Below are 144,179 nucleotides of genomic sequence, written 5' to 3' on the forward strand. Positions count from 1 at the left end.
ATTACGCCATAACTTATTAAGTTTATTACATAGAAAATCACCCGAAAAATCCCGGACCATTGAGAAGTGTGCAAACTGACAACATGAAGAATCGTCCCCGCATAAATCAAAGTCATCCAGACGATCTGGATGTGCTTAATTAGATCTGGACCACCCTGTATTGTTAGCATTAGCCATTCATCATCCAGGGAAGGGTGACAGGGCAGCTGGAGCCAGCAATTATCGGGCGCAAGGCAGGAATGACACCTGCACTGGGTGCCAGTCCATCACAGGGTGAGCACACACACACAAACAATAGCAATTTATTTCTTGTATGGCCCAAAATCACACACAGAATGCCTCAGTGGGCTTTAACAGGCCCTTGTTTTTTGACAGCCCTGCCAGCCTTGACTCCCAAAAATACTGGAGAGAGAGAGAGAGAGAGAGAGACCCCCTTGCAGGTGGGGTGGGTGTCAAAATACAGAGTAAATACATTACAAAATACCCAGCAAGGGCCAGTTTAGCATCACCAGTTCACCTAACATGCGTATCGTTGAACTGTAGGAGAAAACTCCAGAAGACACGGGGAGAACACGCAGGACACAAACCCTGGCCTCCTGACTGTAAGGCAGCAGTGCTACCAATTACTTTACATAAAGATGTAGTTCAGTTTTATTTACTTGAAGCGGAGAACCTCATTGGTTACTCAGTTAAAAAAAAAAAAGGATGTGGAATGAAAACCTGCCGTCCTTTCAGGCCTCCCAGTCCAGAGTATGCTGGTTTCTCCTACTTCAGGGCTAACGTGGCCCTCTACAGACTCCACTTGTCTAAATCTTGTGGTGTCTGTCTGCCCCAATGATAGGCCAACACCTCTGAAGCTGTTAGGAGGACGCACTGATACAGTGCACTGCTGCACCCACCACACGACAAACCAACTCAGGACCCAGATTAGGACCCGAGTGCAGTCATGCAATGTGTGACTCCTCAGCACCACACCAGTTCAGAAGGAGTGGAACACTGGGAGGTTTTTTTATGGTGGCTGGAGTGCCAATTCTGCCACCAACCACCAAGTTTTTCCCTGCAGGCTGGAGGCAGATTAACGGAGCCATTGCAGGTTAAGGGTCTTGTTCAGAGACCCTTTTGGCGCTGAATGTCCAGAATGTCTAGAGGTTGTAGGTGGCAGGTTATACTTTGGCCCCAGAGATGTAGGTTCCTCTGAATGATCAGGTGGTCTTATCACCAAGGTCTGGGCATCACAGGGTGACTCTGGCTATTGCTTATAGGTCCTAAAAATGTGTCGCTTAACTTCGGAGCTTGGGATCTGTGTTATCCATGTAAGTTCTCTCATCACCATAGTTACGTTTCAAACCTTTTAGGAATTTTTTCAGTTCTAATAATTTCTTTGAGCCTCCCGGCATTTTCATTTTTTTTCCCTCACACACAAGTACTATATTTCCTATTTTGCCATTTAAATTTCAGATGATTTTATGGTCTGCCTCCTGTTCTCCAAAGTGCTGGGTTCAGTTCTCCATCCAGTCACCATCTGCCTGCAGTGTAAACGTTCTTTGGGTGTTTGTGAGGGCAGTTACTGGGTATTCTGGTTTTTACCCACACCACCAGCTGACTGGCAGCAGCAAACGGACCCCAGTATTAGTGAGAGTGAGTGTGGCCTGCAATGGACTGTCGGTTTTCTCCAGGGATTGTCTGTGCTTTGTGTCCAATGCTCCTCACTTTGATTGTTGCATTAGAAAATGTTGGCTGAAAAAAAAAAAACAACAATGAATGAAAGGAGTTTTTATATTTTACACGGCACTGCAGTCATGTTTTGCGCTATGGTGGAGCCACGGTTAGCACTTGTGGTAGGTTTTACCCCTGTGCCGAGTGCAGTTTGCATGTTCTCCCTACGCCTATGTAGGTTTTCGTTTTGACTCTTTGGTTTCCTCCCACATCCCAAAAGATGTCAGTCAGTCATTTTCCAACCCGCTTAGTCCTGAACAGGGTCGTGGGAGGTGCTGGAGCCTGTCCCGGCTAGCATAGGGCATAAGACAGAAACAAAGCCTGGGCAGGGTACAAATCCATCGCACGGATCTACCAAACTGGGTGAGTGTAAGTGTGCGCTACAGTAGACTGGCATCATCTCCATGAATGATTGCTGCTTTGTTCCCAGGGCTGCCAAGAAAGGCTGTAGCACCACGTGGCCATGACTTGAACTATGTGAGTTTGAGAATGAGATGAGATATAACTCTGTAAAATGTTTGGTGATCGTGCATACAGTCATATGAAAAAGTTTGGGAACCCCTCTTAATTCTTTGGATTTCTGTTTCTCATTGGCTGAGCTTTCAAAGTAGCAACGTCCTTTTAATATACGACATGCCTTATGGAGACAGTAGGATTTCAGCAGTGACATCAAGTTTATTGGATTAACAGAAAATATGCAGCATAACAAAATTAGACAGGTGCATAAATCTGGGTACCCAACAGAGATATGACATCAATACTTAGTTGAGCCTCCTTTTGTTAATCTAACAGCCTCTCGACGCCTCCTCTAGCCTGTGATGAGTGTCTGGATTCTAGATGGAGGTATTGTTGACCATTCTTCATACAAAATCTCTCCAGTTCAGTTAAATTTGATGGCTGCCGAGTATGGACAGCCTGCTTCAAATCATTCCATTGATTTTTTGATGATATTCAAGTCAGGGGACTGTGACGGCCATTCCAGAACATTGTACTTCTCCCTCTGTGTGAATGCCTTTGTAGATTTCGAACTGTGTTTTGGGTCATTGTCTTGTTGGAATATCCAACCCCTGCGTAACTTCAACTTTGTGACTGATGCTTGAACATTATCCTGAAGAATTGGTTGATATTGGGTTGAATTCATCCGACCTTCGACTTTAACAAGGGCCCCAGTCCCTAAACTAGCCACACAGCCCCACAGTATGATGGGACCTCCACCAAATCTGACAGTAGGTAGCAGGTGTTTTAATTGTTATGTGGTGTTCTTCTTCCGCCATGCAAAGTGCTTTTTGTTCTGACCAAATAACTCATTTTTGTCTCATTAGTCCAAAGCACTTTGTTCAAAAATGAATCTGGCTTGTCTAAATGAGCATTGGCATACAACAAGTGACTCTGTTTGTGGCGTGAGTGCAGAAAGGGCTTCTTTCTCATCACCCTGCCATACTGATGTTCTTTGTGCAAATTGTGCTGCATTGTAGAACGATGTACAGATACACCATCTGCAGCGAGATGTTCTTGCAGGTCTTTGGAGGTGATCTGAGGGTTGTCTGTAACCATTCTCACAATCCTGCTCATATGCCGCTCCTGTATTTTTCTTGGCCTGCCAGACCTGCTGGTTTAACAGCAACTGTGCCTGTGGCCTTCCATTTCCTGATTCCATTGCTTACAGTTGAAACTGACAGTTTAAACCTCTGAGATCACTTTGTGTAGCCTTCACCTAAACCAGGAGACTCAACAATCTTTGTTTTCAGATCTCTTGAGAGTTGCTTTGAGGATCCCATGCTGTCTGTCGCTCTTCAGAGGAGAGTCAAAGGGAAGCACAACTTGCAACTGACCACCATAAATACCTTTTACCACTCATGATTGGACACTCCTGTCTATGAAGTTCAAGGCTTAACGAGCTCATCCACCAATTTGGTGTTGCAAGTAATCCGCATTGATCATCGACAGGCGTTCAAATAAGCACAATGACAAGGGGACCAACATTTTTGCACAGCCAGTTTTTAACATTTGATTTAATTTCATAAAACTAAATACTGCGTCACTAAAAATCTTTGTTCGGAAAACACCCGAGTACTCCGATGATTGTAAGAAATGAAAGACACACCACTGTTAGCTTTTTTGTTGAAAGGAGAGTCAATTATTATGCAGACTGAGGGGGGCTCCCAGACTTTGTCATATGACTGTACATTTATTTAGTCAAAGACTAAATGGTTTGGGCCTCTAAGGATGCCACTCTGTGTTGTCACAAGTCTGTGGTTCAGATCTCACCACTGTGGAGGTCACCGAATCTACTTTTGGGTACTCTTGTGCCAGTTAGCGATATCTGGTCACTCTGTTTGTATTTGAGTGTTGCTCAGTCAGGTGAAGACGACACAACAGGAGGGTGAAGTTGACGCTGCACATTGCCAGTCTCACCCATGACCACCACACACTTCTCAGTGCAGTAGTCCTAATTCTTCTACTAATGGAGCACCATTTTTTTTTTTAATATGTCCCCACTCTTCTCAGGTGAGCAGAAGCAAAATTATGAACTAATATTAATAGAGCCAGTGTGACCCCTTGCCCATATTTTTGTTATTGGTATTATTCTGACAAAAAGAGTTAAGTCCAGCATGTCTGCATGAGGACACACGGCTAGTCTGAAAGTCTTTTCACAGAAGTCCCAGCAGCTAATATGGCTTTCCAGTTGCGGAAGCACAAAGCTGAGGGTCCAATCCCAGCCAGCGACTCGCCAGGTTATGGCGAGAGTCTCTTCACCTGCCTGAACTCCATTTCTACAATTATGAACGCAATGGCTCCATGCATTTGTAAATTGTAAATAATTGTTGGGTGAGACTGTTCTGTAAATGGATGAATGTAAGATGGATGTGATGCTCAGGCGCCTGTCGAATAAGAATAACACACTTGAAATGCTAATCGAGGGGCCACATGCGGCTGCGGAGGCCGGCTTTTGGCAGCAGTACGTCTGTCTTTCTCTTTTTTACTCTGCATTTTGATAGCCTGCTGGGTTCTAATCGTCTTGTCTTTCTTTTGCTAATTTTCACCAGGAAATTGACGTGGGCAGATGCTTGGGAGGCTGTTCCTCAGGAAATCGCTGCCTGCTCAGGTAAGCACAGCTGCCACCCCACAACCCCCCACCCACTCCATGAAAGTCTTAAATTAAAAAAAAAAAAAAAAGTTTACTTTAACACCTAAGAGGCCTCACAGTGAGAATGTAAAATGTGTTTCTCACTAACTTGAGCCTGAAAACATCTGGGCAGATGAAAAGGTGGGACGCAAGGGTGGAGCAGAGGGCAGATTTGACAAACACGGCAACTTCTGAGAAAGTAACACTAGCAAAAGGACACGTTTTGTAAAACTGTGCCAGAATTAGAGCTTCAAAGAGGATCCAGTTAGAACTTCGCGTAAAGTGGGGCAATTTAGCAAGAAACAAACAGAATTTTGCAGCTTGTTGTTATTGAGATTAGTCACTCCTCCATCCAGCTAGGCCAGGAAAGTCAGGGGGCAAAAGAGTGACGCCCTGCAGAGGCAATAAAATACAATGCGTGTCTCAGATATGGGAAAAAAAAAACATTATCATAAGAAAAGAATGATATTTTATTCTGTTAATGCAGTATATCATATATTGTGTCATACCGTTCAGGGGCAACTGGGCGAAAAGACAACTCGGCAACATCCTTTACCAGTTAGGTAACAGTTAGGGCAGCGTTTCTCAACCTTCACGTATTTGCGACCCGAGTTTTCATAACAGTTTTAATCGCGCCCCCCTAACGAGCCCACTAATACCAATTTGTTCTTTTTTAATTAATGATATATCATAGATGCATATTTTATTATACCTACTTAACTTTTATCGACATTTATCTAACTCTATATTTATTTTTCTAGTATCAGAATGTAGTTTAAGTTCATTTGTTTTGGTTTCAATAGATGGATTTTTCATATTTTTGATTCTTGTTTTCTTTTTTTCACATCTTCACGCCCCCCTTTTTGTTACTTCGCACCCCCCTAAGGGGGCCCGCTCCACAGTTTGAGAACCACTGAGTTAGGTTCAAGGAGATTTTTTAATGATATTTAAATGATAACTTAGGCCCCCGGAAAGTCCACAGAATCGCCTGCTTTATGAGAGTCTAAATACGTTGAGAGTAAAGATATTCCTTAAGGCGTACGCGCAGGTCACCTTTTGTATTCTGAATAACGTTATCATACGATTGCAATCAATACAATTTATATAAAGGATTAGCAATTTTGGCTGCAGAAAATAATGTAAGATAGAGTTTGTTCCATCTGCAGAATAAAGTTCATTCATCAATTATATACATTTATTTTCAACATTTTAAATCACGTTGCCATTTAAATATAATTAAAAAATCTCTATTGCCTAACTGGTAAAGGATGTCGCCGACTTGTCTTTTTGACAACTTGTCTGTCGCTGAATTGTCTTTTCGCCGACTTGTCTGTCGCTGAATTGTCTTTTTGCCGACTTGTCTGTCGACGACTTGTCTTTTTGCCAACTTGTCTGTCACCGACTTGTCTGTCGCTGACTTGTGTCTTCGCCGACTTGTCTTTTTGCCGACTTGTCTGTCGCTGACTTGTCTTTTCGCCGACTTGTCTTTTCGCCGACTTGTCTTTTTGCCGACTTGTCTGTCACCGACTTGTCTGTCGCTGACTTGTGTCTTCGCCGACTTGTCTTTTTGCCGACTTGTCTTGTCGACGACTAGTCTGTCGACGACTTGTCTTGTTGCTGACTTGTCTTTTTGCCGACTTGTCTGTCGCTGACTTGTCTGTCACCGACTTGTCTTTTCACCAAGATGACTGTCACCCAGTTGCCACTGAACCATCTAATACAGTATGCGTCTCTTTGTAGGCACAAAAAGAGGCAAAAAAATTGGGAATTTTCAGGTATCCAGCCATTAATTTTTCCAACCCAATTATTCATATAATGCAGGACTGGCACATCCCAAAATTTGGAATTAGTAGGAAATAATAAAAAAAACAAAAAACTCTAGAGTCAGGAGATGAAAAAAAGCTGCAAAAGAAAAAACAGATGAATGAGGAATATGGCCCGAATATCACTAATGCTAACTTGTAGGGCATATGAGAGAATGAGGGAAGCCATTAAGAAGACTACTAGAAAAACTAAAAGGTAATTGGAGAGAAATATTGCATATATGGAGAAATTGGACCCAAAGAGATACTTTCAGTATCTTAGTAGTAAAAAGACAGTCAAGGAGGAGGTGAAGTGCGTCAGGAAATAGTCAGCGAAGATTCAAATAGTAAAATAGCAGATGCTATATCCTTGTGTTTTTCTGAAGGTTGCACACATGAGCAAGTGGATAACCTCCAGCAACAACGGGGATTACTCAAACAATCCTTAGTGATTTGGAAATTTTAGAGGGAGAAGGGCTTTTTAGATTAAATAGGCTGAAATTTAAAAAATAATTCCTAGAGCCTGATAACATTTATACTCAAATACTTAAGGATGTTAGTGAGTGCAGATATAAACCCTTGACCCCTCATTTTTGAAAGTCACTGCACACTTGATAAATTTCAAAGGACTGGAAAATAGCAAATGTTATCCTGTTATATAAGGAGGGTCATTGGGAAGATCCAAGCCTATGGGCCAGTAAGCTTAATGTGCATCACGGGTACGTTAATGGAAGGAATTTTTAACGGAAAGATTGAGCAACACATGGCATATGGGTTATTGATAGTAATGTCAGTAAATGTAAACCATTACACGTAGGAAGTAAAAATGTTAGTTTGAATGCACAATGGGAAGTGTGAAACTTGAAAGCACCTCTTATGTTAATATTGAACTCCACACGATCAGCCTCCAGACAGTGTTCAGAAGCCATGAAGAAGGCTAACAGAATGTCAGGTTATATAGCGCCTTGATGTGTGCAGTACAAGTCACAGGAGGTTCTGCTCAACCTTTATAATGCACTGGTGAGGCCTCATCTGGAGTACTGGGTGCAGTTTTGGCCTCCATTGAGAAGGACCTGGGAGTCATGGTGGACTGGTCACTGTCTATATCTAAGCAGAGGACAGAAGTGATCAAAAATGGTTATAGGATGTTAGGTTATATAGCGCCTTGATGTGTGCAGTACAAGTCAAGGGAGTTTATCTTTAAGTAAATATAAAGTGTTACATGTAGGAGCTAAAAATGTCAAGTTTGAATACAGAATGGGAGGTCTGAAAATGTGAAAGTCCACCTTATGAATGAGGATTTAGGAGTCGTGGAGGACTCGACACTATCAACTGTCAGGTAGTGTTCAGAAGCCATTAAGAAGGCTAACAGCATGCCAGGTTATATAGCGCCTTGATGTGTGGAGTACAAGTCAAAGGAGGTTCTGCTCAAACTTTAAAACACACTGGTGAGGCCTCATCTGGAGTCCTGTGTGCAGTTTTGGTCTCCAGGCTATAAAAAGGACATTGCAGGACTAGAGAAGGTCCAGAGAAGAGCAACTAGGCTGAGTCTAGGGCTACAGGGGATGAGAAAAAATGAAAGAAATTGAGGTGACCTGATTACAGTCCAAAGACATGCCGGTCAGGTGCATTGGCATTTCTAAATTGCCCCTAGTGTGTGCTTGGTGTGTATGTGTGCCCTGCAGTGGGTTGGCACCCTGCCTGGGGTTTGTTTCCTGCCTTGTGCCCTGTGTTGGCTCCGGCAGACCCTCCGTGAACCTGTAGTTAGGATATAGAGGGTTGGATAATGGATGGATGGATGATTGAAGTATTCAGAATTCTGAAATGAATTAGCGCAGCTCAAAGAGAACACAGGGATACGGTTGGAAACCCGTCAGGGGTAAATTTCACACAAACGTTAGGAAGTTTTTCTTTACATAGAGAGCCAAAGACCCATAGAATAAGTGACCAAGTAGTGCGGTAGACAGGAGCTTCAAAACTAAGACCTGATGCTGCTATGGAGGAGTAAATTGGACAGAATTTGCAAGCTTTATTGGGCTAAGTGGCCTGTTCTCATCAAAAGTTTTTCTAATGTTTTAATATTCAGTTTAGGTTCAAGGGAAGCCAATGTCTATCCTGGTAGTGTAGGGTACATGGTGAGACCTTGAAAAGTGTGCCAGTCCATCACAGGGCACAGTCATACCCATACCCACACTCAGTTAGTCATAGTGTACCTCACAAATAGAATATACTGTCCGATTTGTTTTCCATTTTGGAAACTTCCTCAGGACACAAAGAGAAAGGCACAATATTAATTCGGACTGATTCGTTTGTTTTGCTGCCAAAGATTAGTCGGGATGAATTAAACTAAGATGAGGATTATTATGACCGTGTATGTGTGGCTATGAAACCACTGATTCAAGCAGACATGCTAGTTTTTATATGTATGCATGTACTTATGTACTTATTTATTTATGGTTTTGTACAGGGATTCCCGTCTCAAAGAAGAGTGCCTTGTTTGGGCCGAGGGCTCGTCGACTTCATGTGTGCCCCAAGAATACGACAGCCACACCTTCCGTAGCCGTAATGGCCACATCCGCACCGTGCTTGCAATCAGCTCCTGCAAGTGCCAGTCCTGAAGTTGCAAAGGCCACAATGGCCTGGGGACCCAAGGGTTAGGGTGTAAGGGATTCAGATGAACCAGCAGCCGTGAGTGACACACTGACAAAAAAAAAGAAAGTAAATGTCAGGACAGCATCCCGTTCAGGATTTTCAGAAAACTGTCGGCTGGCTCCTGATTTAAGGTGACTTTGCTTACAATAAAGTGCAAGCAAGCAATACGACCAGGACATCAAACTGAAATAACCTGAGATGAACATTTGTGAAGGAATTGGGCTTCATCTTCACGGCAACTGAGAGCACTAAGGAACTCCCAGACGAATTCGCTGAATTTGTGAGAAGGAGAAATGTGCCAGACTTGTGGTTTCACATTAGTGTGCAATAGAAAAGGTTGAAGTGTTGTGTACCAGACGGACAAAATACAAAGTGCAACAAATACTGACGTGATCACTGAAAAAAAAATAAGAAAAAGATGACAATGGTCAGGCGACAATCAAATACGGCAAAGCAAACTGAAAGGGATGCCTTTAGAACGTCAGAAGAATAAGCCCAATCAGCTACACCATACCTGCATCAAACACTCGGTTTGTGAATTATTTGTAAATTACAATCACATATTTGGTGGATTTCTTAATATGGTGCAATAATTTTGCTTCTTCAAAGAAAAAATCGAATACATTCCCTCAATAAACCTAATGGTGTTATTCTACAGTTTGGCCACAAGAGGGAGTGCATTTGCAGTGGTGAGTGTCGGTGGATGAGCGGCAAGTGAGCACGAAGGAGACGTCACAGGACTGGTCAGATGCTATTGGTTGTCAAGGGTAACGGACCTCCACCGTTCTGATTTCACTATTGATCTTAAACCTAAACACATCAAACACCAATACTCCTCTTCTTCTGCTGCAGAACAGATGTAAAATATGTAAAATAACTGTAAATATTTTAAATAAAATATACACTGTTGAAAACAAGTTGGATTTTCTTCATGCTTTACTATGGGGAATAAATTATTTTTTTTTTTACTCTAAATACAACAATTTTTATAACTCGTATCTACTCATCCCGTCCATTTTTCCTCCAGCCGCCCATCAGTTAACCAGTTTAATCCAATTTCAAGATAACAGGAAGCCATCAAGCAGAAGACGGGAACCAACCGTGGATGAAGCTCCAGTCCTCTGCAGGGCAGACGCACAGACATATATTTTAGGACAATCTACAAATAAATAAGAAACCACAATAGAATCAATACCAACATGCAGAAAACTTAATAGGTTCACGCTAAGTAGTGAACAGGCCTGAAACTGTAAGGGAATGAAAATCAATCTGTTTGACAAACCCTGGTATCCTGGTTTTGGTTGCAGAGAGTTAATGGTGGGGTGGCATGGTGGCACAGTGGGTAGTGCTGCTGCCTCGCAGTAAGAAGACCCGGGTTCGTTTCCCAGGTCCTCCCTGTGTGGAGTTTGCATGTTCGCCCAGTGTCTATGTGGGTTAGGTGCATTGGCGATCTTAAATTGTCCCTAATGTGTGTGTGCGCCCTGCAGTGGGCTGGCACCCTGCCCGGGGTTTGTTTCCTTTCTTGCGCCCTGTGCTGGCTGGAATTGGCTCCAGCAGACCCCCGTGACCCTGTAGTTAGGATATAGCGGGTTGGATAATGGATGGAGTCAATGGAGGCTCTGATCGGGGTCTCGAGAAACTGAGTGAGGAGTCTGAGTGTCTGGGCTTGTGAGGGTCCTGATAAAAACCAAAGAGCCAGGCCTTTAATGACCTCGTGGGCACGGCCATCAGCAGTGTGTCTGTCTGAGTGTTGACCTCATCGAGAGGTTTACTTACCTCGGTGGTGACATTCATGTCTCTGGTGACTCTTCCTATGAAGTCAGTAAGGATTGGGAGAGCATGGAGGGTCATGAGGTCACTTTAAAGGGGTGTTTGGCGCTCCTGATATCTCTACAATAGGACGAAGGTCCAAGTCTTTAGAGTCCTGCTGCTTCCTGTCTTGCTATATGGTTTGTGAGACATGGACGCTATCCAGTGACCTGAGACGAAGACTGGACTCTTTGGTACCGTGTCTCTCCAGAAAATCCTTGGGTGCCGCTGGTTTGACTTTGTGTTGCTCATGGAGTCCCAAATGAGGCACATGACCTGCATTGTGAGGGAGCGTCACTTACGGCACTACAGCCATGTGGCGCGATTCCCCGAGGGTGATCCGGCTCATTGTTGGGGACCCGAGTGGCTGGACCAGGCCAAGGGCTCACCCACATAACACCTGGCTACGGCAGATAGAGGGTCATTTCACGAGGGTGGGACTGGACCGCGTGACTGCTTGGAGGGTTGCCAACCAGGATCCGAGTTGTTTCGTTGTGTGGTGGGTGCGGCAACACGCTGTGCCAGTGCAGGCGCCCCAACTTGACTTGACTTGGTATTCTGTTTTTGGTTGCAGAGAGTCCCAGCCTATGACACCTGCATTAGCACAAGGCCAGAAGCAACTCCAAATGGGATGTCAGGCCGTGACAAGACACAAAACTTGCACATAACTATGCTCATTATTAAATGAACAATTTAACTTAATGCCCCGGGGATCATTTACAAAAACAGCACTGAAAATGTGTGCATCTTAATCGAGGAACACAACACTCTCAGCCCCAGCTGACCCAGTTCAGTGTCACTGAGGCGTATTCCTAAACCTGCATGTAACGTAATATAATTTAACAAACCCTATTAATGGCGCACTGACGCCTGCCTTCAGCAGACCTGGTGCAAGACACGAAACAGTCCTTGACAAGCAGCCAGCTCACTGCAGAGCCTTAACTTAAAAACTTTTAATAAATAAAATACAAAAGCTGTGCAAACACCCAGTATTATCTTGGGTTCAAATTCCAGCCTGGGCACTGGAATAGGGTCTCACCAAATTATTACTGCACAGGGCCGGGCAATGACACAAAAAAACTGAGGACGTTAAAGATATCAACGAAAGAAAGCTGTGATACCCTGGCAATCTGTCCAAGACTTGCTCCTACTTTGTTGATCTTGTGCTCATAACAGGAGGAAACGTCTACATTAATATACTGTATATGTACACTTATATATATATATTCATATACTGTATATATAAACTGCTCACAAAAATGAAAGGGACACTTTGAAAAAACATCAGATGTCAATGGGAAAAAAAAAATCCTGCTGGCTCTCTCTACTGATATGGACTGATATGGTGATGTGTTAGGAACGAAAGGATGGCACATCATTTGATGGAAATGAAAACGATCAACATACAGAGGGCTGAATTCAAAGACACCCCGAAAGTCAAAGGGAAAAAATGACGTGGTAGGCAGGAAGGGGAGTCCATTTTGACAAAATGTCATTGCAGCAACTCCAAATCATACTCAGTAGTTTGTATTCCCCCTAAAGGTCTTGTATGCCTGCCTGACAACGTCCTAATGAGACGACAGATGGTGTCCTGGGGGATCTCCTCCCAGATCTGGACTAGGGCATCACTGAGCTCCTGGACCGTCTCAGGTGCAACCTGGTGGCGTCGGATGGACTGAAACATAATGTCCCACCCAGAGGTGTTCTATTGGATTTTGGTCAGGCGAGTGAGTGTGGGGGCCAGTCAATGGTTTTAATTCCTTCATCCTCCAGGAACTGCCTGCATACTCTCGCCACATCAGGCCGGGCATTGTCATGCACCAGGAGAAACCAGCATTGGGTCTGACAATGGGTCCAAGGATTTCATCCCGATACCTAATGGCAGTCAAGGTGCTGTTGCCCCTCCATGGATATGCCTCCCCAGATATACCATCACTGACCCACCACCAAACCGGTCATGCAGAACGATGTTCCAGGCAGCATAACGTTCTCCATGGCTTCTCCAGATCCTTTCACGTCTGTCACATGTGCTCAGGGTGAACCTGCTCTCATCTGTGAAAAGCACAGGGCGCCAGTGATGGACCTGCCAATTCTGGTATTCAATGGCAAATATCAATCAAGCTCCACGGTGCCAGGCGGGCAGTGAGCACAGGGCCCACTAGAAGATGTCGGGCCCTCAGGCCACCCTCATGAAGTCTGTTTCTGATTTACATTTACACCAGTGGCCTGCCTGCTGGAGGTCATTTTGTAGGCTCTGGCATTGCCCAAAGGAGCAGACAGCGGTCAGTCCTGCTGATGGGTTAAGGACCTTCTACGAGGGGCCCTGTCCAGCTCTCCTAGACTAACTGCCTGTCTCCTGGAATCTCCACCATGGCCTTGAGACCTGTAGGGTCCAGGTATGGCCTCATGCTACCAGTATACACACACACACCAACAGCATAAAAAAAGCTTTGTTTCTTTTTTGGCAAATCCCTAGCACTCCATTTAGTTCAGTTGCTACCTTGCAATTGTTGCTGCCAGGATAAGCTCCAGCTCCACAAACATTGTATTCTAAGATTACGTTTTAGATGAATACATTATCCATCCATCCAATTACTCAACCTACTTAATCCAATTGTAGGGTCATGGGGGGCTGGGACGCATTCTGACAGCATTGCATGTAAGAAAGGAACAAATGGACAGAAAGGCAGTTCATGGCAGAGCTCACACATAAACACATCCACATTCACCCACTCTGGGACACTTCAGCAACAGCAGTTGACTTAATGCTTAATTCTTAATGACGAGAAAGTAAAACTAAAAAAGTAAATACTTTGAACAAAATCCACACATAAACCAAAAAAAATATGAAAACCCCACTTGGACAGACAACAGACCAGGATATGAATGAATATGGGGGGGAACGGTGGCGCAGTGGGTAGAGCTGCTGCCTCACAGTAAGGAGACCTGAGTTCGCTTCCCAGGTCCTCCCTGCGTGGAGTTTGCATGTTCTCTCCGTGTCTACATGGGTTTCCTCCCACAGTCCAAAGACATGCAGGTGAGGTACATTGGTGATTCTAAATTGTGTGTGTGTGCCCTGCAGTGGGCTGGCACCCTGCCCAGGGATTTGTTCCTGCCTTGCACCCTGTGCTGGCTGGGATTGTCTCCAGCAGTCCCCCATGACCCTGTGTTAGGATATAGAGGGTTGGGAAAATGACTGACTGAATGAATGCATGTCCAGAAAGGAAAAACAAAATCAAATGCAATTAATGTTTTTCCTTAAATAAAAAAAGAAATCAATCATTACAGTATTATTTCTCAAAGCAGTCTATTTCTTGTCAAACCCATCTAGTATTGTTCCACATGCTTCAGTCCTCGTACAGTGTAGTGTAGTATAGTGTAGTATAGTAGAGTGTAGTATAGTGCAGTATAGTAGTGTAGTAGAGTGTAATGGTATAGTATAGTGTACTGTAGTATTGTAGTGTAGTATAGCGTAGTGTAGTAGTGTAGTGCAGTATAGTGTAGGATAGTAGTGTAGTATAGTGTAGTGTAGTAGAGTGTAATATAGTGCAGTATAGTAGTGTAGTATAGTGTAATAGTATAGTATAGTGTACTGTAGTAGTGTAGTGTAGTATAGTGTAATATAGTAGTGTGGTGTAGTATAGTGTACTGTAGTAGTGTAGTATACGTGTAGTAGAATGTAGTATAGCAGTGTAGTAGTGTACTGTAGTGCATTATAGTGTAATATAGTAGTGTAGTATAGTGTAGTGTGGTGTAGTTGAGTGTAGTATAGTGTAGTGTTGTGTAGTGTAGTTTTTTCCCATATTGTGTTAACATTCTTCTGTGAGAAGAATAGCAGAATAACATCTTGGTTGATGAATATTGTTGTTTTGAATTATGTAGTAAGGTGAATTTTTACAAAGGGCAAGTAAGAGTTTTAGGACTAGGGGATGAAAAACTAAAGCAAAGGTGTAGTCGAATATCAACAGAATCTCTAGAAATACGATCATCAAAGTGATGAGGTTATGATGAGGTCAAACATTGGATGGCCGTACATTTTTTGAATCTTAGTCAGAGTAAGACTGAGGTTATTGTATTTGGACCAATGGCTTCTGATGGGGCTGTCAGGGATCAGCTCGGCTCATTAGCTGGGTTTTGCAAACCCCACGTCAAAAATCTTGGGGTTATCGTTGATTCTGATCTTTATTTTAATAAACAGATTTTGTCCAATGTTAAGAGCTGCTTTTTTCAGCTTAGACTACTTACTAGAGTCAAACCGCTACTGGGGCACTCAGATTTGAAGAAGGTATGCCATGATTTTTTTTATAAATCGCTCCTCGATTATTGTAATTCACTTTATTCTGGAGTCAGTCAATCTTATCTTTCTCGGCTGCAGATGGTTCCGAATGCTGCTTCTCGTTTTCTTACTGGGTCTCAGAAAGTTGTGTCCATTACTCCAATTCTGGCCTCGTTTCATTGGATCCCAGTTGAATTTAGGATTCATTTTAAAATGTTACTTTTGGTTTACAAGTCGTTGCCCCATCCTATCTGGCCGAGTTGCTGCTTCTGTATACACCCGTCTGCTCTTTACATTCCTCTCAACAGCAATTGTTGGTTGTGCCAAAGTCTAAGATGAAGACCAGGGCTGATCGTCCCTTTGCAGTTCCAACACCTGAGTGATGGAAGGCTCTGCCAATTGAAATGAGGTCAGCTTTTCAGTTCAGATGTTTCAATCACTGCGGTGGGTTGGCACCCTGCCCAGGATTGGTTCCTGCCTTGTGCCCTGTGTTGGCTGGGATTGGCTCCAGCAGACTCCCATGACCCTGTAGTTAGGATATAGCGGGTTGGATGATGGATGGATGGATGGATAGGAGTAACTGGGGTATCAATTTTATTAATAATGTATTAATCTTTTTTTTCAAATCCATTGTTTTTCTGTAAATTGTTCATCTTCTAATTGGTTCTTTCAACTTATTTGTTTTAGTATTTGTGTCGTTTTTGTACTTTGTCTTATTGATTTATTATTGTTATTTTTATTTATTTTATTTTTTTGGTTTTATTGTACAGAACATTGGTTTTACACTTATGGTGTTTTAAAATTGTACTTTATAAATACATTTTGATTTGATTTGATTTTGATCAAAACCGAAACAAAAAGTCCCCAAACCCGTTTAAGTTTTCTTTATCTAAATGAAAATGTGATTATTATTTCTTTATTTCATTAAGATTTGGATACAAAACTTGGATGTTTGAAATAGTGCAAAACCATCTTAAATAATGATGTTGTGTTTAAATCACAGACAGTAACACAAGCAGCCAAGCGTCCACATGAACAACAAGACCGCCACTTTTATAAACTACTCACAAACTGAAGACAACCAGTTGAAAAACAAATCAACAGCTGCCTTCCAAAATTGAAACATTATTTTCAATATTAATTCTACAATTTTTAGTACTTGTTATTTCTGTACTTACATCATCACATCTTTGTATCGCCATTTTGTGCAGTTTTTTTGCTTTCCCCGTACAAAGGTACAGTATCTGGTTATTAGTGACCGAGGTGACAGGGTCAAAGCAGCTGGACATGTTAATGAATTCTGGCCAAAGATGGAACTTGGCAGACCAAAAGGCAAAGGAAAAGGACTAGGAGATTAAAAAGTAAAACAGAAAACTAGCAGGAATTGAAACTGGAATGGCAAAATGAACAAAATGGCAAAAAAAAGGAAGAATCTCTGGCCCCATCCACGCTGGCTCGTTTTCATTTAAAAATGCAGATTTCTTTCTCAGTTTCAGCCTTTCATCCACACTACCCCAGTGTTTTCAACTGAAAAAAACGAATACTTCTAAAAACGCCTCCAAAACCCCAATTGTGAGAGACATGAGGAGTGGGCAGGAGGAGAAGTATAGGAAGTTAATCAAGGACTTTGTTAAATGGTGCGACTCAAACCACCTACACCTGAACACCAGCAAAACCAAGGAGCTGGTGGTGGATTTTAGGAGGCCCAGGCCCCTCATGGACCTTGTGATCATCAGAGGTGACCGTGTAGAGGGTGCAGACCTATAAATACCTGGGAGTGCAGCTGGATGATAAATTGGACTTGACTGCCAATATTGATGCTCTGTGCAAGAGAGGACAGAGCTGACTATACTTCATTAGAAGGCTGGCGTCCTTCAACATCTTCAAGAAGATGCAGCAGATGTTCTATCAGACGGTTGTGGCGAGCGCCCTCTTCTACGCGGTGGTATGCTGGGGAGAGATAATGAAGAAGAAGGACGCCTGGACAAACTGGTGAGGAAGGCAGGCTTTGTTGTAGGCACGGAGCTGGACAGTTTGACATCTGTGGCAGAGCGACGGGCGCTGAGCAGACTCCTGTCAATCATGGAGAATCAACTGCATCCACTGAACAGGATCATCTCCAGACAGAGGAGCAGCTTCAGCGACAGACTGCTGTCACCGTCCTGCTCCACTGACAGACTGAGGAGACCCCACACTATGCGACTAAATGTTAACATTATTCAAAGTTATTGTCTGCTATACTGTACCTTCATTTTTATCACTCTTTAATTTAATATTGTTTTTTATCAGTATGCTGCTGCTGGAGTATGTGAATAGGATTAATAAAGTATCTATCTATTATATAGTGCCTTTCATATCGATCTATCTATCTATCTATTATATAGTGCCTTTCATATCGATCTATGTATCTATCTATTATATAGTGCCTTTCATATCGATCTATCTATCTATTATATAGTGCCTTTCATATCGATCTATCTATCTATCTATTATATAGTGCCTTTCATATCGATCTATCTATCTTAACCGCTCTCATACTGCAAGTGAAATGAGGGCCATAAAGCAGAAATTCAGGCCGACTTGGTGACTGTAAATCACACAGTGTGTGCGCATGCTCAGTGTAGGCAGACAATTATGCCATATTCATGTAAATGATATGAAAATGCCAAGTGTAAAAAGGTTTTTAAATGAAAACATAGTGTCGAGGATGTAGCAGTAAGTCATTAACCAGAAAAATAAGGATATTCACATGCAAGACTTTCTTTCTTTTTGGGAGTATTTCCATAAACTCAGACATTGTTCCCCAGCTGACATTGGCTTATAAAGCCTTGCATTAATGATGTCACAAGCAGCAACAATCAAAGCCACCACACTGACTATAATTCAACATGTTATGGCAAATTAAAAACAAATAACATAATTGTGTTCTCTGACCTTAAAACCCATAGAGGACCCACAAAATACTTGCAGGGAAAATGTAATGAATTATAATAAGGAAAAGTTGAAAACTGTTGTTCACCAATAATTGCATTCTTCAGTTTGTGTTAGCCATGTATTAGTTTAAAGTTGCTTACTGACCATACCTCTCGACACATAGGTGTTCTAGTAATCTAAAAGAACCCCATGCACTCCATGCCATGCCGGCAATTTTTGGTTGCATGTTTTGTCTTTCCCCTCAACTCAGTAGACTGGACATCTACAGGGTGGTCCAGATCTAATTATGCAGATCCAGATCGTCTGGATGACTTTGATTTATGTCGGGACGATTCCAGTTCGGCGCGAAGACGATTCTTCATGTCTTCAGTTCGCACACTTCTTGATGGTCTGGGATTTTTTGGGTGATTTTCTATGTAATAAACTTAATAAGTTATAGCGTAATGAAAATTACATCTGGACCACCCTATACAATAAGACATTACAGGGGAACTCTGCAATTTCTACAAAATGTGTTTCTCTTATGGCCTTTTGAGAGATATTACTAATGAAACTCCTATCCTATCAGGCTCTTCTATAGAATTCTTTCTTACTTTGCTGGCCGGCAGACAAAATCCTGCTTACTGGAAGGAAACCCTACTCAGTATTTCAATAAAGGCAAAGGGATGAAATAAACCATTATGAAGAAGCAAGAAAAAATGAAATGTAATCCTTGTAGATCTGACCAGGGATTCAAAAAAATGTGCCACCCTTTTATCAACTTACAGCAAAATTAGAAAATGACAGAATTTTTATTAGGGCTGCGAACCTCAGACAGCAACGTTATTCGAAGTGTGGTTAAATGTAGTACTCGGAAGATTTTCAAATATCTACAGTAGAATGGAAATATATAAATTAAAAACTTGTTTTTTGCTAAATTGATATTGTTTCTCCTGTTTTGTGTTTACTATATATGAGACAGAAATTACAAGACATAACAAAGTATATTGTAAGGGGGATGGCCATTTTAGTATAACTGGTATTGAATACATCGCTATCCATCCACCAAAACTTAAAATCATCTCAATTAACTTGGTAAAATATATTAACTTGGTAGATAGATAGATAGATAGATAGATGTGAAAGGCACTATAAGATAGATAGATAGATAGATAGATAGATAGATAGATAGATAGATAGATAGATAGATAGATAGATAGATAGACAGATAGATAGATAGATAGATAGATAGTGTATATATGTAGATCAATCTTCATTTGTCCCCAGGGGAAATGTGGGTCTTTACAGAAGCTCTTTAAATACACAATGACCATAAACCAACAAAATTAAAAAAGAAAGAGGACTTCTGACATCCCAGTCCCAGTGAGCCGCTATACAGACATACTGTTGTTAGTATAAAGGAGCCCCAGTCGTGTTTCCTGACACACTACTGCTGGATAATTCATTGGCTAAAAATTCTCACTGTTGGTGTGTCAGAGAGAAGATGTGCAGCATCGTTCATAATGGCACTCAGTTTTGTTTTAATTCTCTCCATTGCTGCTACCTCCAGGGGGTCCAGACTCACCCCCATAACTGACTTTGCCCTTTTAATTAACGTGTTGATTTGGTGGGTCACTCTTGAAGTATTGTTACCAGCCCAGCACATGGCAGTGTAGGACACTGCACTGGCCCTCACAGATGTGACAGATTCAGCAGCAGCGCCATTAACTTTCTAACTTAAAGCAGGTTTACATTTGAGATGATTATTGCAGGACTGAAATCAAACAGAATCCTTCGTGTGCAAGTTTGTTTTATGGGTGACTTTACGCTGATCTTATGAGTGAACATGAATGGGCCTTGAAATGAAATGATAGCAGTAAGCTTTGGCTTCTTGTCATGCTCATTTGAACTAAGTGGGTTAAAAAAAATACAAAGGTCCCTAAAGTCTGGACACATGGGCAAAATGCATATTTTCAATAAAAAAAAATGAACATTTTATTTCATGGAAAGACTAATTAATAACATCTTCAATGTGATTTCTACCATTTGTGATGCAGAGTTTGATGCGCTTTTGCAAGACTCACATGAGCCTGACGTATTACCTGCACATTTCTGTCAATTTGAGCACATTCACTTATGATGCGCTCCCTCAGATGTCTCGTATTTTTACATTTTCATCGAGTATACATTCAGCTTTAGCATACCCCAGAAAAAGAAGTCAAGAGGGCTAAGGTCTGGTGAACGAGGAGACCATTCCACATGAGCACATCTTCCATTCCAGTTAGATGACATCTCGCCTGAAGAAAGGGCCCGAGTTGCCTCGAAAGCTGGCATATTGTAATCTTTTTAGTTAGCCAATAAAAGGGGTCATTTTGCTTGACTTCTCAATCCAGTTAGAGGAATTGTCATTCAAATAGTGCTATTTCCTATGTGTCCAGACTATAGGGACACCCTGTAGATGGATACCTAAAGAAAATACTTTACTAATGACACTATAATAATAATACAAAAACACAAAAGAAAGTATACTAATTAGTTCCTTGTTATCTAAACTGCATTTCACAGTGAACACCAGCCTAAGGCATTCTGTAAAGCAAATATAAGTAGAATACTAAGCAATACAAGTGGGATTCAAAATTAATTCAGTGTATGGACAATTTTTGAAATCCTATGAATTATGGACACATTTTACCAAGAATCAAAATTGTGTAATTCCTTGGCAACCATTTAAGATTTAATTTGCACAACTTAATAGTGAACTGTGGAATCCAACCTGACAGGACGCATCACATCCTGGTACAGCAACTGCTCAGTTCAGGACTGCAGAGCCCTGCAGCGGGTGGTGAACACAGCACAGCAGATCACGGGCACACAGCTCCCTGCGATCCATGACATCCACACTACACGCCGTATCAGGCGGGACCCCAGCCACCCTGCACTGTCACTTTTCACCCTCCTCCCATCTGGGAAGCAACTGAAGTCCATTCGGACGCACACCTCCAGGTGCAGGAACAGTTTCTACCCAACTGCAATCAGACTCATGAACAATCAATAAACTTGTGTCACCTCCACTGCTACCTGCACATACACTTCTGCCACTGTCTCTATTTATTCCTAGGATTCTGGTTTTATTTATTTACTTATTTATATTCATTTATTTATTGTGTGTTGTTTTTTTTTTTCTATGGTCACTGGCTGCAGGGGCACATGCAAGCAAGCATTTCATTGTACATGGTACTTGTACACATAACAAAGAACTGAAATTGATACAAAGGGGCGGCACAGTGGCACAGTGGGTAGCGCTGTTGCCTCGCAGTAAGGAGACCTAGGTTTGCTTCCCGGGTCCTCCCTGCATGGAGTTAGCCTGTTCTCCCCATGTCTGCGTGGGTTTCCTCTCACCAGTTCAAAGACATGCAGGTTAGGTGCATTGGAGATTCTAAATTGCCCCTAGTGTGTGTGCTTGGTGTGTGTGCCCTGCGGTGGGCTGGCGCCCTACCCGGGGTTTGTTTCCTGTCTTGCGCCCTGTGTTGGCTGGAATTGGCTCCAGCAGAGCCCCATGACCCTGTAGTTAGGATATAGCAGGTTGGATAATGAATGGATGGATGGATTAATACAAAGCTTTATGTTCCAAACTTCACTTAAAGGCTCACAATGACACCATATTTGCAGAGACGTACTCACAAATGAAGCAAGCCAATCAGAGTATCAAGGTGTGTCAAGTGGTGGCGACTGAACAGACAGCCTTGTGGTTTCCAGGCCTCTCAGCTACTTCACCTACCTGTTATTAAACATCTATAAAAGATGCCACTCTTTTGAGTCCTTAGCCATATGTCACCAAGATATTGGTGAGGCCACACATAGGCAGTCACCAGGCCATGAATCAAAGCCAGAGCCCAGGAGCATTAACCATTAGTCAGACATGCAAGGAAGAATTTCACTGTATTCTACATTACTACTATTATTATTATTATTATTACTACAAGTACCACATAAAGAGCAACATTGAGCACAGGCTGTCATGTCCCTGTTTTAATAATGGATTCTTAAAGCAAAACTTTTCATGGCCCACTATGACCATTTTTTCCATATTGAGAGATTTAGTCCTCTGTTGCCAGCTTCCCAAGACCCCCCTTGTCGGTATCCTACTAAGAGCATTTGCTAATTTGCTTTCATCTACATTTAATGAAGCTGATAATGCAAAATGCAAAAGACATCTTCTGACTGTTTATTCAAATACGCTGACATGGGGACAGAGAAGGGAGGGTGTGGTGAAGATGAGGTTTGATCTCCTTGGCAAACAATGGCTCTGTTATTTCAATACATTCTGGCCATGTTTGTTTTTTAGCTAATTGCATTATAAGTTAACGAACTTGTGTCTCATCTCCCTCTTGAATAAATATAACTACCCATTGATTGCCGTAATTTGGGCCTAAGAATCCTTTCAGCAGCTTTTCCTTTTGTTAGTGGGATTTATCCAGGGTGTTTAATGAAAGAGAAGATCTCAAAGGTATTAGTGATAGTATCCATTTAGAACTCCTGATATGAGAAGAACAGGTAAAATACAGTTAAAAATGGGAGAGCAGTTTTCATTTTATAAAGAGATTAAAATACTGTAATTTTGTTAAATAGTGAAAAGAAAACCTATTAGCACCGTGTTAATGAGAGGGGAAGAATCCTGACAAAAAAACGAAATTCCTCATTTTCAGCCCAGTTGTGTTGGATGTAACTAATTAAACACAGAACATCAAGAAAATACAACTAGAATGGACTGCAGGATAAGGACTGGAAGTCTAAGAGTTTGAGCTCTACGCTTGGTTAAAGTTGCTGAATTATTTCATCTTGTGGACAGAACAGGCAGACATTCAAATGATCTTTCTTTCTATCAGCTGTTTCCTTACTTTGTGGTGCTGCCTTATGAGTAAAAGAGAGGTGTCTGTGCTGCCAAAAGATATTCATACATAGAAGAAGAAAAAAAAAAAAGAAAATGAAACAAAAAGACATTTTTATAATAAGAATTAAAAAAAGAGTGAAACAGAATTTAGGGAATGTAAAATTTAAAAAACAAATAAAAAAGTGGCATGGTGTTCCAAAATATATTTAATTATGGGACATTTTTACATTATTTTAATTTTATCAGAAATCAATAATGAATATCAGGAAATGTATGACAAAAATCTAAAGAATGGGAGCTCCCAGTACACAGAAAACACAGTCCTAAATAAAAATGCATTAAAACAAAAAATGGTATAAGATTTATAATGATCAATATCTAAAAATCACCTAATTCTCAATTTTACTGTCATATACTATGGAGGTTGGGTTAAGGAAAGCAGATTTTAGAATGTATGTATATACGTTATGAAGTTAGACAGTAGAAGCCTTGTACTTAGCATTACACTGTTTGCCGGAGAGCAGATAGATAGATAGATAGATAGATAGATAGATAGATAGATAGATAGATAGATAGATAGATAGGAAAGGCACTATATAATAGATAGATAGATAGATAGATAGATAGATAGATAGATAGATAGATAGATAGATAGATAGATATGAAAGGCACTATATAATAGATAGATAGATAGATAGATAGATAGATAGATAGATAGATAGATAGATAGATAGATAGATAGATAGATAGATATGAAAGGCACTATATAATAGATAGATAGATAGATAGATAGGAAAAGGAACTATATGATAGACAGGCAGACAGACAGCTACATAATGCATCAGGCAGGTCCAGTGACTAGAGGAATAAATGAATAGTTATTTTTTCTGTGTTACTCATGCAATTATTTTTTAGTGTTTAATCGACTTCCCAGGTATGGACTAAATATTCAAAAACGTAAATTGAAAAGCTAATGCAAGGATGGCTGATCAAGAGTATACTGCTCTTTCCAAAGTTTCCCTGTTTTCCTTTAATCTTGTCTTAGCTGGTTTGATCACGCACACTCTTTCCCTTTTAGGATGTTCAGTACTTTGCAATTGCAGCAGTAATTTTACAATACCCTTAGCCTCCTCCCCCAGTAGCAGGTATTAGCAGTAAATGGTGCTCATAAATTATAAAAGGCATTTGTGCTTTCCTGTGATTCCTTTACAACTGAGCAATAACCATTAGGACAAAAGCAAAGACAAACAACAATCTAAGAACTGAAAACATACAGTTTTCTCAGTTCTTAGATTTGTGTTTGCATTTGCTTTTGTACTAATGTCTCTATTTAAAATTAAACATACAACAGAACAAATGTATGCAGTATTATTATAATCATCATTTTCATGGACTCATTCTCTGTGTCCCTAGGGTGGCGCTTATTGCTCTTATCATTTTGATTAAGTCATGGCTGTTGAAATGGTTGTTGTGTCACTAATGATAGCCTCATTGTGAGACACTTAAAGAGTATTTCTATTTGCCTGAGCTAACCTGCAGTGTACAGCATCTGAGTTGGGTCATGGTGGCGAATTGGGGGACACACAAATCATTCACTCACTGATTGTCAGAAGCGGTCTTAATCAATATAGGGTCTTGGGAAGATATTACTTCCTACAGTTGAGGTCTCAAAACAAGAACCAAACCTGGATGGGCACAACACCATATTCATTCACACAGACTCCATATTGGGTCAACTTACAGTGCCCAGTGGCTATATGCGTTAGGACCGTTCATAAAAGCCCACAGAAACACATGATGATCATTAAGACTTCACACGCAAGACAATCAAGCCAGTTAACCATTAAATAAATCAGGACTGAATTGCTCTAATGGAGCAACATTAAAACTCCCACCTGCTGACATATCTGCTGATATATGTGCAGTATGCAGTTCATTTCAAAAGTATTGGAACAGCAAGGCCAATTCATTTGAATTTATTTGAAATAAATTGGCTGTGCTGTTCCAATACTTTTGAAGGGGACTGGATATTTAATCTATAGGGCTGTAAAAAATAAAAAACCTAGCCCAGAAACGAAAATTCACACTACAAGTTTAAAAACAAAGCTGCTAAAGTGGTTCTTCAGCACGATGCCTAAGTGGCCAAAGTCAGTCCTGGAGGGCCGCAATGGCTGCAGGTTTTTGTTCCATCCCAGTTGCTTAATAAGAAGCTCTTATTGTTCAAGTAACACTTCTGCTTCACTTTAGTTGACTCACCTGTTCAGAGTTTGAACCCTTATTGCTTATTTTAGTCTTAAACAGCTGTATTTTCGTATTTTAATTGCTTCTAATTAGCAAGAAGATGCAAATGACAAAAGAAACCAGCAGTTCTCCATTTAGCTTGTTTCCATTTACACTGGTGTGTATTTATCGTGCACTATTGGGTTAAATTAAATACTTGGAAGGAAAGTGAAGAGAAAAAAGTGAAGCACTGAGAAATACTCGTCTGTTTTAGAATTGAAATCATTAGGATGATATCCTTAGAAAGGAAAAGAAAATCTAGGATATGAGAATGACCTGACATGGCAGAGTTAAAGTACTAACAAGCCATGGAATTAACTTACTGACGAGAATTGGTTCTTAATTAAGCAACTGGGTTGGAACAAAAACCTGCAGCCGCTGCGGCCCTCCAGGACTGACTTTGCCCACACGTGTCTTAGGGGAAGCATTTTTGGTTTCCTAGGGAACCATCCATAAGAAGATTCCAGAAAGAACTTCATTTATTTTCATCCAAAACAGGTTCCTGATTTTAAAAGGACTCTTATTGCATACATTAACACAGGCTTATTTCAGGAGTTCTTGATCTGTTCGTACCCTGGTACGTTATCTACTAGACATTATTTATCTCTGTTTTGTCCACATATTAGCCACCAGCCCAAGAAACCAATTTCACATGCAAAGGACCCTTCCCAGAATGAAATGGTTCTTTGTCAAGCAAAGGTTATGAGGAACCACACAACCCAATAAGGAGCCATTGTAGAACAATTACTTGGAAGAGTTTAGTCATTTGATCAATGTTTTCAAGAGCAAAAAAAATATTGACTACCCAATAAACTAATGGTAGAGTTTGTGTGTTCCCTGCATGTCTCCCACCACCTCAAAAACATGCAGCTTTAGGTTAACGGTCAATTCCAAAATGGCCCTGTCAGAGTCAGAATTGGCTCAAACACAGAGGGTGATGGTGCGAGGACCCCTATCAGAATTAGGGGATGTTAACAGTGATGTCCTTCAAGGGTCAGCGCTATTTTTAATATACAGTATATAAAGAATCGGGATAAGAATCTAAACCACAAATTTACTTTGCTAATGATACCAAACAAGGTAGACTGGCAGATAATCAAGAATCCATTCAATCACTATAGAGGGACTTGGACATAAAAGCTTTAGGGGGATTTGTGGCAGATGAAATTTAACGTCAGTAAATGTAAAATATTACATGCAGAAAGTAAAAATGTTAGATTTGAATACACAATGGGAGGTCTGAAACCTGAACGTACGTACGCCTTATGAAAAGCACCTGGGAGTCATGGTGGACTTGTCACTATCAACTTCCAGAGAGTGTTCAGAAGCCATTAAGAAGGCCGGCAGAATATTAGGTTATATAGCGCCTTGATGTGTGGAGTACAAATCAAAGGAGGTTATGTTTAAGGTTTACAACACACTAGTGAGCCTTCACCTGAATTGCGTGTGGTTTTGGTCTCCAGGCTACAAAAACAAAAAATGAAACACACATAGCACAGCAAAAATAAAGTCCAGAGACCGCCAACTAGGCCGATTCCAGGACTACAGGGTAGAAGTTATGTGGAAAGAATGAAGGATTTGAATCTTTCCAGTTTAAGCAAATGAAGATTAAGTGGTGCAATTACTTAGGTGTTTTATTATGAATTGATTTATTTCTGAGGATTGAAACTATAACTTTAAAATGAGCTCAACAAGAACATGTGGGCCCAGTTGGAAACGTGTTAAGGATAAATGTCCTTTGTTAGTAAGGTTTTTCTACACAAAGAAGACTACAGACACATGGAATAAGGAACCAAGCAATGTGGCAGACAGTAGACAATGGTGGTTGACTTGATGTTGTTCTTGAGGAATAATGTGGAGAGGACTGGCAAGCTTTGTTGGGCTGAATGGCCTGCTCTCATCAAACGTTCTGCTACCATTTTCCACATTATCTCAGAATTTCCAGCTTTATGGTACACTATTCCTGTGTGGAGTTTGCATGTTCTCCCTGTGTCTGCTTGGGTTTCCCCCCACGGTCCAAAGACATGCAGGTTAGGTGCATTGGCGATTCTAAATTGCCCCTAGTGTGTGCTTGGTGTGTGCCCAGCGGTGGGTTGGCGCCCTGCCAGGGGGATTTGTTCCTGCCTTGTGCCCTGTATTAGCTGGGATTGGCTTCAGCAGACCCCGTGACCCTGTAGTAAGGATCTAATGGGTTGGATAATGGATGGATGGATGGATGGATGATGCATTATTTTTTCACACCATAAATACATTGTGTGTATGAAAATATGAGCCCACAGACAAACACTGGCAGCACTGACCAGTATGATACACTCATCTTCAGTTAAACATGGCCAGTGTGGACTTATGAACAGAACCTGTCTGCTTTTTGCAAAATCGTTGTCAATACATTCCTCCGCTTAAATTACATGAACAGTGTGAGAGACAGAGAGAATTAATGTTGAGGCCAAAAGCTCGACATTATGCTCAATGCAAGTCTATATCAAATAAACAAAAATGGAAAACACAAATCCACACCTAAGGAACAGCTTTTCTATTTACTTTATGTTCGTTTTCCTTCACCTCGCTGGAGATTCCTTCTTTTTGCTGCACGTCTTGGGCTCACCTTATATCCGTTTTAAAATCTTTACTCCTCTTTTTTTTTTTTTTTTTTTATTAAAATTGCTAAAAGAAAAACGAAAAAAAGAAGACAACTCCAGCTTACGTTCTGATTAAGTATGTGCTAGCTTTGTGGTCTACTAACATTTCTTAAGATGAAAAGAAATAATATCGAGATGATTACTGAATAGACACAATATTTTGCCAGTCTTAATTCTTCGTGTTATTTATTTCTGAACCGACTAGCTGAAAAGGCGGCCTCGTGATCAAAACGTGAATGCTGTAAATTAGCGGAGACGGCCACAGACTCACGAAAAAACGTTTTGTATTCGAGATTGGATTTCCTTTGCATATTCGCTGAAACAAGACAGACAGTAGAGCATCTTGGTATACAGAAAAAGGGAAAACATGCTAGCTGTCCAGGATGTTATTTTTACATTTTGGTTTTCCGGTAGACCTGTAAACGTCAAGTCTAACAGCTTTACCAGGTTTTAGAGACTGGAAAGAGAAGATTAAGGTGTCTGTTGCGCATGGGACTAATCAAATGATAAAGATTTTAAAGTATTTGTTATATTGATCTCTTTCGCATATAAAGCAACCTCACGATGCCATTTTATTGAAACCACAAGACTTTCCATTACCATAATCTTAATAAAAAATAAATAAATAAAAACACTGAAAGGATTTAATATTGAATGAATGTGCATTTTTTCAACTTCAGGTTAAATGTCTTTAAAGTTATTTCTTTCCAAAGGTTCGTATTCATGCATACTCTAATTAATAATGGAGACGTATTTTTTATTCAATTCGATCAATTCATTGTATTTTTTAAATTGAAGTAAAAGTAACATGTAATGTGCTGCAGAATTTAACTAAAGATGTAAATGTCCTTCGCTTAATCACAACCAATGGAATGCACGAAAATAAAAATGAATGCAATTATAGTTACAACCACTCTTTCCAGAACTTCTGTAACGCACGTTTAAAAACGCATTCTCATTTTTTTCTTACAATATAATTAAAAATGTAAATAAAACTGAAAAGGTCAATAATACCACACGGCAACGCACAAAGCATTTGATGGCTTGATGGCCGACAGCAACTTGATAAAATGCATTACGATAAATATATACACGTGCGCAGTGTTTTATTAAGCAGTCTGATATCAGTTTATCCAAGTGAGCGATTAAAACAGAGTTAAGAAGGAAAGAATTTCATATGTAAATAAATTCAAATAATTGAATTACACTGCGGTGGGCTGGCGCCCTGCCCGGGGTTTGTTTCCTGCCTTGCGCCCTGTGTTGGCTGGGATTGGCTCCAGCAGACCCCCGTGACCCTGTGTTAGGATATAGCAGGTTGAATAATGGATGGATGGGTGGATAATGGATAAACGGATGGATGATTTAAGTAAAAGTAACATGTAATGTGCTGCAAAATTTAACTAAAGATGTAAATGTCATTAGTTTAATCACAACCAATGGAATGCACGAAAATAAAAATGTATGCAGTTTAAAATTATAATTTACAAACACTTTTTCCAGAACTTCTACAATGCACGTTTAAAAGCGCATTCTCATTTTTTTTTTTTTCTTACAATATAATTAAAAATGTAAATAAGGCTAAAAAGGTCAATAATGCCACATGGCAACACACAAAGCATTTGATGGCCGATAGTCACTTGATAAAATGCATTACGGTAAATATATACACGTGCGCAGTGTTTTATTAAGCAGTCTGTTAAGAAGTAAAGAATTTCATAAGTAAATAAATTCAAATACTGTAATTGAATTATACTACGGTGGGCTGACGACCTTCCCGGGATTTGTTCCTGCCTTGCGCCCTGTGCTGGTTGGGATAGGCTCGAACAGACCCCCGTGACCCTATGTTAGAATATAGCGGGTTGGATAATGAATGACTAACTGACTGATTGAATTATAATTCTTAATTATCCATCCAACCTTCTTTCTAACAGGCTTACCCCTTGAATATCTAAATATATTTAGGCTCAAATTAGCAGCACAAAACATGTATATCAATTAACTCAATAAATACGTTGTTTTATTAATCGTTTGACATCTCCCCTCAGAGCAGCACCGAGATATACAGATACCGTACTACTATAACACAAAGGAACTGGAAAACATTTTTAGCTTGTTTTGGGAATTTCACGGACGATCGCATTGTTGTTTAGAGATATATTATTCCTCGGTCGTGTCCAGCGTCAAGCCCAGATGTTACGTAAACTGCCTGGTTTATCTGTTAAAATACCGGTTACATGCGCTGCCAATTACAAAAAGTAGAAGCGAGGGCTAAACTTTATGGTGAAAATATCCCTTGCTCTTCCGTAACGGTATCTATTCAGTTATTTTACTGTTCTGTTTTCTTTTAAACACTCTAAGTGTGAGTGAACTCGCGGGTCTGCTACGATTGTCTATGTGTCCGAAGTCATTGGTTTCTAATCCATGGTGTTTATTCCTGCCTTTTTCTGTTGACACTGTTCTTGGTTGCTCGCAACACTCAACAAACTGCGTGTGAATCTGTTCATTATTAATGTAATTAGAAATATAAAACATTGCAGTACTAAAAACAATGTATTCCTTACTTCAATGTCAAAATCAAATGATCGTTTTTTCACTGAACAACAATTTTTGCTAGTCAGGCAATCCGAAATAAAACAGAAGTATTAACCGCAAGTAGGTATTTTATACCAAAGTATCCATCTACTTATCTAAACTAAACTTGCTTAATCAGTCCACTCCAGCAGCAGTCGGCACAAGACAGGAACCAACGCCTGCCCATCACACCCTACCCTGTTGACTCATGCCCCCCATTCTCACTCACAAACGAATTAGTTTACCTGTATAACCTGCACGTTTAGTACGAATATTTAGTAAAGCCAGAGAGAGCTCAGAGTGAGCTGGGATTTGAACTAGGCCACCTGTAGGTGTGAGCAGCTCTAATCACTGAGCCACCATGTCACATAAACCACCCGGGGTTATATTAGAATCATCCAAAGTGATCAAATACCTAGTTGTTAAATGCTCAGCTATAGTCCCCCTGTATTTTTTTGAATGTTAGAAAAACATTTACATAAGCCATTATAGCTAAGTTACAAATATAATAAAACTATAGCATAATAACAAAACAACAGTAAAAGTATTACTGAATAATCAAAAACAAAAAACACACCCGTTGTTCAAAAAGAAACAAAAACACATCTCTAAAATAAAGCTAATTTTCCCCTTTTTTATTGCATTACATTTTGTCACAAAGGTAAATGATCAGTCTGCACATAGGGATTTTAAGATTATGTAGATTAAAGAAAAAGCCTTATATTGGCGACTTTGGTTGAATAATTTAATATTTAATAGAAGTCAAAAGGACAGCAAAGAGAATTTCTCTCTCAATATGGAGCAGATAATGTGCTTTTAAAAAAAAAATGTACCGCTATATTCTAACTGCTAACAGTGTATCATAGGAATCATTAACAACCATAAACTAGAACATATGATTTGAAAAATTAGAGTGGATGAATATGAATCTATTAAAAATGAAATGCTCCCTGTACCATATATGCCATATGCAAATACAGCAGAGTGGATACTTTGGTTAATACAAACAATGAACATGCTCTCCTGTATTTATCTTTATTTTTTTATGCAGACATTTGTATATAATATTATATATGCCTTGTTGTTCATTACAAATTTCTGTGAAGCAATTTGAGCCTTGGAAAGGTGTTATATACACTTCAAACACACACCCCCACACACACACTCCAGCTTTCTAAAATGAGCAGAGCAGTCCTTGTCTGGATATGCAGAACCTACTTTGACAAATTATTTTGCACTATACTTTCCATTAACACTTTCAGTAAACATGTCACTCTTAAAAATAAAAGCATCTCATTGGTTCTTTAGAGCAATGCCATATGATTACCATTTTTGTTCCCAAAAGAATCATCCATATGAAGATCCCAGAAAGAACTTTAATTTATTTAGATATTTATAGAAATATGTAAAATACCAATGTCCATCCATCCATCATCCAACCCGCTTATCCCAACTACAGGGCCACAGGGGTCTGCTGGAGCCAATCCCAGCCAACACAGGGTGCAAGGAAGGAAACAAACCCTGGGCAGGGTGCCAGCCCACCGTAGATCCATCCATTATCCAACCCACTATATCCTAACACAGGGTCACGGGGGTCTGCTGGAGCCAATCCCAGCCAATACAGGGCACAGGGCAGGGTTCCAGCCCAACGCAGGGCACACACACACACACACCCGGGATAATTTAGGATTGCCAATGCACCTAACCTGCATGTCTTTGGACTGCGGGAGAAAACCCACGCAGACACGGGAAGAACATGCAAACTCCACACAGGGAGGACCTGGGAAGCGAACCCAAGTCTGTTCCTGGTTTTTCAGTGATCTTTGTTGCATACAATAACACAGGGTAAGTTCAGATTTTCTGGATATATTAATATTCTGTTTGGAAGCCTACTAAACAATAAAAAGTTTTGTTTGTCCACATATTAGGAACATTTTCAATGCCCAAATAACTCATGAAACATGCAAAGAATCCTTCACAGAATGAAATGGATCTTCAGCAAGCAATGGTTCTAACAAAGAACAACATAACCCTGCAAAGTGCCATTACAGAATTGTTATTTATTTTAAGAGTACTAAGGAGAATATATTTAAATCACATGAATAACAGAGCAATAATGCATTATTACTTATGGATATCATGATAAATCACTGCAAAGAGGAAGCAATTAGTGTGTTAGCACAATGCTGGTGTACAAGGTATCAAAATAAAAAAGCTAAGAAATAAAGCAAAATGGTCTTAACTTGAATTATATTTCCTTACATAGCTATCTGTTAATATTATCACCACCAGAAGCCTCAAGAATTGCAAAGATTGCATGACCTAAAAGCAATCGCTACGATTTAAATGTGTATCTGTATATTCTGTGAGGATGTGTGATTTATTCTTAAAGTAATATGTTCATAAAGGTGTACAATGCTCTCAGTCAGACCAAGGTGCCCAGGATTTACTCCAGCTCATTGCAATCATCTAATGAAAAAAATGGGTTTAGAAAGATTAATCAAAAACTGAAGAATGATTAAGAAAATGTATTTCATACATGTATGGCCTATACTTACACTCTTATTACAAATAAAGGTGCCAGAGTGGTTCTTCTGAGAGATGCCATAGGGAGAACATTTTTAGTTCCCAAAAAGCCCATTCAAATTAAGATTCCAGAAAGAACCTTTATTCACAGGCTCCATATAGTAACCAACCATGAATAGATGGTAACAGATTTGTGAAATACCAGTGGGTCCTGATTTTAAAAGGTCTCTCGCTGCATCTATTTATACAGTAACTCAAGCAAAGCCCAGGCTTTCTTAATCTATTAGTGTCCTGCTATAGCCTACATACATTTCAAATGTCAAGAGTTTTTTTATACATACCAGGATATGAATTTTTATACATATTATGAAGTTTTTCAAAGCACAAAGAGCTAACTTTATATGCAAAGAACCTTTCACAGGATAAAAAGGTGCTTTGTCAAGCAACAGTTCTTTGAGGAATCACAAGACCCAGTAAAGAACCAGTATTTTTATGAGGGTAGTGACAGCAGCACTACTTGTTTAGACATCTCTTAGGATTCCCTCTTCTCTGCTGTGCTTTAATTCGGACTGCTTCGCTCACTTATTTTTGGCTCCTTTCTATCTGCCCTATCTGTATTATTCATGATGCTCCGGAGGTGTATGGGTTGGAATTCTAAAAACTGGTTACATACAAATTTCGCAGGTCGGTCGGTTCCTTCATTTATAGGTGTCCGTGTCTGGCCAACAAAAGGCAACATTGCTTGTCTCGTAAATATAGCACGCCTCACTTGGAGGTTTTATCTCCAGGTGATTGTAATTCCTGTTACACCACGTCTCTGTGTTTGTACAACTAATAGATCGATTAATAGGAAGTTAGTCCCCCAGGGTGAGTAAACTTCCCCGAGGGTGAGTGCAACAATAGATTTGTTTTTTCTTCACATTTGCTTCGGAGAATTGTATCTCATGACGTTGGGAGATGTTTGCTAGCAATTGTTTTATTGGCCCCAAAAATAAATGTGCCGAGCGTTTGCGTATTACAGGGTAGCTTCTTATTGAAATGACCGTCGGAATAAACGCTCACACCTTGTTAGCACCGCAATTATCTTTCTTTATCTTTTCTGATTGCTAATTTGCATAGCCGACTTAATACCATCTTCTTTCTTGCACCTCTATAAAGCCCGGACATCTGAAGAAGTCATTCAATTCCACCTTGGATTTGTGTGACCACGATGATGCTCTTCGCTTCTAACAGCATGCTGCTGAGCACCATAGTCATGCTAACATATGCAAGCCTCGGGGTCTCCAGACCCACGTCCAACTTCGTGGACCCAGACTTTCCGATCACAGAGGATCCAGAGGAAATGCGTGCCGAGGCACTAAAGAGGTTGCTTGAGGTCTTCGGCATGGAAGACCCACCGCACACTAAGGGACTCCACAAGCAACCACCCCAGTATATGCTTGACCTGTACAACACTGTTGCGGATGTGGACGGAGTGACCAAAGACCCAGACCTCCTGGAGGGCAACACGGTTCGGAGCTTCTTCAATAAGAGTAAGCAAAGGATCCGTTTGAAAGGGGAAATGTCGCTAAGTCAAATGTTCTTATAAAATTGAAAGGATTCTATTGCGTAATGTGATCCAGTAAGTAAGAAATCGAGTAAAATATAGCTAGAACAGAACTTTTAACAGAAGACAGCAGATGTCACCACACGGTGGCAGCCTTGTTTACAGTAGCCCGGGCCCCTTTGCAAAACGATTCGTGAGATTTTTGTATTGTTCGGTTGCATCATACAGTGTTGTTTTTTTTTTTATTTAGCGAAGGCAACAATACAAACAATACTACAATGTGCTGCACAATTCCACGAAGACACTAACAAAAATGTCTCCGTCTGTTAATTATAATGGCTTTGTTACCGATTATCGTAACTATAAATGTCTTTTGATGTTAGAATCGAATTCATTTTCTAATTTCGACAGGACTGGAATTTAGTTTTTATCTATATTTTTAGCTCTTTGTGTTATTTATTTTTTTATTGAGTATATTATTTTACATGTAACGTAAATCAGTATTCCCAGTAAGTCTTTATACTGTGTCATTCACAGAACAAAACACTACATACGTATTTATTACGTGGGAAATGGATATTTGTATTATCTGGCAAATATTTACATAATAAAAGTCACTACCTGACAGATTATTTTACATAATTATTTGTTTAATACTTAGTGGGTGTGTACGTGGATGTGTTGTGCATAAGACTGGTGGTCCGTCCAGGGTGGGCACTTGCTTTATATCTAGTTATGCCATAAGAAGGCTTCTTGTTCCCGTGCCATCGAAAATAGCCAAAGTGAGTGTAGTGATGGATAATACATTGTGTTACTGTCGGTCTTTACTCCTTAAATAATCTTGTTAAAATACTCCATATAGTTCTTCAACCGCGTCAATACCAGGACTTTGGCGTTCTCAACAACTAATGATCGATTTTGTGACAAAACACTTTTGTCAACAAAACACTTTTACACTTTCTAATTTTACTGGCAACACTGCACCTACAGATAATGCAGAAACAACAAATAGCGATATTTAAATTAAGCCCTTCTGTTTTGTCCCAGTAATACAGAGAGGTACAAACCAGGCGGCATCAGACAGTGGTGGGAGGCAAACTCAGACAACCTTCTAAGCTCCGAGAACTCAACCACACAAACACACATAGAATACTATCATTACCAAAAATTGCAAAAAAGCTGCTTGAGCTGAACTTCAAAGGAATCATAATAATAATTTAAAGTCAAATTTTTAGATACTGGGCAGCAGAGCAACCTGGATGTCAAAGCCTTCCGTTTCTACAATATTCTTAATATTAGAGGAGGACTAATATATATTTTCGTAGCACATAAGCTTTGAAACACTATTGAAATAAAATTGTTTTGTTGAAAGTTAAAATATAAAAGATGACTTACGTGAAACACTCAAACCGTTTTGGAAAAGAAATTCATAATTAAGCGTTATTAACTGGAAGTGTTTTGCGCAAATGTAACCTGACGGCTTGTATTTCATTTTTTGAATTTGTTTCTTTTAAACAGTTCACAGTGAGCAAATTCAGTTTCTCTTCAATCTATCGACTGTGGCCAAGACAGAAAAGGTTCTAACAGCGGAGCTCCACCTTTTCAAACTGAGACAGAGGGCTACGCCTGCGCTTAACAGACATCATTTCTGTCAGGTAATAGCAAAGTTAACCATATATAACCAGCGCATTGTATACGTTTAATGCAGATCGATAGCTATGATCAAGGGAGGGCAGAGAAGTAATATGCATTTGATCTCGATATAATAATGTAAAAACAATAAATATAATGATGTACAATTTAACAACCATCTTGGGTACTAAGGCCACTTTCTATTTATTTTAAGTAGGGCCTCCACTTAAAACCATCCTCGATGCTTAATATGCCAAGAATTTATGGTTACTAGCATCAATATTCATGGAGTCAGTAGGCAACTGTAATACTGAGTACTTATTTCCATTAACCCATTTTGGGTTAAATCTTAGTTAAAACTGAATTGGATTAAGTGGGTTAAACAATATTATGTTACTGACTCAAGTATAATAGTTAACCTTTATTGTTCTTATGTTGTAAAGAGATTGTAAAAGATTGATTTTTCACCTCCCCCTCTAGGCCAGTGGGAGACTGGAATGTGTACTGGTGTTAACTGCCTCATTTGTCTTAATAGGTTAATGTCTATCAAGTCATGGATAACAGAAAGGCAAGCCACAAGCTCTTGTCTTCTAGATTGGTTCCCATTCACACTACAGGCTGGGAGGTCTTCTCCATTACACATGCGGTGAGTTAGAAATGCAGACTGATAATTGGAATTTGTGCAATTTTTTGTTTTTAATGCTCCATGAAGTGGCCATTGCTAAGATTTTGAAGTCATCAGTATTTTATTCATTTGGAACACCATTATGAGTTAGATATACTACTTACTGGATGCAGCAGAAACATATTTTTTCTCAAATAAATGTTAACCAAACCTGGGAATTTAATCATTTCTTAAACTAAGAACCACACTTAAAACACATGAAAACAATTGGAGAATATCTTTATTTTAAAGTCTTAAATTGTATTTGTTTTTTGAGTGTCCAAAGACATCTATTTTTACAATGAGATCTTATTGTGATGTTTATGCAATCTTTGTTATGAAATTTTGTTGCTACTGTCTTGGCAAGATTTCAAGAGGTGCTTTTTTTTGTTTGTTTTGTTTCATATGATATTAAACCTGTTAAAGGGAAAAAAACAAATAGCTCGCCACACCTTTTTCCCAGCCTTATTCCAAACAACAAAATGTATACAATGAACATGTAGTGTTTCATCTTTTCACCTCACTTGATTTTCTTGTACTTTAGCTCAGTATACAACTAGGCAAATGCATTTTGTAAAGCAACTCTATTCTTATGAGTCTGTTTTACTATTTGCAGACATGCACACATTTCTGTATATGTTGGTTAGAGAAAATGACTTAACCCGGTTATGAACAAGTTATGAACTAAAATGGTGTCAGATGTACCTCAAAACTAAATGTGAAAGTGTAAAAGTCTCTCTCCTTTGTGAAAAATATACAGGACTTCTACCAAGCAGTGTTTTAACCAGGCTTATCTTCTGACTTATGCTGTTTCTAGGTAAGAGCGTGGACCGCTGATGAGAACAGTAACCATGGCCTCTTAGTGACAGTCCGAAGTCTAGGAGGCACAAACTTGGATCCAAATCTTATTCGTTTTGCCTCAGGAAGAGATCACCATGAAAGCAAGCAGCCCATGCTTGTACTGTTTACAGATGATGGCCGTAGAGCTGCCTCACTAGAGAACTCTCTGAAAGGTAACAAGAAAAGTTTGTAATTTGGTGGCTATTTCTGCCTTAACAAATTATATTTACTAATGAATATAGTACATGGCAGCACAATGAAAATTTAAAATAGTGTTGATACCTGTTGACTCACTGAACACTGCTTTAATTTGTTGCACATTCTTCTGTGCATATCCTGCCAAAGGCATGCTTTTGAGTTAACTGGCACCTCTCCATTGCTAAGTGCATGTGTTCCTTGAAATTGAATCTTCCTTCTATTAGGGTGGCATCCTGTCTTGTTACAGGGAAGGATTTCAGAGACATTCTGATTAGGTTAATTTTTGACAATTTAAACTGACCCACAGTCCTATAAACCATTTTTAAACACAAAGGTAAATGACAAAGCGTTTACTGTCCATATACAATAACCAAAGAAGCAGAAGGTGATTTGAAATTAGAGCACAGCCGTTTTAAATCAGATCTTTATTATAATGTCAATATGGACAACATTCCTAGACATAAAGGCGGTCCAAATAATAAGCTGTATTCCATAAACAGTTCAACTTAAATTAGTTATTGTGAAACTGCAGACTGTTATTGCTGATAAAGACTATCCATAAGCATTATAGTATATATTAACTATAAATATTTAATCTTAATCCCATTTCTGACATTCACTTCTGAAGACATAAAAGACCAGCTTCTTGGTGTTTGTGTTGTTTTGGTTTTTTTTTTTGGTTTTTTTCCCTTCTTGTGGTCTAATCAGTATACTTTGCTTTGTTTTACAGACCAAAATAAAGAGGGAGATGCTCTTAATATACCACCATCGCTGAAGGTGAACAATTCTCGCACTGCACGGTCTTTGGAGAATACAGAGGATGAGCATCTGCCGTGCCAACGTTATCCACTCTATGTAGACTTTGAGGAGATTGGTTGGTCTGGCTGGATCATCTCTCCCCGCGGTTACAATGCCCACCATTGCAAAGGTTCCTGTCCCTTTCCACTAGGCCAAAACATGCGACCTACTAATCATGCCACAGTGCAGTCCATCATTCATGCACTTAAGCTCACTAAGGGTATAGAAACACCATGTTGTGTTCCTGATAAGCTTTTCTCTGTTAATTTGCTCTATTTTGATGATGATGAGAATGTGGTCCTAAAGCAGTACGATGATATGGTGGCAGGTAGCTGTGGTTGCCACTGAATTTGGGTTGAGTGCAGATAAAGTAGCTCTTTTCCCCAAAATCTTTCTTGTCAGCAAGCTGCCAAACTAAACAGCTGGAGACAAGAAGACTCAAAGTGCAGACTTTTATGTGTTCTGCAGAAGACAGGAATTATAGGTCCTGTAATGAATTAAGATGAAACATTTAATGCAGTCTCTTTTGGGGGAGTGTAAATATTGTGTAATCTAACTAAGGTTGTTATATTTTACCTGAGAGACTAAAAAGCAACAGAAAAAAGTGGGTTGCTTAACATAAAGCAATGGCCTTTAAGCTATAAAGGAATGCTTTTGCCCAAATCAGCCAAGAATGAGATACCTGGGTTTAAGCTAGCATCTATCTGAAATACTTTCTTGCAACTGACGGGCCATAACTTCAAGAAGACAAATGGTGACACGATGCAGTGATATTGGCTCCATTAACAGAGGGAACAGATCCTTATTCCCTCATGCTGTTCAACTCTCTAGGCAGGACAAAGAAAAAGTTTGCCAAGCTATTGTATCAGTATTTCCTGTACAGGGGGTAAAAAGTCTAAGTAAGGTTAAACCAACCAAAATATCTGGCAGCTGTGGAGTCTCTAAAATTGTTTGGACTAGTGTACAGCAAAAAAGGGAAAAGTGTGCTAGTTATGAATGCTTCATCAGGTGTATTAATATAATTTCTGTATTCTCTGTTTCCATTGCCACTGTGTTGTACACTCTGAACTTATATACTCATTTTTTATAGCCACCATGTGGCCAAACAAGTATGCAAGAGCTGGACATCAACAGCTAGCTTAAGTGTATTACAGCATGATTTGACTGCATGCTGGTGTATTTTTGTGTGTGTCAGCTAGATGGCATTTAGTCAATTTCCAAACTGGATGGGGGCAGACACCAAGAAACCACAACCAGTATTTTTTTGGGAGAAGATTATGTCTGCTGTGTAAGATAAATGTAAATATAGAGAGAGTTTAATATATGAAGGGATGGACATTTTTTTTTTTACATTTTGTATATGTGTAAATTTGTAAAAGTAAACCCCTACATAACTAAGAGTAATAATTCTTATAAAGGTTAAATAAATAATAAAATGAATGCAGTGACATCTGAATGCTATTTTTTATTTCAGTTAGATTATCTGATTTTCAGATTATAATATTAGATTCAAAGAAAAGACTCTTCACAAAATACATTCTACATTCTCTAATAAGTATATCCAAAGTGCAAACGAGTTGATATAAAAACAGCAAAAAGCTTATTATAAATCAGGACACATTTACTGCTGTTACTGTTAATTCAGACAACATCTTAATCTTTTTTATTTTATATAGAGTACTACGAAGAAACAAAACACCCAAAATCATCCATGAAGATAGATATGTTATGGAAGAAATTTAATTCACTTACCCATTAATGAAGACTTAGGCATCAGCAGAAGTGGTGACCTGCAGGATTAACTTTATAACCAATTTAAATAATATTATTTTTTGTATTTACAAAGGCCATACATTTCAGGGCTGCAATTAAAACCTAGTAAATAAAATATTTAGGGCAAGAATACAATTAAACAAAGGACTAAAATGCTTATAGTTTCTCATTAAGCCACTACAGACTACATACTAGAATATACTATAAGAATTTCTGTGACAATACATTTATATATTAATACTTTGTATGTATGCAGGGTCTACTTAGTTGACAAGATACATAACTTTGACTATAACATTTATACAATGTTGCATTATTGCTAATATTTTTAATCTTATTAAAAGAAAAGTAAAAGGCATAGAACTTTCAATATGCTTTATTCAGCAAAACATTTTATTCACATTTACATCAAAATTATCACCAAGCATCTCTGCACAACCGCACAGCTTAACAATTATGGACTGATAACACAAGTAAAAATAGCTTTAGCAAGTACTCAATGTCAATTTTACCAGTCACTTTAGCTTCTGCTGTGACAGGATCAATTACATTTTAATAATATTTACCATATATACAGATGTACAGGCAATAATATATATATTATATATACACACACACAGGGAAAAAGAACATCAACTTACAGTGGTGTGAAAAACTATTTGCCCCCTTCCTGATTTCTTATTCTTTTGCATGTTTGTCACACAAAATGTTTCTGATCATCAAACACATTTAACCATTAGTCAAATATAACACAAGTAAATACAAAATGCAGTTTTTAAATGATGGTTTTTATTATTTAGGGAGAAAAAAAATCCAAACCTACATGGCCCTGTGTGAAAAAGTAATTGGCCCCCTTGTTAAAAAATAACCTAACTGTGGTGTATCACACCTGAGTTCAATTTCGTAGCCACCCCCAGGCCTGATTACTGCCACACCTGTTTCAATCAAGAAATCACTTAAATAGGAGCTGCCTGACACAGAGAAGTAGACCAAAAGCACCTCAAAAGCTAGACATCATGCCAAGATCCAAAGAAATTCAGGAACAAATGAGAACAGAAGTAATTGAGATCTATCAGTCTGGTAAAGGTTATAAAGCCATTTCTAAAGCTTTGGGACTCCAGCGAACCACAGTGAGAGCCATCATCCACAAATGGCAAAAACATGGAACAGTGGTGAACCTTGCCAGGAGTGGCCGGCCGACCAAAATTACCCCAAGAGTGCAGAGACGACTCATCCGAGAGGTCACAAAAGACCCCAGGACAACGTCTAAAGAACTGCAGGCCTCACTTGCCTCAATTAAGATCAGTGTTCACAACTCCACCATAAGAAAGAGACTGGGCAAAAACGGCCTGCATGGCAGATTTCCAAGACGCAAACCACTGTTAAGCAAAATGAACATTAGGGCTCGTCTCAATTTTGCTAAGAAACATCTCAATGATTGCCAAGACTTTTGGGAAAATACCTTGTGGACTGATGAGACAAAAGTTGAACTTTTTGGAAGGCAAACTGTCCCGTTACATCTGGCGTAAAAGGAACACAGCATTTCAGAAAAAGAACATCATACCAACAGTAAAATATGGTGGTGGTAGTGTGATGGTCTGGGGTTGTTTTGCTGCTTCAGGACCTGGAAAGCTTGCTGTGATAGATGGAACCATGAATTCTACTGTCTACCAAAAAATCCTGAAGGAGAATGTCCGGCCATCTGTTCGTCAACTCAAGCTGAAGCGATCTTTGGTGCTGCAACAGGACAATGACCCAAAACACACCAGGAAATCCACCTCTGAATGGCTGAAGAAAAACAAAATGAAGACTTTGGAGTGGCCTAGTCAAAGTCCTGACCTGAATCCAATTGAGATGCTATGGCATGGCCTTAAAAAGGCGGTTCATGCTAGAAAACCTTCAAATAAAGCTGAATTACAACAATTCTGCAAAGATGAGTGGGCCAAAATTCCTCCAGAGCGCTGTAAAAGACTCATTGCAAGTTATCGCAAACGCTTGATTGCAGTTATTTGCTGCTAAGGGTGGCCCAACCAGTTATTAGGTTCAGGGGGCAATTACTTTTTCACACAGAGCCATGTAGGTTTGGATTTTTTTTCTCCCTAAATAATAAAAACCATCATTTAAAAACTGCATTTTGTGTTTACTTGTGTGATATTTGACTAATGGTTAAATGTGTTTGATGATCAGAAACATTTTGTGTGACAAACATGCAAAAGAATAAGAAATCAGGAAGGGGTCAAATAGTTTTTCACACCACTGTAGATGTACCACTACCTGAAATGTACTTTTGGCTCTGTACTGGCATTCAGTGTATACTGTGATTCACTCCATAGCAAAACCATTCAATAATAACCATCTTCAGCTGTAAAAAGGTGGTAAAAGAAAAACGGTCTATAATCTTATTAGAGTGTTGGGATAAGGCAATGCATTTTGACATTTTACAGAAAATGCTTCTTGCATCCAAGTTTCACTTAACAATAGTAGTCACAGTACACACAACATTTTAAACAAATCAGCATAATTTTTTCAATAACACACATTTTCCAAGACCCATCAGGCAGATCAGACCAGCGCAAAACAAATTAGGCTACATTCATTAGCTTAATGTTAATAAAGTAGACAAGAGGACACTCTGAAACTTTATAGCCCTAGTCTGTGGATTCAATTTACAAATGTATAGGCTGGGAAATTCCTCTAGTCCTGGGAAGTGCACTTGGGTCTTATAGATTCTGGATCACTTCCAGATCTCATCATGTTTATTACTGCCATTTTTCTGGGCCAGGTAAACCATTTGCAGTTGGTCAGCCGCCAGTCTAAACTTCAGTGGGGCTAAAATATTCAAATCCTTAAATATTAACCTGCTCCCACAAAAGTGTACAATTATATAGCCCTTTGGGAGGATGCTGAGGGAAAGCAGATTATGTCACTGTTTTCAACTTGTTATGACCATGATGTGCCTACACCATACTTTCCCCAAAAGAAGTGGAGAATTGCCACCTAGACTGGATAAAAGGTCAAAATCAGGTGATTTGATTCCTGCGTATGAAACATGAGTAGTTCCACTGAAAAGAAATATAAACACAGCAGCACAATCCATATCCCTTAATTTAATGGCTGAAGTGAAATTTGAACAATGAAAAATAATACAAAGTTAAAGAATCAGAAATGCAAGCAATAACAATCTTGGTACACATATTGTATATTATAAAAACTCCCATTTAGAGTCATATCTACAAAATAAAAGTATCTGTTTTATATACAGTAGAAAATAATTTCAAGTATAAACATGAGAAAACATTAAAGACATCCATCGTTTTCATACAATTAAAATTTTGTCAATGCAGTCTTATTAAACTACAAAAATTGTCACCTAAAAGAACAGGAAAAGTCAAAGTTAATACCACCACTCTTAAGTACTTGATAATGAAAATAAAGTTTTGCAAAATTGAAGGTAAACTATTCATCTTATTTTACCCATGAACACCAACATAAAATACCTTATTACGTAGGCAGGAAAGGGTCACTTCACTCATTAACACACTACTCTACAGCCACCACTCAGGGATATACTATTCCACAGCTGGCAGCAACATCATTAATGCCTTATGAAGCTTTCAAAACAGCACAATTGGTTTTTAGTCAGCCAGTAAATGAAGCCTCTATATCACCGATTGAAAAGTTGGGCCCTGCATGTGAGATAAACCATCAAAATAGTTAGATATATATATTTATCTTATTTAAAAGGGAACAAAGCCAGAAAAAGTCGGCACAAAAAGTGAGAGGTGAAAAAATGGCAGCTTCAAATGAAAGGAATACCAATACCTATATATTTCACTGCATGGAAATATAAAAATTGTATAGGTTGGGTAGTGGTTCACTATAGCCTATAATAGACAGGACTATATAAGGAAGAGTTAATAAGTTTATGGATACTTGTCTTACAGACTTGTAATGTAGTGTTGTGAAAATTGTCAGAAAATTATTACTGAAGAATCTCCTTTAGATAGTAAATCATATATTAATGCCGATGCAGCTTCATATGTTTGCAATATTTTGATCATTACTCGTAGATAAAACATTAGTTAAAAAATACACAAAAATATAAATTTGAGAAGAGAGCTGCGGTAGTAATATGGTACATTCAAGTCACAAACACAGATATCTAGTCTCTTATCACTACCAAATATAGTGGTGCTGACAATTAACTTTAGCAGAATATTATTTTCTCACTGTATTTTATAATAGAGATGGTTTTGTCATAGTTTGAAAGGTGCCTTCTGTTCTCCTATAATCCATTTTAAAATCTGAGCTGTGCATGGAGTGTATTATTGATCAAAAGAGACTAAAGTGGGAACTATGTTGATCATGTTTCATTTTTGACATAAAGTTTATGATTAACTATTCAACAGCTTTAATTTATGACTCTTTAAACAAAGCACTGAAATGGCATGAAAACCCATTCAAAAAAGAGAGGTGACATAATGTGCCAGCAGTTAGCCCTGCTGCTTCATATATTTATTATTACAGTTTTGAATCCTGAATCCAGACGCTGTGTGTGTATACTTTGTACATTCTTGACATGTCTGTGTGGGTTTTCAAGCCACATTTGTAAAGCGTGCAGGTTAGGTTAACTGGGGATTCAAAATTGACCCATGTGAGTGAAGGCAGCAATTAAGTAACAGTCTAGGGCTGTATCCTGCCTTGCACCTCATGTTACTGTTGGCTCTGCCCCCCTGCAATCCCAATATGATTTAAGTGGGTTTGAGATTCACTTAAATAAGAGAAAACCAAATATTAAAGGGGAACAGTCACATTTTTATATATTTTAATAGCAAAAAAAGTTCTTTTAACTGAAAGCTTAAAAACTCATGGCATGAAATAATTCAGCCAGAAAAAAATATAAATTGCCAGAAAAGCACAAACCATTTACGTCACTAGTTTAGTACTGCGCTTGAGAACGTAAAATCCCAAGAGTCAATGAGGTGGCAGCAAGGTATAGGCTAAGCCATGCAGATCCAACCTGCTCCCAACTGACATATTGATTCCTGAGTTTTTGACTTCTTCTATGTAATACTAGACCAGGGATGTCACTGGATTGCTCTTTTTTGGTTATTTATATGAAAATAGCTACATTGTTTCGGCAGAGATTTTTACAAACTTCCAAATGATAAAGTATGTTTTTCTATTAAAAAGACTGTTCCCCTTTTAGTGTGCCATTTTGTGATTCATTCTGAAACTAATTTGAAAACAATAAGGATTAATGATAAACCTCCTCTTATAAAGAAAATGATTACTTAGTATGAAAAAACAGCATTTTTAAGGGAACTGACAGAACCTGCAAAATAGGTTCTCCACAGCCAAAGTTATAGAAGAAGTGTAAAAATAAATGATAAAAGTTAAAAAGGATGTATGCTGGCAAGTTTATGGTAGCCATTCATTTAGACTAAGCAGCACAAAAAGAGACTGGCACATTGGTATAATGGTTAAAGCTGCTGCCCCACCAATCTGTAACTTCAGGTTTCATTTTATATGCTGTCCTCAAGAACACATGCATTTTCCTCCTACAATCCCTAAAGAAATGCCCGTTAAGTTAATTGAAGATTCTAAATCAACAATCTGAGTGTGGGTGGACACTGTTATAGACTATAGCCCTATCCGGGGTTGTGTTCTGTCTTGCATGCACTGCTATTGTATAAGTACTGCAACCCTGCACTGGATTATGACTATTTAAGAATATTATTAGTTATTATATCCAAATGCTTATACAGAAATTCATTCTTATATTTTGTTGTTCTAGCAAAGCTAGATGGTAATGTAAATATCCATATTAACTTAAAATAAAAATGCAAACAAGCTGCACTACTTTTGTTTTATTACAAGTTTAAAAGCTATAGGCAAAAACAAAAATAGCCATATCATGAAATATTTGGAAATATCTTGATTGCCTGCCAGTGCTGTGAGTTTCCAACCAATCACTTCTTTGTTATTTTTCAGCCAGCCACATGTGAGAACAATATGTACCTGCTTCGTCAAGAAAAAAAATAAATGTTGGAAAACAATATAAACTTGAGCCAATATACTGTACTTGTGAATTAAAAAAACTCAAACATTTAAATTCATAAACAGATCTAAGTAAAGAATGTCTTTTCAGTTACTGTATTTCCAAGATTTTTCCTCTGTAGGGTGTATTCTATTGATCCTGGGGTAGCAGGTTCACAACATCTAAAAAACAATTTACTATTCTAAATGTATTAGGTACACAAAAACTGTCATTTCAGTAAGTAAAACAAATACTTAGAGTAACAATGCTGTGCTTTAACACTGGTCCCAAAACTCCTGTAATACTTGAAAGGATGAAGAAATATCACATCTCAAAAAACTTATTGTATGCAAATAAACTGCACTCAATGTAGCTTGTTACCACTTTGACAGCATACAATTAATACTTCACTTTTCTTCAGTTTTTTCATATTCATAAAAAAATCTCATTCATATTATTGACTTAATGATTGACAACTGAAAGTATGCTAGTTTTTTACTGAGTCTTCTATACCTAATTAAGTGCAACATAATAAACTGTATGCAAGATTATGTAATCTAGTGTTTTAATGAACTTGTTTTTCAATTGCCCAGGCTCAGAGGTATAGTTAGTGGTTGCCATTTCCAATCTCAAACACCTGTGCCAAAGATCTGACTCAATGAAATGTTGTCTTTAGATCCGCCTGAGTAACTTCCTGACCTAGTCTCAACCCACAGTCACTAAAGTCCCACAGCATACCCAACTAACAAGTTTACCTAATGATAAACGTATTACTTCACTTTCAGTGGTTGACTTTAACAATTTTAGAAGACTGGCGTAATGGAATTGGGTGCTTACATGAGAAAGTAGAGTCAAACATTTCAAATATTAAGCTATTTCGGCTTTTTACTCTAAATAGTAATGAGAGAAACAAATTGATAAGGTATATTACTAAAAATGATTGCAGATTCTGAAGGTTAGTTTACAGTGAATTACTTCATGAGCTACACTCTGATCCCTCAATATTTCTATTAAAAAAAAAAAAGTCAGTGACAATGTGTGTAAAATAAATGTGCTAAATAAATTGTCCACTAACATCTGGGAAGCTTCTTCGGTAGTCACTTTATAAAATCCTTGACAGAAATTTAAAAATACTGACACTGAATTTCTGAATATCAGCTGGACCTAAAACTTACAATGCCGTACCACAAATTATAATCATCTGCCACTTTTACAACTACTTTACCTTAATCACAACAACCAGTCAAATTCTACTCTGTCATCAACAAACTACAATAGAATGTCAGTAAACTGATATGAAATGACATAAAAGAGGAAATAAAATAAAACAGATTTTAACAATTTCATATTAAGAAACCATTCGTTATACTCTGTTATGACATAATGCTGAATTCAAAGTGCACATAACATGTCACTTATTTTACTGCATCATTCTGATTGGCTCATCAGAACTTCCTCATCAAATAAGCAAATGTCTGGGGAACAAATATTTTATCGTAAATAAAATGTAAGGAGTATATACACTGATAATAAATTAGTAGCTCACTGAGCACAAATAAACACTTATTATATGCAAAGTAAATTTTTTAACCTTACAAGACTTGCACATTGTCAGAAGAATGGCACACATACGCTTAGGCACAAAAAAAAACCTCAAATAAAAAAAGTCTTACTTTATAAAGTCTTGTGTATTAAAACGTATAAAAGCAGACATGTTGCTTTAAGGCTGGTTTGTTAATGCAGGTAAAAGTTTTTTTATATAGTTATCCTCTAAAAAGTTCACATCAACAATGCTTTGCCCAGGTTATTAAATGTACACAGCACATAATGCTAAATAATACAAGGCATCTCTTGGTTTTTCATGGATATGAAATGTTGAGGTCTCACTTTCCACTGCATCATGCTGTGCTCGAATACTCATCTGCATTTCAAGTCTTACAAATGAACTTTTTAAGACTGTGAAGTGCAGACTAATCAGGAGTTTTATGTCGATGTCTTTTATACAAGTACATGCACATTACAACCTAGTTGACAACAGGGTGCTGATCTCTCACATTTGTGTTTGTTTTGATTATATCCGCTTTAATTTCTTTCTGGATTTGTATACCTTCTCTTCTAGATATCCAGTACAAATGAAAGTTGGACAAAAAATAAATTTAGGAAGAAAAACATATAAATGATGAGTGATGATGTGAGGTAGTAATCAAGCAGCACTCACATCTCCGTCTCACTATTCCGACGTTTCTGTAAGTCGTTCTCTTGGCAAATGAGCTGATATGGCTTCTCATTTTCCTCGATAACTGAATTGCCAATTTCCGTGTCCTGAATTTTCAGCTCCTGCTGTGAAAGATGTTCCACAATGCCAGCACCAAGGGAATCACCAAGGACATTGATGGTGGTCCTCAGCCGATCCCTGCCATTTAAGCAAACATTTTATAAATATGCCAGTAAGAAAATGTTTGCTAAACTTCACACATTAATATATTGATTATTATTCCATAACTTAATAGACAGAGAAAACTTGAAAATGCTTTACCTTCAAATTCACTACCAATACAATATTACTGGGTTCAAAGAGACCAAGTGCAGTATTGCAAGTAATTAAAAAGTATTGAAATGACAGAATGGTGGAATAAGAAACTAAAGGAATGAATTAATTTTCCCTTCTAAAAGAAGTGAAGTTCTGTACACAAACAATCCATGAACAAACATCCCATCAGAAGCCTTTGCTTAAAACAAAGTAAATTATCTTTGGATAACGTTGTGATCAGTTAAGAACACTATGTAGAAGTCTGAAAAGAAAAGAAAACACGTGACAGAGTTATCAGCGACAGCCACAACTCGTCAGCAGCAGTTTAATATCCAGCAGATTATACGGACATTTGACAATTTTAAGGGCAGAGTTTAAATAGTTGAAAATATTATGTGAATCTTAAAATTTTACAGATTTCAAGAAACACAGAAAAAAGATTAGATCTTTTCAGATTAATTTACTTCTGAAACTGAGGGCGTATATTGTTAAAGGGATGAGGGAAAAGAGAAGTTAATTGGGATGGTTTAACTGTGGTAAAGTTAAAGTACATTATCTGAAAATAGAACATTTATATGGTTGTGTGCATTACAATAATGCCAGAGAACATAAATGACAAAAACAAATGCAATAAAGTATAGAAGATAAAAACTAAATGCCATATGCATGGACTGATCTATTGATTAGTTTTTGTTGAACTACTCTTTACCAATAAAAAGCTTAAATGCAAAAGGAATTAGTGATTTTTGTATAACACTTTTTATTCTGTATTGAAGGATTCTAATGGTTGTCAAAGTGATAAAACACAAGTTTATAATGGAGTTGAAGAATTTCATCAAATTGTATCTCTGCCCTAATGTTTGCCTGACATTACACATTTAAATTATAATCTAAAAGCAAGTGGTTATTTCAATCTCAGCATCTGATGGAATATTTATTACTTTATTGATAGTCTGACAATGCTAACATATAGTTAAACCACCCACATAAAACCCCTAATTGAAAAAACTTAATTTTGAAGACAAAGTTCAGTGTCTCATTAAATTGTAAACAGTAACTAAAAACAATTTCTAATCTTCTGTTGTGGAGGATGGCCCCCCCAAGCCGCCAGGTGGAGCCCTCCTTGCAGCATGGAGGTCCCCAGAAGACCAGCAGGGCATCATGGACAATGGAGTTTTTATGCACAGCCCTGCTGGATGCCATGGGGGCCACAAGAGGGAGCTGCAGGGAGGACCGAAGATTTCTTCATGCCCTATGACCCGGAAGTTCGTCATAGGAAGAGCGACGGGCTTCCGGGTTGAAGAAAATAACTTTTACCTGACCCGGAAGTGATTAAGAATCACATGGACTGGGGATTGGGAACACTTCCGGGTCAGGAGATATAAAAGGACTGCGGGAGCTCCTAGACGGCGAGCTGAGCTGGGTGGAAGGGTGGCAACGCGTCTGGGAGCTGGAGGATTGATTTATTGTAGTATTAGTGATTTATATGAGTATTGTGGTGGAGAGTGCGTTTTGTACACTGTGGAAGTTTAATAAAGTCAAGGATTGGACTTTTACCTGGTGTCTGGAGTCGTGGACAAGGGTTCAAGGAAGTGAGAGCACCCCCTATCTACCACACTGTTTAGGTTTAATAATCTTGCTATTAATGTTTTGTAATTTAACAAGACCCTTTATTGTATTATGGCTAGTCAAACTCTTAGTTCATACAATTTGGGAGTCAAGCAATGCACTGATTAAAATGAATGGTATGGAACTTTTGTTTTTGATAAAATTAAGACGACAGTTTAAAGGCAACAATTGTCAACATGCTTTTCTGGAACATTTATAAAATTTTAAAAACTGTATACCAGTATTTCACAAGAAATATGTTGCAATCGACTTCTGCAATTACTTGCGTTGCTTGACCTTAAGAACAAGCCCCAAAGCAACACATTAACAAAAAAATGTAAATGCCTCTGTATATTCTCTACTGCATGTACAATTTCTTAGAAAGCAAGGTCACTCATTATAAATATCTCTCATGTTGCTAAGTTACACATTGTTATATACAGAATGCATAAAGTAACAGTAAAGTAAAAGATCTTATGTCAATCTCTGTGATTTAAGTTGAAAATCAATGCTTATGTAATTATTCCACTATTGTAAAACAGACATTAAATGTTGGTTTAAAAGCCATAGTCAATGATGTATACATTGACTTCCTGTAGAGGCACATATTAAGCACAAAACTTGCCTACAGAGTAGTCAATGGATCAGCACCTGCATATATGAAAATACTTGTGAGTATTATCTGTCCCTTCTCAACCACTCAGGTGTGCTGATGAATAGAACCTGGTGATGTAACCTCTGCCTTGCATTAAATCTTAGTTCAGACTCTTTTCATGTGTAACTCCAGGCTGGTGGAATAAGCTGTCCACCTCCATTTGAAATTCTGACTCCCTCAATGTGTGTAAAAGTTATGAAGACTCTCTTATTTGGTGAATTTCTGTCTAAGTGATAATTAGTTATTAGATTTTGTAACTTAGGAATTGTAATTTTGTTCTGAGATCTTCACTTGTGATGATCAATTTTGTAAACTGTCCAGTAACAAAGCTACAAGCAGTTATTTTGCTTTACTACAAAATTCAACAAGCTGGTCATTAAGGAGACAGGGGCAGTTGTGGAAAATGAAGGATCTCCACTGAGTAATAGAATTCTATATTTTAAACACTATACCATATTTGAGCAATACTTATTCTCAGTCCATAGTAAAGTGTTTGTGCAGGAAAGTACTGAAATGGAAGTAATTCAGACAATTTTGTTTAATTTGTTTCAGCCAAACATTCAGCTGCACTGTAATAATTACTTATAAGGGCACATTTTTAAAATGTCTATATTTGCTCTATTTTGAAGATGGAATCAAAGTACTAGCTGATTACAGGGAACTCTACATTTTAAAAGTTTTCAACAGATTATCCAAGAAGAACTGCATCACTCTTTTGGATGGGTGCCCCATAGACTCCATTTTAAACCATAATAACAGGCAAGGTACTTTTTGCTTTCTATATCCATTGTGATTATGACAACAAATAGCCTGCAGTTTGATTGCCTTCAACACCACATGATTAATGTTTTTCTGCTTCTGTACATGATGTAAGGAAGACTTTTAAAGCAGTTAACATCCATAAGGAATCTGATCTGGATTCTGAATATCATGGCATGTTTTAAAAACCTGCACAATGAATTAGTTGACACCTTCAGTGACATCTTTAATATTGCAAATCCAGACATAGATAATCCTCAGATAATACTGCAAAGATAATTACACAGTTTTTAATGGATCATAACTTATCAGACCCATGGAGGTTTTTAAATCCTAACCTCAGAGCGTACAACTTCTTCTCACCTGTACATCATTGTTACTCAAGAATTGATTATTTCCTTATAAAAAAAATTTGTCCGGTAACAAATCTTTTAAGTATGACACTATTATTATCTCTGACCATGCACCTCTGATCATGGAGCTTAAATTACTGCGTTCTACACATTCATCTTGTAGCTGGCATCTTGACTTGCATCATTAGCTGATGAGAACTGCAAAGAATTCATATTCAAGCAAATTGATTATTTTCTTCAGACAAATGCATCATTAGAGGTCTCACCAGGTATACTCTGGGAAACTCTGAAGGCATTTTTAAGAGGAGAGATTATTTCATATCTTTCTCAGAAAAACAATTTGGAAACCAAGAAGGCATCTGAGTTAATCAGCGAAATTACCAGAATAGATCTAGAATACGCCAGGTCTCCAAATTAGGCACTTTATAGGAAAAGACAGGTTTTGCAATCAGAATTTAACCTCATTATTATGAACACAGAGAGAAGGCCAATAAGATCTTAGCCCAACAAACCCACGAGCAGGACTTCTGCAATGCAATAACATCAATTACAAACACAGACAGAGATAAAATTATTGACCACAAAAATATAACTTACACATTTAGAGAGTACTATAAGTCCTTATATTCTACTCAGTTTAAAGAAGATAAGAAGACACCATCTAATGATTGTCTTAATTCTTTAGAGATACTTAGTGCTGTGGAACTGGATAAACCTCTGAGTTTCAGAATTACTAGATGCTATAAACTCACTTCAAATTGGGAAAGTAGCCGACCCTGATGGCTATCCAGTGGAATTTTACAAAAAATGTTCAACCAAGTTAGGTCCACTATTATTAGCAACATTTATAGAAGATAAAGACAACAAAATTCTACCTCAAACTTTTCACCAAGTATTAATTACCATCTTTCCTAAGAAAAATAAGGAACTACTACAATGTGTATCATACAGACCAACCTCACTTCTGAACAATGACTTATACCATAACCAGAAGAACTGAGAAAGTGCTTACTTCCATAATATCAACCAACCAAACCAGATTTATTAAAGGAACACACTTACCTTCTAACCTTTGACATATTCACCCCGTAAATTTAACATTCCAGAGATTTTATTATCTTTAGATACAGAAAAAGTATTTGATATGGTTGAATGGGGCTAACTATCACAAACTTGAGTTCGGCCCAAGCATATGTAATCAATCAAACTACTTTGTACTAGTCCAGAAGCCTCAGTTTGTATTAACAACATTATTTCAGACTACAGTACAATCCCTCTTAACTGGCCGACGGATTAACCGGCCTGTTAAAATAAAAAAAAAATAAAAAATGTAATCCTGAGTTCTTCTTTATATGTATGCACTTCCTTCTTTCCTGGAAGATGAGAGGTATTTTAAAACCAGCAAACAACAAAACAGTGTTTAAATTAAATAAAATGCAGTGTATCAAAAGTCTTCTTTAAATAATCCATTAAAACGAGTGAATTAGTGGAGGTTAAAATCCATTAGTAAAAAAACAAGTCCTTTAAAAACAATACAAACAAGGTTAAAACAATGGCTGGAAGCAAACAGTGCCTTCTTCTTTCTACCTGGCGGCTCCCCTGCTTTGGGCTTTGCAACAGGGGAGTCGCCCTACCTGCAGAAGCAGCTGTCTTCCACACTGGTCAGGTGGCCCTCCAATCCCTGGCTACGTCAGGCTCCATCCGGACCGATACTTGGGTTCTTTCCCCAGCGGCCAGGGCACTCATGCTGGGGCTAAACCAGCCCAAAGCCTCCACGATTGCCGCTGCCATTCGACGGCCAGTCGTCTTCAATACTGGTCACTCCAGCTCCGTGATCGCTGAACCAATCGGCCACATATACCACGCCCCCTCACTAAGCCGCGAGTGTGGTGATTATTTATTTAAAAAGTGGCCTTTTTGACTTGAGCTGTGGACCCGCTACACCACACTGTCCAGTAGTCGTACGAGAAAAAAAACCCATGTGCGAAATCGTGAATGAAGCCTTGTGAATATGGTTTCTTCAGGAACATCGAAGAGGTACAGTACATATCTTAGAAATATTTTTCTACATGAAAATAGGTATGCGTTAGATTAACTGGCCAAAACGGCAACCGGCCATGGGTCCAGTCCCGAGGTGGCTGGTTAAGAGGGATTGTACTGTACTTCAAACTAGAATGTGGTACTTGACAAGGATGCCACTTACCACCTTTGCTCTTTGCAATCACCATTGAACCACTGGCTATATACTTTCAAAATGCATCAGAAATAACATTTTCAGAGAAAGGATTCAAAAAAGAAAATATCACTATACAGTACACCCCCAAAATTCACGGGGATTACGTTCCTACAGACCCATGAATTGTGAAAAACCACAAATTTTGGATGTGGTTAAAGTTTAGTTTAAACCCTACATATGCCCCCAAAACACTTTAATTTAATTTCAAACTCAGCTTAATACATTACCTAAAAATAAAGAATGTAAAGGTAAACCCGTATATTGTACTGCTATGTATCCCGCAGTGCTAGATTGTAAAATACAGATGTTACTGCTATATGTACTGTAATTCATGCAAGCGCAACTTCATTGCCAGAAGCCTTAGACAGTGCAGCTCGTTTCTGCGGCATCATGGGGCTTTAACCCTTAAACTGCCACATACTTGGGGGTTAATGCATCCCTGGGTGCCAAATACGTTTTAGCTGCACTTTAAGTAAACATCACAATTCACAAAGAAAAAATGAAATTTTAATGGAACACATTTTTTTCATGCAAAGAGAATCACAATTACTGCAACACTGATCATTTTACACACTGCTAACAAACTGTAAAAACTATTTAAAAAACTACTGGAACAATATGTACAAAGTGCAACTAACGCCATGGATGAAACTCAGTAAATCACTGAGCCAACTGCCCTTGAACTGGCTGCACGCAAGCACACAGAGGTAAGCGCTGATGCTTGAAGGCTCGTCTAGTGCAGCTGCTCAAACCCAGGGACAGTGAAGCTGTAGTACTGCAGAGTGGGTCACAGAATTGCACAGAAACACAGGAGTCTGTAGAGACAGGAACTTTATGCAAACACTTCAAATAAACATGTCTCTTTCAGAAGTAAAAGGAGCTCAGTATGCAGTTAGTTATCGATTAAACAATAGACATACATCATAGGGGAGCACAACCCACAACAGGAGCAGAGAATGTCTAGGGGAGGAGAGAGAAACAAAGCAATCAGCCAGAAAGGACAGCTGCTGTTCAGGCTTTTAAGTAAGTGTAGTGTCGCGCGAGAAATATATCACGTACCAGAGCAGCAGCAAGTAAGCCCAGCAAGTAAGGGAGCAATGTGAAGGTAATCTATCAGCGTTTTTTAAGAGGGGGTTTTTGAGGAGCATCTGTGTCTTCTCACAAGGGGCTGCCGCTAAGATTCACACCATTGAGAAGACAGTGATTTATTTATTTTTATGGTGGACAATCCCAGGGACGCACCCAGCCTTGACCCGACTAGCGCATGCTCACAAAAACAAAGCAAACCGGTAATTAAACAGCAAATAAAGAATGTAATGAAAACAATGATACCACCCCTGTTCCCCTTACAGCGATTACACATTAAATACAACATAGCACAAACAAAAAACACACAGTAAATCATGAAAAAGTTAATGAAAAACGGCATCGGATGAAATGTAATGATGAAAATTGATAGTGCAGAGATCCGCACGTTGAATGGAAATGTACAGATGGTCCTATCGGTAGTTTCTGAAATGGTGAAGACGGGTGGATGGGTTCAGGAGTGCTCCTTTCTTTGCAGGATGGCCATAAATCCACTTACAGTCCTCATGTACACAGGCAGACGGCAGGCAATCCAGAGGCACGAAACAATCCAGGACAAATTGAATAAGTACAGGAAAACCCAACAGAAGGCAGACAGACCAGGAACTTGAAACACAAATTACAAAAACTTTTTTTTTTGCTTTTGATCACCGGCGCCCTTTTTAAAATCCGTGCTGACATCCTTTGACCTCAACAGCCCCCATCACCCTAAGCTGAAGACCAATCAGAGCCACTGCAGGGACTGCTGGGAGTTGCAGTTTCAAATTCTATTGGCTAATTTCACCATCAAAAGGCGCGGTTTCCTCTACAGTTGCATCCTCTTCTCTCTACAGTACAGTATTGCCACGATAAAAAGCCATAAAAATTGCGCAGGATATTTGCGGTTTCCGCTAACAATTATTAGTTAGGTTCTAAGGAAAAATCCGCGAATGACTGAGGCCACGAACTCTGAACCGCAATTTCGCAGGGGTCTACTGTATACAGATGATATGGTACTGCATATATCTGACACACAAAATTCCATGCCAGTAGTCCTGAAAGCGTAAGCAGACTTTCAAAAGATACCTGGACTCAAAATCAAGTTGAATAAAAAAGTGCTTTCCAATTAATTCTCTAGCACACAATACTGGGCTGGACAGCTTCCCATTTACTTTAGCAGACCAGTTTAAGTATCTAGTGGTAGATATCACAAGTAAATATAAACCTCTTTATCAACAAAATTTTGATGTATGCATGAAAAAATACATGAATAGTTGATCTTCCCTCTAACTTACATTAGCAGGGAGAATCAGCATTGTTAATGTCAATGTCAATTTATTTAAATAGCACATTTAAAACAACATAGTAATGCTGCGGCCAAAGTGCTTTACAATAATAGAAAAAAAAAAAACAATAAACAATAAAACATAAATAGTAATAAAATATATGAACATAAAATAAGATACATAATAAATAGAAATACTGTTATATAATCACAAAGAGGAATCCATCAGTATTACTGAAGGTCACAGAATGCAAGTGAATAGAAATGAGTCTTTAATCTTGTTTTGAACAGTTCAATTGTAGACGACTCCTTTATATGATGAGGTAAAGAGTTCCACAGGCGAGGGGCAGCAGCTGCAAAGGCCCTGTCCCCCTTGGTTTTACATTTGGTATGAGGGACAACCAGAGACAACTGACCGGAAGATCTAAGCACTCTGGATGGCTGGTGTAAAGCACACAATTCAGATAAATAGGCAGGAGCAAGCCCATGTAAAGATTTAAAAACTAGCAGCAAGATTTTAAAATCAATTCGAAAACTGACAGGCAGCCAGTGTAAAGAAGCTAAAATAGGAGAAACAGAGTCATACTTTCTTGCCCCAACCAGAAAGCGCGCGGTAGCATTTTGGACCAGCTGTAACCTGTGTATCAGAGATTTGTTAATTCCAGAATACAGCGAGTTGCAGTAATCGAGGCGAGAAAAAATAAAAGCATGAGCAGCTTTCTCAAGATCTTTAGAAGATAAAAAAGGCATTATCTTACCTAATAGACAAAGTTGGAAAAAGCAACTCTTGACTACAGAATTTAGTTGTTTCTCAAAAGAGAGGTTACTATCAAAGGTAACACCAAGATTGCGGACTTGAGGTTTGGAAAAGACAGAGGAAGAGCTGAGAAGTCCAAGACCAATTTGGGCTTTAGCCGATGGACCCACTATAAGCACCTCCGTTTTATTTTAATTTAGATCAAGAAAATTATTAGCCATCCAGGATCTTAGTTCAGACAGACAGTTGTGGAGTTGATTTGTTGCAGAGTTGCAGACGGGAATATAAACCTTAGTATCAACAGCATAGCAGTGAAAAGAAATGTTAAATTTCCTAAAAATTACTCCAATAGCATGAAGATATATAGAAAATAAGATAGGACCCAAAACAGATCCCTGCAGAACACCATATTTAAGAGGAGCATTAGATGAAAAAGATGAATTTAAAGTCACTGAAAAGTGTCTACCAGTTAAATATGACCTGAACCAGTTAAGAGCAGCCCCTTTAAGCCCAACAAGATGTTCAAGCCGCATCAGCAATAGTTCATGGTCAATGGCGCCAAAGGCAGCGGACAGGTCAAGGAGGACAAGGACTGCCGCATCACCTGAGTCAGTAATAAGAGAGATGTCGTTGAACACTTTAACTTTCACTTGAAGAATCAGATAGCACCTCTACAACTTATAAAAAATATTTTAAAGTCCCTTCGTTTCAAAGATCCCACGGTTCACTGGGGAAAGGATCTGTCACTTAATATTTCAGAAAAGAAGTGGAAGGCAGCCATGCACAGAATACACTCTAGCTCCATATGCACAAACCATTCAATCATTCAACTTGAAATGTTTTATCAAGCGCATTTATCTCGTTTATAATTGTCCAAAATGTTCCAGTTCAAGAGACAACCTGTGAATGTTGTAACCTACCTCCAGTCTTACTAGGCCACATAGTTTAATTTACATTAACAACATTTTGGAACACAATCTTAAAATGCCTATCAGACAACCTTGGTGCCACAATCACTACTAACCCATTAACAGCTGTGTTTGGTGTACTCCCAGATGGGTTTAAAGTGGAGAAGGACAAACAAACTGTAATTGCCTTTACTTCACTACTAGCAAGTAGACTTATCTTGTTCAACTGGAAGAATCCCACACCCCCCTCCCCCTTTCAAGTCAGTGGGTAACTAATGTCCTATCAAATTCTCACTTAGAGGATCTGTTCAAAACATTTTTAAAATATGGCAGTATCTAATCAATAACATTTTAGAATAAGCCTCATTTCAGGGAAAAGGATACTCTTCCTTTCTTGCTGCTTTTAGAAAGCAGCTTTGGTTGTTGACTCTCCTCTCTTTCTCTTGGGTGGGGTTGAATTTTGCTTTGTTAAGTTTGACTTGATTGGATGGAATGTTACCTGCTTCTAATTAAAATCAATAAAAAATATTGCACTACATGAGTCTGTAGTCCCTGCCTGCTGAATAAGGACATCAATAATCCTTATGCCTAAGAAAACAAAAGTGGATTGTTTGAATGACTATAAACCGGTGGCACTCACTCCAATTGTTATAAAGTACTTTGCCTGACTAGTGCTGGGATGCATTAAACTAAATATTCCAGATGATCTGCACCACCTTAAGTTTGCATTATTATCACAACCACTCCACAAAGGATGCCATATCCCCTGCATTTTACATCAACCTAGTTTATAGTTTACAGCTCACCATTTAACGCTATTGTAAAAAAAAAATTGACTATCAAACTCAAATTCGGATTTAGTGCCACTTACTGCAACTGGATGTTGCATATAACCAAGAGACTTCAGCATGTCCAGATTGGTAGCATCACATCCAACACGCTGACCCTCAACACTGGCACTCCACATGGAAGTGTGCTCCTCCCCTTATGTATTTCTTGCTCACCTAAGGCTGGGTGGCCAACTCCAATCATGAAATTTATTGATGATGTCACCATCATAGGCCTGATAACCAACAATGACAAGACAGCTTACAAAGAAAAAGCTTACCTGCTGACTCAGTGGTAGCAAGATAACACCTTTAATGACAGCAGAGGAGCTGTTCATTGACTTGAAGAAACTGAAGACAGACCATACTGCCATTTACATCAGAAAGGAAGATAGTCTCTGTAACCAATGAAATACAGTGGGCAAACCGTATTTTGGGTCTTGTCAAAAAGGCTCACCAGCAGCTCCATTTCCTCAGACATCTAAGGAAAGCTCACATTTATCAATCTGATCTTACTAACTTCTCTAAATGATGACTCCATCCTTACTGTCTGGTATATCACTTGTTGGGCTCAAGATTATAAAGTCAAGAAAGCAGTGACAGATATTATCAGCACCCAAATGTATTCTGTTCAGGGCATATACAACATTCACTGCTCTAGAAAGGCAAACAATATTACTAAAGACCTCAGCCATCCTACAGGACTCTTTTTTCACTCTTCCTTCTGAAAAACAGTAGAGCATCTTTGGTAGTTGCACTAGTAGTCTTGCCACAAGTGGTAAGGTTACTGAAAGGTCAGTCAAAACATAAAGAGTCAAGTGTCTGTGTGTGTGTGTGTGTGTGTGTGTGTGTGTGTGTGTATATATATATAAAAAAACCACATACATACACAAATACACTAGTATACCGCAAAGCTCGTTTATTAAAACAGGCTTAATGGTAAGTCCGTCTGTTTAAATTGGGACCTGCATTCATTAAACTCTGTTCACTGGATACTGTATGTCTCTCCTTATATCCTTATTTCTTTATGCTCCTCATTGCCTTTATTGGGCATTCTAGCACTGTTGTGGACGGCATGATGCTCGGACACACAATGCCGCACGGTTTATTGTCTTACACTGGCTACCTGCCCTTGTTCATCAGAAATACATGCCCTCTTGTGGATGCCAGATTGTTTATTTCATTTTACTAGTGGGCTTCGCCCCCTGCTTGCTTCGCTCGCCAACCCCTGTTATTGTTTTTCCGGATACACACTTTTAAGATTTTTTTTTCTATGAATTGTTGCTACTTCATTAGTTTCAATTTTTTATTCAGGACTTCTGTAAAAACAATATTTGGAATCTTTCGAGTCCCAACATGCTGAATCTTTTTAATGAGGTCAGTGAGACATGTGTTTAATGACTTTGTACCATAATTCAGGACAGCTTTCCCTGTTTGGAATTTCAGCACAGACAAAATGATCTACATCATCAGCAGTTAATATTTTTTTTGCAAAGTAACCAATAAATGCATGTGACGTAAACTCTGTTTTTGAAGTTCTTTTGACTTAAACTTCAAAGCCTTACAGTATTTACATATTTCTGACATATCACCTCTGTCCATATATTTGATCTCTATTTGCCTTTTCGTTATGTCTCAGAGTAATTATTTCTCTTTCTTTGCACTAATGTGATGTTTACTTTCTTTTTTTTTGACACTGACGTTTTTTTCTGCTTTCATATTCTGTATCTTGCTCTGCATGTGTTTCGTGCCTACGTTTTTTTTGAGTCTTTTGAATTCCAGTTTTCATTATCTCTAACCTGCTCTGCATGTGTTTTGCCCCCTTGTTTTTTAACCTTTTTAACCTTTTCTGACCTCGCTTTATCTTGCTTTTTTTTTTTTAATGACACCTGGTCCGTGGTGATTATTTTCCCTTTTTCGAGTAATAATTTCCGTTTGTTTGTGCTCCTGTGATCTGTACTTTCTTTTTTTTATACTTTCTAATTCTTCTACTTTCATATTCTTTAACTTTCTCCACATGTGTATCATGGCAACTATTTTTTTTTTGAGCCTTTCGAATTCCACTGATTTCATAATCTGTGACCTGCTCTGCATGTGTATAGCGCTAACGACCAGATTGGACATGCTTTTTTTTCAATTCCACTTGTTTCAGGCTGATAATTACTTTCCTTATTTTCTGAATTTGCACCTAGATTATTTGTCTCTCCAACGCTTTTGCATCTCTTTTCTCCGCACTACTTTCTTCTTCGCTTAGTTGTCTATGTTTCATTTATAACATATTGTTCTTATATGCTTTATATGCACTGAGAGCCCTGGATCTGTGTGTGCTCAAAGCCAAAAAACGACTGAGTTTGTTCAAATTGCTGGCTGCCCTTGCTCTTATTTATTTGTAAGTAGGGCATGTCTTGCAAGAATGTCATGTTCTACGTCATCGCGAGACGGTCCTGGGTCAATCTCTTGGCACAAAGTCTCATGTTTAAGGTCCCCACGAGACACTCCATGGCCAATCTCACTAGTCTTATGGTTCTTTTAAGTGTCTTCCGTGATCTTAACGTGAAGATCACGTATCGTTGCCCTACTTTTTCACTCCAGGATTTTTTTTTTTTTAGTAATAGAGAGATGTGTTTATTCATTTATACTACTATACTTTGTCAGCTGCTCTTAGGTGACATGAAAACAAGGACTTAATTATACTATGTACACTTGTGATGATAAACTTAAATTGACTTGAATTTAACTTTGCATATCAGAACAGAACAATATTTGACATTTCATTATCACAGATATGCTTTAGCTGTGTTAGTTTGGAAAGGGATTTGTGAAAAACAGTAATTATGTAGTATGGCCATTGCTGTTCTATATGATTAATATAAATGCACATACGTACTCTGCCCCTTCTCTTTTGCAATGTTGATATTTGCTGTGTTATTTGTAAACATATTCCGTGCTCTGGTCTTTTAAATGGATGTGTGCAATAACATAATAAAAAATTATTTCAGTTAGGTTTCATGGTTTGTATGATTTTCACACTAAAATATTAAAAATGAATTAAACTGGAGTAATAGGGTTCACATCCTGACTATTCAATGTGATGTAAAATAGTGAAAGAAAAACTTACAAAAACCAATCGACAGCGATGATCAAAGTAATATCTTCAGTTGGGAGCCCCACAGAGGTCAATACGATTACCATGGTAACAAGGCCAGCCTGTGGGATTCCTGCAGCTCCAATGCTAGCTGCTGTTGCAGTGATACTGATTGGAAAAACAGATTTGAAAATATCATTTGCAGTATGAACAAACATAACTTCTCAAACACCCTGAAAAAACTTTTCCTATCCCTTCTTAGAAGTACCTATTAAGGACTCCATGCTATTCCATCAGCAGTTAAAAGCTGGAGTCAGCACTTCATTAACACACACACTTTTCTGAGAAATCCACACTTCTTATAAAAATAAAAGTATACTTTATGTCACTTGAATAATCTTTGTATATCATTTTTGAAGCTTAAAGAAAGAAGCCTACTAGTTACCAGTGATTGTGTGAATAGATTTTTTTTAAATCACTATGAAACAAAACTGAACAAAAATGGGCGGAAAATATTTTGGCAATGTAGCCTTAATCAGGTGTCAACTTCAGTCATTATTCCAGTGAATTTCTATGATCAATTTTACATATTGCTAAATATAATTAATGAATGTTTGGTCATCCATCCATCATTGTCACAATTGTTTAATCAAGTTTATGGCCATGGAGCTTGGAGTCCATGCTAGAAGCACAGGACACAAGGCAGGAAGGAAACCTGAACAGAGGACACACAGACTTCACATTTACTCATACTGTGCCAGTTTGCTTAACCTGGGTATCACTGAGATGTCAGAGCAAATCTGCAGCACCTACAGAAAATTCCACACATACAAAGAGTGACTCCATACATACAACTGGGAGGTGAAGCATCAGCACTAACCCTTTCAAACAGACATTTTCTTACCCTAATTAATATGTGGGCTTAGTTAAAACATTTACAAATGAATTTTCAAAGGTGTATATAGTATATCAGTTAATGATTTGTTGTTGTAAGACCACTTAAATAAAGGTGGCTACTAAAAACAGAAACAATAATACATTTAATAGACATGCCCCTAGCAGCCACAAGACTAAAAAAAAATCCTGAAAAAGTACATCACTGTGTCACTGAAAAAACACAAGCTTTATTTATATATACAGTATATATATATATATATATATATATATATATATATACACAGTATATATATATATATATATATATATATATATATATATATATATATATATATATATATATATATATATATATATATATATATATATATATATATATATATATATATATATATATATATATATATATATATATATATATATATATATATATATATATATATACACACACACATACACAGTATATATATATATATATATATATATATATATAAACTGCTCAAAAAATTAAAGGAACACTTTGAAAACACATCAGATCTCAATGGGAAAAAGAAATCCTCCTGGATATCTATACTGATATAGACTGGCTAATGTGTTAGGAACGAAAGGATGCCACATCGTTTGATGGAAATAAAAATGATCAACCTACAGAGCCCTGAATTCAAAGACGCCCCAAAAATCAGAGTGAAAAAATTATGTGGCAGGCTAGTCCAATTTGCCAAAATTTAATTGTAGCAACTCAAAATTGTACACAGCACTTTGTATGGCCCCTGTGTTCTTGTATACATGCCTGACAACATCGGTGCATGCTTCTAATGAGATGACAGATGGTGTTGTGGGGGATCTCCTCCCAGATCTGCACCAGGGCATCACTGAGCTCCTGGACAGTCTGAGGTGCAACCTGGTGGCATTGGATGGACCAAAACATAATGTCCCAGAGGTGTTCTATTGGATTTAGGTCAGGAAAGTGTGGTGGCCAGTCAATGGTATCAATTCCTTCATCCTCCAGGAACTGCCTGCATACTCTCACTACATGAGGCCAGGAATTGTCGTGCACCAGGAGCCACTGTACCAGCATAGGGTCTGACAATGGGTCCAAGGATTTCATCCTGATACCTAATGGCAGCCAAGGTGCCTTTGTCAAGCCTGTAGTGGTCTGTGTGACCCTGGATATGCCTCCCCAGACAATCATTAACCCACCACCAAACTGCTCAGGCTGAATGATGTTACAGGCAGCATAATGTTCTCCATGGCTTCTCCAGACCCTTTCACTTCTGTCACGTGCTCAGGGTGAACCTGCTGTCATCTTTAAAAAGCACAGGGCACCAGTGGTGCATCTGCCAATTCTGGTATTCTATGGCGAATGCCAATCGAGCTGCATGCTGCTGGGCAGTGAGCTCAGGGCCCATTAGAGAACATGGGGCCCTTGGGTCACCCTTATGAAGTCTTTCTGGTTGTTTGGTCAGAGACATTCACACCAGTGGCCTGCTGGAGGTCATTTTGTAGGGCTCTAGCAGTGCTCATCCTGTTCCTCCTTGCCCAAAGGAGCAGATACTGGTCCTGCTGATGGGTTATGGACCTTCTATGGCCCTCTCCAGCTCTCCTAGAGTAACTGCTTGTCTCCTAGAATCTCCTCCATGCCCTTGAGACTGTGCTGGGAGACACAGCAAACCTTCTGGCAATGACACGTATTGATGTGCCATCCTGGAGAAGTTGGACTACCTGTGCAACCTCTGTAGGGTCCAGGTATCGCCTCATGCTACCAGTAGTGACACTGACTGTAGCCAAATGCAAAACTAGTGAAGAAACAGTCAGAAAAGATGAGGAGGGAAAAATGTCAGTGGCCTCCACCTGTTAAACCATTCCTGTTTTGGGGGTCATCTCATTGTTGCCCCTCTAGTGCATCTGTTGTTAAGCAGCTGAAACTGATTAACAACTCCCTCTGCTACTTAACTGACCAGATTAATATCCCATAAGTTTCATTGACTTTATGCTATACTCTGATTAAAAAGTGTTCCGTTAATTCTTTTGAGCAGTATATTATATATATATATTTATATATATATATATATACATATACATATACATATACATATACATATACATATACATATACACACACAGTGGAACCTCGAGATACGATCACCTCTGTATACAAGAAATTCAATAAAAGAGGAAAGTATGAGTGAAAAATTCGGATCTAAATACAAGCATTGGCTCGCGTAAAGAGCCACGAGCCAGGCAGTGGGTATGCGTGACGCGTTTCCCGATGCGCCTCGACTCGGGGATTGACCCAAGCTGACGCTGCCAGCCTGTCAGCTCACTCAGTGTTCCTTGTTCTCCCGTAGCGTGAGGATCTACACGTTTGTGCGCTTGTGATTTCATTGTTTCGCTGTAGCAGTTCGCCGTATAAGCGTAGCCAAAAAAATCGCGGACATGCAGACGGAGAATAGGAGACGATTGCCCTCAAGAGGCGAGAGAGAGAGAGGTGCGCGCATGAGCAAGATAAGGAGAGAGGCACGCGCAAGCGAGCGAGCGAGAGAGATAAGGAGAGAGAGAGAGACGCGTGTGCGAGCGAGAGATAAGGAGAGAGAGACGCGCACGGGAGAGAAGTACATCAGCTCAGTTATGATCACATGACGCTCAGCAGACCAAGTGTATCAATATTCATGTACTGCAAGACATCGCTCGTTTTATCAAGTCAAAATTAATTGAAAAATTTAGGTCGTCTTGCAAAACACTCGTAAACCAAGTTACTTGCAAACTGAGGTTCCACTTGTATATATTATTTATCAGTGTTATTTGTTAGGAAAATTGATTTTTTTGTTGATATTTTTGGGGGTGCGGAACGGATTAACTGGATTTCCATTATTTTCAATGGGGAAGTTTGTTCTAGATATGAGAAATTCGCTATACGAGCTCAGTGCTGGAACGAATTAAACTCGTATCTCAAGGTTCCACTGTACATATATAGTGCATCCAGAAAGTATTCACAGCGCATCACTTTTTCCACATTTTGTTATGATACAGCCCTATTCCAAAATGGATTAAATTCATTTTTTTCCTCAGAATTCTACACACAACACCCCATAATGATAACGTGAAAAATTTTACTTGAGGTTTTTGCAAATTTATTAAAAATAAACAAACTGAGAAATCACATGTACATAAGTATTCACAGCCTTTGCTCAATACTTTATCGATACTCCTTTGGCAGCAATTACAGCCTCAAGTCTTTTTGAATATGATGCCACAAGCTTGGCACACCTATCCTTGGCCAGTTTCGCCCATTCCTCTTTGCAGCACCTCTCAAGCTCCATCAGGTTGGATGGGAAGCGTCGGTGCACAGCCATTTTAAGATCTCTCCAGAGATGTTCAATCGGATTCAAATCTGGGCTCTGGCTGGGCCACTCAAGGACATTCACAGAGTTGTCCTGAAGCCACTCCTTTGATATCTTGGCTGTGTGCTTAGAGTTGTTGTCCTGCTGAAAGATGAACCGTCGTCCCAGTCTGAGGTCAAGAGCGCTCTGGAGCAGGTTTTCATCCAGGATGTCTCTGTACATTGCTGCAGTCATCTTTCCCTTTATCCTGACTAGTCTCCCAGTTCCTGCTACAGAAAAACATCCCTACTGCATGATGCTGTCAACACCATGCTTCACTGTAGGGATGGTATTGGCCTGGTGATGAGCGGCGACTGGTTTCCTCCAAACATGAAGCCTGGCATTCACACCAAAGAGTTCAATCTTTGTCTCATCAGACCAGAGAATTTTGTTTCTCATGGTCTGAGAGTCCTTCAGGTGCCTTTTGGCAAACTCCAGGCGGGCTGCCATGTGCCTTTTACTAAGGAGTGGCTTCTGTCTGGCCACTCTACCATACAGGCCTGATTGGTGGATTGCTGAAGAGATGGTTGTCCTTCTGGAAGGTTCTCCTCTCTACACAGAGGACCGACCTCTGGAGCACTGACAGAGTGACCATCAGGTTCTTGGTCACCTCCCTGACTAAGGCCCTTCTCCCCCAATCACTCAGTTTAGATGGCCAGCCAGCTCTAGGAAGAGTCCTGGTGGTTTCAAACTTCTTCCACTTATGGATGATGGAGATCACTGTGCTCATTGGAACCTTAAAGCAGCAGAAATGTTTCTGTAACCTTCCCCAGATCTGTGCCTCGAGACAATCCTGTCTCGGAGGTCTACAGACAATTCCTTTGACTTCATGCTTGGTTTGTGCTCTGACATGAACTGTCAACTGTGGGACCTTCTATAAACAGGTGTGTGCCTTTCCAAATCATGTCCAATCAACTGAATTTACCACAGGTGGACTCCAATTAGGCTGCAGAAACATCAATGATGATCAGGGGAAACAAGATGCACCTGAGCTCAATTTTGAGCTTCGTGGCAAAGGCTGTGAATACTTATGTACATGTGATTTCTCGATTTTTTTTATTTTTAATAAATGTGCAAAAATCTCAAGTAACCTTTTTTCACGTTGTCATTATGTGGTGCTGGGTGTAGAATTCTGAGGAAAAAAATGAATTTAATCCATTAAGGAATAAGGCTGTAACATAACAAAATGTGGAAAAAGTGATGTGCCGTGAATACTTTCCGGATGCACTGTATATATAAAAAATACAAATAAAAAAAGCTGCCCGCATCTTCACAGGCCATTTATTTAACAAATGCATTGCTAGTATATTACTCAATTATCAACATGCTTTATGGGGTTACTCTCTTTTTACAGTAGTATGCAGGATACTGTGGCGTTACTTCTTGGGTTTCTCAATTAATCACACTTTATTTTGTATTGTGTGATTTACATAATACACCATTACAAGACACATTAGAGAACAAATAAGGCACATTTAAACATAAAACAGATTTCAATAACACATTCCAGATAAAGCTAAATGTTAACAAATTTATAATAACTTAATTGCAATGTCAATAAATAAATAAAACTGAGAATAAAATGTACAGAAAGTTATTATATACCTGATAGTTATAATTTGACCAAAGTTCAGGTCCAAATTATTGACTTGAGCAATGAAGATAGCAGCCAAGGCTTCATAGAGGGCCGTTCCATCCATGTTAATTGTTGCTCCCACAGGAAGTACAAAGCGTGTCACTCGTTTATCCACTCCAATATTTTCTTCAAGGCAGCGGAATGTGATAGGCAGAGTTGCAGAACTAAAAAAACGTGAAAGAGTGAATTGCTTTTATTACTGTTAAGCAGAGCAGGAAAATAATTATATAATCTGTCTTTTGTTTAGCTAGACTCATCGTGTGAACTGCAAAAATGTACATGTGACACTGCACCATCCTTCCAAGTGGGTATTGTCCTTTTTGGCTATGGGTTCAGGGTTATGGAAGGCCTTGTTGTCAAAAAGCAACAGGCACTTGCAGAGACTGTTTTAGCAAAAAGTTTATTTTAAGGTATATTTTAAAGTGAACAAAAATAACTAATCTGTGATTCCATCATTCTCTTTAAAACAGCTGTGCATCTCGCTGTCTCTCTCTCTCTTTCATTCATTTCTGCCTTTGTGCCAGTACTGTACTGCAAAAGAGTACTAAGTAGCACTTGCTTCAAGAAGGCGACATCAGAATCTAAATTGGGAAACAAATACAACCCCATTTCCAAAAAAGTTGTGATGCTGTGTAAAATGTAAATAAAATCAGAATGCAATGATTTGCAAATTTCATAAATTTGCATTTTATTCACAATAGAACATATAAAACACATCAAATGTTGAGAGTGAGACATTTTACTATTTCATGAAAATAGCAAAAACAAATTGAATTTAATGGTAGCAACAAGTCTCAAACGTTGGAATGGGGCAACAAAAGGCTATAAAAGTGAGTGATACTAAAAGGAACAGCTTGAGGAACATTTTGCAACTAATTAGGTTAATTGTCAACATGACTGGGTATAAACAGAGCAACTTAAGGAGATGGAGTCTCTCAGATGTAAAGATAGGCAGAGGTTCATCAGTCCAAAAAACTGCATCTATAAATTGTGGGAAAATTTCAGAATAATATTCCTTAGTGTAAAATTGTGACGACTTTGAATATCTCATTATCTACAGTGCATAATATTATCAAAAGATTAGAGAATCTGGAGAAATGTGGTCAGATTACTTAAAATTTGACATTCTTTTTAGAAAACATGGACACCGCGTCCTCCGGACTAAACAGGAGATGGACCATCCTGCCTTTTATCTGTGCTCATTTAAAATGCCTGTATCTCTGACGGTATGGGGGTACATTAATGCCTATGGAATGAGAAGCTTGCACACCTGGAAAGGCACCATCAATGCTGAAAGGTATATACAGGTTTTAGAGCAACATATGCTCCCATCCAGACAATATCTTTTTCAGGGAAGGCATACTTCAGCAAGACAATGCTAAACCACTCTGTCTAGTTTGCTCCCATATGGAAATTTAAACCAGTTCATTGCTTTTCTGAGCTTGTATCTGTTGTAATGGACAGTCGGGGATCCTGCCCGGATGGGACGCTCTTTTCAAGAGAAGACCAGGGGAATGGGCATACTACCAGGAGTACCTCCCCTGGGACACAAGAGGGCAGCCCCCTTGGTTTACATCGGGGCCATGGAATTGGAGCTCAGAAGCTAAACCTGGTGGGGGTTCGTGGCCACTGCCAAAGGGCACCTGGACAGCTCCAGAGTCTGGACATACAGCACTTCCGCCACACCCGGAAGTGCTGCCAGAAGAGGAGCAGGGTTCTGGTGCAGCACTTCTGCCACACCCGGAAGTGCTGCCGGATGTTCATCAAGAGACACCTGGAGCACTTCCAGGTGTACTATAAAGGAGGCCGTCTCACTCCATTCAGAAGCCAGAGTCGGGAGAAGGAGGACGAAGCTTGGGAAGAAAGGAGTAGAGGCGGCAAAAGTAAAGAGAAGGACTGAATACTGTGTGTGTTGGAGCACTGTGTTGTGTGTGGGGACATTGAGTTGGAGGACAATGTCTTAATAGATGTGTGTGTTCTGGACATACGGAGCCTGGGTTTCTACACTGTATTTTGTACAACATAAGCTTCTATATACTATTTTCGAAGATGCATTGTTGCATGCCTTCCATTAATTCCTCAGGCCACAGGTATTATTGTTCACCCAGGGTCTTATCCCTAATTCAAGTATATTTTCTTTTTATTGTATCTTTTTGTTGTTATTTAAACATTATTATTGTCTTTCTTTATTGTGTTTAATACGTTAATAATTATTTTGTTCAATTAATGTAAAAAGAGAATAAACAAGAGAATGGGAGAATTTACAAAACATCATAAACCACTTCAGGATATGGTGAAGGAGGCACAGAATATTTCCCTTCAGGACACATACAACCCTCACTGCCTTAGAAAAGCAAACAAGTATCATTTAAGATTTCAGCCATTCTACAAAGTCCTTTTTCTTACTGTTTACGTCTTGCATTTACACCAGTAGATTCAAAGACAGTTTCTTTCCACAAGTCATAAAGTTATTGAACCAATCATAACAACAAATACAGTAGTGCAACACAGTGTATACTGTAAGAAAAAAAAAAAACACTGATCTAATCCCAAAAATGTACAAACATATGTTTTAGATATGTATGTTGAATTGTATCTGTATTTTGTGTGGGGGAGAGTGTGTGTGTCTTTTGTTCTTATATTATCATAACTGTTCTTAGAGGACTTGCAAACAAGAATTAACTAACTACGCATTAAGTGCATATGACAATGAAATAACTAGTTAAAACAAATGTAGAAAAAGGTCCAAAACAACTTGTTTCTTATTTTAGTATTCATTAAAATAAAGTCTTATACATTGGGAAAGGTATAAGTACACATTCTAAACCAGTGGTCTCAAACTCCAGTTTTCTTTCTAACTCTTTTCTTTTTAGGGAACATTAGAACATTAGAACAATCTAGACGAGAACAGGCCATTCAGCCCAACAAAGATCGCCAGTCCTATCCACTTGTTTCCTCCAAGAAAACATCAAGTCGAGTTTTGAAAGTCCCTAACGTCTTACTGTCTACCACACTACTTGGTAGCTTATTCCAAGTGTCTATCGTTCTTTGTGTAAAGAAAAACTTCCTAATGTTTGTGTGAAATTTACCCTTAACAATTTTCCAACTGTGTCCCCGTGTTCTTGATGAGCTCATTTTAAAATACAAGTCTCGATCCACTGTACTAATTCCCTTCATAATTTTAAACACTTCAATCATGTCACCTCTTAATCTTCTTTTGCTTAAACTGTAAAGGCTCAGCTCTTTTAATCTTTTCTCATAATTCAACCCCTGTAGACCTGGAATCAGCCTAGTCGCTCTTCTCTGGACCTTTTCTAGTGCTGCTATGTCCTTTTTGTAGCCTGGAGACCAAAACTGCACACAGTACTCAAGATGAGGCCTCACCAGTGCATTATAAAGGTTGAGCATAACCTCCTTGGACTTGTACTCCACAGATCGTGCTATATAACCTAACATTCTGTTAGCCTTCTTAATGGCTTTTGAACACTGTTGGGAAGTTGATAGCTTGGAGTCCACTATGACTCCTAAATCCTTCTCATAAGGTGTACTCTCGATTTTCCAACCGCCCATTGTGTATTCAAACCTAATATTTTTACTTCCTATGTGTAATACTTTACATTTACTGACATTAAATTTCATCTGCCACAAATCTGCCCAAGCCTGTATGCTATCCAAGTCCTTCTGTAATGATATAACGGATTCCAAATTATCTGCTAATCCACCTATCTTGGTATCATCTGCAAACTTAACCAGCTTGTTACTTATATTCCTATCTAAATCATTTATATATATTAAAAATAGCAGCGGCCCTAGCACTGACCCCTGTGGAACACCACTCTTAACATCGCCAGTTCTGATGAGGTTCCTCGCACCATCACCCTCTGCTTCCTGTGTCTGAGCCAATTCTGCACCCATCTAAAAACATCACCCTGAACTCCCACTTCTTTTAACTTGATGCCCAACCTCTCATGTGGCACCTTATCAAATGCTTTCTGAAAGTCCAGATAAATAATATCATAAGCTCCACTTTGATCGTATCCTTTTGTTGCCTCCTCATAGAATTCCAACATGTTAGTAAAACACGACCTCCCTCTTCTGAACCCATGCTGACTGTTCAGAATAACTCCTGTCCTTGTCATGTGTTGCTCAATCTTATCCTTAATAATTCCTTCCATTAATTTTCCTGTGATGCTTGTTAAGCTTACTGGCCTATAGTTGCTTGGATCTGCCCTGTCACCCTTTTTATATAATGGGATGATATTTGCCATTTTCCAGTCCTTTGGAATCTCTCCAGTGCACAGTGACTTCCTAAAAATATGTGTCAAGGGTTTATATATGTACTCACTAGCCTCCTTAAGAACACGAGGATAAATATTATCTGGGCCTGGTGATTTGTTTGATTTCATCTTATTTAATCTGAGCAGCACTTCTCCCTCTACAATTTCCAAATCCCTCAGTACCTCCTTAGTAGTTGTTTACCTCTGGCAGGTTATCCACTTGCTCACTTGTAAACACCTCAGAAAAATGTAAGTTTAGGGCATCTGCTATTTCATTGTCTGTATCTTTTAATTCCCTTTACTATTCCTGATGAACTTGACCTCCTCCTTAACTGTTCTTTTACTACTAAAATACTGAAAGAATCTCTTGGGGTCTTCTTTCGCCTTATCTGCTATATTCCTCTCCAACTGTCTTTTAGCCTCTCTGATATCCTTCTTAATGGTTGCCCTCATTTTCTCATACGCGGCTACGGTTTTCTTTGCAGACATTAGTCTTATATGCCTTATACAGCAGTCTTTTCCTTTGCAACTTCTTTTTAAATCTTTATTAATCCATCGTGGAGTTTTTTAGTTTCCTATTACTTCCAAATTTAGGTATGTATCTGTCCTGCATTACATGTAAAACATTTTAAACCTGTTCCACTGCTCCTCGACTGTCTCCACATTTAAAAGCTTATCCCAGTCTATCCTACTTAGACTTTGTCGCATCTGCTCAAAATTAGCCCTACTAAAGTTCAACTTAACAATTTTAGTCTTTGCATCTGTACTCTTACAAAATACTGAGAATTGTATTACATTATGGTCACTTGACCCTAGTGGTTCAATCACCTCTACACCCTCAATTCTATCCTGATTATTACAGAATACTAAATCCAGACAGGCTTCACCCCTTGTTGGTGCTTTAACATGCTGTGTTAAAAACAGTCGCTGATTACTTCTAAAACTCCTGCTCTTGTGCTCCTCCATCTGTAAGGTTATCCCAGTTAATATTTGGATAATTAAAGTCCCCATGACTATAATATCCCCTGTAAACTTGCCTTTTGATATTACTAAAAGATGTGTGTTGAAATTACTGTCTGAATTGGGTGGTCTATAACACACTCCTAAAATGAGACCTTTTCCCTAATATTTTCCAGGCGAAGCCACATGTCCTCACTAAGATGGGGCTCATCATCCAACTGAAGATGACTTACATTTAATTCCTGTTTGGCATAAACAGCAACCCCACCTCCTTTTCTGTTCTGTCTATCCTTCCTAAAAATGTGTATCCCTCTATGTTACACTCATCCCCATCTTTGTTATTTAGCCAGGTTTCCGTTATTGCTATAATATCATAATTATGCTCTGCTACATACAACTCCAACTCACTTACCTTATTTTTGATACTTCTAGCATTAAGGCAAGCTATTTTTAATGTGTTAATCCTTCTACCTTTACGTGTTTGCTTAAAATTTACATTACTATGCATTTTTATTTTTACACCATTGTTTGTTCTTCCATGTATAGATCTAAATCTGGCCTGTCCTAAACTCCCTGCCCCCATTCCCTAGTTTAAACAATCCTCGACTAGCCTACACATACGCCTCCCCAATACATTGGTGCCCCTCCGGTTCAGATGTAACCCATCACAGCAGAACAGGTCCCATCTGTCCCAAAAGGAGTCCCAATGCCCCATAAACCTATACCCTTTTACCCTGCACCAAGATTTGAGCCACGCGTTAAGCCTTCTAATCTCCTCAATCGTACCTGGACTGGCGCGTGGCACAGGCAGAACTTCGGAGAAGACTACCTTGTCAGTTCTGCTCCTCAGCTTGGTACCTAACTCTTTGAATTTGGATCGCAGAACTGACAGACTACCCTTATGTATGTCATTTGTTCCAACGTGGACAATGACAACTGGATCCACCCCCGCTCTGGCCAAGAGCCTATCCACCCTTCCAGAGAGGTCTCCCACCTGAGCTCCCAGATGGCAACACACCGTGCGAGACTCTCTCTCTCTGGAGCACACCTGTGCTTCAATCCCCCTAATGATTGAATTAATTAGTGACCTGTTTGTGCTGCTAATTAACTTCTTTTGAATTAATTTTAAATGATTTGATCTTGAAGAATCAGACCCCTTGTTTCTTTTTCCTTAAGTAATTTAAGTTATATTGTATTGTAAGAGGTCAATCATACAATATCTGAAAATAAAGAAAGATGAAGGTCTCAGGAATGTCCCCAAAACATTTTAACAGTGCTCTTAGAAAAGAGAAAATCAATACTTTTGGAAATGTCTGCTACTGCACAATGAGAGCAGCAACAAGCCATGGAATTAAAGAATAGGTTTATTAACGACAAGACTCAACACCTATTAAGCAACTGGTTGGAGTTAAAGGTCCTGATTTAGTTGGTCTTCTGTTGGCTTACTCATGTCACATTTCATTTCTGTTTGGGTGCCATTTAAGGAAAATGAAGCAAATCAGAGGAACAATCAAGGGATCAAATTTTAAAAAACAAGTCAATTAAAATAAAAGGGAAAGGAGTTAATTAGCAGCAAAAACTGGTCACCAATTAAGAATAGAGTTAGAATGAAAACCTGCTGCCACTGCGGCCCTCCAGTACTGGAGTTTGAGACCAATGTTCTAAACCTTGAGCCATTCAAAAATCAACTTGGTATAAAAGAATATGAAACCCTTATAAAGTCTTTCAATAACTAATCAGAAAATGTTTATGGCATTTTGAATAAAACAAAGCAGAATACCTTGCTCAAGTAATTATGACATCTTCAGTATTACCATCAGTACATCATTCCCAGGTATAAACCTGTTAGACATTTACTGGTTGTTGTTCAGATATGGTATCCAAAACTATTTATTTCATTCTGTTAATTATTTAAAGTTATTTGGTGACATTTTTGTTAGCATCCATTACACAGAGATACAATTCTAACATTTCATTAAAAATAAAAGGATTTAATAAAATACATCAAGAAATTTAAATGAAAGAATGTAACTTAGCCTATGGTACATCCCATTGGCCTTGACTGGCCATTAGCAGTTTCTCTCATACTGAATGGTTCCAAATCTTACACCTGCTTGTGTGCCATCTCTCCTTTAAAAGATGCATAACTTCAATTTTCTTCATGCAGGTACTTACCTTGATGATGTCCCAAGGGCAGTTATCAGGGCTTGTAGAAGTCCACCAATAAACATAAATGGGTTCTTCCGGGTAACGATGAGGAAGAGTAAAGGTAAGACTAACAAGCCATGAATTAGCAATCCCACAATCACTGAGACTGTATACATGCCCAACTGGCTGCCCACTTGGGCTAAATCCTTCATTTCCAGGATCTTTCCAGCAATCAAAAACAAGATCCCCACAGGAGCATACCTACAAAAGAGATATAGACACAAATTGGCCAAGTCAAAGCTATGATAGAATTCAAATCACCATAATTATGCAAATTTTTGTCATAAATAAAATGATAAGTACCAAATAATGACTGCAACCAGGCGCATGATGGCTTCATTAAGGCAGTCAAAGAACTCCCGTAGCGCTTGCCCTTGTTGCTTCATTTTCCCAATTACCAGTCCAAAACAAATTGAGAACACAACCAGCCCAAGTGCATTTACACCATTGGCTGATCCAGCAACTGGCACCAACTCTTCTGTGGTAATAGTCTCATGCAGCATTTGAATGGCCTGGGAGACATTAACCAGGACAGACCATTCTGAAGCATTGCTGGCATAGGTATTGTTGGGTAAGGAAGTGACATTCTTTGTAAAAATCCTCTTTGTATACTGCGTTTTGTACTGAAACAGACAGAAGAAGTTATTTTGATTAATATATAGTATATCCAAATCAACCAAATAGAAATAACAAAATGACAGATGGTAAAAAGTTATCTGGCCATGTGGACAAAGTTTTTAAAAGAAACTACTGTTTCACCCAATCAAAATGGATTACTGCCACCCAGCTGTAACTATCTAGTAAGTCATTTCATAAACAAACATACCACTGGCTTTGTTTTTCAAAGCAGCAGCAGTTGTAATTGCTAAGTCATCTTTCCTGAAGAAGAGGCCTGAGTTGCCTTTAAATCTTGCATAACTTTTTAGTTATTTAGTTATTTTGCTTGACTTCTCACTAAGTCATTAAAGAAAACCAAAATGCAAGTAGGAATTGATCATTTAGACAAGTTTTGTTAGGAATAACCAAAAAAAAAAAAAAGAATTTCAGTTGAGAGACCTGAACGTTACGGATCAGAAATTCATTAAAAAAAAATAATTTTAACTCTTTTGTAATTTTGAGTATGCTTTATTTTTATTTAAAGCTCATTTGGGGTGTGTTATGTTTCAGCAATGGTCACTTTACTGGCAGAAGCGTTTTTCAAATATTATTATTCACAATATGGTATATTAGTTTTGGTTTGTCTTAGGTAAATTTATGTAATATGACTTTTACATATATTGTTTTGTTTATTATTTATTGTATAATTTTGTATTTTATTAACATTATAGATATTAGTTTTCTTTGTTATCGTTATCTGCCTGTCTCCTATATGTGATGCTTAAGAGATGAGGGTATATATTTATACTGCTAGAAGCAGTACCTAGTGTGACTTGCCTTTTTTCATTTTTTTCTATAAATAAATTCATAATTATAAAGGAATATTATTTTTGTTGTCTTTTGGACCAGAGGTTTCCTTCTAATCCTTATTGTCTACATTTTGAACTTTTGTTATTTTTAGGTCAGTACAGGCATGAAACCTAATTTCTGAGTCTAGGGTGAGGCCAATTCAGTGGGATCAGGCCTGAAATAAGAGCTGGTCTGGCTTTTTTGTGTGTTTCTTTGAGGACTGCACTCCATTTCTGAGGTTTGTTGTGGCCAGAATCTTAACAGGGAGCAGCAACAACTTCTTGCTCACAGAAAACATGGTGACAACTATATCAGCAATTGGCCCATATGCAGTAGCATGACTGCAGAACAAAAAGCATTCTGGAAACTTGTGTAATGCTAGTACAAATAATGTCATAAAATACAACAAACGTAATGTAAACAATAAAAATCAATTGCACAGAAAAACAAACATTCTAAACATGCTTAAATGGTTTTAAGCACCAATAGATAATAACAAAAATATGTAGGAATATAAATGGCAGACAAAATAAGAGAAGGGGGGGGGGACCAAGATTGCATTGTTGTAAGTGAGGGAATCTATAAAACAACTTTAATAAACAGCACCAGGCAAATAGGATGCAAACCATAACCAAAAAGGAGAAAAAAAAATTCTATTGGATTTCAAATGAGGTAAGCATAAATCAGTGATTTCTCATACAATGAAAACTTGATCAGAAAAAGTTTGAGTAGGGGAAACTTTTAAAGACTCTTTATAGTTTAAACAAATAAATCAAAGTTAAAGAAATAGTTCTTAAGAAAATAGGGGTAAGCTCCTTACCTGTTTGAAGCAAGCTTCAACAAGATTTGGTGGAAACATGTTTCTACGGGGTAAAAATAAATAATTTAGCATGGTCACTCGTCCTACACCAAGAAAACAAGTACAATAAGCATATATGCAAATGGTGACCAAAAATAAAAGCTGCCAGGCAAGTCAAATGGAAAGAATAAACATAATGAAGCTTGGGACACAAAATCTTTTTTGATTATGTTTTGAAAGACACAAAACTATTAATCATTTTCACCTCTGATGGATTATAGCAGTTTATATGTACTGAAGACACTGTGATGCATGACCAGGGCTCTTTTCTGGATGCCTTTGTAAAGGAAGGACTGAGGGAGTAGATATGCACAGGGCACTGCCTCCCCCACAGCACTAGATAGCAGTCCCCATGGGTTGCAGTGGTGCCTCAGATTCCCACAGGACTCCATGGGAGTTGGAGTTATATACCTTCACCCTATTGGAGCTATTTTTAGGAAATTTAACATTTCTTTTCACTGTTATGCTAATGATACTCAGGTTTATATTCCTGTCTGCAACTCTGCAATAAATCAGCTGCACAACTATCTTTTTGAACTAATATCCTGGATGGCTAAACATTTTCTTGATCTGAATCAAAATAAAATGGAGGTGCTTATAGTGGGTTCATCAGCTAAAGCTCAAATTGGTCTTGGATTTCTCGGCTCTTTATCTGTCTTTTGCAAACCTCAAGTCCGCAATCTTGGTGTTATCTTTGACAGTAACCTCTCTTTTGAGAAACAGGTTAATTCTGTAGTCAAGCTTTTTCCAGCCTTGTCTATTAGGTAAATTCAAGCCTTTTATCTTTTTAGGATTGTGAAAAAGCTACTCATGCTTTTGTCTTTTCTCGCCTTGATTACTGCAACTTGCTGTATTCTGGGATTAACAAATCCCTGATACGTAGGTTACAGTTGGTCCAGAATGGTGCCACTCACTTTCTGGTTGGGGCAAGAAAGTCTGATTCTGTTTCTCCAATATTAGCTTCTTTACACTAGCTGCCCATCAGTTTTCGAATTGATTTTAAAATCTTGTTGCTAATTTTTAAATCTTTACATGGGCTTGCTCCTGCCTATTTATCTTGAGTTGTTTGCTTTACACCAGCCATCTAGAGTGCTTAGATCTTCTGGTCAGTTGTCTCTTGTTGTCCCTCGTACCAAGTGTCAAACTAAGCGGGACAGAGTGTTTGCAGCTGCTGCTCCTTGCCTATGGAACTCTTTACCTCGTTACATACAATTACATGTTCAACTGTTCAAAACGAGATTAAAGACTCATTTCTATTCACTTGCATTCCATGACCTTCAGTAATACTGATGATTTCCTCATTGTGATTATGTAACATTACTTCTATTTATTATTTATTTTATTTTATGTTCATTTATTTTATTTCTATTTATGTTATTTGTATGTTTTCTTTTATTCTATTATTGTAAAGCACTTTGGCCACAGCATTCCTATGTTATTTTAAATGTACTATATAAATAAATTGACATTCGTTATGTAAATGGAGGAGGTACATGAATATACTGTAATTCTTTTCACCCCAACATAAAGCCGAAGCTGAATTACTGAAAAACAGATGTCAGTTTCCTGGATACCACCATTCAACTGAAAGATTACACCCTTGTAACTTCTGGCCATTGGACCTTACTTTTATTATATGTTAATTAGTGTTCTCTAATTTTAATTATTTATTTTGTCTTGTTTCTCTTTCTTCATCATGTAAAGCCCTTTGAGCTACATTGTTTTTATTAAAATATGTGCTATATAAATAAATGTTTTTGTTGTTGTTTTTCACAAACCGACAGACAGACAGACCTACCTGAGAAGTGATATATTCCCCTGCAAGCATATAAAGCGCTCCATTATTATCAGACAAGCAATACAATACAACCATATTTGCTCAGACCTGACAGACCAGGATAAACAACTGCAGGAGCTTAGATAAGATTTCATCAGAGAAGGTTATACCCTCAAAACAGCAGACACTCAAATAAGAAGTGCTACTGCCATACTGCCTTCTGGACAATAAAACAAAGACCACATTTCCGTTGTTGTCACCTATAACCTACATCTTGAAGCACTTCGAAACATTCTAAATTCTTCTCCCAGTGGGGCATGCCTGGAACACCCCCCCAGGGAGGCGTCCGGGGGCATCCTAACCAGATGCCTGAACCACCTCTACTAACTCCTCTCAATGCGGAGGAGCAGTGACTGTACTCCAAGTCTCTCCTGGATAACTGAACTCCTCACCCTATATCTAAGGGAATGTATGGCCACCCTGCAGAGAGAGAGAGAGAGAGAAACGCTGAAAAATGTATTTTTGGAACCTCCCCTCCTGAAATACAGACAACCGCTAAACCTGCAGCAACTAATTGTCCGACGCTCCCTAAGTGAGTCAACAGAAAATGGCACATCTCCCTGTCAACAGAAAAGTTGTAAAACGTGTGCTCATGTTTATAATACAGACAATGTAGTTGTACTACACTGCCGACTAGAACATCGCATAAAGGGATCATTTTCCTGCAGATCTTCTAATGTGGTCTACCTAATTCTCTGTATGAAATGTCCTGACACTGCACTCTATGTGGGAGAAACTGGACAAACACTACACCAAAGAATGAATTTACACAGGTTCCACATCAAACATGGCAACACAGATGTTCCTGTAGCAGCCCACTTCAACAGGAATGGACACTGTCAGAGGGACTTTAAAGTCACAGTGCTTATGGGCAACTTCAGAACACAGCAAGAGAGAAGAGAATGGGAAGTTAAACTCATGCTTAAATTTTAACACATTACAACAAATAGAGACAAGAGTTTTATGGCCAACTTTGAGGATTGTTTACATCTCTCGGACTGACAGACAACCGGTCTACAGACCCACATTGTATTGCAAAAACTCACCAGAAACTTTAAAAGACTTTGTTGGGCAGTTATCTTATCCAAAGATCTTGACTATACATTGTTCTCCTCTCTTGCTAACTGAATCTTGGACTGGAGAGGTCTATTCATTTTTGTACATTTAAGATATCTTACTTAAAGGTTTTCCAATGTTGTATTAGTCCTGGTGTCTATACAAACACAGGGAACTCCAGTTTCTGTATTACATCTTGCCTGAAGAAGGGGTTTGAGATGTCTTGAAAGCTTACATATTGTAATCTTTTTAGTTAACCAATAAAAGGTGTCATTTTGCTTGACTTTTCACAACATTATAAACAGTAACAATATACTACGCATTTTTACTGCCATCTCTTTAGTATACCCAGATGTTCATCTCGTGCAGATCTGTAATGTTGCCAAAACAAGTCAAGTCAAGTTGGGGAGCATGCATTGGTACAATATGTTGCCGCACCCACTACATGATGAAACAACTCGGGATCCCGGTTTGCAACCCCCCAGGCAGACACGCGGTCTATTCCCACCCTCTGGAAATGACCCTCTATCTGCCGAGGCTAGGTGTTACGTGGGCGACCCCTTGGCCTGGTCCAGCCACTCAGGTCCCCAACAATGAGTATCTTACGAGCAGGATCACCCTCAGGGAAATGTACCACTTCCTCACAATCAGACTTTTGTCACTGTCCTGTTCCACTGACAGACTGAGGAGATCGTTCTTCCCCCACACTATGCGACTCTTCAATTCCACCCGGGGGAGTAAATGCGAACATTAATTTTATTTTAATTCTTTTCATTTTTATTACTATTTAATTTAATATTTTTTCTTTGTATCAGTATACTGCTGCTGGATTATGTGAATTTCCCCTTGGGATTAATAAAGTATCTATCTATCTATCTGTAGGCAATATGCCTCATTCGGGACTCCACGAACAACCAGTCAAACCAACGGTACCCAAAGATTTTCTGGAGAGACACAGTTATAAAAGGTTAGATTTACCCCTCAAAATTAAATACTTTATTCCAAGTAGAACAACCTGATTTACACTATTTTAAGAATTAATGTTTTAGGAACAGTTCAGGCAAATTCTTTTTATTAAACATACTAAGGAATCACAATAAACATCTGTGAATAAAATATTTTCAGCTTGGCTCTTACTCAGAAATATTTAGGGAAACAAAACACATACTACATGGTTGATTTAACTCTACTTGCAAAGTGCAAAACCTAGTCATTTAGAATAAACATATAAACCAAGACTTATTTTTCAAACATCATTTAAGTAAAAATAGATGAAACTGCTGAGAAAATAGAATGTGTAGCTAAAATTCAGAGCTTGAAATGGTAGTAAATTCAGGTTGAAAGATAATATATTATTTAGATGTGCATTTCATGAAAATGAAAATATCTGGAAAGAGAAAATAACACACAAAAGTATAAATTTGAGCTGACCTGATAAGATCCAAAAAGGCATCAGCTGCCTGAACTTGCTCAATTTTGTTTTCTGTCATGACCATGCTGTCTCTGTTTCCCTTTCCAGGACGGATTATAATCACTATGACTATACCAATGAACACCGCAATGAAAGTAGTGACCATGTAATAGACTACAGCTCGGATTCCCATCTTTCCAGAAGCTTTACTGTCAAGTGATGACATACCTGCAACATATTTCAGAGACAGGTGTGCTTAAATACAGTACAAAGTAGGTTGTCAGTGTTATTTATTGAAAAGTAGAACTTACAAAACACGAGTGGAAGAAAGAAAAGAAATACAAAAGTCAGGCTCAATGATAGAAGCAAAAGAATTAAATACTTGCAGGTTCAAAACTACCATGTAACATAACACAGACTTTTAAACTGAAGCTTGAAGTATTCATTTTAGATACATAAACTAAAAGTAATTATATCCATCCATCCACCCATTTTCCAACCCGCTGAATCCAAACACAGGGTCACGGGGGTCTGCTGGAGCCAATCCCAGCCAACACAGGGCACAAGGCAGGAACCAATCCCGGGCAGGGTGCCAACCCACCGCAGGACACACAGAAACACACCCACACACCAAGCACACAATAGGGCCAATTTAGAATTGCCAATCCACCAAGCCTGCATGTCTTTGGACTGTGGGAGGAAACTGGAGCGCCCGGAGGAAACCCATGCAGACACAGGGTGAACATGCAAACTCCATGCAGGGAGGACCTGGGAAGCGAACCCGGGTCACCTAACTGCGGGGCAGCAGCGCTACCACTGCACCACCATGCCGCCCTAAAGTAATTATATATAGTATTTAATTCAAGTCAACTATTCAAGGGCCCCCTTTACTGGAATGATGTAGAATTATGTAGCACTAGAAACTGACAGACAACTCACAAGAAGTATATAATCCACCTGTCCATGGTTTTTAACTCATTTTCACCATTACTGTACATTATCTTTCATTGTCTATGACGGCAATACTTTGCACAAGGTACAAAAACAATTTTGGATTGGCTACCACTATATAACAGGATATTCTGACACATACACAAATTAAAGTTATGCTAAGGTACTTTTGAGTTCACAAAGTAAAAAAAAACGATGTGAACATGGTGTAACAAGGTGTCAGTTAACAGCATTAGCCATCATTCACTGAAATGCCGATAACAAAAGACATTTAAACAACAAAGAAGTGTTCAAATAAAACATTTTGAAATATGAATACATATTCAAATAATGACAATAGTAATTACCCGTGTACAGTATAAAAAGTCTTGTCTCTTTAATATTTTTGGATATGTATAATGTATGATTACAAATTTAACTATTTTGTCTTCAAGCAGTAGTTTTAAATGATTCAAGAACTTGAATAAAATACTAACTTTAACAACAAAATATTACACTTTTTACAGCTAGTCTATAAATAAATTACTTAACCTTGCAATGAATAATTATTAACATTAGCAAATGTTCCCTCAATCTCTATTCATATCATTCCTATGATATCAATCATCCAAAAAATGAATCAGAACTAACTCATGACTGTTGAGTTAGGGTGGGATGGCACTAAAACTTGTAATTAAAATATTTTAATAACGTACATCTATAATTTTATTTAGCAAGAACATTTTAACTAGTGTGTTTCACAGTTTTAGCAAAACAAGAAAAATATCAAGAGAATTCTTTAACTTACCACTTACAAGACTGGAAACAATAAGAGGGAGTACAAGCATCTGCAACATTCTCATTAGTAGTTCACCAGGAAAGGAAAAATATTTTATGTCCCGAAGGGACAAGTTGTAGGACCGCAATCCGAATCCCAACACAATTCCTTAAAAACAAAAACAAAAAAAATTGTCCCAAATGTTAATAAGTTTGCAATCTTCTGACACATACGCTGAGCTAAACAAATCTGAAAATACAAATGGAACATTTTCCCCTTATGGAAGAATGTTTTGGATAAATTTAAATAAATATGCAATGTCATTGTCAATTTATTTATATAGTACATTTAAAACAACATAGGAATGCTGTGGCCAAAGTGCTTTACGATAAAATTAGAAAAAACATACAATTAACATAAATAACATAAATAGAAATAAAATAAATGAACATAAATAATAAATAGAAGTAAGATTACATAATCACAATGAGGAAACCATCAGTATTACTGATGGTCACAGAAAGCAAGTGAATAGAAATGAGTCTTTAATCTTGTCTTGAACAGTTCAATTGTAGACGACTCCTTTATGTAACAAGGTAAAGAGTTCCACAGACAAGGAGCAGCAGCTGCAAAAGCCCCCTTAGTTTTACACTTGGTACGAGGGACAACAAGAGACAACTGACCAGAAGAGCTAAGCATTCCAGATGGTTTCCATATAAAGCACACAATTCAGATAAATAGGCAGGAGCAAGCCCATGTAAAGATTTAAAAACCAGTAATAAGATTTTAAAATCAATCCGAAAACTGACAGGCAGCCAGTGTAAAGAAGCTAATATTGGAGAAACAGAATCAGACTTTCTTGCCCCAACCAGAAAGTAAGCAGCACCATTCTGGACCAACTGTAACCTGCGTATGAGGGATTTGCTAATCAAGGTGGCAAAAGATAAAAGCATGAGTAGCTTGTCAAGATCCCTAGAAGAAAAAAAAGGTTTGATCTTACCTAAAAGACGTAGCTGGAAAAAGCAATTCTTAACTACAGAATTAAACTGTTTCTCAAAAGAGAGGTTACTGTCAAAAATAAAACCAAGATTGCAGACTTGAGGTTTGCAAAAGACAGAGAAAGAGCTGAGAAGTCCAAGACCAATTTGGGCTTTAGCTGATGGACCCACTATAAGCAACTCCACTTTATTTTGATTCAGATCAAGAAAATTATTAGCCATCCAGGATCTTAGTTCAAAAAGGCAGTTGTGCAGTTGATTCTTTGCAGAGTTGCAGACGAGAATATAAACCTGTGTATCATCAGCATAACAGTGAAAAGAAATGTTACATTTCCTAAAAATAGCTCCAATAGGGTGAAGGTATATAGAGAATAAAATAGGACACAAAATGGATTCCTGAGGAATACCAAATTTAAGAGGAGCAGTAGACGAAAAAGAGGAATTTAAAGTCACTGAAAAGTGTCTACCAATTAGATATGACCTGAACCAGTTAAGAGCGGCCCCTTTAAGCCCAACAAGATGTTCAAGCCACAACAGAAATATCTCATGGTCGATAGCAGGGGTTCTCACGTGTTTTGCTTCCTAAGGTTGTAATGCCTAGTCTCGCTTGTCATCAAAGTGCTTCTCCGAGATAATTTGGTCTTGATCACTTCTTCTCAATAAACACCCTTGCCCCAAACAAGTCCCCCTCCCACCCCTTTGCCCGACATCCACATATCATATTTGTTTACAAAGTGTGTTTTAACAAGTTTACATGTGCTTAAAGTATGTGGGGGTATTTAAGGCTTAAACTATAAAAAAAAATTTTCATTTGATTTTCACCTATCGCTGATGGGTTTGGAACGTAACTTTTGCGATAGGCGGGGGATCACTGTACAGCTAAAAGCTGAACATTCATCCATGCTGGTTTCCTAGGCCTAATATTTCCAAGTCTTTTAATCTTACCAGCACACAGTCAAGGTATTTTTCAATTTCAGCATTGTGGTATGAGTACTGAGCAATAAGCCATTATATTGCTAATTGGAAGCAAGTTGATTTGTACTGAGTGATACCTAGTAAAAATGAAGTCCAGCTCTTGTTTTTCTAAATATGATCAAAATGATGTTTTCTAAATCTTTAGTAATTTTCAAAAATGGTGTCTTGCTGTTAAAGGGTAGTCAACAGTAAATACAGGGATATAGAATACCGTATTTATGCGTGTACCACACGCACATTTTTTCCCAAAAATTAGCATTAGACAATCAGGTGTGCTTCATACACAAAGTTGTGTGAAAAGCTAATATTTGGGTACTGAACCAACACCACATGTGGGTCCAACCCGAAAATGTCTTATCAGATAACGGTACCTGACCGTATCATTAAACGGTGCTCTTCCAAAAATAAAATCTGGGTTTAGAGTAGGGTTTTCTTTGTTTATGAATCAGTTTGGCGTCGTCATTCAGCATGGATAGTAGCAAGCGTTTACGCTACTTCACGGAGGGAGAGAAACTAAAAGTGATTTTGGAAGCAGAGAAGATAGGAAATCGGGCAGCAGGTCGCAAGTACGGTGTTCCAGAGTCATGTGTTCGAGTTTGGCAATGGAAGAAAGAAAAAGTTTCGTCATGCAACAAAAACAGAAGGGCATTTCACGGAAAACGTGCCCAGTTCCCACAAATTGAAGCTGCACTCGCTGATTACATTCAAGACAGCCGTCAGCTTGGATATGCAGTGTCCATGGAAATGGTTCAGATGAAAGCTCGTGATATGGCGGAAGAACGTGAAATACCCATCAATCAGTTCAAAGCAAGCCACGAATGGGTTACGCACTTTATGAGAAGGAATGGCTTATCAATAAGATGCCATGCGACCATTTCTCAGTGTCTACCAGACGCATATGAAGAAAAGTTACTAGCTTTCCAGTTGAGGCAGCAGAAAACGTATTTAATGGGGCAAATTGGTAATGCTGATCAAACGCCAGTTTATTTTGAATCCGAATCCAGCAGCGAATCGGAAGATGATGATTAAACTGGAATAGTTTGGTGAGCACAATAATTTTCCATTTGCCGTTATAGTCTTATACCAATTGTCTTTATACGGTTCTTTTCTCGTTTCACAGAGCTATTTTTCATTCCCACCTTTCGCAGCATGGTGCGACAAACACTGAACGTTCTGCTATAGGGGTACTGCTTACAGTTAGTACTCCAATAAAAGATACTGTATCATGTGTGGAAAGAATTAAGTGAGGCATAATTATTCTCCATTACAGTTATTCACGTCGGTGTCTTACTTCAACCTTTCCCGCTTCCTATACAATCACAATGCGCGTCGTACACAGGGCAAAATGGGTTTTCGCGATTTTCTTTGTAAAAATTAGGGTGCGCGTCTTACATGAGGGCGCGTGGTACACAAGTAAAAATGGTATGTCAGTGTCACAGCAGTAATCTTAGTAGCAGTAGTACTGCCATGTATGCAACAGCTCAGTGAAATTGTCACATGCAAGTTCTAGCAAAATCCAGCATTTCAGCACCAATTGTTTTCATGTTATTTGCATTCTTTGGCCATTCAGAATCTCACTGGGGTTTTTTTGGGCCCCAGTAACGAATTCTGTTTTTTTTTAGTAAATTTTTATTTTCAAGAAGCAGAACATTCCAATGACATACTACTCGATCAAATAAATAGTAACAAAACAGATATAACCATTTACTTCAAAATCAACAGAGAAAACAAAACAGAAATATAAAAGAAAAAAAAGGTAAAACAAGATTGAGCCTCCATCCAGCTACACTCCAATTCTAATGTATTTTTTAAATGTCTTGTTTTACAGGTGCTTAAATATTTGAGTGTCTTCTCACAACGCTATTTTGAATTCCATGGACAAGGCTATTTTCTGACTTGTTGTTTAGCAATTTCTACAGAGTTGCTACCAGTAACATCCCAGGTTACGCTACGTGTAAAATTACAGGTCATTAAGTATAAAAGCCAGCACCTTAGACTTTCTGATTGTCCGACTTTGCGCGTACAATCCTGAAATTCAAATCGTATGTGGGTTAAGTTGTTTTTAGGCATAGCTAATTTCCTTTCTTCACTTTGAGTTTACGATTTCATTTTGGCGTTATCAATAAGATTTCTTACAATTTTTAGGCAATGACCTATAGCTTGTTTCTTAAATGCCATTTATCTCCTGATCCTTTAAAACTGTCCATGTATATATGTGTCCTGAAAGAAACATGCATTATTCTAAATGACTGTAGAAGGAAGGCATCCTAGCCATTTCATGAGTGTGTGGGTGAGACCATAGTGGGAAAATTAAAAAATCTTGTGTCCGATATTTGAAACAAGGTCCCAGCTAGATGGTGTTGTTCCTTTAACAGAGTAGGAAGCATTGGTGAAGTGTGGAAATCTAATCCTGTAACACCAACCGGGGAACCTATTGTGGGTTGTAGTCAAGTGTCCCTGAAACAAAAGAACAGGTGACCTTGTGATTTTAAGACCCAACTGGAAAAGATCTCAGACTATATAGTATATATATTATATTAAAAAAATCCTACGACGAGACAAGACTTTTTTGAAGAGATTTTTTCAAGTCCCGAGAGACAAGACTTTTGACATGAGATTGTTTCAAGTCACGCCCTCGCCTTAACCATATTCAAACACGCACACAGTCCAGACACAGCCCGGACACCACCAGTCGGAAACCACATCTTTATAAAACATACGTTTATTAATCCACAAAATAAACAGTCCTAAACTCAACATACAGTGCTCCCAGGACCAATCACTCCTCTTTCTGGCTTCTTCAATGTCCGTGGCAGCCTTTCCTCTCCTTATGGGAGCTTTGTCCTGCTCCTGCTCCCAACTCTAGCTCCCAGACTATAGGAAGGTGGCCCCTTTTATTCCTGCCCAGATGTGCTCCAGGTGTCTGATGATGTCCTTCCGGCATCACTTCCTGGTGTGGCGGAAGTGCTGCCCTTTGCACCGGTGTCCCTGGAAGGCTCATCCTCCATTTTGAAGAGTGTGGCGGAAGTAAATGTCTCCCGGATTTCCTGAGGCTTGTGGAGCCCCCTGGCGTTGGCCATGGGTCCCACCGGGTTGGAACGTCCTTGTTCCTCTCCCGTGGTCCTCTCATAACCCAGGGCAGTTGCCCCCTCATGACCCGGAATCAAAGCAACCATCCGGTCCTTCCAGGCATCCCAGCTGGGTAAGGGTCCCAGCAATCTGTGACAACAGGCAATCCTAGCACTGAGAAACAATGAAGTCAAAATGAATTAATGCGAAAATTGTTGATCAGTTACATGGCAAATTGGTTAAATGCGTATCAATAGACTATGCTGAAACAGTTGGTGGTGACTGTGCAGAAGAAGAAAACATCATCTTATATTCCGAAGAATAACTACAACCGTTAACACCATCCTGTCTTCCACTGCCCGAATTACTGTTGAAAGAAGGATGTATCCAAAAAAGGTAATGTAGTAAATCTTCCCCGGATAACATTAGACAACAAAGGAGATCTTGATACTTTCTGTAATTTAAAATTGTTAGTTTTAGTATGCATATGTAACAATTCCCGTGAAAATAACAATCTGTTTAAATTGTACATCCGCATCCCCATATTCGAGCGGCAGAAGTGCAAAGTGGCTTGCAAGTAGCGCCGGCCCAGAGGTAGGCGAGCGAAGTGAGAAGCGGGCAAAGTCCCCTAGTATGTATTATATTTATAGTATTTATTTATATTTAAGCTGATACTATTAGATACAGTATCTGCTACATAAAATTGCTTTATAAATTGCCTAGTAAATGAAATTTGAGGAGGACGAAACGTAAACAGAAGTGGGAGAGCCAAATTTGGGTTCTCTTCTTAACATGGCAGCATATCCTCCTGGACTGGTTTCAGTAAACATGAATTCCATCTGGATCTACAGAAACAGTCAAGAATGTCCCACTATAATACTTTCATATCTTAAGAAGACATATTGCCATGTTAACGTGCCAAACAAATCACTAATGGAAGAAATTAACTTAGATCAGCTTTTAAGGAAAAAGGATCTGCACATTCACAAACTTTGAATTGGTATTTATATAAAACTCTGTAACTTCAAAGTATACCATCTCAAAATGCAAAATAGCTTAACAAATTAACTACTGCAATACCAGTTCTGAAAAATCAAAAGCAAATTTTAATTTGCCTTGTCTCACTATCCACCCATCTATCCATTTTCCAACCCACTGAATCCGAACACAGGGTCACGGGGGTCTGCTGGAGCCAGTCCCAGCCAACACAGGGCACAAATCAGGAACCAATCCTGGGCAGGGTGCCAACCCACCACAGGACACACACACACACACCACCCACCAAACACACACTAGGGCCAATTTAGAATCGCCAATCCACCTAACCTGCATGTCTTTGGACTGTGGGAGGAAACCAGAGCACCCGGAGGAAACCCACACAGACACGGGGAGAACATGCAAACTCCACGCAGGGAGGACCTGGGAAGTGAACCCAGATCTCCTTACTGTGAGGCAGCAGCGTTACCACTGCGCCTTGTCTCAGTAGATATACAAATCTCATTTTACAATGGAAAAGGCCATTCTGGGCAAACAGCAATCAGAGTGCTTAATAAATAAATTCATGACCATCTGTTACAGATTCTGGACAAATTTCTTTTTTCTTCTCTTTCACTCCTGGTTCCCTGCTTGTTTCTCCATATGAAACACCACAGAGATTTTCCTATCTGCTCAACATTTTTGTCTTTACAGTCCAATTGTCACCTCTCTCTCCTCTTGACACGTCTTTTTATTTCTTCCATTTGTCATTTTCTTTTCCCTTTTTTAATTTTCTTATCAATCTGTGCAGAGTTCCCATCACATTTTGAAATGTATTACAACCCACTGAAACTTCCTGTTCAAGTAGGTTTCAGTTCGTACTATCAAAGAATAAGATTAAATGGGTAAATTTAACAAAAATGTAGGTAAGAATTCATGAATGTAACTTTTTAATGGGAATAAAGCTTGACATCTTTATAGTGCCATACCTGGAGGCTTACTGAGATTCTTAGAGGTCACTGAAATCTGTATTTTGGTTGTAAAATTACATTATGTTGACTTGAAAGCAAGGGTGATAAAGTGCACATCTGCTCATGTGCTAATTTAATCTGACTAACTTTCCATCTGCTTGTCCTAATGAAGGCCACAGTGGAAACATGTTAAAATTCCCAAATCGGGCTATAAAATCCTGGCAACATTTTGCAATTTCTCGTGAGGAATCAACCATACTGTCAGCAGATGACATGGTCTCTCCAATACACTCTATGTATGCCCTGGGGTCTCTTCTCACTACCATATTTTAGCTAAACCCTATCACAGGACACCAAGGAGGCAACTTTACTAGACACAGAAGCACCTCAACTGCTTCCTTTTCTATCCAGTGAAGCACTGCTTTCAACTCTGAGGCTGTGCCAGCTGAAGAATAAAGTTTAGAAGCTCCCAAAAATGCTCCTTTCATTCCTCAACTGTATCTTCAGTTGAGACCAGCATTTCAGCACCTATTCCAACTTAGTTTGTACACTTACTTCAAGCCAAATTGATGACTATGACACACTATCTACATGTTGCTTAGCTTTCAGTTCATTCAGAAAGCTGCTGCAGGTATGATTACTACAACTAATAGTACAACAATATACTGTAACTCCCATACTTAAGTCTTTGTACTTGCGTCAACTTGAGTTTAGGTCCAAATTAAAAATTCTCTTTCTTTGACTTGAAGCTTTAAATAACTTTTTAATTAACTCTATTTAACTTAACTTGTGCACATACCAGAGTGTACATTAAAGTGGGAAGATGCTGTTCTACTAATGGTTCCAACAAAAAAAGAAAACCACAACTTGAGTTAAAGTCTTTATCTCCAAAGCTGTAGATTGATCAGCCTGCTTTGTAAGTAATGCCTAATGAGTTGAATGGGTTACATCCAGGCTGGTGACTTATTATTTTAGTTTAGCAAACCCTGAGCAGTCCTGCAGATCACCTGTTTATAGGGCAAGTCTGTTTATCTGTTAATACAACTCAAACAAAAAAAAAGAGAAAAAAAAAGCTTGCCAGTCATCACAAATTTGTATTATACTATCTATAATATTACTAGGGGGCTTCGTTCGCCCACCCCCGGGTTTGGTTTACCGGATATACAATTTTAAAGAGATTATTATTTTCATGGGAATTTTTACATATGCATTAATTTTCACTTTTACTTTAAAAACTTTTGTAAAAACAATACTTGTCCTTTATTTCCGGCCCCGGGCATGGTTAAATCTCTTTCTCGCAGGACATATAAACGCTGCTTGCGTTGTGAAGGGGGGGCGGCTGAACGCACACTAAGGAGATGCCGTCAGATCATCTGCTGTTTTTCTGCTGCTGGCGAGCTGCCTGTTCTGCTTGTCGCATGTCGTTGTTTTAAGAGCTGGGACCACATGATGCATGTCTGCCAACAGTAATCCAACAACAGCTAGGTTAGGACTTGTTTTAAATGATGGCTCACTGCCTTGTCTCGCGTGACATTCTAAAAACAATACTTGCCCTTTATTTCCGGCCCCAGGCGTGGTTAAATCTCTTTCTTGCAGGACCTATAACGCTGCTCGCACTGTGAAGGGGGGGAAGCTGCTGTCACACTGCCCGTCGATCATTTTAAAGCCTGTACAGCCGCGGTCCTTTTTGGCACTTCGTGTTTCTGCTGCTCATGTTGTGAAGAGTGGGAGTTAGGGTGGCTGAACGCACGCAAGAAGAAGCAGTCGGATCATCTGCTGCGAGCTGCGTGATTTGCTTGTCGCTTGTCATTGTTTTAAGAGCTAGGTGCAAGTTAAAGTGTCTCTCACAGGACTTCAAATTGTCTTCCGAGAAGATCACGTCTCGTCTCCCTAGTCTGCCTCCCCAAGATTTTTTTTTATAATAGTGAGATAGTGTTGCTAATTCATTGGATTTTTCAGTGGTTATTATGGGAACATTTTATTTTGTTTTACCCCATATAGTTACAGAGCTCTCATAATTGTGAATTTCAACCTGTTTATGTCATACTGTAGAATGCCTAAGAGGAGAAACATGATAGTTGGTCTAAGTCACCAAAAAGTTACTATTCCAATTATAAAGGGCAGTCAGCGCTCCATTGGTTTATTTCCTCCAAGAAAACAGAAAACTTAAGTTGTTGATTTGCACTTCTACATTCTCAACTGGCCATATATCACTTCTTATATTGATGGGACTTAATAAATATATTTAGCTTCAGCTTCACTGCTATATCTATCACTTTCTTGACCTACTGATACTCTGATATAAGGCAAATTTATAAGCAACTTTGTGTTTTAAATGGTGCTTTCTATGAATAGTTCGTGACTATCACAAATTCCAAAAACAACTGCCCATTGGTTGACCTAGATTTCTTCAATCATGCTCCTCCAGGTATTTCTATAATTCACTGAGTGTTTAAGTGTCCCGGCAGGATTCAAAAGTCAGCAAGTGTCCACTCAAAAAATCAAATATATTTTCTCTGAAATAGATTAAATAATCTGAATAATGACCTCAAAAACAGATATAACTGGATTCAAAGCATACAATTAGGAACAGATCAGAGACGGAAAACTCCATCAAGTGTGAACTTATAGTAGTATGCCCACCATGACGGTGAATTGGATCTTCTACAGATCTGACACAATTTACTTTTTCATATTTACACTTATCAATCACCAAAGTTCATCACAGCAAACTTGGGACACTGCTGTTAAAAGCAGATATGAAAGGTGTTTTCACCCCCTATACAGACTACTATTTAATTTCCTTAATGACTTTTTCTTCTCCTACTCCCTTATTTATCATTTCATTTTCTTAAAGATTTATTTAATTACTTTTTTCCCATTTTTACACTTCCTGGGGTGTTCTCTTCCATTTCTTTGAGTTAAATTAATTATTCTGAATAGATTGTTGCTGGTATTAAATTACATGTCTCTCTATTATAATAAAAAAAAAAAAAACTTGGATCGAGACGTGATTTTCTCGGAAGACACTTTGAAGTTCTGCGAGACTGCCTGCACGTCACGCCCTACTTACAAACAATTTGTCTGAGACACTTTAACGTCCGGCAAGATATGGAAGTGTGACAAAAGGAAAGCTGCTGTACAGGCTGTAAGTACCATACATTTACACTGGCTGTTTCAGACTCAAATTAAATGTATGCTTTTATTGTATAATAGTAAAAGTAAGAACAGCTCACTACTCAAAATATTTATTTTGGGACACTTTAAGGCTCAAACCCAGGACCTCCTGAATAGGAGTTAGCAGTTCTAACTGCTGTATGTCAACCAAGAAGTCAGGATAACCAGCAACACTAACTTGATTTCTTTTTCTTCGGTTATAGTCTTGGGGGGGAAAAGCGCATTTGTTCTGTTATACTTGTATCTTTTGTGAAAGTGCTTATTTGATATTTGGACTTCTGTGTTCACACATTATACACTTCACGTCTACATTTTGTTGTTAGTAGTAAAACATGGTAAAAGTTTGTCTTTTAGGTATGTGTTCAACATTTCCTGTCATCCTACACTTACATAGATCTTTGTAGACACAGAATACACGTAAAATGCATGTGTTCCGAATAACAATATATTTTTTTTAGCCTAGATACTTGACTCACTGATAAACAAGACTTCAGTTGGGAGAGGTTTTTGCAGTTTCTCCAGCGGTCGGGGGGAGGGGGTGGTATAGCAGGTTGCTTGCTGCTTGGAATTATCGACACATTTACAAGACAAAAGACTCTGAATGGAGACGTGTGAGTGGATTTAAGGTGGGCCGGATTTATGAGTTTTCTTGTAAGCTTTGGTAATTCTAGTGTTAACCAAACCTGGGGGTTGGCGAGCAAAGCAAGCAGGGGGCCCTCTAGTGTTTCTAAAAAAAATGAGTGTACACTAAAAAAAATTAATGTTGGTTTCTTCAGAGAGGTTTTAAGTTTTGGACCATGCCCCAGGGTTACTTCCTAATACTGTCTAGGACTGGCTTCTCTCTTGTGAAAGATGCTATCTGGAAATGCTCCACCACTATGACCCTGAATTGACTCAGATGGGTTTGACACTGTTATGTGATGTTTTGGCACTTATTCAATACAATATTCAATACAAACATGTCCACATGAATTGGTTCACAAATTCTGCAACTGACAGAGTTGTGTGAACCCCACACTCACTGTATTAGAAATGTCAAAGGTGCATTGAGGGAAAGGCACAAGTGATATTTAACATTCACATGGAAAAAGTGCATCTGTTCCATTTTGATAAAGCACTTAAAAACATTTTGTCTAGTTGGACTGCTTACGGAACATAACTTGGTGCTTACTTAGCCAAAAACTGATAGACTACTTCATGCCAGTATGTACAAGGTAAAGTCATTTGTATGTGCTTCTTTTTTCCTCTTCTGCTAGACATTTGCTGCATTGTAAATAACACCTTGTGTCAGCTCGCTTTTATGCAACTTAAAAATACTAAACCTAATAGCTGCTGACCCTTTTGTCAATTTGTGCATGAGCTTGCTCATGAAAGGCAGCATTTGTTTGCATATTTAATACTCAATAAGCAATGAATGACTTGCTTTGATGATGCAAATATAAAGACGCTGTCCCAGAGGCAAGAATAATAAAAAAAAAAGATGGATATTATTATCAAATTAAAACTTAACTTTTGCCATTTGAACACCACTAGGTAGAATTTCACTGTGTGGCAGCAGCAGCAAGCACTGTCCTAATCACATTCTTCAATGGTAAATCAGTATTTTTTCATTTTTATAGCAATACTTACTTATTAATGTAGTATACATTTATTTTTCATATGTAGCAGACATTGTTATATGTTGTAAAGTTATTTGTTATAGCTTTTGCTGATAATGTCTCAACAGGGAATTGTCCATCTAGCCTTTCATCCATTTCCCAATTTCTAAAGTGTATTTTTGAGGGAATTCTTATTCTATTTTTTAAAACTATTATAGTGATAGAGCTGCTGCCTCGCAGTTAGGAGACCCGGGTTCGCTTCCCGGGTCCTCCCTGCGTGGAGTTTGCATGTTCTCCCCGTGTCTGCGTGGGTTTCCTCTGGGTGCTCCAGTTTCCTCCCACAGTCCAAAGTCATGCCGGTTAGGTGGATTGGCGATTCTAAATTGTCCCTAGTGTGTGCTTGGTGTGTGGGTGTGTTTGTGTGTGTCCTGCGTGTCCTGTTGGCACCCTGCCCAGGATTGGTTCCTGCCTTGTGCCCTGTTTTGGCTGGGATTGGCTCCAGCGGACCCCCATTACCCTGTGTTCGGATTCAGCGGGTTGGATAATGGATGGATGGATGGATGGATGGATAATGTCACTTTGAACAAGTGATTACACTGAGAATAAATTGTTACCATATACATTGTCGTGTCAAGTATTTACCCCTTCTTGATTTCCTCTATTATTTCAAAAGGTATATATTTTCAGAACTTCCACCAAAATCTAATATTAGATCAGAAAACCTGATGAAACAAATCACACATTTTGTTATTATTTGTGTGAGTTATTGAATGAAAAAAATTAAACAATTTTGGCTAGAACTGTCCATTGAGCCCAACAAAGCCAGTCTATTCTATTCCCTGATTTTCTTTCAAATAAAATCAAAGTGAATTTCGAAGATCTCCAAAGTTGTATCCACCACACTACCTGGTTACCTATTCCATGTGAATGTGGTTCTCTGCGCAAAGAAAAATATTTCTGTGAAATTTATACTTAACAAGTTCCTATCTATGTCCACATGGTCTTAGTGATGCACTAATTCATAATTCATTTATTTTACACCATTCATAATTATAAAAAGATAAAATCACATTATCTCTTAATATCTATTTGTTGAAATGAATAAAGTTCAAGTCCGTCAGTCATTCTTCATAGTTCACACATCATACTCCTAGGCAAGTCTAGTCTCCAATATCAAGACTTTCTCTAGTGCTGATATGTCTCTTTGTAATAGTAGGAATGAAAATGCACACAGTACTCTACATGATGTTTCGGAAGTGTGTTACATAGCTTAAATGAAACCAAGACCTTGACTTGTTCTCCATGGATTAAGCTATAAAACCTAACATCCTATTTGTTGTCTTAATTGCTTCTGTTGACTGTGTGAGTTAAGATAGATAAGAGCAAACTACAATTACTAACTTACAAGGAAGATTGCAGCATATTGAACATTAACCTCTTTGGCTTGCAGTAATAAAAATAATGTTAATAGAATAAATTAATTAACTGACAGAATGTGTACTATTAAACTGCAACCAATTGCTTATAGGAAGCCTCACCAAGCAAACAATAAATCAGCCATAAACCTCTATGTACAGCCTTTAAGAAAAAACAGGTATTAGAAAATAAAGCTTACTTACCCACTATTACAGCCACTACAGTGAAAAATACAAATGCATTCCTCCGCAGAAAGTTCTTCATCTTCTTTCTCGTAACTGTGGTCATGTTTTTCTGGGCGTGGGCGGCTCGTTTTTGCATGACCTGCTTTAACCTCTGAACTCGGTTCTTTACAATTTGGGGTTTGTCAATGTCTTCAGTAAGAAAAATGCTGTTGATATTTGTTTGGCGCTCATTCATAATCAGCTCCAGGACTTGGTCCAGGAGGCACGATTCTTGGGAGACTGTAAAAAGAAAAGTGCACAGGGTTTAAACTGAAAGAAATGAAAAACACATTACATATACAGAAACAATACTCTGGAGAAAGGAACATAATTACTGAAAAGAGCAGCAAAAAATAATTCACATGCATGAAGGTGGGAGTAGTGGTAAGTTAAACTAAGGTATGGAGGAATATTTCGGACAAAATGAAATAAATAAATAAATGCGTAAATAAATAAAAGCACTGTAAAATGTGAGCATAAATAAATAAATGTGTCATGAAATGAGAGCCTTAATAAATAAATATGTCATGAAATGAGAGCATAAATAAATAAATGTGTCACGAAATATGTTTTTCGTTGCTTATTTATTTATTTCATTTTCTCCGTAACGTTCCTGCAAACCGTCATGAAATACGGCTTGAAATAAAACTGTCACTTTCACTTGTCAAAGTTGAGAGGGTGGGCTCTAACACGCCCTCTAGTTACTGATTGGTGAATCGATAGCACAAGAATTAATTAGAAAAATGCTTACTACTGCCGATAAAATGGATTCTGCCGAAGATATTACGTATTTCAGAGAGAGAATTGAAGATTTATCGGAAGAAATTACAATGTTGGCGGCCCTTTTAGAACTGAGTATTTGACCCTTGTTTTACGAGTATAAAGTCAGTTGCATAATCGCAGCTACTTTTTCAAACAACTGTACAGCTCTGATCAGTGGTAAAGTTGTTCAGTTCAAAATATTAGTTGGAGCTGCTTTGGGCATTCCATGTCAAAGTACCTAAACTAATACAGCCGTTGCAGCTTACCGTATATCAAACTGGCTCATTCGCCTTGTGATCGTCTTCTCCGATACACCACATAGATCTGCAATCTGTTGTACTTTTTAAACCGCATAACAGAAGGTGTTCTATTGACTCAGCTGGAATGTCAAAGGATGGACGTCCAGAGCAGGGTACTGCATCACCTGAACTGGAGTGTAGTAGAGTCCGTTCCACCTGTTCTTCGATAATTTCAAAAACAGTTTCATTTATATCGGAGTCTAAAAGGGTCGCCAACATTGTAATTTCTTCCGATAAATCTTCAATTCTCTCTCTGAAATACGTAATATCTTCAGCAGAATCCATTTCATCGGCAGTAGTAAGCATTTTTCTAATTAATTCTTGTGCTATCGATTCACCAATCAGTAACTAGAGGGCGTGTTAGAGCCCACCCTCTCAACTTTGACGAGTGAAAGTGACAGTTTTATTTCAAGCCGTATTTCATGACAGTTTGCAGGAATGTTACGGACAAAATGAAATAAATAAATAAGCAACGAAAAACATATTTCGTGACACATTTATTTATTTATGCTCTCATTTCATGACATATTTATTTATTAAGGCTCTCATTTCATGACACATTTATTTATTTATGCTCACATTTCACAGTACTTTTATTTATTTACGCATTTATTTATTTATTTCATTTTGTCCGAAATATTCCTCCATACTAAGGAGTGGCTGTAGTTATACAGGATCTTAACAATCAGCATTTGTGTCAACAAATCAAAATGGTAAAATCGCCCTTAAGAGATCAACACACAATGACTAGAATTACATCCAAAACTCAGGCAATCACCATCTCACCTTACAAATTAACAACAAAGGATTAATATCTATTTACTTATTATAAGAAAAAATATTCAAACCCCAAAAAGTGGTTAGAATCCCCCAATGGGTGGATTTCATAAACCACTAAACCTATTGAATGTGTAAACTAATCGGTTATGTTATAGTGAGATGTACTAACATCAGGGATGTTCTCATCACCCATGCCATGAGAGGCACAGAATGCTGGACATATCACCATATATTGTAATTATGACCAAGAGACGAATGAAAGTCAACCTCCTTTGCAGATGCAAGGGCCCAATGGGAGGCCACTAGATTGCAATTGCCTGGCAAACATTAATGTAAGAAACAGATTCTGTTGCACCTTAGCTGAGAAATTAGGGAAAATTGAGCCTTTCTTGAGCAACATGGACCAGAAGTGGGATTACATTAGCTCATCTGTCTATGAGTCAGCAGCTCAAACCATCGGCTATAAGAGCAAGAACTAGTGCTGGGAGATGTACCGGTTCATACCATCCACCCATTCATTTTCCAACCCGCTGAATCTGAACACAGGGTCATGGGGATCTGCTGGAGCCAATCCCAGCCAACACAGGGCACAAGGCAGGAACCAATCCCGGGCAGGGTGTACATGCATTAATGGAGGTATTGAGTGGTGAAAATTGACAGAGAACATTCCGAAACTGAAGTTGTAGCAGACAATAAAGTTGAACATGATGACACAGAAGAACTTTTGCTGAAAAAAGAAGCCGTGTCTGTTGTCTGGAGATACTTTGGTTTTAAAAGGTCAGATGTGGACTAAACAACTATTTACTACAAATGCTGTTGAAGTAAAGTTGTCACCGGAGGCGGCAACACAAGCAATTTGCTGCACCACCTTAGCCGCAAACATGCTTTAGAGTACCATGAATGTATGGAACTTAGATTGGCACCCTCCACGTCCCTCAGGTAAAATTGAAAAAGCTAAAGGACACTCAAGTCAAACGTCGCTTGTAGACGCTTTTTCTAGAGTTACTGCCTACGACAAAAAAAGCAAGCAGTGGATCGAGATAACCAACGCCATTGCAATCCTGATAGCTAACCTGTCGGTGGACAGAGATTGTTAACATGAACAGAAAGTGCAGTTGGTTTACAAAAAATATTTACTATTTATTCCTTTTCTAAGACATGTTCAGTGCAATACAACTTTCGACAAGCACCTCTGAATATCTTACTAAGTCTAAATGCCTCTTTGGATTGTTGAAAATATGTTGAGAAAATTACAGTTTAAGTTGTTTGCAAAATTTGTTCAATAAAAAGGTTCTTCTATATTTTGACTGCAACTGTCATGTAATGGGATTTCTTCTTTTCATTAGAGCTACCCCCTTGAAAACTATCACTTTATGGAGCCATACAAACCTGTATTAACACTTGTGTGCACATTAAAATGTTTTTTGTACAATGTACAATTCTCATGACAGTGAAATAGGTTATTCTACTGCAGTAATTGCAGTGGAAAATGTGGTTAACATCCATTCATGCATGGGAAAAATTGCCGTAGAATACCATGAAACCGGTATAATTTTGAAAAATACTGTGATATAGAATTTTGGTCATACCACCCAGCACTAACAAGAACTATCAAGACTGGTTTGATGATAACTCGGAGACATTCCATGACCTGCTGAAGAATTTGCATAAAGCAAACCAGGCAACTATTAATAACCCCTCATCCAGTACCATCAGGCAGTATGGCAGAGAGTTCAACAAGAAGTACAGAGGGCTATTCGGGCCATACAGAATGAGTAGTAGATAAAAAAGGCACAGAAAATTCAATCACTTGCTGACAGAGAAATGACATGCATAATTTTTATAATGCTGTCAGAGCTACTTACAGTCCAATAAATCACTGCATCACTCCCCTGAAAACAGCAGATGGTCTAATAGTCTTGAAGAACCAGAACAGCATTCTGATGAGGTGAGGTGAACATTTTAATACCCTACTTAACCAGGACTCTGATGTAGATTTCACCTTTCTGGATGAAATGCCTGAATTTCATCCTAACAATGTTAATATTCTCCACCAGTTTCACGATGGAATGACTGCTCAGGCGACAATTAGAGGATTAGAGTCCTCCCCTTTCCCTGTACATACAGGGGTCAGGCAGGAGTGTGTGCTCGCACCTGTGGTCTTTAATATCTTCCTCTTATATGTCACACAGCTTCTTCACAAAGAGATTGAGGTCATCAGTGGTGTGGTAGTGGACTTCAAGCTAGATGGTAACCTCTACAATATTAGGAATTCCAAGCAACTACCAAATTGCACGAAGTGAGTGATCTTGAAATCGCGTTGAAATCGTAATTGAGGAACTCCAAGCACTTGATGAAAAGATTCAGAAACTCCTGTCCCGACGGAAATACCTGAGAAATCTGAAGGCCCGGCTGTTGGATAACCCGTCCTTGCCATCTGGAACCGGCGAAACATCAACCCCGCGTTGTGCCGACCTCACCCCCGCGTCTCGTAGGAGCGACGCCGCTGCTGACCTCGGTGGATTTCAGCTATGCAGGCGGGGGTTCAAGGCCAGAGCACCTCCATCGGCACAGGCGAGCATTTTATCTCAGAACCGGTTTGACCCTCTCCGCGTCCCCATTTCGCCTTCAGCACCTGGTGATGTATTAGTGGTAGGTGATTCCATCGTTAGAAACCTTAATGTCGCATGCCCTAATGCAAAATCGTTTGTTTCTTGTTTTTCCGGTGCTCGTGTCCGAGATGTAATGAAACGTGCGCCAGCAGTCTACGAGAAACACAAGGAGAGGGCAGTTGGATCAATCGTCTTGCATGCCGGCGTAAACGATATAAGGCACCGACAATCAGAAATCCTGAAGGCTGACTTCGCAGCTTTGATTAGAGACACGAATCGGCAAAGATCTTCGTTTCGGGTCCACTACCTCTCATCAGACGATCCAACGAGTACTACAGTCGTCTGCTAGGGTTGAACAACTGGCTACAGGGTTTCTGCAAGAAGAAGGATGTCGGCTTCATCAACAATTGGAATCTCTTTTGGAAAGGCGCGTCTCTTCAAGCGTGATGGCCTGCATCCGAACAGTTTCGCGCCGGGTCCTCTCCGAAAACATATCGAAGGTAATTCGTTTTTCTTGACTATCTATCTCTGCTCTTAACCCCTTCCGAAATAATACTGCTGTGCCAGGACATGATGAATGTTTAATAGAGTCTTCCGTTAAAGTTCACACCATTAATACTGTAATAAGCAATCTCAATGCACGTAGAAAACCTAGGAAATACGGCATAAACTCCAATAATCTAATTAAAATCACTATTTTAGAGGAACAATGTATTAAAACTATAAAACAGATCACAGATTAAACAAAAATACACACAGAGCGCTAATAATAATAATTTAGTTCCTATTCCAAATAACAATAACGCACATAGTACTCATCTCTGCACCTCCGAAACATTAAATATGGCACTATTAAATGTCAGAGCTTTAACTAACAAAACGTTTTTTATCAACGATCTTATTAGTGATAAAAAAATAGATCTTATTGCACTAAATGAAACATGGCTGAATTCAGATGCGCGTCAGTTTTAATCGAATCTGCCTCCGGATTACAGTTTTACTCATGCAAACCGCCAGGGAAAAGGGGGCGGATTGGCTAACATTTACTCGAGCGATTAAAATGTAAAGATGTCAGTTTTGGTAAGTTCAAGTCCTTTGAGTATCTCGCCGTTGTTATTCATGGAGATTCTCAAGTTCTAGTACTATCCGTGTATAGACCTCCTAAATATAGCGCGTCGTTTTTGAGGAATTCTCTGACTTAATGTCAATTTTAATTACTAACTATGACACACTCCTAATAGTTGGCGACTTTAATTTTCATATAGATAATCAGTGTGATCTAAAAGTAAAAGAATTTATGAACCTCCTGGATTCTTTTGATTTGAGACAACTCATAAATCAGCCTACACATAAAGCAGGTCATACATTAGACTTAGTGATTACTAAAGGACTGAAAGTTGATATAAAACAGATCATTGATATTGGTCTATCAGACCATTTTCTTCTACTTTTAATATAGAAATAATGATAAAAACACTCATGAGAAGCATATTGTTAAAAACGCTTCTTTGATTCGCAGCAGCTTTAAAACTTACAAACATTTTAAGCAATCAGTCCGTTTATAGTGCCAGCTATAATAGCGAGGACAATGTAAATAGTAAGGTGGAAAGATTTAATTCTAAAGTGAGAGCTGCTGTTGACATAGTTGCACCTGAAAAGACAGTGAAAAAATCTTCTAGCATTGGTATACCATGGAAGACCCAAAGAGTGTCTGATTTAAAGAGAACATGCCGTAGAGCTGAGCGTCAATGGAGGAAGACTAAACTTACTATCCACCACGAAATATTAAAAGTCAAAATAACAGAATACAATAACACTGTCCGTCTTGAGAGCGCTGCTATTTCTCAAGATTATAAATAACAATGCTAGTAATCCTAGAGTCTTATTTTCAACAATTGATCGCCTACTAAACCCAGGTAGCTCAAAGGAATGCCTCCTAAGTGCTTCCAGTGAAACCTGTGAGGCTGTCGCTGTATTTTCAATCAAAAATTAATGATATTAGAAATAACATAGTATATCTCCCCAACACTAAGGATCCCCTAAACCCCAACATCCTGTTATAAACAAATTAAACTCTTTCACTAGGATAGATTTACCTGATTTACAAAAATAATATCTCAATTAAAACCCTCCACCTCGTCCTTGACCCGATACCAACAAGGTTTTTCAAAGAAGTATCAGGCGTGCTAATTGATAATGTTCTGACATAGTAAATTCGTCACTAGATACTGGGGTCTTCCCAGACTGTCTTAAGACTGCTGTAGTTAAACCCCTACTTAAGAAACATAATCTTGACCCTCGCTCTTGAAAATTTTAGACCCATCTCTAACCTGCCCTTCTTAAGTAAAGTTCTAGAGAAGGCAGTCATTATGCAGTTAAATGACCACCTAAATAAACATGCTATTCTTGATAAATTTCAGTCAGGTTTTAGAACAAATCACAGCACAGAAACTGCACTCGTTAAAGTAGTAAATGACTTGCGGGTAAATGCAGACAGAGGCCATTTATCTGTTCTCATCCTCTTAGATCTGAGTGCTGCATTTGACACCATTGATCACAACATTCTTAGAAATCGCCTTAGTCAATGGGTGGGCCTCTCTGGCAGTGTCTTAAATTGGTTTGAATCCTACCTGACAGGGAGAAAATATTTTGTTAGTTGTGGGAATTACAACTCGAAGACACATGATATCCAATATGGTGTTCCACAAGGCTCTATCCTGGGTCCGCTGTTATTCTCAATCTACATGCTTCCGTTAGGTCAGATTATCTCAGGGCACAACGTGAGCTACCACAGCTATGCTGATGACACACAGCTGTACTTATCAATAGCACCTGATGACCCGATTCTATTGATTCACTAACACAATGTCTGACTAGTATCTCAGAATGGATGAATAGTAATTTTCTCAAGTTAAATAAAGAGAAAACTGAAATTTTAGTGATCAGCAATAATGGATACAATGAGGCTATTAGAAATAAACTGGATACATTAGGATTAAAAGTCAAGACGGAGGTAAAAAGCTTAGGGGTGATTGTTGACTGTAATCTGAATTTTAAATCACATATTAATCAGATCATTAGGACAGCATTTTTCACTTAAGAAACATAAGTAAAGTTAGACCTCTTATATCACTGAAAGATGCTGAGAAATTAGTTCACGCGTTTGTTTTCAGTCGACTAGATTACTGTAATGCACTCCTCTCAGGACTACCCAAAAAGATATAAATCGTTTGCAACTAGTGCAGAATGCAGCTGCTAGAATCCTAACTAGGAAAAGAAAATCAGAACACATCACTCCAGTTTTGATGTCACTACACTGGTTACCTGTGTCATTCAGAATTGACTTTAAAATTCTGCTTATGGTTTATAAAGCCTTAAATAATCTCGCCCCATCTTATATATCGGAATGTCTGACACCTTATATTCCAAATCGTAACCTCAGATCCTCAAATGAGTGTCTCCTTAGAATTCCAAGAACAAAACTTAAAAGAAGTGGTGAGGCGGCCTTCTGCTGTTATGCACCTAAAATCTGGAATAGCCTGCCAATAGGAATTCGCCAGGCTGATACAGTAGAGCACTTTAAAACACTGCTGAAAACACATTACTTTAACATGGCCTTTTATAACTTCATTTTAATCGTAATTTAACTTAATCCTGATACTCTGTATGTTCAATTCATCATAACAACTATTCATGGTGGCTCTAAAATCGGTACTGACCCCTACTCTCTTTTCTGTTTCTTTTTCCGGTTTCTTTGTGGTGGTGGCCTGCGCCACCTCCACCTACTCAAAGCTTCATGATGCTCCAACAATGATGGACGGATTAAAAGGAAGAAGTCTACGTGACCATCATCATCATCAAGCCCTTCCGTGAGAATCCTAAATCCAAAGAGGACTGTTTCATTTATGTTAGGTAGAATGCCCAGAGGGGACTGGGCGGTATCATGGTCTGGAATCCCTACAGATTTTATTTTTTCTCCAGCCGTCTGGAGTTTTTTTGTTTTTTCTGTCCCCCCTGGCCATTGAACCCTACTCTAATTCGATGTTAATGTTGATTTATTTTTTATAATTATGTCTTTCATTTTTCTATTCTTTAATATGTAAAGCACTTTGAGCTACTGTTTGTATGAAAATGTGCTATATAAATAAATGTTGTTGTTGTTGTTGTTGAGCTGCAGTATGCAGATGACTGCACTCTTGTTTCTCATACACCACAAGGCCTCCAATCTGTCCTTAATGCAGCAGTGACAGCAGATAGCAGGATGGGACTGACTGTTAACACCATCAAAACAGAAATAATCTGTAAGTGGAGTGCCAACATTCTCCAAATACAACCAGTTTTCACTATTGCTGATGAAAATCAGTAGTAGTTTAAATCTCTAGGAAGCAACCTCTCTGAAGACAGCTGCATTGACAATGAGGTCCAGAATCAAATCCAGCAAGCAACAGTTCCCTTCAGGAGACTTTGGCGCAGGGTCTTTCAAAACAAAAATTTGCATCTTTGTGCGAAGGTCTGTGTCTACTAAGCCCCACTCCTCTACCACTGTGAAGTTTGGGTAATTTACAGCAGCCACATTAATTTTCTATAAAACTTCTATATATGCTGCCCGTAGCACATCTTGGGAACTACTTGGCGTGATCATGTACCGCTCTGTGAAAAATACTCAGAAAAACCAACTGCAGAAGTAATGAGGCTATGATCACACAGCAGCACCTACGACGGTTGGGAAATGTGGTAAGGATGCCCCAAATCGACTGCCTCACAGAGTGCTACATGGCCAGCTATATCATGGACAACGCTCTGCCAAGGCAGAGGAAGTACTATAAAGATCAGATCAAAATCATGTTAAGAAAGTGCAAAATCAGGTCCAGGGATCTGGAGGATATTGCTACTGACCACAACCCCTTGAGGTAGATGTGCTGGGATGGGATACATATGCTGGTGGAGGAAAGGATAGCCAGGAGACAGCAGAGGAGACTCAGAAGGAACACACCCATGGTTGCTGCTACCAAATATACATGTTCAGTCTGTTTAGGACTTGTGGATTCAGGACAGGACTATTCAGCAGTCAAAGAACTCACTGATAAAAACCAAAAGTGGATGCCATCATCAGATCTAATGGACAACCAATTACTTACTAAACTTAATACAATTCTGAAAAGTACAAAAGTCCAAATCATTTTTCTAGAGTCAAATGGACTGCCAAATCACCCTCTTCTGAAAATGTGACTATAAACTTTGAACCTTGCCCATCTGGGCACTTCAAACCCTGCCCTTCTGCAATTTTTGACTTTAGACTGCTGGTCCCACCCTCCACAATGGCAAGATACCAGAGAATCTTGACCACTCCCCTATTTCAAAGACATGATATAGCAGACTCTGGAACATTACAAACAGATGATGAAGAGCTCAAAAATGCACAAAACACTAAGTGTAACTGTGTTTGTCAAGGATTTTAAAATAATTCAAAAAAGTTCAAACGCTTCCAGAAAGGCATTTCAGCACTAGTATGTCTCGGTGCGCATAAAAAAACCTCCACAGTCCAAGTTTCCTCATGTTAAAGATTTTAGTGAATTTAAAAGCAAACAGTTTGCACAAAAATAAGAAAAAAAGCTGATAAAACATTCAAAAGGGGAAAAAGGAAAACAAACGAGTGCTCTCTTCTACGTGGTGGTGTGCTGGGGTGGCAGCATAAAGATGAAAGACGCCTCACGCCTGGACAAACTTGTTAAGAAGGCAGGCTCTATTGTAGGATTAAAGTTGGACAGTTTAACATCTGTGGCAGAGCGACGGGCACTAAGCAAACTCCTGTCAATCATGAATAATCCACTGCATCCACTGAACAGTGTCATCTCCAGACAGAGGAGTAGCTCCACTGACAGACTGAGGAGATCGTTCCTCCCCCACACTATGCGACTCTTCAATTCCACCCGGGGGAGTAAATGCTAACATTAATTTTATTTTAATTTTTTTCATTTTTATTACTATTTCATTTAATATTTTTTCTTTGTATCAGTATACTGCTGCTGGATTATGTGAATTTCCCCTTGGGATTAATAAAGTATCTATCTATCTCTCTAACAAACCTATGGTATTCTGTTACAGGAATAAAGTATCTAGGTTACATATCCTAAGGTTTCTATAAGATATCACATTCACTGTATTCACGTACATAACAATCAGAAATCTACCTGCCCTCAATGCTTATCTGCCTATCAGATCATATTTATTTCTATCTGTCTAACTTCAATCTAAGGGATATTCTATTGTCACAAGGTAGCTAACATTATGAACATTACCTTTAACTTAAAGTGGGTAATACTGAGTCTTTCATTGTCTATGTTAAGATGCATTATATACAAGTTCAAAGCTAAGCAAACCAAGGTAAATTTACCATTAATATTAACTCAGAGGATTTGGTTCTTACAAAAAGTTCAATCTGGGTACATTTCAAGGGAACATTTCAATGTTGTATGCCCAATAATATGTACATTTTAAGCTTTCCTGACAAAAATGTATGGTGGAAATGTAACTGGTGAGGAATATATGCCTTTTGCAAGATCACATCAGGAATCTGACAGCGATTAGGCAAATCAAAAATTAGACTACTTGGTTAACCACATTTTGGCAATTTCTGACTAGGCCTCCATTTTTGTACACCCTGCTGTAGTTAGTGCACAGCCAAAATCAGCAGCACCAATATGGCCACACAGTGAGATGGGGATCTAAGACATCAAAATTTAGTTCCTCTGCATCCAAGTCATTAATCTGGACCCAGAACCAATACTTAGCACTCAGGAGCAAATCTACTGAGGCGGAGAACAAGAAAGTGCTCATAAGTTTGAATTCCACAGTATAAAATATTTGAATACCAAAATATGTCAAACCAGTAATTTCCTTGTTAATGATGAAGTAACAACCTTGCTACAAGTCAACATTAACAATTACATTTTACAGCCAGTTGATTTGTTAAAAAGGAAGATTGTAACTTTTTGTACCAAAATAAAATAGCTTAATTATGTGTGGCTTTTTACCAAGATGGTCTAGATTAGATGTGGTCTATAACAGATTGTATTCCCATCACCAACACTGTTATCATAATTGGCAAAGCAGGCACTGTGCTACCAAAACAACTGTAACACATTTCTCAAAGCTCAACAAGACGTATACACGTTTTGTTCCGTTAAATAGTTTGTTTAAACATTAAATTACGGGCAGATACATGCAGAATCAGTGCAGGAAAATACTTCCAGGCAGGGACTAAACATTTTTCTGTTATGATTATGATTTATTATTTTATTTTGGGTCTATTATTTACATATTTTACTTGGTCGATTTTAGTATATTCCTACAAGGAATCTAGATTTGTGGTTTATTTGGCGATCTGTGTTAGTTAACAGCATTTATATTTTCTTTAATCTTATATTATTTTGTATTTATATGACAATATCTAGATGTCGTGTGGCCTTTCTAGTCACATCAATGGTGCAGCAGATGGTGCATATAAATTTGGCACTTGTGAATCTCAGACTTATCCCTTGGTGGATTAACAAAAGTCTTCTACCCAGTTCTTAGTTTCAAGTTACTAAATAGAGAGGTTAGTTTCAGTATTCTGACTTTGGCTTTGTATTGTTTTTTTTTTTTGTTGCCACTTCCCTTTTAAATTGGTGTTCAGTTTTATTTTGCCTTCTTGGTTTCGACCCTTTCCTGTTTAACTTCATGGTGGGGCTTGCTGTTAATCACCTGGTCCCTACCACTATTACAATAACTAATGTGTACTATGAAGTACATGTAAGAGCCAATCTTAGAAAGTTAAAGTTGTAGAACAGGTCACAGTACAAAGGGACTTAAAAGACTCATTTTAAACTTAGAAATGGGGAAAGCATACAGTTTTCTGACCATTTTGAAATGGTTCAGAAATGTTAAGTAAATAATAACGATTTGAGATATAACAAGATTAAGCTTAGAATTGAACTTTTCTTAACATTAATTTCCCCTTTTCTCCTATTTTAATTTTCCTCTTTTTTGTGTGAACTGTTTTACTTTAAAACTGAACTAAACTTTTAAAAATTAAGATATTTTGTCTGCGTGTCAGGCTTTTGTTGAATCCCATTTTTTGAGTTGAAGCTGCTGAACTTTAGTAATTTTAGAAAAACGCAGATACAGTAGATATAACAGTTTCCTCCTGTCTGTCAATGTTATGAAAGTACACTGGTTGCAAAACCATTTTAGTAAATATCTTAGCAAAGAGAAAATCATCATCACTATACCCAGCTTTGAAATTGCTGCTTGTTCTTTGACTTTATCCTTGCTGGTCTCTGATAGTAAATCTTTTTATCTCACAATCCAAACCTCAAACTTTGCCTTTAGGCGCTGTCAATTCTCATTGTGTTTGTGATTATGACTATTTACAACTAGGAGCCGAATAGTAGTCTTGAATTGTGAGAGAATATCTGCTAAAATCTGAAGTTAATCTGTTGGTTAATCCTACCATCCTTTTAATCTTGTATTCTGTCTTTATTCTTGAATATCCTAACATAAAGCTAAAATTTATTGGGCCAAGCATTCTGTTGTTTATTAAGAGACACTCACATTTGACCTTCCAAATTAACAACAAATAATTTTTTAAATATTTTTTGACAGAAAAAAAAAATCCATGGCCAAAAACAGAAATAAACTACAAATAAAGAATCTGTGAATAACATAAATATAAATCACAAAAAAAAACACATTAAATTACAAATAATCAATAAACAAGATGACTAGAAAAGGAACCAAAAAAATCAAAGAAAAACAAGAATTTAAACAAAAAAGAGCAAACTAAATTCCAAATATACAAATTCAGAACTCTATGAGCCAAAAATGATGTGCTAAATCTAAATTACAAACTCCGAAGTAGAAAACCTACACAGCTTAATGAGATTTGATCTTGCCCATAAATTATGTGCCAAGTAGCCAATATAATAAGCAGCAACATTTAAATTATCAGATGTAATTGGAGGCTCTGCTCCACAGAGTCAATGATTAATAAAAGAAGGAAAAGGGGAAAACAGAGGCATGACATGATAAGTATCAGTTTTGTCAAATTGTGTAATACCAATTTCATCATTTGCCCAATCTGAGGACACAAACTTTCAATTTTGTAAACTTTCTTTGATTTATAACACACATCAAATCTCTTGGTTTGTTGCTTCTTACATTTAAGGGAAGAGCAGCAATTTACACAACCACATTACAACTAACTGTATTGATATTGTACAAATCGGTGCTCTGGGGACCCAAAATGATGCTTTTATATTTTTCCAAGTCAACTAATGCCATACCTGGTTATGGTTTGCTGGATTACACATTGGTTTAGACAACAGGGCATTTCAAGACAAAACTCTTGTGATGGAGCAGTGGAAAGTTGGAGATTGCTCATTATGCCAGATAAACTTGAGCTAACTTAAGAAAACTGGAAATTTTAAGGCAACAACAGAATAGTCAACTACTCTGCCATTCTATTACTCTATAATGATCATCTCAAAATTGTCCTCAGTTAACTATCACAAATTCCATAACACTTTATTTACTACATAAATAAAATAAACACTTGGCGTTTTATTAGCAAAAGTAGCTGCAAGCATTTAACCTTACAGTCCAGATCCTAAAACTCCATTAACAAGGTTAGTAACAAGAGAACACAAAAATAAATCATTATGTGAATTTAAAAGAGATCAAGAATTTCAGTCTTTGAAAAGAATGGCCGAAAACACTAAATGATATTGGAAGTAGCTACATTCAGAAGATCACTTGCAGAGCTTTTCAGCATCTTATATTGCAAGCTGCCTGAATAGAGAAATACATACAGTGGTATCTGGAGTCAAACGCAGTTCTTGCAAGCCTAGCAAATAAAAAACATTTTAAGGAACGTTAACTCTTGGTTATAGCACACTAGGTGCCCAATTACACTTTCAGCAGGGGTACATTATGTTTCTGGTCAAGGGAAGAGAGAAAAGCGAGCACTACAGTGGCTGTCATTCAACATTCTGTTTCAACCATCCAAAGATAGCATTAAATATGTATCATTGCCATGGCAACAACCCTCCTGGCATGGAGCCGTAACATAAACGGATTGGGGGGGGTCCAAAATGAAATTGGGGTGGGCAAAGATTAACGTCATCCTTATTTATTGCTTTAAATATGTAAACTTAAAGTGTTTAAATATTTTGGAATCAAAATGAAAGAAATTAAAAAAATAAGAACCTGATTTACAAAACATTGAATTCTCTACATTTAAATCGTGTAAACTAACAAGAAATAAAGTAACACTGAGTGAAAATAAACTTGAAAGGACTTGTAAAACAATTGCTTACTGTCAACAATAATACTTATTGACAAGAGGAAAATAAAAGCACTACTTCAAGTAATGCGGAGTATGATAAACATTGAATAAAAAGTGTTTATTTTGTTTCATTTAACCATTTTTTATTATTATTACAATAACCTGAATATTCTGTACCCTAATAAATGAAAATTCAACTAATGGTCATGCAAGTAATTGATAGGGCTGAACTTGCACTTCTGTAATTTTGTATAGCAGGTTTCCATTGTAAACACCATTTCAATTACAGTACAGTTTTTTCCTTATTTCAACTTTTAGATCACTGGTAGGTCATGTGGCTTGACTATGGTCATACAGTGAATCTGAAGTAAAAACACGTTTGTAAACCCTGTGATTATGTATAATACTTTTCCATGATAAGCAGCATCACAAAGCAAGCATTTTATACAATCAAACTTTACAATTATTTTCAGATACTTTCCACATCACACACAGTTGTGGGTTTAGTGAGTTACTCAGTGTCACAAAATGTGCTGTGCTGGCAACCAACTGGACTACAGTCTAATGCCTGAACCACAAGAAGGCCACCTTAGATTTGAAAGAAAAAAAAAAAAATCACACACCTCATATGTTTTTTTTATGTTTTGTTGCTTTATGCCTCTGGACCATTTCATAAGCAACACTCTTACAGACTGAACTCTGGCTAACGGAGCCCTGCAGAAGATTTAATGGACCACGACAATTAGGTTTACTCTACATTAATAAAGTTCTAGCCATCCTCTGAGGCTATGCAAGTTATCTACAAACCATATACTCTTTCATTCTTTGTGTGGTGAGTTTCTGTTTGGAATAAAAAAAATAAATAAAATAAAATAAAAAATCACACTGGAACAGATTGTTTCCAAGGATTATGAGAATCATTCACTACACTGCCAAAACATTCTCGCCTCTGTTATCAGTTTGTTAAATAATTTAATTAGTATTATTTTATATAGCTTATTTTCATAAAGAACTCCATCCCAAAATGCTTACCAGAGCTAGTGTAACTGTTTCCACATTCCAAAAAGGGGAATGAGCGCTGGTAGATGAAGTTATACTTATACTTGTAGCTGTACTGTATTATTAATATTATAGCAGGTGCAGCGTACAGTGTAATTCTTACTTGCATGTCAAACCAACATTCAACATTTCACCACTGACAAACGGGAATGTACTAAAATAGCTTTAGTATCATTAATGGAATACACAAACCAGCTTTCCTGATGTACTCCTTACTGCTGTTTCCATGCTTCCATCACCTGAAACCTTGTAGAAAAAACCCTGACTATCTATATCAGGTATATACATACGCAACAGACTGGTCAAGTTTGATGAAGATCAAACTAGGTGGAATGGTAAACAATGGAAAATCAGCCTAATTATTACAAATGGACCTGGTCAGGTCAAGTCAAGTAACAAGCTTGTGGAGTATGCATTATGTACACTGAAACAGCAGCCATTTCAAGGTGCTTTACAGGTTCACTATAAATGTTTTCATATTTCAGCAATGTGAGTGAGCAGTGACTGGAGAAGTATTTTACTCAGGGTCTCAACAGGGAGTCAGTGATGGAGAGTAAACCAGTGTTTTTTCCTTTTAGTAGTCAATGCCATCTCAGTGTTCTTTACAGATAAGATATAATGGACGAATTAGTGAATATCAAGATTATTCAGAGTATTCACACATACACAAACTATTTAAAGCTGCTTCCGTAACAAAATGTTTTTCAATTACACTGCAATAAGGTTTCGACGGGTTTATGATATATACCATTGTGATATTTGTCTTACACTAATGTTACTGATACTCCTTGGAATTACAACACAAAAATGCCATCACACAAGCCTGTACAGTTTACAGAAAACATAACAGATATACAAAGAATTCAATCTTGCATCATCTTATTCAGTTGAAGAACAACAAATTTACATTTAACTGTAGCTACGTTTAAAGGAATATTCCTAGTTTTCCTGATAATTTTAAAGACCATGAAATTCGTACAGGCAGTCCCCGGGTTACGTACGAGATAGGGACTGTAGGTTTGTTCTTAGGTTGAATTTGTATGTAAGTCAGAACAGGTACATTATTTTAATAAATACAATTTGGACAAATGTTTGTCTCAACATATTATTTATTTTTACTTTTTTGTGCATGCACAGTAAATGCTTAAACATTTTCAAATACAGTACAGCCTTAAACAATGTTGGTAGAACTTAATGGACTTGATGAAGAGAATGGGACTGGTCTCTTAAAGTAGGCATCAAGGGAGGTTTGCACGGAGCTTTTCTTTTTCTCATCATAAATAGCCTTGCCATTCCTGCTTCGATGAGGCGAAATTCATCAGCTAAATCTTTTGTAGAAAACTTTTTTGTTGGAGTCACCTAGGTTCTGGTTTTCTTTGCTAAATGCTATCATCTGTTGTTCTAGTTCCATAAGGTCATCATTGGTCAGTTCTTTGCTATGTACGTAACAGTACAAGCAGGCTTGCTATTGGGAATAAATGGGGGCGGCGAGGGGAGGTTCACCACCCGCCCCCCACACAGTCACCTCCACTTGCATGCAGTATGCTGCATCTTATATTTATATTTATATTGATATCTTATATTTATTCATGTACAACAATATTCTTCTGGAATATCGTCATAGCTCTCCACATTCACACTCTGAATTCCAGCCTGAATTTTTTGATGTCCCAGCCGCTTTTAGGATCCTACAGGATAGATGTGTATGCTTCGATGTGGTGAAGCAAAATCCCGACATACAAATGCATTCGTGGTGCCTTTATATTCAAGCGTCGCATACTCCCCAAAGTAATGACACGATATATTTTAAAAGTTTCACATACCATCTTCTGTGCCATCTTTGTTTTTTTTTTACACTTTGTACCATCAGAATGTACGGCAGTGTATATGAGCCTAAGAGAACAAAAAGTAAGGACATAATGAAAATGTCTTTTTTGAAATAAAATAGTCGAAATTTCGGCTTTAAACTCAAAATATCCACTTTAACCTCATTTTATCATTAAAGTAAAGTAGACTGTCGTAAATGTCATCTTAAAACCAACCTAGTTGTTAATCGCTACTCGCTTCTGGTTTTTCCTCCTGACCTGACAGCAGCAGCAAGCAGCAATAGATTGCCACACAGAACACATTAAATTTATGATATTCCAGCTCTCTGCACATTTAGAATTCTCAGATTTATACTTGATATCACTTTCATGATGAAATGCATTAAAATATCTATGTTACATTTTACAGATAAGTCGTTAACTTTGGCACCTTACTTTGCAGCTGACGATCTTGACGAGGGCTTATTTTTTGGGTAGGGCTTATTTTACAGAGCAGCCTGAAAATCATGCTAGGGCTTATTTTCGGAGTTTTGGGGAAACACGGTAGCTGTGGCCCCAGCGACTATGGACCCTGGGTCACAGCTTGCCACACACCCAGCTGCCCACTGAGAATGAATGGGGTGCGGCCCACACTGCCCCATTCATCAACCGGAGCCGCCCAAGGGACACTACACTGAGCGAGCAGCGAAACCGCCCCCCTCCAGTCTCCATCCAGCCACCACCTGCAGCGTCCCCAGGCCAAAGATGATGGAGCGGCAGTAACTGAGGAGCCTGAATCGTGTCCCCCAGGCAGATAATGGAGCAGCTGCAGCCCCGTTCGTAAGTATGAGTTGTTCATATGTCGGATGTCCGTAACTTGGGGACTACCTGTATCGCTTTAATGTGTTTGTTAGAAACTCTCCATCAAAATTAATTTTAAAAAAGTGTTTAGTTCTGACAAAACATTTTTGTCAAGATTTAGACAGAGCTGTTTATTCAAGATGATGTTACTATACTTGTAGCTGAAGAACCTAAGTGTTTTACCTTTGAGATTATTAATTAAGAATAACTACATGTTTTATATACTATGCTGCAATATACTGAAATGCTACTGGGGATCCTTTATACCAATAGCAATATGTCTACATTATGTCTCACTGTGACTGTGACAGCCAATTCAAGATTTTTCTTTCTTTTTAATTTTCTTGCTTTTTAGTTTATTCTGGTGTGTGTTTAGACCAAAGCATGCACTTATGTGCTTGCTTGCTTACCTAGCTATGTATGTATGTATGTATTTATTTATTTAAAAAATAAAAATATATAAAAAGCCAAAATTTCCCCCTGGGTACAAATAAAGTTCTTTCTTTCTATCTATCGAGCTGCCATGTGGGACACCCTGAGGGTTCGCGAGATCCCCCCAAGGTTGCTAGATATCATGAGCAGCCTGTAAACTGGTGCTGTGAGTGCTGTGCAGAGTGAAGGCAGACCCTCTGTTTTTTTTCCCAGTTGATTCTGGGGTTCGTCAGGAGTGTGTTGTATGTTTGTATAGACTGGGTGTTGGGCAAGGTCATGGGGTCCAGCAGCTGTGGGGCATCTGTTGGTTAAGAAAGATTCACGGATCTTGACTTTGCTGACGATGCTGTGATCTTCGCAGAGTCAATGGAGGCTCTGATTGGAGCGCTCGAGAGACTGAGTGAGTAGTCCGAGTGTCTGGGCTGCGAGTGTCCTGATAAAAACCAAGAGTCAGGCCTTTAATGACCTCTTGGGCACAGCCATCAGCAGTGTGTCTGTGTTACTTACCTCAGCAGTGACATTCATGTCTCTGGTGACTCTTCCTATGAAGTCAGTAGATGGATTGGGAGAGCATTGGGGGTCATGAGATCACTGTAAAGGGTTGCGTGGCGCTCCCAATATCTCTGCAAAAGGACAAAGGTCCAAGTCTTTAGAGTCCTGGTGCCTCCTGTCTTGCTATATGGCTGTAAGACATGGATGCCATCCAGTGACCTGAGATGAAGACTGGACTCCTTCAGTACTGTCTCTCTCCGGAAAATCCTTGTATACCGTTGGTTTAACTTTGTGTCGAATGAGTGGTTGGTAATGGAGTCCCGAATGAGGCACATTACCTGCATTGTGAGGGAGCGTCAGTTACGGCACTACGGCCATGTGACGCATTTCCCCCGAGGGTGATCCAGCTCATAGGATTCTCATTGTTGGGGACCTGAGTGGCTGGACCAGGCCAAGGGTTCACCCACATAACACCTGGCTGTGGCAGATAGAGGGTCATTTCCGGAGGGTGGGACTGGACCACGTGTCTGCTTGGGGGGTTGCCAACTGGGATCCAGAGTTTTTTTGTCGTGTAGTGGGTGCGGCAACACACGGTACCAGTGTATGCTCTCCAACTTGACTAGATAGATAGATAGATAGATAGATAGATAGATAGATAGATAGATAGATAGATCAAAGAGCATAACTTTTATATTTGTGTGTTTTCGACATTTTTAACTTATTTTCACATGCATGGTAGAAGCCTTCTTTGTCTTCTTCTGTAGCTACTTTGACTTCTCCAATAGAGGTTTTGGCATGATTTTTATGGCCAGGTGTCTTTCCTGGCTAGCATAGTACCTGAATTCTGCTCGCATAGTAGTACAAAAGTGTATCTGAAGCTGTCAGAAAAGTAGAGGTACAAGTACCGTCTTACCAGAATACTCCATCTGTCAACCACACACCTAGTCATACTGGTACTGCTGCCAAATGGTTTAATGCTAAATGAAAGCCTTTAAGATATAAAATAAACAAAATATTACCAAGGCTCTTACACTGCAAATGCACTTAGAAAATCTCAACAGCATCAATAATAATATACACGTGCAAGTTTTAAGTTAAACAGCAATTTTAAATTAAATATTGAATTTTGAAATAGAAAAGATTCTTAAAAAATCAAGAAGAGGTTCAATAACAATTTTACACTTTTTTATATTTTTTTTTATGAAGTTATCCTTCTGCCTTTCAAAAAGTACCTATCAAGTTTAAATTACCAACCAATAGACAAGGCAAACTGGGCTGAATTATCTCCTATTCACTTGTACAATTTGTAGCAATAGTAAAGCCAGGTCTATGAAGAGTTAAAATGTTCTCAGACTTTTTGAAAAGGTCTTCCCAAAGTCCAAATATATGACTTTTTCATTCTTAATTGTTCGTGTCGGCAGTGTACTTGACAGTGTCCCATATTAGCTGGCTCATGTCTTTTATCCATTCATGCTAAAATTAGCTTCAGATGGATGGATGGATTCAACTGTAAATTTTTATCAAACTGATATAACATGTCTTGAAGCTGAAATGCATCTAGATCTTTCATTGTAAATTTTCATATACAGTATAGTCAATTCTCATTATTCATAGGGTTACGCTCTGGGGGAAAAAACCCACCAATACAAAAATTGCATATACTGAAGCAGTGATCCTATGGGAAAAAAATGTGGGTAGATTCCAGTGGAGTATGGGGGAATGGGGGGCAAATGGTTGGTGGCAGACATGCATGTCCTCCACTGTAGCACCACAACGCTAGGTAATGATCCTTTTGCAGGTTCACCCTTTAACCTTGTTATAACTTTTACTTTCTATGTAGTTAAGTTCAGTCATCAAAGCGCTTCACCTGAAGCCATAAGTCACTACAGCGGAGACAATCCAAGGACATCATTAAACCATCCAATTGTTAGTAGCACTGTGCGGTATATTTAAATGGCAGGGAATTGATCTCCGTGAGGGAATTCTTCATTCATGAGGAACAATTACAAGCCCCAGTCCCCATCACAAAGGGGATTCACTGGCTCACTTGTGCCTCTCGGTGCCAGGTGTATTTATCCATTCAGTGTAGCACATGTGCTGTCCCAAACATCTAAAGGCCATTACAGACCTGTTATTACTCAATCTCACATTTCTGTGATACGTGATAGGCCTCTCAGAATTTTACTTTAGCTGCTCATGGCTGCAAATAGGCAGAAGTAAACTGCAGGTGTCACAAAATGGTTTACATTTTTTTAATAGCAGATAAATGGATATGCAAGAATGGAATCTGCAGATGGAATTTAATGTACTTTTATTTGTATTTAATAGTATTTGTATTTTTTCTATGAAAAAAAGAGGTTCTACCATTTGCCTGGAAAATGTAATTAATAATAAAAGTGTCCAACAGAAACTTATCAGAAAACGAACAAAGCAAAACAATCTTCAACAATAATGATTTATAGTTTTTGCCAAAGAAGAGGTATAAAAACTGAGCCACCGCTAAATATCAAAATGAACCTACTGTAACTTTGCCTTGTATTGCAACATTCACAGTAAGCCTCATCACAACATGTTCTGTGCTGTGTAAAAGATCAATAAACATCTACGAAAAATGCAGTAAAGATCCTTCTCCACTTCCTTGCTCATAAGGAGAATGAAATTCAGCTCTAATATAAGACATTACTTTAGAGCTCCTCTTGAATAAAACAAGCATTTGATCATGCAAGTATGAAATAACATACCATAACAATATTCTTATCCTGCTCAATCCAGTTTAGGTTTGGAGAGCGGGAGAGTGTGCTTCAGAAATGCAAACAATAAATGATGCTCAAGAATTATAAGACTATTTAACTACACATAAATACTTTTGCAAACCCACTTAATCCCATTTACGGTCAACTATTTAAATAGCACATTACAGCTTTTACCATTCATTACACTAAATGGAATACTGCACTGCTCATTACCTACCTAAGTCACTAAATTGAACTAAGACTATCAATCACCATCACCACCTTTAACAATTCCCACCATGCCTAAATGTAAAAGAAAAACAGGACACCAGGTCCTCATAACTTACCATTCATTCCTAAGGGTTCCTGCTGACCACTTATTCACCTCAAACCTGTTATCCAGAAAGTTTGCAATGAAACAAAGTGAGCTCTGTTGCTACTACATATTGCTGTTAGCTCATCAAACATGAAAGGGCTATCATGTCACCACCTCTGACCTTCAGATAAGTGAGCTCGCACTGGGTCTGTGACAACAAAGTAAATCAAGAGGCCCATGGAGCCTATACAATCACAACCCCCTGAAAACAAACCGAGGTGACACCTCTCAGAACTTTACTTACACACTCCCCTGGTAAGCTTTAAGACAAGAACTCCATGCTTGCAGTTAGAAACCACTTCTCTTTAAAAAAAAAAAAAAAACATTAGAGGAAATTGCAAAAAGCATACTACAGAAAAGATTTACTGTAGTACATATGTTACATTGATATTTCAGAACCTTTATTTTAAAATGTTTTTTCAAAACAGGTAGCACAATTAGAAATGATCAAAGTTGCTTACTGTACATAATGGCCAAGATCTTATTTTTCTCTGTAGCATGTAGTGGAAGACACTTTTAAGCTACCAAGGGAAATTAAAATGATAATGTCACATGTTTTTGCATGCAGCAGTGAACACTGGTAAAGAGACATTTAGCTTCATAGCTATAAAAGCATTGTATTATCAAGTCTTTATTTTCAAACCTGTCCTTAAACCGTGAAATTGTGACATTAAATGATGATCAGCTATTAAGATAGATTTCACTAAATGTTGACCGTCTATCAAGTACCTTCCATAGAAGTCTTGAAAAAGTACACATTTTCATTTAATCTCCTATGCAAAATAACCCCAATGTGTTTGACATTCCATCAGCAGATTTTGATCTGTCATTTTTTGAAAACTTAAAAGATAAAGAAATTCAGATTTTTTTTTTACCGTGTCCTGTTCGGCTGTGAAGCAATCAGAATTGATGTCTGAATGCTGGCGACTAGCCTTACAGTTTTTCTCTCAGGTGGAGCGTTACAGCTTCTGCTGACGTCACGCCTGATACCAAAACTTTATTAAAAAATATTTTCAGATGTTTTTAAGATTCGAACCGGACACGGAGAAAAAAAAGTGAAAGAAAAAGAAGAGATGAGGTAAAGGGGGAAGGGGGGGTTTTCGTATAGAATAAACAATAAATGAACCAGAATCCGCTTCTAGACCTGCAGAAAGAGAGGGGGGGGGGGAAAAAAAACCACAACACAAAAACATTGCTGCATCAGCTACATGAAGATATATAAAAGTAAAAATGTTTGCCGACAATCATACAGTAATAATTACTAAGGCATTTAGGGCCAACCACAACCTTAGGTCATGTGCTGAAGATGTCCAAGTCCCCAAAAACCTGCGGAAGATGGAGGGAGTTCCAAGCCCGGAGATCCAGAGGTCACCCCAGAGCGCGGAGACCCCAGGGAGGCCGTCACCAGAGAGAAATTCAGATGTTCTTGTAACGTTTTTGAGCATACCTCACAAACTCTTTTGTAAAATGACTACTGACTCTGCAAGATTAAGTCTCCACTCATTTATATGTTCAAACTGAATGAGCACATTCTCCCAAATTGACATGCCACAATGTGAGTGCTCAGACTATACCTGTTGTGGACGCTAGGGGTCGCTGTTGCCCCGTGAAACCCACCAGACAGACGTCCAGGACACACTTTTAAAAGTCCCCAGAAAAATTCTTTAATAATTTCTTCAAATAAAGTGCACAAAGCACCACACTCGCCACAGTTCTCCAATAATAATATAATAATCAATAATCACAATACAATAACACAATCCTCTACTCCCAGCAGCTCCGTTACACACCCTCCCAACTCCGGCTCAGCTTGCTGGGTTTCCCTTAGTCCTTTTTATATTACTTAATCCAGAAGTGTTCCTTCTCTTTTCCAGGTCAAATGCCACATCCCCAGTCCTCAAGTAGTCTGGAAGTACTGCGGCTTTTCGTCCTTGTGATTCTGAAGTACTTCCAGGTTGTAGCAAGAATAGGAGTCCCCAGGTTCTTTGTGAGCTCCCCCTGGCAGCACCCACGGCACCCAACAGGGCTGAGGAAATGGACTCCATGTCCCAGGATGCCCTGAGGGAATCCGGGGAACTATTGCCATCCAGGGGAGCTGCCACCTAGTGTCCCGGGGGAGGCAGTGTCCTGAAAAGGCTGCTCTTCTCCCTTCTTCCCATTCTAGGACGTCCCAGCCGGACTGAACCGCCGGCCGTCCATCACACTGTACAGACCCAACAATAAAGCTTTACCCATTCAAAACAACACTATGGCCACAAGACTCTCAAAATGTCAAAAAAGACATGCGTTGCTGGCTCTTGTTGTACTGTGCCCTGAAAGTGCAATAAAGAAAAAAGACAACAGTATGTGAGTGGACTTTATATATGGTCTACATATTTTACAGAGAGAATAGGAGGTATGTAATCTATGTATTTTGCCATAGTGTGTGTTTACTTAAGGTTTCTTCATTAAATGTTTCCTAAGATGCTTTTGTCATTGGTATATACAGTAGTTGTATATGTGTTAATATATGAGAGTTAGCTTTTCTGACATCAAAATTGAAAATCTGCATGGCTGCATTCGCTGAACAATGAATTTCAGGAAATTTGATAGTGACATAAAAAAATTTACATGTGAGATCGCTCACACTACAAATAACCAAGTGAAAATTGTGAAAAGACAGAAATTATTCTGATCATACAACAGCCTAAATCATAAGATGTCAGAAGAACTGCAACCCCTATTTTATTTTTTCTATTTGGAACCAAACCAGAAAATTAGTCCATGACTGCAAATCAGGTTTAAAATTATGGAAAAAAAAAAAAAAAATCACAGTGTTTGCCAGGCACTAGAGATCTACATTTATAATAAAGTTTCTGACAGACATAAGACTATAATTGTCTCACAAATAAGAGAGTACCACCCAGTCCATTAAACTGGATTGCCAAGTTACCCAATATCTCTTTCAGAAACCTTTTAAAGGTTGCCTAAGTTAATTCTTTCACTCCAAGACTCAGTAACGTGTTTTAAGATCCCATGACCCTTTGTGTGAAAAGCGGCTTTCTGACCTCTGTCTTAAATGCATTTACCCCTTATTTGCACAGATTTCCATAAATAAGTTATTCACTATTTCACTTAAACAATTCTGATGGATTCATTTTATCGAAGTCTTTGATAATTTTGAAGACTTTTTTTTAGGTCCCCATCTAGCTTTTTTATTTCCCCTGCTGGCCAGAGCAGGACTGGCCATTTAGTACAGATATGCACTTGGCTACTCTCTTCTGCATAATTCTACAGGTGCTGTATTTTTAGCATGGTGACTCCAAGGACTTCAAAGATGCTCTCACTAGTACAAACTTGAGTCTAAGAACGTAAAAAAGAACCTAGGAATTGAAGTGAACTCTTCCCTGTCTACATCTAGACTGTATACAGAATCAGTTATGGGTTTACAGGATATTAGGTTTTATAGCATGATGTGCAGAGTACAAGTCAAATTACAGATCAAATGAATCACAATAATTAAGATATATATCACAATAGTGAGGCCTCATCTGAAATGCTGTGTGCTGCATATTCTAAAAAGACATAACTGCACTGGAGACACTACACAGAAAATCAAATGCAGTAAAACTTTGGATTGCAGGTAACTTGGTCTATGAGTGTTTTGCAAGACAAGCTAAAATTATTAATAAATTTTAACTTGAAAAACGAGCGAGGTCTTACAATACGAGTAGTAAGTATACACTTTGTCTGCTGAGTGTCATGTGATCACAGCTGAGTCAATGGTTTTCCTCCCTCTGCGGGATTGTGGGTAATCATCTCCCATGCTCGGTTTCAGTCAGCGTGCCTCACTCGTATAGTAAACATCCGTACGAGAGTATACTGTTTACTATGGCATTGTGACCACGTGTGTGTTCGTGTGTTGTAACATGCGAGTCCCTGCCTTGCATCCCAAAACACGAAGCCGAGTCTCAGTACTTTAGCAAAGCCAGCTTTATTCAGCTTGAAACAGTAGCAGTACGGTTATTTATTGTAGCGGGATCTGCCATTTTCTTAGACACAGGCACAGCAGTCAGGCAGGGTCAAGGCCAGATTAGTGGCCAAGTAATACTGTGCCCTGCATTTATAATGTTCCCTGCATCACCCATCAACAGCACACGCTTATAAGCATGACCGTGATATTTTCAGATTCACTTTTGCAGCAAACTGCTATAGCGCTGGGAGCCTGCAGTTGTTTCGGGATGCTCTTCCACGTGTCATGCCTTTGGGGGGAGTCCCAAAAGAGTTTAGAAACCTTACAGTGCGAAAAGCTTTTTTTTTTACTTTGTGTCCAAGTGTACTGACTCTTCAGGCAAAAGCAACTGTCACTGGATAGGTTTCTTGTTAAAGTTGCAAAAAAAGAAAAAGATTCCAGTGAGCCAAAAGATAGCGGGGATTCCGTTAGAGTGAAAGTTGTCCTACACAATAACCTTCCTCTCCCTTGTCTCCCTCACACCAGCCATGATTCTTTTCAAAGGTAATTATTTACCTTAATTTGTTTGATGTATTTTTACTTCATATTTTGTATTAATCATTTTTATATGGATATTTTTGGTTTGTGGAACGAATCATCAGTTTCTTATGGGAAAATTCACTTTGATATACAAGTGCTTTGGATTACAAGCACATTTCCGGAAAAAATTATGCTCGCAAACCAAGGCACCACTGTATACCAATTTCAAGACTACAATATATGAGCTATGAGGAAAGACTGCAACAGCTGAACTGTTTTGGTTCTAGCAAATTGAGATTAAAAGGTAACATACGTGAAGATTTAAATTTTATAAATGGAATTAGCCCAGCTACTACTTTAAACTGTATATCAAAACATTGTGGTTGACAGTAGCAGTTTAGGGAACTTCAAATATCAAACTGCTGTTACCTTCTAGAAATTATATAAAAAGAATTGGAAAACATTATAGGGTTGAATGGACTGTCATTGTCAAAATGAATTGTAACGTTGTAATTGTGTTTCCCTTTAAATTATTTCTGTGCTTCTGTAATCACATCAGTATTGGCTGATAATGGACTGAAATTAATTTATCAGCATTAGAATGAAATTAAAACTATTTCTGATATACTAGTCAACATCATGATGCTTTAATTATTTTCCAAGGACAAAAGATGCAGTAACTGATATACTGTTGTGACAGATAGGGGGCGCTGTCATCCCCTTGAACCCTCACATCAGACGCCAGACACTAGATAAAAGTCCAATAATAATATTTATTTGGACAATACAGTGCACAAAGCACCCTCTGCTCCACAATACTCATAAATACAATCAAATACACAATAACAATAATCTCCACTCTCCCAGAAACGTTGTCACCCTGCCACCCAGCTCAGCTCACTCGTCTGGGATCTCTCCCAGTCTTTTATAGTCCACAAGCAAAATACACGCGCTTCGCAGCGGAGAAGTAGTGTGTTAAAGAAGTAATGAAAAAGAAAAGGAAACATTTTAATAATAACGTAACATGATTGACAATACAGTGGTGTGAAAAACTATTTGCCCCCTTCCTGATTTCTTATTCTTTTGCATGTTTCTCACACAAAATGTTTCTGATCATCAAACACATTTCACCATTAGTCAAATATAACACAAGTAAACACAAAATGCAGTTTTTAAATGATGGTTTTTATTATTTAGGGAGAAAAAAATCCAAACCTACATGGCCCTGTGTGAAAAGTAATTGCCCCCTGAACCTAATAACTGGTTGGGCCACCCTTAGCAGCAATAACTGCAATCAAGCGTTTGCGATAACTTGCAATGAGTCTTTTACAGCGCTCTGGAGGAATTTTGGCCCACTCATCTTTGCAGAATTGTTGTAATTCAGCTTTATTTGAGGGTTTTCTAGCATGAACCGCCTTTTTAAGGTCATGCCATAGCATCTCAATTGGATTCAGGTCAGGACTTTGACTAGGCCACTCCAAAGTCTTCATTTTGTTTTTCTTCAGCCATTCAGAGGTGGATTTGCTGGTGTGTTTGGGGTCATTGTCCTGTTGCAGCACCCAAGATCGCTTTAGCTTGAGATGACGAACAGATGGCCGGACATTCTCCTTCAGGATTTTTTGGTAGACAGTAGAATTCATGGTTCCATCTATCACAGCAATCCTTCCAGGTACTGAAGCAGCAAAACAACCCCAGACCATCACACTACCACCACCATATTTTACTGTTGGTATGATGTCCTTTTTCTGAAATGCTGTGTTCCTTTTACGCAGGATGTAACGGGATATTTGCCTTCCAAAAAGTTCAACTTTTGTCTCATCAGTCCACAAGGTATTTTCCCAAGTCTTGGCAATCATTGAGATGTTTCTTAGCAAAATTGAGACGAGCCCTAATGTTCTTTTTGCTTAACAGTGGTTTGCGTCTTGGAAATCTGCCATGCAGGCCGTTTTTGCCCAGTCTCTTTCTTATGGTGGAGTCGTGAACACTGACATTAATTGAGGCAAGTGAGGCCTGTAGTTCTTTAGACGTTGTCCTGGGGTCTTTTGTGACCTTTCGGGTGAGTCGTCTCTGCATTCTTGGGGTAATTTTGGTCGGCCGGCCACTCCTGGGAAGGTTCACCACTGTTCCATGTTTTTGCCATTTGTGGATAATGGCTCTCACTGTGGTTCGCTGGAGTCCCAAAGCTTTAGAAATGGCTTTATAACCTTTACCAGACTGATAGATCTCAATTACTTCTGTTCTCATTTGTTCCTGAATTTCTTTGGATCTTGGCATAAAGTCTAGCTTTTGAGGTGCTTTTCGTCTACTTCTCTGTGTCAGGAAGCTCCTATTTAAGTGATTTCTTGATTGAAACAGGCGTGTCAGTAATCAGGCCTGGGGGTGGCTACGGAAATTGAACTCAGGTGTGATACACCACAGTTAGGTTATTTTTTAACAAGGGGGCCAATTACTTTTTCACACAGGGCCATGTAGGTTTGGATTTTTTCTCCCTAAATAATAAAACCATCATTTAAAACTGCATTTTGTGTTCACTTGTGTTATATTTGACTAATGGTTAAATGTGTTTGATGATCAGAAACATTTTGTGTGACAAACATGCAAAAGAATAAGAAATCAGGAAGGGGGCAAATAGTTTTTCATACCACTGTATATATACAGTGATCCCTTGCTGTATCGCGCTTTGACTTTCGCGGTTTTGCTCTATCGCGGATTTTATATGTAAGCATATGTAAATGTATATTTGGATTTATCGCTGATTCTGGATTTCTGCGGACAATGGGTCTTTTAATTTATGGTACATGCTTCCTCAGTTTGTTTGCCCAGTTGATTTCATACAAGGGACGCTATTGGCGGATGGCTTAGAAGCTACCCAATCAGAGCACGTATTACATATTAACTAAAACTCCTCAATGCTATAAGATATGCCTCCTGCGCGGTGCTCGATTGTTTGCTTGTCTCTGCCTCTATCTCACCCTCTCTGACATTCTCTGCGCCTGACGGAGGGGGTGTGAGCAGAGGTGCTGTTTGCACAGAAGCTGTTTGCCTAGTGGATACGGACGATCCTCTAAGAAATGCCGCTTTATCGAGGTGCGTCCAAAAGCACACTTATTGATTTTTTGATTGTTTGCTTTAATCTCGCGCTCTCTCTCTCTCTCTCTCTCTGACGCTCTCTGCGCTTGACGGAGGAGATGTGAGCAGAGGGCTTTTGCACAGAGGCTGTTTGCTTAGAAGATACGGACGCTCCTGTAAAAAATGCTGAAAGGCTACCTTCGCATTGATCCCTTCATTGCCGCTGCTTTATCGCGGTGCTTACATACTTAAAAGCAACAGCCCTATTGATTTTTCATTGTTTACTTTACTCTCTCTCTGACATTCTCCGCTCGTTACGCGCACTTTGAAGAGGAAGATATGTTTGCATTCTTTTAATTGTGAGAAAGAACTGTCATCTCTGTCTTGTCATGGAGCACAGTTTAAACTTTTGACTAAGGGTGTTATTTCATGTCTAGAGGGCTCTAACAATGTTAAAAAACGTATTTAGAAGGTCGTAAACAGGTTTTCTATGCTCTAACTGCGAAAATATTAGATTTATAAATAAAGAATCCTACTTCGTGGTAATTCATTTATCTGTCTGGAGCGGATAAACAAGGGTTTACTGTATAACTGTGCGGAGAATATTTATAAACAGTGTGGGAGAGTTTCTAAGGGCTTAAAATATATAAAAATAATCATACAAACATATGGTTTCTACTTCGCGGATTTTCACCTATCGCGGGGGGTTCTGGAACGCAACCCCGATCGAGGAGGGATTACTGTATATATATATATATATATATATATACTAGTAGAATACCAGGCTTAGGAGAAGTAGTGTGTTAAAGAAGTTATGAAAAGAAAAGCAAACATTTTAAAAATAACGTAAGATGATTGTTAATGTAATTGTTTTGTCATTGATATGAGTGTTGTTGTCATATCTATCTATTTATATATATATATATATATATATATATATATATATATATATATAGCAAAATACCTAGCATTGGCAGCGGATAAGTAAAAAGAAAAGGAAACATTTTAATAATAACGTAACATGATTGACAATGTAATTGTTTTGTAATTGTCATGAGTGTTGCTGGTATATATATATATATATATACACACACACACAGACACATATATAAACATATATATACATATAAACATATATATATATATATACACACACACATCTATACACATACATATATACAGTTATATATATACACATATACACACATACATATATACATACTGTATATACAACATATACATATCTACATATATACTGTATATACACATATATATACAAATCTACATATATATATCTACATATATATATATTAGGTGGGACTCGATTAAAAAATTAATCCAATTAATTAGAGGCTGTGTAAGAATTAATCTTGATTAATCGTATGTAATCGCACACGTAAATTTGCCCCAAATCGCAAATGTTTTGTTTTTTTTTTATTTAAAACGGTTTTAGTGGGCTAACAGAATCAAATAATAGACATGGACATGAATATTGTAAACTGAAGCTGTTTTAATTTCTGAAAAAAGCTTTTAAACTGCATTTGAATTCAAAACAGAAACAAAAATATCATCCCTGGTTAAAATTGGGCAGACTTAAAAATAAAGTGGTAGTTTAAGTACTTTAAGTACATTTTCAGAATAGTATTGTCTTTAAATAATAATAACCAAAATTTCACCATAAAGTGCAGTTTTTCTTCTTAAAAAATAAGTCAGAAACATAAAAGGTAATTTGACCAGCTTACTCTTTAAACTCTGAGTAACATTAGCCAAAATTATTTTGTACATTAGGCTAAAACAGTGTGATCATTGAACATTTTGTAATTAGATGTATTTAGAATTACTAACGGTCACGGAAGTCCAATGATCCCCAGTAAGAGCCACAAAGTCCGCTTTCTGTAATGCATCTAATTTTGCTTGCTTTTCAGTGTGCACAAAACCATGCTTTTATCAAGGCTTCGCTCGGGTAGTCGAAATGATCAGTCGAGGAACGCGCTTTATTCCGACTCTAACATTTTTGTAGCTGTGATGTGTGCATCAGTGTAATGGATGTACCAGGAAATCATGCATTGACAAAAGTTCCGCTTGCTTGGAATTGAAAGTGTGATTAAATGCGCTATTTTTAACGCGTTATGGAGTACATGCATCAAGCTTCTCAACTGTGCTTGTGCTAAGAAAGGGAAAATTTTAAAAATAACGTAACATGATTCTGCGTTAACCTAATATTTTTCATACGTCCCAAACCAAGGAGATGCGAAGGTAAAATGAATCAGGTAGCTACATAGTCAGTACATCCCTCTCGGAATCGAACCTCGAATGTCGGCGTAGAGGCTTAAGACTCTACAATTAGCCACAGCGTGTGGCTTGTCTATGCTAAAGTATGTATTGTAGATCGGGTATATATATACATTTATATATATACCCGTGTATCGCAGTGGAGAAGTAGAAGTTATGAAAAGAAAAGGGAACATTTTAAAAATAACGTAACATGATTGTCAATATACAGTAATTGTTTTGTGAGTGTTATTGAATGTTGCTGTCATCAAGGATTTGATTATCATTATTTCTTTCAATCAGGCTCGTATTTGTAGGATGTGTTCAAGTTACATTCCGTGTTTGTCAATCGTTGTAAAGATAAGAGGTTTCATTCATCGATTAGTTCCTTACTGCATCAATAAACAGCTCGTCTTCCTTTTTATCTGTGATGTGACAAACTGCATGCACGGGTTTTTTTTTTTTACGCTGTCTTCCTTTAGCGGGACATTCACTTTTCCACCGTGTGCTTTGTTTCGCAGTAGCTGCACTTATGAATATGATTGTATGTATAAGACGCTTCATATTTTTTTGCTGCCTTCTCAATTGTGTAATTCGGTTTTGTTCAGCACTCTTTGGAACTGTTGCTTTTTGTCTGTGCACTGCGTCAGTTCACGTGAGCCGCTTGGTGTTCTTGCATCGAAGGTTCCTAGCTGTACTGGTGCCATCTCGTGTAATGTCAGCTAAGACCCAGGCTGCCGCTGGCGTTTGTAATTTAGTGCCTGCCCATATAAGGCCGTCCGTCAGCGGCAATCCAATAGCAAACTCCCACTAAATATTCACGGGTTAAGGACTGTGCTTATGCAGAGGAAGATGAGATGGTCAGCGTGGTGTTTGGCACAAACTCAGCGAAACTGCGAGAGAAAGTTTTAAGTGCCAGGACTAAGGTAACATTAAATAAAGCTATGGACATAGCACGAGATGGCACCAGCACAGCTGGGAACCTTTGATGCAAGTACACGAGTGGCTCACGTGAACTGACGCAGTGCACAGATAAAAGCAACAGTTCCAAAGAGCTGAACAAAACCGAATTACACAATTGAAAAGGCAGCAAAAAATATGAAGCGTCTGATAAGCATATTCATAAATGCAGCTACTGTGGAAACAAAGCACACGGTGGAAAAAGTCAATGTCCCGCTAAAGGAAGACAGTGTAAAAAACCCGTGCATGCAGTGTGTCAGGTCTCAGATAAAGAAGAAGACGAGCTGTTTATTGATGCAGTAAGAAATGAATCGATGAATGAAACCTGTCATCTTTACAACGATTGACAAACACGGAATGTAACTTGAACACAACAAATCCTACAAATACGAACCTGATTGAAAGAAATAATGATAATCAAATCCTTGATGACAGCAACACTCAGTAACACTCACAAAACAAATACTGTATATTGACAGTCATGGTACGTTATTTTTAAAATGTTCCCTTTTCTTTTTCTACCTTTTTTAACACACTACTTCTCCGCTGCGATACGCGGGTATATATATATGTATATATATATATATCCCGCTCTACATACTCGAATAATGGATACTTTATTCGCCATCAATGATTGTTTTGGTAAAGCCATACTCAGTGTATTCATTAGATGAACGGTAAAAAGTAAGAGCGAGGGGAGGATGACTCATTGAGGCATGCAGGCTGTAGTGCGCCAACTCTATCTGAATTGCGATCACATTTGAAAAATATATCTTTTCAAGTTCTATTTAGTCCATATGTGTTAAACTCAAGGGGCGGGCCACATCCGCCCGGCGTGTAATTATATCCGCCCGAGATCATTTTATATACTGTATTATTGTTATTAAAGCCCGGGTATATGAAGTGCTGGTAACACAATAAACTACAGATCCCATAATGCAGCGCTTCAGCTGCCTTGCCGAACACTTACCACGTTAATCAAGTCTACCTTTTATGCTGCAAGTTATTGAAGCTAGAGTTATTGCGCACTGAGTTTGCACGGCGCTTTGGTGACTTTGAAGAACAAAAAAAGTCCGTCTACATGCGGCTCGAACCTTGTGCATGTTTGGTAGCACATATCTGTGTGAGAAGCTCTTCTCAGTGATAAAGACTAACAAAACAGCACACAGGAGTCGCCTCACTGATGAGCACCTGCAATCCATCCTGAGAATCTCCACAACACAGAACCTCACACCAAACAGAAACGAACTTGTGGCCAAAAAAAGATGCCAGGCGCCCAGCTCTAAAATGACATCTGAGCAAAGACAACTGAATGATTTGATTTGTTATTGCACGTAAGAGCGGGATGTCAACCGTTTTAACAAACAGCGTATTGCACTGATACGAAATAGCTGTGTGTGTATATATGTAGATATGTATGTATATGTATATATATGCTTATATATGTGTGTGTGTATGTATGTATATATATATATATATATATATATATGTATTTCTGTGTATATATGTGTGTGTATGTATGTATGTGTGTGTATATATGTAGATATATATGTATGTATATATGTGTATATGTATAGATATGTATATATATATGTTTATGTGTGTGTGTGTAAAAATATATATATATATGACAACAACACTCAACACTTACAACAGTGACAAAACAATTACATTGACAATCAGGTTACGTTATTTTCAAAATGTTTCCTTTTCTTTTCATTGCTTCTTTAACACACTACTTCTCCGCGGTATTTTGCTATACTATATAAAAGAAAAAGGCAACTTTCCTTTCTTTACACCTTTTTCCTTTTATCCCAAACCAAAGCCTCTCTCTCTTAACACTGCAGAGGACACAAAACTAATTTTCTTTAAATGCCGGTAAGGCACATTACCAGAGGCACAAATTTGAATATTCACATAGAAAATGTAATTTCAATGTACCTGTACTTCTTAAAACGTTAATGTTTTACTGTTTAATAACTTATAGACTATAATTTATTATTTTTCCCTTGCACTCAGTGACCAAACCTATACACACATACAAACATACACACAAGTATATGTATGTGTATATATATATACACACACACACACACACACACACATACATACATACATACACACATGTATATAATTTGTGTGTGTGTATGTATGTATGTGTGTGTATATATGATGTAGATAGGTATGTATGTGCGAGTGTGTGTATATGTAGATATGTATATAGATATGTAGATATGAAGATATATATGTATGTATGTATGTATGTATGTATGTATGTGTGTGTGTGTGTGTATATATATATGACAGCAGCAATCCAAGCTGTGAGAAAACAGTAAAAAGGAGACGTGTCAGACGTCGTAGTACATTTTCTGATGCAGCTACCGAAAACAACTTCGTGACGCTGCCGCCAAATACACAAAACAATTACTTTGACAATCATGTTACATTATTTTTAAAATGTTTCCTTTTCTTTCTCTTTCCTTCTTTAACACACTACTTCTCCGCTGCCAAGCGCGGGTATATATATATAGAGATATATAGAGATAGATAGAGAAATATATATATAGATAGATATGAGAACAACACTCATATCAATGACAAAACAATTACATTAACAACCATGTTACGTTAGTTTTAAAATTTTTCCTTTTCTTTTTCGTACCTTCTTTAACACACTATCTCCATGGCGGGTATTCTGCTATATATATATAGATAGATAGAGATATATAGATAGATAGATAGATAGATAGATAGATAGATAGATAGATAGATAGATAGATAGATAGATAGATAGATAGATAGATAGATAGATATATACATAGATAGATAGAGGTATATATATAGATAGATAGATATATATATATATATATATATAGATAGATATGAGAACAACATAGATAGATAGATAGATAGATAGATAGATATGAGAACAACACTCATATCAATGACAAAACAATTACATTAACAATCATGTTACGTTATTTTTGAAATTTTTCCTTTTCTTTTTCGTACCTTCTTTAAAACACTACTTCTCCGCTGCGAAGCGCGGGTATTCTGCTAGTTTAATATAAACTTACGGTTCACGCCGTGCTTTGTTTCCGCAGTAGCTGTACTTATGAATATGCTTGTATGCATCATTTGCTTCATAATGTTTTTCTGCCTTCTCAATTGTGAAATGGCGTTTTGTGCTCATCGCTGGAGTTCTTCCTTGTTCTCTACGTACTTACGTAGGAGGCGTGATGATGTCACACGAAACTCCGCCCCCCGCGGCCATCTCCAACTCAAGACTCCATTACATTATATGGGAAAAAATAGCTTCCAGTTATGACCCTTATGCGTAGAATTTCGAAATGAAACCTGCCCAACTTTTGTAAGTAAGCTGTAAGGAATAAGCCTGCCAAATTTCAGCCTTCTACCTACACGGGAAGTTGGAGAATTAGTGATGAGTCAGTGAGTGAGTGAGTCAGTGAGTGAGTGAGGGCTTTGCCTTTTATTAGTATAGAGATATATATATATATATATATATATATATATATATATATATATATATATATATATATATATATATATATATATATATATATATATATATATATATATACACACACACACACACACACATACATACAGTACAGGCCAAAAGTTTGGACACATCTCCTCATTCAATGTGTTTTCTTTATTTTCATGACCATTTACAGCACTCCATCACTGTCCTTCTCGATCAAATAGCCCTTACACAGCCTGGAGGTGTGTTTGGGTCATTGTCCTGTTGAAAAATAAATGATCGTCCAACTAACCTGACTTTTGCACAACACAACTTCTGGTCCCAACCCCATTGATAAAGCAAGAAATTCCACTAAATAACCCTGATAAGGCACACCTGTGAAGTGAAAACCATTTCAGGTGACTACCTGTTGAAACTCATCGAGAGAATGCCAAGAGTGTGCAAAGCAGTAATCAGAGCAAAGGGTGGCTATTTTGAAGAAACTAGAATATAAAACATGTTTTCAGTTATTTCACCTTTTTTTGTTAAGTACATAACTCCGCATGTGTTCATTCATAGTTTTGATGCCTTCAGTGAGAATCTACCAATGTAAATGGTCATGAAAATAAAGAAAGCACACTGAATGAGGAGGTGTGTCCAAACTTTTGGCATGTACTGTATATACACACACACACACATCTCTCTCTATATATATCTCTATATATCTATATCTCTATATCCTCTTCTACGCGGTGTTGTGCTCGGGTGGCAGCATAAAGATGAAAGACGCCTCACGCCTGGACAAACTTGTTAAGAAGGCAGGCTCCATTGTAGGATTAAAGTTGGACAGTTTAACATCTGTGGCAGAGCGACGGGCACTAAGCAAACTCCTGTCAATCATGAATAATCCACTGCATCCACTTAACAGTGTCATCTCCAGACAGAGGAGTAGCTCCACTGACAGACTGAGGAGATCGTCCTCCCCACACTATGCGACTCTTCAATTCCACCCGGGAGTAAATGCTAACATTAATTTTATTTTAATTTTTTCATTTTATTACTATTTAATTTAATATTGTTTCTTTGTATCAGTATACTGCTGCTGGATTATGTGAATTTCCCCTTGGGATTAATAAAGTATCTATCTATATATAGATAAATGGGCAGGCTATTTCGTATCAGTGAAATATGCTGCTTGTTAAAACGGATGACTCCTGCTCTTATGTGCACTTAGTGCTGCGTGGGTATTACAAACTATTTTATCTGTTCAAGTTCTATTTAAATTTTAAATATATGTAATTTTTATCTAGTCAACAGAAATATGTTTAGTAGGAATGCAAGTTAAATTTAGTCATCATTGCATAAATTTTTCTTCACCATAGAAATTTAAAGACTAAATTCAACTTCCATTCCTACCAAAGATATTTCTGGCGACTAAATAGAACCTAATTATATCCAAATTCGAGCTATTGAGCTGTCGCCTGCCTGCCTGAATAAGTCACCCTCTCTTCGCTCTTACTTTTTTACCGTTCATTTAAACATGGCTAGTCGCGGAAAAATTATAAAATGGAAGGAGGATTACACTGAGTATGGCCTTACCAAAACAATTATTGATGGCGAATAAAGTATCCATTATTCATAAAGCTTCAATTGGTGATCTGTTTTTCTGCGTTAACCTCATATTTTTTCATACTTCTTCTCAAACCAAGGGGTGCGAGGGTAAAATCGGGAAGCGCCGATATATATATATATATATATATATATATATATTGAATATATTGAAATAGTTTTACTGTCAAATAATGCAAACAGTACGCGACACGTGTTTCACCCTAATTCTGGGCTCATCAGGCGTACACACTCACTGCACTCCCTCTCGGGAATCGAACCTCGGACGTCAGCGCTAGAGGCAAAGCCTCTCATGTTGCGCCACGGCGTGTGGTTCGTTTATTTGACAGTATGTAGATCGGGGTGTGTGTATATATATATATATATATATATATATATATATATATAAATAAATATAAATAAAAAAGATAACTCCTGTAGCCACAATAAATGCCTTTATTGAATAGCCAAACCAGGGATGAACAAGTTCCTTTCTACTGCAGCCACAGCCGCGACACACATAAAAACATCAATAATAACTCATAAACTTGCAATATTATTTAGGAATATCGAAACATTTTACTCACCAAAAATTCGGATTAATTGTAAACAAAATCCATCGTCCTCTCTTTCCTCAAAAACAGTTCAATTACTCTCATACGGATTATCCGTGCGCTTCAGTTCAATCAAAACCTCACTTTCTATCGCCATCGAAGCTAATGCTGAAAGGCAAACCCACCCTAAGGTATTTCTGGCATAAGTTTCAATTCGCTTTAGGGCTGAAAATGTCCGCTCGACAGAAGCAGTGTACACGGGAATGCTCACCGCCAAATATACCAATGTGAACAGCTGCCCCATGCTCTCATTCAGATTTTTCTGATGAAGGAAGTCAAGGAGATCAGTGGGAGATTTTCCTGCAAAATCATCCATGGCATACATTACAGTCAGTTCTGTTTTTAGCCGAGACAGATCAAAAAGCGCTCCGTGGCTCTTGTGTGAAAGTGGAGAAGCCTGCATGCGTGAAATTTTTCTTGTATTCCCGAAACTTCTGGGGCTCGAGGAGTGTGACAAAACATCAGGTTTTCGTGGTTTTGAAATCTGGTCTGTGTCTGGCAAATAATATTGTCCAGAATCCTGCTGTTGGCCGTAGTGCACGTGACGATTTTTCGCTCGGAGCGTTTGCAGTGCGTTCAGTGGCCTCAGAGAGTTCCTCATATCGGCTTCTATCCAATCAATGGGTCTGAATACGGTGACATTGCTGTACGCCTGCTAGAGAGCCCTACTGACACCAACTCAAAATCTGATTGGTTGAAGCAACAGGTTAATTGACATTTATTCTGTGTTACAGTGCCTCCACAACAGATTGTGAAAGCCTCTCTGCCTGGCAACAAATGACGGCTGAAGTGTGATTGGTTAAATATTCTAATACGAAACTCCGCCTCCCACGGCTATCGAGCTGCATTCTATTACAGTATATGGACAACAATACGTTCCAGTTATGACCATTACGCGTAGAATTTCGAAATGAAACCTGCCCAACTTTTGTAAGTAAGCTGTAAGGAATGAGCCTGCCAAATTTCAGCCTTCTACCTACACGGGAGGTTGGAGAGTTAGTGATGAGTGAGTGAGTGAGTGAGTGAGTGAGTGAGTGAGTGAGTGAGTGAGTGCCTTTTATTAGTACAGATGACCCGGAAGTGCTTCCAAACCCTCAGTTCATGTGACTTCCTAGCACTTCTGGGTCAGATCAAAAGTCTTTTCCTCATCCCGTAAGTACGTCATTTCCCCTTTTGCTGTGACTAAGACGTACTTCCGGGTTATAGGGCATGTAAGAGTCTCTGCGCCTCCCTGCAGCATCCTCTGTTGGCCCCCAAGGTATCCAGCAGGGCTGTAAAGGAAAACTCCAATGTCCATGATTCCCTGCTAGCATTCAGGGCACCTCCATGCTGCAGGGAGGGATCCATCTGGCGGCCTGGGGGTATTGGCCGGGATGACTGGCCGGCCATAGTCCACACTGTACAACTAAGAATGTGAAATTTGCTTTGTTAAAAAACAGGGGTACGCAGCATTACTCGGAAGTAGAATAAAATACAGGTGCATTGACTGCAGTCATTAAATAAACTTCCCTGAGGGATGGAATTTTCACTGACTAAATGCACCACAGGGAGTAACTTTGCATACCAGTGACAAGTCCAAAAAATGCATTGTAGAGGCACTTTCATAATAGTGCAGATACAGTCAACAAACCATAGCCTAAGGTCTTCCCCCTGTACAATGGTCAACTTTGTGCAACATTTAAAGATTAAACAGTGTGGACTGCACACTGGACAAACACATATTCAGTTTAATATATTAAAACATGGGCTTTTAGCATAATGAATATAAACAACACCCCAACAGCAATATGTAATTCATCTTTTGCCAAAGTCTTAAATGAAAAAATGAATAAAGTAAATTTCACTGACCATCTACAAATGTGTGTTTTGAGTCAAGATCAAAGCACAATGCAAAATTCTTAAATCTGCATAATATATTTCATGGTCACAGAGGACCAGATGTTCTTGTTTTCAATCATCATTTTGGGACTACAGGCACTATATTTAACAACAAATTGCCAACTACCTCATCTACAAGAAATACTGCTTTGAACTGCGTATGAACTTGAACTGTCATTTATTTATTTATTTATTTTACAAACAAACATTTACACAAAGATGTTTCATAAACAGAACAATTGTGGGATTCTGATTTATATTTGGAATTACAATTCTATGCATTTTGTTGAAGGTTTATGCATATTATATCATTACATGACCAGTTATTTTGTAAATTAGAGCCTGGTAGGATGGATCTGTCACTAGGGGAACTGCATACAATACATACAACACACATTATTGACAAAGTAATACATTTTTTAACATACTTCATGATTAAAGCTTTTAAGTAAAGCCATCAATCATTAGAATGATTAGCCAGTTACCACTGAGTAACATCACAGGGTTAAACATCCCACATGGGAATACTAGCATGAAAGACGAAACCGTCTAATGATGAGAGAGAGACTCCATTCCATCAGAGAGACTCCATTCAGTTGTACCCAAAAGACAGTATCCATGCATTCTGAAATACAACTCACTGCACTCAGATGCACATTCTCTCTCGCAGAGACACATGAGCGTTCATTAGTATAATTTTTTTAACTAATTGATGTGAAGCTTTTCAACTTTGAAACAGGGGTGTATTTTTATAGGACTTTTTTACAAAGATTTTGTTATTATTCCTTTTTGCTGCTAATATTCGTGTTTGCTAATAAATATTGATTTGCTTTGCATTTACATACTTTGCAGGTTTTGACTGACTGAGGTAATAAAGTAACTGCAGTGCACCACATGTGGGTAGATTGTTGCTTCTTTTTCACAGGGATAGGGGCTGAGAAAGGAATTCAATAAAAGTGAACAGAATAGGAAGGAATAATACGCCTTTGATTAGTGGCAATAAAAAGGTGCGTTAGCCTCCAATGTGTTTAAGGGAGGCTTGTCTGGTCTGCTCAAACCAAACACAGCAAGTTTTTGTCTGGAGTATGATGGAATGCAGTTTGTGCAGGCATCACTCACAATCACTGCTTCAGTGCGTGTAATCACTTGACAATGGCTTTGGAAACAATACTTTGAAGAGTGAGGATAATAACATTATAGTATTTAAGGAATACTAAAATCAAAGAATGCAGGGAAACTCACTAAAAAACATATATGACTGCTCTGAAAAACTAGAAGAACAATAGAAAATTTTGAAAAAGAGCACTAATTTTAAATTCATTCATTTCCAAAGATATTTATTCAAATACTGGGTCAAAGAGTATTTTATTTCAGTTCACCAAATGTATCAATGTGTCAGAGAGGGTGCAGAATGCTGATGTATAACTGCAATTAGAGTTTTTTGGAGACGGTAAGAAAATTCTGCTACTTAGATAACATGTTGAGTGCAAACAGAGGTGTGGGAACAGCAGTGATGGCCAGTTTGAGCGGCACATATAAGAAATTCTGAGAGACAGACTCTATTTAAAGTCAGAACAGAGCATATCTGACATTGAAGGGTGAAGTTTATGAAAGCTGTGTAGGAGTAGTACAGGAGTGGGACATATCCAAAGCAAGAAAAAACATGAAGCAAAGCTATAATGAACAGAGATGAGAATAATCAGGTGACTGTACAGAGTACCACAAGGTGAAAAGTAGATAAATGTTTAGTTAGGAAAAAAAATTGGTATGGAGGCAAAAGGTGTAGTGTGGAGGAGAAATAGACTAGGGTGGTTTTGGTATATGTATTAAAAGGCAGAGGAGGACTGGCTGAAGAGGTACATGAAAGTGGAAGTGGACGGGATAAAGCCCAGAAGGAGATCAAAAATGATGTGATTACAGGTGGTATTAGACCCATTCTTGTTATATTAAATTATGCTCAGGCACATTGAGATTAGAGGAAAACAATTTGGGAGAAACTAGCTAATCTGGGTAGAAAATGGCTTTAAAATTGTTTTCTTTCTTTCTCTCTCTCTTATTAATTGACTCCCTATTACTTGTTTCTCTGTTCTAAAGGGTTCAGCAGTATGCTTTCTGCTTAAAATATTTATATGCCAGCTGGCTGTGATAGAATCCAGGTCAAACTGCATCAAATTGCCCATCACAACAGTACACCAAAACCTCTCCTTTTTAATTTACATATCTGTCTTGATCTCTTTCTTTTTGTCTCTATTCTAACTTTTCCCTTCTGAGTCCACACTCCATGAGCTCCTGGCCATGTGGACGATTTAAACCCCATTCCAGAATCAGCTCTAATCAAGTACTGGAATTATTTCCATGGTCAGAATCAGCTTTTGATTCGTCTTAGGAACACCAAGTTGTAATTCTCTGAAGTGGCTTCGGGCGACCCTTCAATCCTGAGCCTTTAGTTGCATTTAAAGGACCAGGGGCCTCATGCATAACACCGTGCGTAGAATTCGCACAATAACATGACAAAAAATCCAGATGAATACCAGCTTGTATGTTTAATGATGTTTATAAATGAAGTTAAAGTTTTATCTGTATAATATAATAAACATATTTTGCTGCATTTCATATTAAAAATGATATTGTCATCATATGTAAATACAAACTTTATAAAGTGGCTCAGGTTGTGCAATATTATAACTGTATCACAAGTTTACGGTGAGGTAATTGTACTTATAAGTATAAACAGTTCTACAAGGAGCACTTGATGGACTGATTGAGTGCGTTTAGAGTTCTTGGGATGAAACGGTTTCTGAACCGCGAGGAAAGGCTCTGAAGCGTTTGCTGTATGAGAACAGTTCAATAGACAGCATGGCTAAGGCAGCGTGTGTTTGATGCCGTATACCAATAATTCTCTTTCTCATCAGCTGCTGTACAGCTGTAATTCCCCACACAGATACAGTGATATAAATGCTCCGAGTGGTGCAGTGAGAGTGATATGGAAAAAGATGATCTGCTGTGGCAACCCCTAATGGGAAGAAGAAGAAGCTGCAGTGAGAGTAACAACGCTAAAGCAGCTATTGTATTTGGAATAGTTTGACCATTCTGTGGACCATTATATTGTTACAGGTTAATTACAATCAGATGCATTAAACTAATAAAACAATAAATGCAAAGAATTATTATTATTATTATTATTATTAATATGCGGTTAATTTTAGTGTATTTATAAAGCCATGTCAGGGATGTGGATCTAAAAAAGAAAGGGTAACCACACAGGAGCAGTGGCACTGCTTTGATGCTGGGTGCGGCCATTTTGCAAAATCGAGCGCAGAACTTCCGTATGACAGTGTATGAGCTACCGTGGAAATGTGCGTGGCTTTATGCCAAGTTTAGGTTTTATACATCATGATTTGAACATGGAACCGTTCTTACACAACATTTTTGTGTTTATACATGAGGCCCCAGGCCTCTAAAGTAGATATCCAACTGTTTTCTCTGGCTGACGGATAAGAATGATATCATATGAACTATTCTGAGGCAGGACTGCCAAAAAGTGTTGCAATCTATGACATTTTTTCTCTGACCCAAGACTTCTCTCTCGACAGTGGACCAGGAATCTCTGCCCAATACTATGCCACATGTCCTCTAGCATCCAGGGCAAACACATCCCTAGTCCCCCTTTTGAATCTACAATGGCATCTGGTACAACTCTGCTGCTTCAGTTTCAATACATTTGGCAGAAATTATTTTCTTTTTATACAGTATGCTATCTTGATGGCAGTAAATGTGTTAAGATGACAAATGTGAATAAGGATTTATGTGGAAATTTTTAAGCAGTTCTTTCTGCTACTTAAACTTTTAATTATTGCTGAACAGGTTACAACTTGAAACAAAACAGCTCATGCTAAATGTCATTTTTTAATTATTACTATACACCAGACAATGCCTTAAAAGTCAGCTACTGAGCAAGTAATATCAACTTATTACTCTGGATGAGTTACCAAAGCTTATTATTGTGAAAACAAGTGGTATTTACACAGTATATCCGTACAGAATGACAACTCTATAATTAAAGAAAGCCTACACATATTATTTTAGTCTTTTCCGTTGTGTTTCTTACCACAAGCATAGGCACTGCATTTTACACATAACTGCAAGGTAGAACTATTTTTTCAAGTCACAGTACCACACACAATAATAATTATTGCTGTAATCAACTAGCTGAAAGACCTATTACCTATAAACTTAAAAGACCTTACTAGAACGTTATCTAAGCTATTTTGATCAAGCTTCAGCCTACTGAAACATACATAAGGTGCCATGAAAAAGCATTTTCCTTCATTTCCTCTGTTATTGCAAATTTTTGACATTGAACGGGGTCAAATTAAGTGGAAATTTATGTTGAGCAGGAATGGGCGTAATGAAATTATAAACTTTAAATTGGTTGCTTTAACTAGAAACAATTACTTTTTCACATAATGACTACTGGTGTTAAATAACTTTGTTTATTCAATAAATCACATAGCTAAAATGTGTTGTTTGCTAAGATGCTCTTTAATATTATGTTTTTTAAGACATTCAGGCGCAAAAAATTGCAGTAACAGAGTGAATCAGAAAGTGCTAGTACTTCTTCATAGAATTATAATTGAATTTTATTACAGTACATTTTCCAAGATTAAAAAGGGATTCAATTTCACTTATATGAGTTACATTTATTATTTAAATATTCCACCCAGTTTATTTTGATAAAGAAGGATGCAAGTTAGAAACAAAGGATTCATACATGATCTGACAGCATAATGAACTGGGCAGCAAGAAAAGAGTTGCAATTGCTTGTGTATCTCGCAGTGAAATAAGGTTGTCAGAAATAACAGATCATGGACTTTAACACTTTGTACGTGGCCCAGATAAGGGTACTGAGTCTTAACATTCATTCTCTGAATTAAATAGATTCGGTTAAAGTTGCCAATCCATCCATTCATTCATTCTTTCCTCTGACCAGCTTATCTAATTCAGGGTTGCCAGGAGCCTATGCCTATTAATAATGCAACAATGGGCACACAGCTAGAATCAAATCTGTACACAGTGTCCATCCACTACAGGGCACACTCCTGCACATACCCACACTTACTCAGGAGCAACAATTTGAAATTGTCAATTAATCATTCTTGTTCACCTTTGAAACTCAATGCAGGAAAAAGGAGAATGTAGAAAGTCCATACAAGAAGTACCAGCTAAAGTTGTAGCAAAAAAAATGAAACAATTTTTAAAGTAAGTGGCTATCTTTGTATCTGGGGCTAGTCTACAATTGTGACAAGATTCATGTAGCTCAGCTCATAATGCTGCTTTACAGCATGAGACACACCTCGCTGACGTTCAGATACCTAATGTGTTAGTAACAGTTCAGACTTCTACAGCCATGCAGTGGGGGGGATACTATAACAGGCTGTATTATTTTTGTGG

At 38.2% G+C, this 144,179-nt stretch overlaps 3 protein-coding genes across 3 annotated transcripts in view; 2 read left to right on the plus strand and 1 right to left on the minus strand.

Moving 5' to 3' along the window:
• Positions 1-10,142, plus strand: part of im:7138239 (uncharacterized protein LOC497366 homolog) — a 24,802-nt gene extending 14,660 nt beyond the window's left edge. Inside the window, exons 6-7 of the mRNA XM_039767042.1 lie at positions 4,764-4,822; positions 9,113-10,142. Of these exons, the coding sequence (XP_039622976.1) occupies positions 4,764-4,822; positions 9,113-9,263 (210 nt within the window). The 3' untranslated portion in view covers positions 9,264-10,142. The remainder of the gene's footprint in view (positions 1-4,763; positions 4,823-9,112) is intronic.
• A 24,095-nt stretch (positions 10,143-34,237) lies between these two features.
• On the plus strand, positions 34,238-40,463 carry LOC120537821 (anti-dorsalizing morphogenic protein). The gene is made up of 5 exons (XM_039767043.1): positions 34,238-34,734; positions 36,267-36,403; positions 36,916-37,026; positions 37,862-38,057; positions 38,813-40,463. Exons 1-5 carry the CDS (start codon positions 34,413-34,415, stop codon positions 39,226-39,228), a joined length of 1,182 nt encoding a protein of 393 aa, XP_039622977.1. The 5' UTR covers positions 34,238-34,412; the 3' UTR covers positions 39,229-40,463.
• A 2,392-nt stretch (positions 40,464-42,855) lies between these two features.
• slc1a6 (solute carrier family 1 member 6) lies at positions 42,856-98,077 on the minus strand. Its single transcript, XM_039767044.1, has 9 exons — positions 97,819-98,077; positions 84,467-84,604; positions 82,749-82,956; positions 78,386-78,428; positions 76,423-76,742; positions 76,087-76,320; positions 68,644-68,838; positions 62,795-62,929; positions 42,856-49,106 (listed from the first exon to the last, which is right to left on the minus strand). Exons 1-9 carry the CDS (start codon positions 98,033-98,035, stop codon positions 48,908-48,910), a joined length of 1,689 nt encoding a protein of 562 aa, XP_039622978.1. The 5' UTR covers positions 98,036-98,077; the 3' UTR covers positions 42,856-48,907.
• Between the last annotated feature and the right edge of the window lie 46,102 nt (positions 98,078-144,179).

Source organism: Polypterus senegalus, chromosome 10 (assembly GCF_016835505.1).
Source record: "Polypterus senegalus isolate Bchr_013 chromosome 10, ASM1683550v1, whole genome shotgun sequence".
Taxonomy (NCBI): Eukaryota; Metazoa; Chordata; class Cladistia; order Polypteriformes; family Polypteridae; genus Polypterus; species Polypterus senegalus.

Excerpts from the sequence above, each read along its gene's own strand:
- LOC120537821 (XM_039767043.1), top strand. The coding sequence starts at position 34,413 with ATGATGCTCTTCGCTTCTAACAGCATGCTGCTGAGCACCATAGTCATG. Across the intron at positions 37,027-37,861 it reads TCTTCTCCATTACACATGCG|GTAAGAGCGTGGACCGCTGA; the intron begins GTGAGTTAGAAA and ends TGCTGTTTCTAG. Across the intron at positions 38,058-38,812 it reads ACTAGAGAACTCTCTGAAAG|ACCAAAATAAAGAGGGAGAT; the intron begins GTAACAAGAAAA and ends TTTGTTTTACAG.
- slc1a6 (XM_039767044.1), bottom strand. The coding sequence starts at position 98,035 with ATGAATGAGCGCCAAACAAATATCAACAGCATTTTTCTTACTGAAGAC. Across the intron at positions 82,957-84,466 it reads TGTTTCCAGTCTTGTAAGTG|GTATGTCATCACTTGACAGT; the intron begins GTAAGTTAAAGA and ends AATATGTTGCAG. Across the intron at positions 76,743-78,385 it reads TTGAAGCTTGCTTCAAACAG|TACAAAACGCAGTATACAAA; the intron begins GTAAGGAGCTTA and ends TGTCTGTTTCAG.